This window comes from Brachycentrus maculatus, unplaced genomic scaffold (genome assembly GCF_059751285.1).
Source record: "Brachycentrus maculatus isolate JH-2025_06_01 unplaced genomic scaffold, ASM5975128v1 h1tg000124l, whole genome shotgun sequence".
NCBI lineage: Eukaryota > Metazoa > Arthropoda > Insecta > Trichoptera > Brachycentridae > Brachycentrus > Brachycentrus maculatus.
In genome coordinates this window covers 745,688-889,866 of record NW_028280877.1, presented here as the reverse complement: position 1 = coordinate 889,866, position 144,179 = coordinate 745,688, and the positions used below count along the sequence as shown (strand labels likewise).

The 144,179-nt window shown below is 33.2% G+C and overlaps 5 protein-coding genes across 6 annotated transcripts in view; 3 read left to right on the top strand and 2 right to left on the bottom strand.

Annotated features, from left to right (window-relative positions):
• The window catches only part of Snx3 (sorting nexin 3), a 6,729-nt gene extending 6,506 nt beyond the window's left edge, over positions 1-223 (top strand). Inside the window, exon 4 of the mRNA XM_088260086.1 lies at positions 1-223. This exon is cut by the window's left edge and continues 3,524 nt beyond it. The gene's annotated coding sequence lies outside the window, so the exon portion shown is untranslated.
• On the bottom strand, positions 40-15,039 carry LOC148309423 (cAMP and cAMP-inhibited cGMP 3',5'-cyclic phosphodiesterase 10A-like). The gene is made up of 14 exons (XM_088260085.1): positions 14,879-15,039; positions 13,618-13,902; positions 11,988-12,086; positions 10,757-10,959; positions 9,756-9,929; positions 9,466-9,605; positions 8,465-8,634; positions 7,955-8,088; positions 7,403-7,518; positions 6,004-6,241; positions 4,841-4,996; positions 3,755-4,033; positions 2,473-2,642; positions 40-2,399 (listed from the first exon to the last, which is right to left on the bottom strand). Exons 1-14 carry the CDS (start codon positions 14,973-14,975, stop codon positions 2,249-2,251), a joined length of 2,412 nt encoding a protein of 803 aa, XP_088116211.1. The 5' UTR covers positions 14,976-15,039; the 3' UTR covers positions 40-2,248.
• A 685-nt stretch (positions 15,040-15,724) lies between these two features.
• On the top strand, positions 15,725-21,871 carry LOC148309422 (tRNA-splicing ligase complex subunit ASW-like). Its single transcript, XM_088260126.1, has 3 exons — positions 15,725-16,072; positions 16,181-16,498; positions 17,224-21,871. Exons 1-3 carry the CDS (start codon positions 15,995-15,997, stop codon positions 17,287-17,289), a joined length of 462 nt encoding a protein of 153 aa, XP_088116252.1. The 5' UTR covers positions 15,725-15,994; the 3' UTR covers positions 17,290-21,871.
• Positions 21,872-31,854: 9,983 nt separating this feature from the next.
• Positions 31,855-122,109, bottom strand: bves (popeye domain cAMP effector bves). Of its 2 annotated transcripts, none has more exons than XM_088260089.1 (6): positions 121,159-122,109; positions 80,698-80,855; positions 57,620-57,722; positions 56,415-56,555; positions 54,787-54,922; positions 31,855-32,047 (listed from the first exon to the last, which is right to left on the bottom strand). In XM_088260089.1, exons 1-6 carry the CDS (start codon positions 121,675-121,677, stop codon positions 31,983-31,985), a joined length of 1,122 nt encoding a protein of 373 aa, XP_088116215.1. In that variant the 5' UTR covers positions 121,678-122,109; the 3' UTR covers positions 31,855-31,982. The 2 variants fall into 2 exon arrangements, with proteins under 2 accessions (XP_088116215.1, XP_088116213.1); XM_088260087.1 differs by lacking the exon at positions 31,855-32,047 and adding an exon at positions 43,656-45,162.
• A 786-nt stretch (positions 122,110-122,895) lies between these two features.
• On the top strand, positions 122,896-136,918 carry LOC148309420 (epoxide hydrolase 4-like). The gene is made up of 7 exons (XM_088260124.1): positions 122,896-123,498; positions 125,060-125,361; positions 131,246-131,375; positions 133,035-133,207; positions 133,827-133,911; positions 134,587-134,722; positions 135,401-136,918. Exons 1-7 carry the CDS (start codon positions 123,157-123,159, stop codon positions 135,508-135,510), a joined length of 1,278 nt encoding a protein of 425 aa, XP_088116250.1. The 5' UTR covers positions 122,896-123,156; the 3' UTR covers positions 135,511-136,918.
• Positions 136,919-144,179: the final 7,261 nt, after the last annotated feature.

Here is a 144,179-nt window from a genome sequence, read left to right as displayed (position 1 = left end):
ATACATGAAAATTAAATTATGCCGAATGTTTTTGTATTGTTTTAAAAATAAGTTTAAAGAAAAGAGATGTGAACGAATTGCGGGGTTCCACTGTTAATGAATTATTGGAATGAAAATATAATTTATACGTTTTCTATGATTAATATTCTGAAGCACTAACATTGTGTTTTTTTTTCCATTTTATATGAAACAAAATTACTTTATTATAAAATCACTATATATCTTTTTATAAGTTTATTATAATGTCAACCGGTTTTGAAGCTCACAGATTCTTCCTTAAGACTAAGTAATACTAAACAGTATCTACTCGACAATGAAAATGTCTGTACTGCCAATTAATATAATCCTACTCAAGCACTGCTAACTTCTTTTTCTTGTTCAGTAGATAATGTTTGGAATTCACAAGTCTTTAAAAAAAGCTGCTTGTGACACTAGTTGTCCTTATAATTATGTTATAATGATTAAAGAAAACACTTTTACCACTTGAGTTTTATTATAGACTACATGTTTCAGAAGTTAAACTTCCATCATTCAGGTCTGTATAATAACTAAAATATAAAATATAAAATTGTTCTATAAATAAGGAGAGGGGAAAGTAAGGGGAAGGGGTTAGTCAAGGGACGGAGTTTGAAAACAAAGGAACAATTTTATTATTCTCCTTATTTATAGAACAATTTTATATTTTAGTTATTATACAGACCTGAATGATGGAAGTTTAACTTCTGAAACATGTAGTCTATAATAAAACTCAAGTGGTAAAAAACCAAGTGTTTTCTTTAATCATTGTAACATGTCTTACCACAAAGTTAATGCCGAAACAATAAATAAAATAATTATGTTATGTTTAGATAAATAGTAATTTTAAAACAACATAATTTTTAAAGTTATAAGTTTTTGTTTAGTTTGTTACTGAATAAGCATAATAATGATAACCCAGTTTCTTTTCGGCAGATTGTATAATATTTATGTTTGTAAATAGACTGATTAAATGTTATATTTCTCATTATACTTTGATCCCACTAATATTTTATTTTAAGAATCGTGCATTAAAGATCGCAGCCGCAGCGTTGCGCGAGTGTGTCCCTTCATTCCAGTCTTATGGCGCACTTTGGAAAATGTAACGACGTCTATAAACTTTATTATAAATACATTAAATATTCTTAAGAAACAATGAGCAATGAATACGATAGAACAAAAAATGTGGCAAAGTTATATGGACGCTTTATTTTTGCGCATTTAATGCGTTTTACGGACGTTCTTGTTTTTTGTTTTTTATTTTTTATTTTTTTATATCTATGCAATGAATACATAACTAGCAAAATGATACAAATCTACGTACTGTATAAAATATGTTAAATTTACGTTAATAAATAAATTTGTGGAAAACAATTTTTTTCATTTATTTCATTTATTCTTTAATTTCTCCTTCATTTTATAATTCTTCAATAAAGATAATTTTATGGTCCCTTTTATGCATTTTGGTTCTAATGTAAATATGTACTTACAACATTTTGAGTGTGTCCAAATACTTGTTCACAAATCTGGATTATCTCCAATTATAGGAGTATTTTTCATATTATTTTTTGACATCTCATCAAAGATGAAGAAGAATATGGAAGTCTGGGCATTTACAGGGCTGATGACCATTATAGGCTGGTTTAAATGATCACTTTACACATGTGTAACATTCACCAATATTATAATCCAGGATTCCGACCTCACACACTAATAAAAGAGTTTCTGCTCAATAAAAAGCTTTTCATCTCATTAATAGATGTTTCTAGTGATTCAATAACAATATTGCAAAATTGGTTCATATATCTTCCAAGAATTGTAGTGTGGTTGTCAATAATGGGTAGAATTGGTGAATGTTACACGTGTGTAAAGTGATAACTTAAACCAGCCTATGACGGTTAGCCCCGTAAATGCCCAGACTTCCATATTCTTTTTCATCTTTGATGAGATGTCAAAAAGTAGTATAAATATGTACTGTTTTAAAGGGAAATATTACAAATGGAAGACACTGTAAAGACAATATAATGCTTAGCAAAATTGAAACCATAAAAATATGGGTACATGTGGAAATATATATATTTAACTATCGAAAAATATTTATGTACATAATTTGAATTCATTGGATGAAGGATGAGAAGAAATAGGATATCGTATCAGAGAGGTCAGCTAGGCGAGACATCGTCAATCGCGTTGGCAATGTCCTATTTTAGTGAACCGTACCACAGACGATGCATTAAGTTCCCTTCTCGAGGGTGTCTCCGTGAGGACAGGAGGTAGACTTGCTCTTGGTGATGTCGGTGACCATCTTGGGATAGGAGTCCACTTGCTGCCACAACTTCTTCCCCCGCACCTCGTTCAATTCCTGCCAGCTTTCTTGCGCTTTTCTACAAGTAATTTAAATCAGTATTCGTGTATACTTTGTCTACCCGAGATATCTATTACAAATATTAGACTCACACGCAGTATTCTGTCATGGCAGTTGTTCCTTCCAGGATGACCTGCAGCAGTAATAGACAAGGAAGTACGACTATCTTCAAGAAATGAATCTGTTCTGTAGCTTGGTTAATGCTTTTGGTTCTGTCCATCATGCTCAGGGGAGCATAGCCCATTTCTCTTTCTAGATCTCCCTGAAAAAGAACAAGACGCATACAAATAATTTCACAGGCAATGTGACAACTCTGCCATCCACTTTGGATTAGTTTGCAGTCTTCAATCCATCCGCCTTCAGTGGTTATTAACCAGTTTGGGCCAACATGTCTCCGTGTGTCTTTCAATCAGGAAGTATAAGGTCAGGCTGAGTTCCTGATTCTCCGAGTTCTTCCTCATTAGCAGCATCCAAGTGACTCAAGCTAGTACAAGTTACTAGTTGCTAGTACTAGAACTGCTATTCTCCTTTTCCCATCTACAATACTATTCCTCCTACGTTTCCTTCCTATGTAGCAGTAATGACTTTGAGCTCTTTCACTTTTCATTACTTGTATTCCTTCAAATATATTCCGCTTCTCTCTTGAGCGCAGAACTAATTACCTCCATTTCATATAATTGATGATAGATTAATATATATTAATACTGCGTCAAACCTACACGGTGCCCTATGCACCATCGGGTCGGAGAGGGGTCAAAGAAAAATTAAAGAGTTCCTACGACCCGTTCTTAGTCTCCCTTTGAGTACTTTACTAGTTCATAACGGGATACAGTAAATCAACCCAAAAAATCTTTACTTGTGTTATTAGGTCACATTAGTTGTTTTTTAGCACAAATTTCCTTTTAATGAAGTTGAAAATAATGCAATTCTGAGATAATACTTTAAATCAGGCGCAGAGAGCGATGGAGCATTCCCTGTTAGGCATCTCTATCTGAGACCCAATCAGGAATGTGGAGATCCAGAGAAGGACAAGAGTTACTGATGTAGCGTGTGTAGTTACAAGGAGGAATTGGGAGTAGGCGGGCCATGTGTCTAGACGAGAAGATGGCAGGTGGGGAAGAAAAGTTATGGAGTGGTACCGAGAACTGGACGTAAAAATTTAGGCCGTCAACCAGCGAGATGGGCAGACGACATCGCCAAAATTGCTGGAAAGGAGTGGTCGAGGGAGGCCCAAAACTGCAAGGAGTGGCAGGCATTGAAGGAGACCTTCACCCAGTAGTGAGTGGATGCGGGTTAAGGTCATCACTTTAAATAAGTCGTATCTATAAGGGTTGGCAACCATTCATCCCAGCAAGGGACACGGGTATTTATTACCTGCGAATAAAACTCCTCGTACAGATTCTCCGTAATCTGCTTCACAATGTTGAAGGGCTTTCCCTGGACGGCGAGGTCGCAGCACGTCATCATCATGCTCTTGGTGAGGTTGCGGTGCCGGGGGAGTGACCAGTCGAACGCCTTGTTGGCCACCACCGGAGCCAACTCCGCCCTAATGCGGAAATGGATGGCCAGATCCGTACAGAGGATGTTGAATTTTATTTCTTCCAGGACCTCTTGCTGTTCTTCTGGTGTGAGGTTTGATAAAACTCCTTTATCCTACGTTTATGAATTAATCAATAAAATATTAGCAATGTATTCAGTAAAATACCAAATGAAGTTTTTCTTCTGAAATAATTAGCATTTACTGGGCTAATCACAACATGTCATTAGCACGACATTCACCATTCTATCCTCGATTGACAACTACATTGCTCTGGAAAGTTGTAAATATGTCGCAAATAACAACACACATTTATTTCAGACTGGACTTCAGCAGAGACATCTATGATTTAAAGTTTTCAGTAAGTTAGCAGAGACATTCATAATAGATACATGTAATATTCTTTTGAGGTAGGTAACAAATTATTTTACTTATCATTTAGACCGGATATTTTCATTCGCAATATTTTAACTGTGTTTTTCAATGTTTTTTTTCACAAATAATGGATTTACACCACTTATATCTTAACAAAGATGAATTTTTGCAGAATGTGAAATGATTAGAAAAGAATCTCACATCCTTCTGTGTTACTAAAAACGTTGCTAAAATCATTACTAAAAATCTATTTAATTTGTTACTTAAAATCGTTACTAAAAACATTTTAAATCATATATGTCGCCTGTGAAGTTTGGCTTGGAAAAAATAAATGTAGTCAACCAAACATCTTACCTTTGTGTAATCAATGATTAAGTTACACTGCATCGGTCCGATGCAGTGCCCTATTCACCGTTTAGATGTGGATAGGTGTTTAAGAAAAGACGCACGGATCTGCTTCTTGTGGGAATATTTGTTTGTTTTTTAAAGGCCTTCCAAAATAAATGAGAAAAATGAGGATTGACTGACAATATGTACATGAGCATTACCATGAGTAATTTTTGAGTAAGGAAGTAGTGGTGATTCTCTAGGATGGAGTCCGTGTAGACAGCAGCCAGTGGGTGTTTACTCTCCACCAAGTAACTATTATTGACACCCGGATGGTCTATGTCGTGGCAGAAGCCGCCTATCATCAGCGCAATTATCTAGAAAATAGTCACTCAATGAGCAAAGTTTATAAATGAATCGAGACAATGAAGGGATACGTTTAAAGTTCAGGCATATTCGGCAAGTGTAAATGAGTGAGTTGGGATGAGAATAATTTAGAAACTATTTGATGTGACCAAATTATGTTTAAATTTGGGCATGGATTACATACAGAAATTTACATTTCGACAACGTAGTGTAGATAACTTGAAAATTCCTTCAATTTGGCAACAAAACAAAATTTTCATAAAAGAAAATTCACGGGCTTTAACATGTTGACAATACGTATCAAAAATCGGTCTAAAATGACAAAAACATTTGAAATAGAGGTTCAGAAGTAAAGTCAAAGTAATGTACACTACAGTTAAATGTTAACTTCTTTGTGTTATCAAAACCCAGATCGTATTAACACATTTCGGACGGGTGTTTGTACGCCTGCGGACTACTGACGACTGGATTTGATAGTTATGTACATATAAGAGATTGGTACATAATATTCATATAAAAACATTAAATATGTAATTCCATCTTTTCTGACTTTGAAATGAGGCTGGCGCAGAAGGTAAAAATACCATTCCCGTCCTTAAGCATCAATCGACCGAATGAGTAGAAATACCTTTCCCGTACTTAGGATGTTTGTGCACTACACGGAATTTTACCGTCAGGCACGTCAGTTAGCATTTTAAAACGATGATTGGCTTGGATTGGCTTGTGCTTTTGTCCATCTTTCTTCGGATCAGTGCGTGAACACGTTGCGCGTAAATTCGATCACTCTAAACTGCCGTAGTCGCTTTCATTTTTCAAACCGGACTGCCGGACGGTAAAATTACAGGTAGTGCACAAACGCCCATAGTGTGTTAAGATTCGTGGATTAATATAATGTTAATATACCATTTCATCCTTTCTGCCCTCACAAGCATAGAATGACAAAAAGCCGAGTGTGTTAATGGTTTATTTTGAGGTTAGGTTATGTTAGTTAGATTAGGTTAGGTTAGGTGAGACTTACCTCGATTTTATTAAACTCATTAATATTCCTCATGATAATATTGTACATAGTGTGTGCAAAAGTAAAGGCATGTTCCGCATTGTGGTAGGGATTGTCTCTGTACCCTTCCAATACGGACAGGATAAACTCCGACAGGACAGTGCGGTCAAACTGTATCCCATAAGATAACTTGTTTATCATGTAGAATACAAATTCAGGAATTCGGTCCTTGCAATCTGCTTGTATATACCATTCAAACCTTAACAGACAATATTTCATGGTGTAGGAAGAATAATAATAATAATGGCTGATTCTTATTTTCATTGAAATCCCCCATCTTTGTAAATTATTTCCTCAAGACTGATGCATAAAGAACTTAAATGTAATTCCAATTCTAGTTCTATTAATTAAATAGATTGCCATTACACTAACTAAGTAACCATTCCTCACAGGGAAGTGGCGCAATGTCGCTGTGGCGCTAAGCAGAGAAAATTGAATGCCACGCCAATCCGTCTTTGCCTCTTCCACATTCAACAGACTAGCAATAGTAATAATTTCTTAGAAGTCGGATTGTTACGAGTTGTGAATGTGTCACTTTAACTCTCCTCTCTAAATAAAACTCTTTAATTTAACATTAACAGTGAAGTGTGAATATTTATAAAGTTTTTGATATCAAATTGTCAAATATATTAGGAACTAGAGATATGCAATCAAATTTATGCATTGACTGAATACCAAGACATAAGATTTAAGTTTTGTACTGACATTTCTTGGTGGAACTGGATTTTATTTAATAAAATAACAACTATGTAATATAAGGATGAGGTTTAATATCTTGTACACCGTATTTTGTCTGTGGTGTTCTTTCTTAAAAAAAAACAACATAATTGTTGCTGACAGACATGTCTGCGATACTACACTAAATATCTCCAACATGACTATCACAGAGAGAGGTATAATTTGGTAGTGCTCAGGATTCAAAACTTTATTTATTGGAATGGAATACTGGATTGAAATCAATTTATACTTAAAACATGGCTCTCTAATCATACTGTGTATCTAAATAACTGTGTATCTAAATAACTGTGTATCTATTTAGATACTGTCTGTCTGAATAATGAAAACGCAAAAGTCTCTCTTTCTGATCAGCAGTGATCAGGTTGAATTGGCTGAACGCAGTTGGACCGAGAACTAGGTTTAGCAAATCACTTCAGCCTGAAACCACTCTGCTGAAAAAGAAGTTTGAATTGGGGAGGATAGACTTTACAGTGAGAACTCCACAAATTGATGGTATTTGTGTTATACGTCTCTAACAGGAGGAGGCCATAGTAAATTTATTATTATAACAAAAAACGGCTGCAACAAATTACATGCAGATAATATTGAAAATAACTATGTTTGTAATATGTAGATACTTTACTCATTGAATTTGTCAGGTAGCATGGTCACATGATATTGAAGCATTGAATCTAAATCGTGAGTGCAAGTTTTCATGTGCTTTTGAAGCAGTTCTTCATAAACCAAATTAAGATTTTTCTGGAAACAACAATAAAAATATCATTATTAGATTTGTTTTCCCTTCATATAATATTTGCTTCTTCAAATATATTTATTAAGACCCCCAAGAAATCAATTACATATAGAAGTTAATGCTTAGCTTCATAGTGTAGATAACTTTAACTTTACTTTTATTCAGTCAAAAAAACAAATATGCAAAAATTTTCTTTTCAGTATCATTAAATTTCTGAAAATACTGATATAAAACAAATATAAACTAGCGCCAGAAGTAATGCCAAAGTTATCTCATTTTATAGTTAACTCACTACTTGTTCATCTTGGATTTCCGGAATGACTTCAGCATTCCAACCTCTTCATTACAAGAGCAGACATATCTCCATGTTTGTTTATTAGTGATTTTTATATAAACACGGATGATAATGTAAATATGTATTGAAATTAAAATAAAACATACCGATGCTATGTATTTGTTATGTAAATTAGAATACTGAACGATTTGGCGACAGTAGTGAGATATAATATAAAAAGATTCTTTGTCTTCCGTGGTAAATGCTTCTTCGTTCAATTTATTGATAACAGAAATCACACCTGCGATAAAAATACAAAATATATTAAAATCAATTAGGCAAACAGTGGTTGGTGACATCAATCACTTTCAAAGAATATTTAAATGAATGAAGATTTATTATACACTTTTGTTTAGCAACTTACTAACTAATCTCTTTTTTTAATGAAAAAATTAAGAAAATTAGTATTTTTAATAGTAAATAAAAGATGTAATAATTGTGTTGCATGGTGAAAATGCCACAACTGATTGAGACATAGTGATTAGATTAAAATTACCACAATATTTACCAATTTTCGTCATCATCATTAAGATGATGGCACTACAAAAAGAAGAAAACCCTTGCGATATTTTGCTTATAAGGGATGAAAAGTTTTTATTTCAAATTTGTAATCATACCGATTACTCCATTTTTGGCTTTAAGTGGAAGACACAATACGGATCGCACAATGGTTCCCGTTACATGATCGACTTCCTTGTGAAATCGCTCATCCGTGTATAGGTCGTTTACAATCACCGCCTCTCCGGAGTTGGCTGCTAGCCCGGGAGGTGTATCTGTATTACCCAAACTGTAAGAAAGGTGAGTGAGATTCAAAATTAACACCAATTTTAAATAAATGGTTTAACCATACACTTTTAAATCAAAATGAATTCAGGTTTTGGATGACAAACAAAAAATATTATCCAAAAACTATTATATCATAATTATTGCTCCAAACACAAACAAATTTGCACATCAAAAGACTTATAAACCTGTTGTATAGTAAATTTTTTTGACAGGTAAACTATATCTTTTTATTTCTCTCCTACATCCAAGATATGTAACGAGCATAGAACTGATTATCAAAGCAAGAGCCTTTGTGTAGTTATTGATCGATGCAGTGCTCTATGCACCACCTGGATGCAAATAGTAGTCAAAGAAGAAGTCATCTACCAAGAATAGTTACTAAACTTTCTATTATATTATTAGATTAAAACCAATATTTTTAGCTTTTCCACTTTATTTTAATTTGACCAGCGACCGGGTTTCGTCGTTACCGACATCATCTGACTGGTGGGTCCATCCCCACCAGTCTGATGATGTCGGTAACGACAAAACCCGGTCGCTGGTCAAATTAAAATAAAGTGGAAAAGCTAAAAATATTGGTTTTAATCTAATAATATATTAAAAATGCAATTCCATCACGAAGTGTCAGTGGATAATATGTATAAATCTATTAAACTTTCTATACTTGCAGAAACCCATATTATCAGAAAGCACCATATTAAGCAGTACTACCACACTACAAATCATAGGCAAATGGTATCCCTGGTCATTTAAGGTTACATAAATGATTATTTTTGTGTATGGAAGTATTATCATTTATCGCTAGCAGATTTTGTGATACACAAATTCATACCTGACTTTGATCTTTTTCTTGGGGATGGAATTATCCCAGCCTTCATCGTACATGTCTGCCATCATATTATCACCAACATACTCCATGTCGATTATGTAAATGCTTGCTCGATTTGCTTTCAGACAGTGTTTTGATATACTCTTATCCAATGAAAGAATAAAAAAATATACCATTACAGTTCTACTTTAAAATAAAAATCTTTTTCTTCATTTTATTGGTAATGTTATCAGGCCTTTCATCTGAATTTCTTAAAAATAATTTTGAGGTCTAGATCAGAAGAAAGTACTTACAATCATTTCGTAGATCATTTTATCAAAACTAACTTGATCAGCAAAGTACTGCATGAGAAGATTAAGGAGTTCTTTGTTGAGATGAATTTTTTGCTCCAGTGATATTCTCTTACTGGCTTGATGTACCGCGGCACCTATCCAACCGGTGCAACACTGTGCTGAACGAAGTTGGTCCTGTACAAACCAGTTTTATAATTGTGCAAGCATTTTTACTCTTTATTTGATTTGTTTTATTTTAATAAATTTTAGATTCTTTTTATCAAAGTGTACGCGAAAAGCAGGGTACGATTTAATATTCTAATATTATTTTTTGACATCTCATCAAAGATGAAGAAGAATATGGAAGTCTGGGCATTTACGGGGCTTACGACCGTCATAGGCTGGTTTAAGTGATCACTTTACACACGTGTAACATTCACCAATTCTACCCATTATTGACAACCACACTACTCAAATTCTTGGAAGTTTTATATATATGAACCAATTTAGAAATCTTGTTCATGAATCACTAGAACTTTACTAGAGACATCTATTGGTGAGATGTAAAGAAGCTTTTTTTTTTTTTTTTAGTATTTGGACACACTCAAAATGTTGTAATATTCTAATAATACTGTTGGCATTTTTGTAAATGATTCCATATTCAAAGCATAAATGTATTTGGTAACTACTCATTTGATTAACTAAAAATAGATGTCATTAAGGTATTAACATCACAGCAGAACTTTTATTTACTGTACCAAAAGTTGTCACGGTTAATATAATATTAAGAAAAGTATTATTTATTTCTCCAACAACGAGGTGCTACGATTGATCAAGGAAAGGAAACACCTACTGGCGACTATCTCCAAAAGACCCTTTACTTATCTCTCTGTTCCTTGCAACATGGAACAGCGGCTTGTGTGAGTGTGATTAAGTTTTTTGAAATGGCCCTTGTACTATTTGTAAAAAGTGAATTGCAGCGGATGAACTTAAAGGGCGGTCTAAACAAATTGACACCATACCTCAAAATACGGATCATCGTTGTTACGATACAGCTCCAAGACAGCGTAGCAACTGTTGTCCGGCTGAACAACGGGTAAACACAAAGCTGTCTTGGCATCCAGCCACGTCATTCCTTCGCTGAAACGTTTATCATTCACGACATCCTCAACAATCACAAACTGTTTCGTGGAGGCCGAGTGAGCTGCGAGGGTTTTGCCTTCACCTAAATATTTATAATCAAATAAAGAAACTTAAGATTTGCTTGAATATTGGTTAATACTTCTACTTCTTCTAACCCTTATCCGCTCACAATGGTGCATAGGCCACTGCATCATATCGACAGTGTTATTTTGATCATTACTTATATGAAGGCAAGGTGATCCTACTGGGCTTCAAGGGACCTTTCCAGGGTAAAATAAGATAAATATTAGCATGTAAAAATTACTAATATTTGTTTTCACCGGGGGTGGAATCGAATCCGAGATCTCCAGCACGGTAGGTAATTACGCTGACCATTACATAACAGAGGCAGACATATAGTAGACTGATTAATACAGTAGACTGATCAATAGTTAATTCAGAAAAAAAATTAAAAAACCTGTTTTATGAATACTTATCGCCGATTAGAAAGCTGGTTGGTACAAATAATAAAATACAATTGTTTTGAAGCTATTTTTAAATCTTTATCTGTGGTGGTCACATAATCTGTGACACTTTCGATAATGTTCTGAATTCGAAACTCAAATTCTCAAAAAGGAGAAAAATTTTCATACTACTGACATCTATGGAAATAATCCAAAAAAATATTGTTTTGTACAAATAAAATTCATGTATCCGTAAAACCAGGGCTTTGTTGATCTTCGCAGCTGCCGTAATTATATGAAATAAATGTATTTACATTTGGCTCGCTCCGCACATTGCAAAACTATATTAAGCACTTGTGTTTGAGGAAGAGAAAGAGACGCACACTACAAATGTTAATTGTATCTAAATATTTTGTTATAGAATGGATTATTCTAAAGAAAATAAGTATTAAAAATGATGGGTAAAAGATGATATAGTTTTTTGCACCACGTGGTGGAAATGTTACACAACTGATTTAAAACATTTATGATCCAATAAAAACATGTAATGTTTTTAATAAATAAATTTCCTTAACAAATACACTTGAAAATTTAACTTTTTACCGGTTTATTCTTGTTTTACTGGATAATATATAATAATAAAGAATTAGAATTAAGATCTACTCACTTATCGGCCAATTAACTTTGTGTCTTGCCACATTGTTCATGTAATGGGGTTTGAGATATATTTCATTTTTCATTTTATCAACTAAATATACAAGAACGCCTGAAAAAAAGAAAATATAAATACAAAATCCAGATATAATATTTTATTTAAAGTCTTAGAAATGCTAGAGGCAGTTACGGAGTTTAATTTTTTGTTATAACTTATCGCCAGTGTGGGGATTCAGCCAGTTCGAAAAATTTTGACGGTGCCTAAAATTTTTAGAGTTCGCCAAACCGATCCTTAACCCTTTGTTGTCACACAATATTCCTATTGAAATCGTGCATCGGAGCACGCTTGTAAAAATATTTGAACCTCACAAAGAGAAAATAATATTGGATAAAAAAATAGTGGAAAAATTCGGTTAAGTTATTGCACTTAGTAAAAATAATATAAACTAACTAACTAACTAACCATCTCGCCGCCCCCCCGCAGGGGTAGGCAGAGAGAATAGAACGCCACACCACTCTGTCTTTGCAAACATTCTTCGCCTCTTCCACGTTCATGCATCTTCTCATACATATCCGCCGATTGTTACGACTCCTAACCTGACCACTTTCAAGTATTTGGCATACCTGATCGTGCCATGTTTTTCTCGGTCTTCCTCTGCTCTTTTTTCTACTTACATTCGCCTCATAAATTTGTTTTACCGTTCTTTCCTCACTCATTCGTTCTACATGTCCAAACCATCTCAACACACCTTTCTTAATTTTATAGATAATGTTTATCTGAGCTTTGCATTCCTTCCTTATTTCACTATTCGCACATCTATCATACATCATTTTTAAAAAAAATATCATGAAAGATAACTGCTTCAGCATTTGGAGCAATCTCAGTTGTTATGTAAATGTTCTGTTTATGTGCAGAATAAAAAACAAATAAATGAATAAATGTAAAAATTATTTTTTATAGGGGGGGGAACCAGTTCTTGAAAATTTTGAATTCCATCACTGCTTATCACCCTACAATGCAAACAGTATTCTCTTTTTATGTATTCATAATATTTTCTTATCCCCATCTATCAGAGCGCTGTCTGAAACCCAAATCACAATGGGAGGTGTTCAATATTACATGTTCAGAGTAACACTAACAATGTGCAAATTGTCTTAATTTTCTTCAGGCCTCTATCCTCATCCATGTGGTGCATAGAGCACCACATCGAATTGACATGGGTCGTAATTACATAAATGTATATAGTCTTATGAAGGCAGTCCTATGCTACAGATTCATGGATATAAGAGTACAATATATTTGATGGGAGGCACATGTCTTGAGTAAATAAATTTAGGGGGAAGGACGTTGCTGCTATATGGGAAAGAAAGTATAGGAGAAAAAGTAGAACCTACAGGAAAAAGAAAAGGAGAAAAAAAGAAGAAAAAATACTTAAAAAAGGAGCATAGCGGTAATAACTTGAGTACTTGGGATTGCAAACCTGTACTATACTAGCTCGTGTAATATGGACATTTTAATTAGTTCCAGGTTGTAATGTATATTACACAGCATAATGCAGGAAAATATTATTCAGAGACCTACACCAATTTTAATATCTGCACTTTTTTTTAAAATCATGTAAAAGGATTTTTATTTGGCAAACCTGTACTTTGAGTAGAAATTTTCAGTAAATTGGCTGTATCATACAGTAATTTGGTGAAATCAATATTATCAGAGAGAAATATTTGAAACTCTGCAACATCTCTATGCATGGAACTGTCTTCTACATCATTTACTTTAACACCTCGGCGAACGACTTTACAAAACGGTGCAATAATCTTCTTCAAACATCTATCAGTTTTTCTTCGACTGGATTTTGAAAATTTACGATTAATGTTTGATGATTCTTCCTTGTGTTCTTCGTACTTCATGTGATCTTGAGATATGGCTAGAAAACAAAAAAAAAATATTAAACTTTCTCAAACACGGAGATCATATTTTAACTAACTGACTAACTAACCATCACGCCGCTTCACCGCAGGGGTAGGCAGAGAGAATAGAGCGCCACACCGCTCTGTCCTTGCAAACATTCTTCGCCTCTTCCACGTTCATGCATCTCCTCATACGTACCCGCCGATTACCTAACCTAACCTAACCTAACCTAACCTAACCTAACTTGACCACTTTCAAGTATTTGGCATACCTGATCGTGCCATGTTTTTCTCGGTCTTCCTCTGCTTCTTTTCCCAATAACATTCCCCTCATAAATTTGTTTTACCGTTGTTTCTTTAGTCATTCGTTCTACATGTCCAAACCATCTCAACACACCTTTCTTAATTTTATCGATAATGCTTATCTCAGCTTTGCATTCCTTCCTTATTTCACTATCCGCACATCTATCGTACATCGTTTTGTCGCACATTCTTCTGAGAGATCGCATTTCGACTACATTCAGTCTACTTTCATCCTTCTTTTGCCAACTCCATGTTTCACTTTCATACATTAGAGTTGGAACCAGGACTCCGTTGTGCACTGCCAGTTTAGCTTCCGCTGATAGGTTTTTATTTGCTATAACTGATTTCAGTGCACCATTCACTTTGTTCCCAGCATTCACTCTCCTTTCTATTTTAAGAACTGAAATGTATTGTAAAAAGAGTTCTAGGAATTAAATAATGAATTGCAATTAAATGTGTATTTCTTACTTTTTTTGTGTGTATATTAGGTTAAAATAGATATGTATTTATATGTATGTATATAGTTAACAAATAAATGTTTAAGGTAATAAAAAAAATACTTTGTTGTTTCATACGATTCAATTACATGCTTAACAATACAAGAATGGATGAAAATGGAAATTTGCCATTTGGCTAAACTGCAAATTTTAGAAAACTGATAAAAAATTTTAAGCTGCTCATATTTCTTACGATCTTCATTTTTAATGTGATCTTCATTTTTAATATCATCTTCATTTTTATCTTCATTTTTCGTATTATCTTCATTTTTCATGTGATCTTCAGACATGTCTTTAAAGTAATATCTTCAAATAAGATCTTTCAAACTCAAAATATGAATGAAAAATATAAGGTTTTGGCATTTCTGAAACAAGCCCTATTTTCAAAATTAAAAAAATAAATACTTTTCGTTTTCAACAAAATAAGGTACCTACATACTTAGATTTTTTTTAAATGTTACTGGCTTTTGTCTTTACTGACATTATCTGACTGCTTGTCTGATGATATCAGTAATTATTAGTTTATCATATCTAAAGATATAATTGTGTAATGAACGAACGTAATACACCGCAGCTAGCCAAGATTGGGATTTATATTTTTTGTGCTATTTGTTTTTCTACCCAAATAACAATAATAATTTAAAGTGAAGTAAAAGAAATTTACCCAAAAAATAATGTCATTTGTTTTCTAAGATAAATTTGAATAAAGGAATAAATAAAAAAAAATCGTATTTTTTCCACATCATTTTAATTAAATAACAAAATAAGTAATAAAATTAAAATTAACATTTAATATTACATACCTATACCCTTTTGCTGACATATGAATTATTTTATTTAATTAGAAATTTAGAAAATACAAAGGTGCATTTTGTCGCTATCCACACCCAATAGTGCATAAGGAACTGCAAATACAGCACTGTATATCTTTGATTGCGATTTTGTTTCGTTAATTACTTGAAGGAAAGTTGGTCCATTTTGCGCTTCAGGTATCATTAACACAAAATAAACATTAGAGGGGAAAATATTTACAAATTGTCCGGGGACTTCCAGCATGTTAGTCAAACGCGCTAACCGCTACACCGTAGAAGTGAATAATTTTTTGTTGTTGATAACTGTCATTGGAGTAGAAACTTTTGTTTATTTTTCATTACTGATTTTTTAGGAAGTATGCCACACCGTATCTGACAGCTGAAATGACAATTTTTTTATATTTTCTGGCGCGATGTTTTCTGTGCTGCATTAGCTATTCTAAAATTAAAAATAATGAATAATTCTACATTACAAATAGATAAATATTAACACCACAATGTGCTCCGCAGATAGTGACTTATTATTACACCCAGAATTACTTTCAACTGAAGATTTAGTGTATATTTTACTTACAGTAAGTACAAAATGTGAGGTTATATGTTCTTTATTTACAAAACATTGGAATATGTTCACCACCTATCATACAAATAATTGATTATTTTAATCGACGTTTCGTTTTCAGAGAAAAATCAAAGTGGACGGACTCGAAACTATGCAGAGGGAGAGGTTAATTCAAATATTCAATCAGTTCTGCCTTCCATATTCTCAGAGGAAGTACAAAGATACGGGGCGAGGCAGAATTCTAAACAAACAGCAAGAAGAAAGGACTCTCTACAAAACGGACAAAACCAGTAGTAGAAGTCCTTGCGAAAATGTCGGGAGAATCAAGCCACCCATTGAGAATAACGGAGGGAATAATGTTATCAAGTTGTTCGGTTGTGTTACAAATATATCCCCCCCAAGACTCGACGCGGCACAAAGCAAGAGGAAGCTACCACAAGTACGTACCATTAGTGGCAAATTAATTAAATTAAAATAATTAAATTATTTTGTATATTACTAGCATTGTTAACTTTGTGGTATGGTAATATAACACTCTTATCATTCATCGCTCACTTTATGTAATACCACATTCAAAAACACTACTTCGTGACTACCGGTTTCGGAATAATCATTCCATCATCAGGACAAATGTAGATCAAAGTGAAATTGTTACAGTCTAACATTTATACAAAACTACATTTTAATAAATTTAAACTTTTATTTATAAATTTATAAATTCTAAAGACCATAATTTTAATAAATCAACGGGTATATAAATTTTACATGTGAGTAAAACTGGTCTTTGTTTAGATAATCTAGAAAAATTGGAAATAAGAAAAGCAATTAATAAAGACTTACCCAAAATAAATAACCAATTAAATTAATCTTCAAGTATACTTTAAAAAATATTCCCATTGTGATTCATTTGTCTTCTCTATCTCTTTCAAATTTTAGTTTTGTATAAATGTCAGACAGTAACAATTTCACTTTGGTCTACATTTGACCTGATGATGGAATGATTATTACGATCGATGACAAGAAGAGTGTTTGAAATATTAAATGTTGCTCATTGAATAATCCCCTATTTTTTAGGCTGTTGAAAAGTTTTGGTAATTTTCCAGCTTCCCCTGGGTAGAAAAGTACTTATAATTTAAATCTTTTTTATAACTTTAATATTTTCAGGATTTTACGAGTCCTCCGAGTGATCAACAAGTGAAGAAACAGAGAACCAAGATAACATGGCCGTAAATTCAACGCAACTTGCTGACTTCTTTGTTTAGTATTTAATAACTGAGTTTATTAAGATTTTTATTTCGTTAACATGTGATTTACTTTAAACTAGTTAAGGATATGGAAAAAGCATATGCTTTAACACGAATAAACCCATATTATTTAACCCGTTCCATATTTCCAATGTTTAAACTGTCACAAAATATATTTTTAGCAATTATCAAAATAATTGTAAAGTATTTCAATACTAGGAACCATATATTCCTAACCATGAATATTACTTTTTAATGAAATCAATATATAAATCTTTTTATAACTTAATTATAACGCCGACCAGTTAAATTGAAGGAATTATAATGAAAATGAAAATTCATTTGTAAAGAGCAATTATTAGGCATTTCTATTCCAACTGATCTCTTGATTTACCTAATGAAATTATGTATATAAATTTGGAACTTCTGAATTCATTCACATTACTCTACTACCCCACGATTGTATTGGTTACGTTTTCCCGAAAGGATAGCTTATAAACTATCTGTTAATGTATAAATCAATGCAAAATACGGTTCTAGAGTTTCTAAGAATCTGTGCATTCCGCACGAATTAGCAGATAGATGTCTCCAGCTTCAATAACTGCCATGGTTAAAGTGATCTTACCAGCTCGCAACCAGGGTACTAAATTTGGTGAGTGTTCCTTCGCTGTCGCGGGTTCGACGGCTTAGAATCCCCTTCCACCATGAAATACGAGAGAAGTGAGATGATAAAAAAAAACTAAAAATATGTTTGTTTACAAATGATTCGTAGCATTTTCAATATTTAATAATATTTTCATATTAGCCAATTATACCTCTGAGGTACTATTTTATGAAAATGGAAATATATAAATTATTTAAAATATTATCAAATAAGAAAAATGTAAAGCGCCCATAAGACAGTATTTTTTGTAAATGGTGCAATATAAAGTATCCAAAATTATTATTTTTTTATTATAGTAAATTTACTTTCTAATTAGAAAAATGTTTTTAGTATCATTAAGATGTTTTTTTTTTAAATGGCACTTACCAATTTAGTCAAATATTATTATTATTAGATCACATAAATTTATGAGTTAATTAATTTACTTTGTAGGATTCCGTGTGGTATTTTCCTAATTATTGTGAGAATGATGAACACTGCAGATGTTCAAAAACTGCTATTTTAGAAAAATCCATTCACAACATAGGTACTGTCATAACCTAATTTAGATTTATTATTCATCTTGTACTTAAAAACATTTATTTAGTTTTTTCGACACCGTTTGACAATGCTCTTACCAGGCGAAACTGCAGAAAGCAATAGATTCAGCAGTATCATATATCATGTATTGATTTAAAATAATAATAATGTTATATTTTATGTTTACCAGATTGACAGCAATTAAAAAATTCCATTACATATTTATAAAAATATGAAAGTAAAGAAATTCATCTCAGACGATTGTGTGGAAAAAAGATGTATGATAGATGTTCGAATGGGGAAAGAAAGAATGCAAGTCTGACATATAAGCATTATAGATAAAATTAAGAAAGGTATGTTGAGATGGTTTGGGCTTATGAATCGGATGAGGTGAATGTAGTCGGAAATAGGAGCAGAGGAATACCGAGGAAAACTTAGCACGATCAAGTATATCAAATACTTGGGTGTGGTCAGGTCAAGAGTCGGAATAATCAGCGGGTATATATCGCTCACTCCCTTCAACAACGTCATATATTAAAAAAACTTGATTTTTCAGTAGATCGTTTTTAAAGTTTAAGAATATAATGAAATATATTAAAATAAATATCAAGCCACTTATTGAACTTTTTACTGTGCAACAGATCTTTTTAGGTAAAACCTGAAGGTTTTTTCTCCATTCGAAAAATATTTAGTATAATTAAAAAAATAATTAAACAATACCTTTTCTTCAAAATGCAAAAACAACACTTTCTGCCCTGTAGCGGGTAAATATTAAGTTAAAAATATGCCGCTTTTGCTGAGATATAGTACATTTTCTGGGCATTCAGAAAACGTGCACAACTGAAAAATTGACGATTTTTGATACATGACGTTGTTGAAAGGAGTGAGTGATATGAGGAGATGCATAAATGTGAAAGAGGCAAAAATTGTTTGCAAAGACAAATTGGCGTGGCGTTCTATTCTCGCCTACCCCTGAAGAAAGCAGCGTGATGGTTAGTTAGTTTATATTAATATGGTAGTCTCGATGTTCGGTGTCCACTTTCAAGAATATACATCTAGGTATAAGAATTTTTTAAAATTTAATTTTGTATTCATTTATATAATTTCGCTTTTCTCAATTCTTTCAATTTTATTTTTGATACTGTATTATATAGTTATTAAATGCCTTTGTAATTTGTTTATATGTATAAAGGTACATCAATACATATCTTTTATGTACCTAAATATCTTTAAGTTTATATATATTTCTGATGTCTGTCCATTCCCCGGGAGAGAACACTTTTTATTCCCCTCCATAAAGCATTATTCCCGCATTGTTGGAGCAGAATGAATTACTTCTCTACTTAAAAAATGTATTATCTCTGATGACTTTCAAAAAATGCCTGAACCATTACTATCTAACCTTGGAATGCTAACTGTTTGGCATATAATCCATTTTGTTAATTCAGGTTTTACTTGGTAAATACCACTATCTCTTAAAATCCATTGTGTCACGTCTTTTGGTGCATTCCGCATCATTTTTAAACACTGTCAAAATGCAAACACCGCAGTAGATTTTAAGAAATAGTATGTATATACCAAGTAAAAATTGAGAATGGATAGATATTGCCACAATGTGACTGCCGAATCAATTAATGAAATTAAAATCACTTCCTTGGTTCTCTTTACCTCTCCACCCTCAACTTCTTACTCTATTCTATTCCCTTGTTTTCCTTGTTTTCATTGATTGTACAGTTACATTAAATATATTTCTTCTTTTTGGTGTGTTGGCCTTGTGACCTGTTTTTAAGAGGGAAAGCCTCCTGCGATGTCGATTCCCAGCTATCAATCCATCTTTTTGGTGTCCTGCCCGGGAGTCTACCTTGAGGTTGGCCGTGTAGTGCAATGTGGGGGAGTCTGGATGGTTCCATTCTCTTAACATGCGCATATGTTGCCTTGCCCACCTAATGACATCTTCTATCTCGCATATTTCTCTTATCATGGTGTTGAATATATCGCTCACTCCTTTCAAGAACGACATAAATCAAAAATCGTCAATTTTCAGTTGTGCATGTTTTCGGAATGGGCAGAAAATGAACTATATCCCAGTAAAAGAGGCATATTTTTAACTTAATATTTACCCGCTACAGGGCAGAAAGTGTTGTTTTTGCATTTTAAAGAAAAGGTATTGTTCAATTATTTTTTTAAATCAACTAAATATTTTTCAAATGGAGGAAAAACCTTCAGGTTTTACCTAAAAAGATCTGTTGCACGGTAAAAAGTTCAATAAGTGACTTGGTATTTCTTTTTAATATATTGTTTTATATTTTTAAACTTTAAAAACGTTCTCCTGAAAAATCAAGTTTTTTGATTTATGACGTTCTTGAAAGGAGTGAGCGATATATTAAATATTACAATTTTGTATATATATATACAATATTGTAATTATTTGACCATTCTACTGCAACTCTTTTTTTTCTTCGATTTATATACAAGCACCATCTACCCACTAATTTCAAATGGCTGTATAAGATACAAACCTTGACCTGTATCACTAGTCTGTTTTTGGTTGGTTGGAAGTTATTGCTTCATAGCAATAAGAGCCTCCCAATGTGCATTTATTATGTATAAAAAAAAATAAGCAAGTAATATAAAATATACTCTCATAAGTTATAAATGTTAAATACAGCTGTATAAATAATTTTAAGTTTAAATATAATATAATAATGTGTGGCAAAACGATATATGTTAGATGTTCAAATAATGATATAAAAAAATAATACATACAAGGCAATAAACCTTATCAATAAAATTAAGAAAGGTGTGTTGAGATGGCTCGGGCATGTGAAAAGAATGATCGAAAAAAGAATAGTAAAAATATGAGGCGTATGTGGTTGGTAATAAAAGCTGAGGAAGACCTAAGGAAACTTGGCATGATCAAGTATTTCAAATACTTGAGTGAGGTCAGGTCGGGAGTCGGAATAATCGGTGGGTATGTGTAAGAAGATATATGAATGTGGAACAGGCGAAGATTGCTTGCAGAGACAGATTGGTGTGGCGTTCTATTCTCTCTGCCTACCCCTGCGGAAAACGGCATGATGGGTAGTTAGTTAGTTTTATATGAAATTTAAATAAGATTAAGTGTAAATGTAATATGTGTACATTGAAATTTGATTTGATTTTAAGTGACAATTTATATTTCTAAAAGCTTGATTAGTCGATTTGAAAACTCTGCATTGTATTAAATTCATTTTCGTTATAATTTTCATACATACATATTATTTTAAAATACATATCGCTATAATTTATTATCATTGTGTTTTTTTATATTATTTCTTAATATGGTTGTGAAAAATTATTTTTTTATGTTATTATTGTAGAAATAAAAGTATTAAAAATGAATAAACACTTCAATACAATCCTGTGAATTGAAAACCCATCCTATACGGCAATTTTATTTGGAAAATATATATTTTAAAATTATGCGTATTGCAAATTTATTTATTTCAGTATGTTCACATTGCTTACATTACAAAATTGAAAATATTTGAGGAGCAGGAATGCCCTATGATCATTTAATTTACACATTCTTTCATATGCGAGTTCTCAGCAGCGTCTATGGTTGAGTTAAGTAAGGTTTTATTCAGCAGAGACCATTGCGGCAAATTTATATCAGATTCTTCCTTGTGTGAAGAGAAAAATGTATGCAAATACCAAGACTTCATCCAGGGTGGTTGTGTCGCTACGGCGACTAGCTATGGCGACGACTTACGATGTATTTTTTTTCATTTTTTTAGGTACTATCAGAGCTAACATTACAAAATTGATACACTTGAACTTCAACTAAAAGCTCAATAAAAGCGACATTTAGGAATATTTACATTTTTCCCTTTTTTAAATAACATTTTCATATGGTGTACAAAATACATATCACCGATGCATGCGGAAGTTTTAGTATCGTAAGGGAAGGTTTAAAACACCGTTTTTGTAATGAAAAAATAAGTTTTTCTTCAAAATAAATATATGGTTTTGTAAAGAAGAGTTATTGAAAGGTAAGGAGTAAAAAAGGTTTTTAAGCACACATTCTTATTTCAATATATATTCTAAAAAAATCATACTCTTGCGCAGTCGTCCGCATTTCGAATTTCAATATTTGAGATCTCAAATATTGAATAAGATATTAAGATCGATCAATCAGATATTAAGATCTATCTCAAATATTGAATAAGATATTAAGATCTATCAATCAGATATTAAGATCTATCTCAAATATTGAATAAGATATTAAGATCTATCTAAAACATCAATCAGATATTAAGATCTATCTCAAATATTGAATAAGATATTAAGATCTATCTCAAATATTGAATAAGATATTAAGATCTATCAATCAGATATTAAGATCTATCTCAAATATTGAATAAGATATTAAGATCTATCAATCAGATATTAATATCTATCTCAAATATTGAATAAGATATTAAGATCTATCAATCAGATATTAAGATCTATCTCAAATATTGAATTAGATATTAAGATCTATCAATCAGATATTAAGATCTATCTCAAATATTGAATAAGATATTAGATATTAAGATAAGATCTCAAATATTAAGATAAGAAGTCCACTCACTCTTCCTAAATGCTGAGAACCATGTCTGTACAGCAGTATTATTTCCTTCAAATATATTTGAATCATTCCTTTATTATGAAAAAATTAATTAACATTGTGATTTTGTTTATGGGAGGGGGGGGGTGGTAATAAAACAGAATATTATATAAGAAATTGATTGATTTTTTCCATTATATAATTTACATTCTTAACAATTGACTTAAAATAATCATAATTTTATTCAGGCATAAACCTTACTTCTTCAATATTGTCCTCCGGTAGCTTCTTCCATCTCAAGTTCTTCTCTTCCTTTATCTTTCACGTAAACATCTATGCGTGTCATGTAATACTTGTTAATATGGGTCTTATAAAACGGTTTCATAAAATTTTATATTTATTCTCCGGGTACCCAAGAGAGAATAGCGGAACAAACATTTTTTCTAATTAAAAATTAACATAATGGAAGAACATATTTAGTATCACGTATTATTTGTTGCTTTGGCATATATCTGGTACATAACAAAATAAGAAAACTAAACTTTATATTCTTAATACTATATTAATATCTAAGGGTGTTGACTGACCGGAGTATTTCGTCGTAATATAACGTTGTAACATCGCTCGCGGCGAGCATCACCGAGCATCCGAAACTATGGATGGAGCGCTCGGCTCGCTGTACTGACTGCCTGAATGCTCGCATCGCAACATGTTACGTAACGACGAAATGGCTCCGGTCAGTCACCACCCTAAAGTAATACAGAAATTTAACCCTACAATGTACGGAACTTATCACTCATATTTATTTTTTTCCCGGCAAGAATGTTTCACAAAAGTTTTACTACTGGCAACATTACATCACTGCAAAAGACTTCTTCTGACCTTTATATGCACCCAGTGGTGCACAAGGCACTTCAAGTTTCAGTCCAAGGTATTAAATAAATATTACAATTAAAAATCATTTGTATTTATTTAGATTTCCTGGGAATCAAATCCGGGAGCTTCAAAGTAGCCAAATGCGCTCACCACTATACTATGGAGTCAGGCGAAGCTGCATTAGAACATACAGATGGTACTGTCGAATTTTTCATTAAAAAAAAAAACTGATTTTGAACGTGCAAAAATTATAAAACTGAATAGAAAAACAATGCTGACATAAAATGGAAGTTTGATTGTGGGTCTGTGGTTAGTGTTGTGGACTCTGAATAAGAGTTTCTTGGTTCAAGTTGCATTAGAGCCCACTCTAATGCAACTTGATACTAGTTTTAAATAACGGGCTACTTACTTTCATACCAAAATGGTATGAAACTTAAATATTTGTTTATTCAATAAGAGTACAAACATTTTTTTATAGATATCTGGTACTCAAAATAAATGAAACAGTGACTAGTAATGTATGTATATAAAACGAACAGTTAAAGTTGTTTGAAGAAAAAATAACAAAGCTCATATGACATAAATATTCCAATTAATTATGAAATCACGTTTTTATACAGAATATTTTTTTAAAATTTTTATATATATTATGCATCTGTCACGAGAGGCATCAGTTTGCAAATCATTTTTTATTTGAAAATAATAAATATAGGTCATGCATTTTAGGGTTAATAATCTCTGAAAACTTTTAATACAGTAGACTCTCGGTTAACTGGGTAGGATAATAAATTTCCCAGATATTCCAACAACAAAAAATATTTTTTTTACAATTATTTCACTCGTAAAAATAAAAATATTAAATATATATATTTTTTAATGGATATAACAAAACAGTTGATGCATTTGTCACATGTTTGATCATCTTAAAAGTGGAATTAAAGTTTTGAATGATAAAACATTCCATCTTTCTGGTAAATTTGTCTCTGGTAAATTAGTCCCTGGTTAACTGAGAGCCTGCTGTATTTTACTTTTAAATATAACACATGGATAAATAAACATTAATATCAGCAGAAGACAACCTAATAAATAAATTATTCGACTTTTTGGATACCCTTGAATATATTTACACACAATACATTATAATTTCATATACATTTTACTGGGTAAACCAGTTACCTACTAATTTAATATACAATTCATAACATTCAACAAAGCATTAAATATTACATGAAAGGCAGTGTATACATAACAATTAATATAATATTAAATTACTCTTTCCATTAATTCACACTGAGTACATTTCTTAGACAAGCAAAATTCTGCAAACAGCAAGCGGATTTGTATTTTGGTAACAAGTTCAATAATTAGACTTCACACATAATAATAATACGATTTTGATAAAATGTGTTGAAAGAAAATAATTGGGAAATACTTTCCATACAATTTCACACAACTATGGTCCAAACAGCCATGCACCGAAAACTTAATATGTACCAACATTGTATAGTTGATGTCCGAAACTGCTGACAGTGTATAGCATGTGACCAGAACAATGCTTCTGTCAATGCACCAGCCTGCAAACGTCACACTAAAGTGAAATGCACCAAAGTAATGTCTGCACATAGAGTAATATGCACTGACTTCTAAATTGGAGGAGTGTGGGGAATAAAGGAATCGGCATTAATATTTTGCTACCAATCAGTTCATCCATCTCACTCTTCTTCCAACAAGGTAGACCCGACATTTGTAAGTTTTTTTTTTTAAGGAATAACCCCCAAAGCGTCTATTTTAGATGCTTGTCTGCAGGTAGGATAGTAAGGAAGGTAAATGTGAAAAATGCATCACATACACCCAGATCAATTGAAAAAAAAATCTTTCTTGAATTCATTTTGCAATTGGCGGGAATTGAACCCACGACGCCAGTTTCGCAGTCGAGCGTCTACCCAACTACGTTACGGCGACTGTCAGGCAGACAGGCACCGTGGACATTAGACGTCAGTGTTATCAGACATTAAGAGGCAATGTCGACGTGATATTCTAATGTAGTCTCCTGTTCCTATATGCTATTATTGTGGTATTGGAGTATACTTGGTCCGTTCGCATTAACTTTATGAAAAACAAAACTAAAAATTATCTTATCTATGGTGCTTTACTGATTTACTAAAGAAAATATTCCAAAGACCATAGTTAGGTGTTTAATGACACAACTATGGTCCAAAGTTTATAAGTTCTCATATCAATTTCTCATCTTCTGTAATATAATATAATAAACCACAAATATTTTGAAAAGATTTATTTTAGACACTAATAAAAAAAGAGTAATTTGGGCCATAGTTGTGTGAAATTTTGGTATGTTTGTAGATTTTCATATCCGTTGTACAAATGTATTTATGTATACATGTATAATAAATATTGAAAGATTTATTAGCGGTTATCTTTGTGCTTTAATTTCAACATCAATTACAGGGATCATCTTTAGAGTGATTATTTTCTCATGACCGTCATTCAGACACAACAATGCATAAGGTACCCCAGTAAATCGATGCAGTGTGAAGCTATCATTAAATAAATATAAAAGTAAAAAATCTTATATTTATGTATATTTTGACCCCTTGTGGAAATTTAACCCTGGTCTTCCTGAAATTTCAAACATTCTTCGTCTCTTCCACATTCAAGCATCTTTTCATACATACCCATTGATTATCAGAGAGATCAGTAGTCAGAACTCCTGCCCTCTTTATGCCCAAGTATTTGAAATGCTTCATCATGCCAAGTTTTTGTCAGTTTATCTTTGCTTCTATTTCCAACTACATTCAACTTATATATTTATTTTACCATTCTTTCCGCACTCATTCATTCCACGTGTCAAAACCACCACAAGACTCCTTTCTTAGTTTGATCGGCAATGCTTATCTCACCCATTACATTCTTTACGTATTTCGCCATTCCAACCTCTATCATACATTGTTTTGCCGCAGACTGAGTGAATGCATTATTACTGTATTCTGTACACTTTTATCCTTATTTTACAAACTCCATACTTCACTTCCATATATTAGGGTTGATACTAGAACTCATATGTCTCAGATGTCCTCTGCAATGTATGTCGAAACTTCAAGCCGTAGATGGTGCAAGAAATAGATAAAGAATTATATGTTTATCAATTTTAAGTGCTTAAAAATACAATTTTAAGTGAAAAAAAAAGTGCCCAAAATGAACATCACATCTTGTCCTCACATTTACGTTATTATATAAACTTCATATCATTTTAAAATGCCTCTTACTTCAAGAAACTCCAAATAATAGTATTTGCATGGTGAAATAAATATGTATTTCAAACCTAGGAGCGGTATCAAACATTGAGTACGGGCAGAACTTAGTATACATCGCACATATATTAACTCGGATATAGAATTAGCTTAGTGATTTAGTGATGTATGTGATATGTTAGATGTAGTGTTCTGCGTGATAAAAATTCCAGATTTGTAAGTGTTTGTTAAATAAATAATTATCAATATTTACATCAGTACAATTCATCTCAAAATAACACAAATCTATATAAGGCACAATAATGTCATTACCTGGTTAAAGAAGAGGTTGAAGAAAGCTTATTTTTACAACAGAATTTGTTTCATTTTTACTTTTTTTGTCTAGCTAAAAATATATTACATACTATATATAAACATTGAACAATACATAGAATATTGCTTTACTATATTACTATAGAATGAATATACAGTTTCGAGTTTTCATTATTGTAATACTTAGTTGGCATCGATGAACTCAGTTTTTAAAGAAAGGTGTTAGAACAACATATTTTTTAAAAAAAGTACTTTTTATAACTTACAAAATAACTTCGTTATAACATCACTATTAATTTTTTTTTTTAGGAATATCGCAAGTAAAGGTTGCCTTTATATAATTGTTTTATTATCTCTTCGTAAGATAATTATACATCTTGTTTTTAAAGCAATATTATGAAGCAATGTCTGTTTATACAAATATAAACATGTTTTTTATTTTATTTATTTGTATATATGTATAAACGTAAAATTATTTACTTGTCCCAAAATGAGTTTGTATACAACTCATGCGAATATTAAAGGAGTCTTTATGTATGTAACATTAATATTTTTCAAATAAATATTATACATAAACTTATACAATATTTCAAATAAATATTACACATATATATTTTAGGCGATTCAGTTGGCTAAGCCAAGTACTCCGTATGCCTCCATCAAGCCCACATCTCCCGAGAGCTTGCCTCTTTTACAAGGCATCAGGTGGTCGTCCTGGGCGGTGTGACCCAGGACGACCTCTGCTGACAATTTGTCAGCAGTTCTCGTCTTAACTTCGGAACGCGAACCTGACTTGGGAGGATGCAAGGGAGCTGGCGGCCGACAGAAAAGCCTGGAGACAGTTTATGGACTCCATATGCTCTACATAGAGAGCGGATATGGAAGAATATATCGCTCACTCCTTTCAAAAATCGTCAATTTTGAGTTATGCATATTTTCAGAATGCCTAGAAAATGTACTATATCCCAGCAAAAGAGGCATATTTTTAACTTAATATTTACCCGCTACAGGGCAGAAAATATTGTTTTTTCATTTTGAAGAAAAGGTATTGTTTAATTATTTTTCAAATAAACTAAATATTTTTCAAATGGAGAAAAAACCTTAAGGTTTTACCTAAAAAGATCTGTTGCACAGTAAAAAGTTCAATAAGTGGCTTGATATTTATTTTTCACACATTGTGTTATATTTTTAAACTTTAAAAACGTTCTCCTGAAAAATCAAGTTTTTTGATTTATGACGTTCTTGAAAGGAGTGAGCGATATTTTATCATAACTTAATTATAACGACTATCGATTTTTGTGCAATCAGCTTTTTGTAACAAAGTTGTGAGATTACAACAAAGTAATTTTGTAAGTTATAAAATGGAAATCACAAAGAGCTTCAAATATTAATCATGATATTTTTAAAATTTGAATAGACAGAAATGTATCAAGATATATTATCGATAAAGTAAATTTTACATAAATAGAATACGGAATGGGCATTCAAAGGACTTAACGATTCGTTATTGGGTGGCTTAAGTGATAACACTATACACGGTGTAACATTCGCCATTCTGCCCATTACTGAACATCCATATTGTGAGTCTTATAAGAAATAATGGCAACGTGACCAGAACGACATTAATATTAAACTTTATGGTAACATTTTTTAAAGGTACTTTTTTGATAACACTGAGTATACTTTATGATAATGTATTATGAATACTAGAGCTAGTCTGACTAGTAAAAAGTTCTAAATAAATTTGGTAGAGCAAATGAGTAGTCCACTTGCAAACCACGTTATGTTAAAAAATTAAGTTCTTTAGAAAATGGCTCCAATTGATGGAAAATTAAAAATATTTAATATTTTTTTAACATAATCCGCCATAACTTGCTAAGTTAGGAATAAAATGGAATAGAAAAATCAATACTCTTTCAAAACTCGCTATGCCGATCGACATTTTACTTTATAAAATCCCTCAAAAAAGCTCAAATCAGTAGAAGATTTATTACTCTACCGGCTGCTGCCATTAGCTAAAAAACTTAATTTTATTAACAAAACGTGTTTGCAAGTGGACTACTCAAATGTAGTACTGCCACGGCCGTCTTTATGTATATACAAGAATTAGGATTACCTTTGATAAGTTACAGATTTCTGATAATTTTGTCGGAATGATATCATGAGTTGTTTTTTTTTAATAAAAAATTTTGACACAAGGAAATCGATTAAGTCTGGTCTTATTTAAGGAGTAATGGAAAAATGAACATAATATAATGTCATTTATTTACCCTGTTCCTAGTCACTTCCTGAACAATAAAATAATTCAATTACAAATAATAAAAAATACTTAATTTCAATTAGTAAATGCAGAGAAACCAGACTTAATCTGTATATTATAGATTGATACACATTAATATAATACTTACAATATGTAGATACATTTTTATGTCCATATATTTTAAAATAAATATAAAATATCTGCAGTAAATTTCATTACATTATTTTATAAATTCAGCGGAATGTTTTCAGACTAAAAAATAATGGAATTCTTGAACACTGATTTAAAGTTAACCTCTCAGGGAGCGAGTTCTTGCACAATAAACTATAAAGTTAACTTATAAGTGGTATAACTTCCAGTATCATAGATCAAGGTTTCTCAACCTTTCTAGTGTCGCGCCCCTTAAAAAAAAAGTAAAAAACCTTGCGACCTCCTCAGTATTAAATTTTTATGTTTACCACCCATTAATGTATAAATAAAAGGAATTATCATATTCTAGTCTGATTTTTTTAATGGATTGCGATGCCTCTTAAGCCTTTCATAGCGACCCACAGGTAGAGAAACAATATCATAGATTAACTAAAAATTAACTAATATTGTTAATAAAAATGTAATAGAGGTCAATTCACATAATTGAAAATGAAAAATCTGATAATAAAAATGGCTGATAAAGCGGATTTTAGTAATATTTGACAGTCGATTTTGCTAAAAGAAAGCCAATAATTGTACAAAAGCTGAAAGATACGAAAAAGATAATACAAGTACAGCGCTTGAATGACCTCTTTATTACTCTTTGTTTGGATAATCAGGCTTGTCCCACACTATTTGAGAGATTAATTTCAATTAACAAAATGTACTAACCCAAAATATTAGACTATCGGTTTCAATATACCCAATCTCTTCATCAGGAAATTCAATAATTTTGTTTTTACTACAAATGAGACCCCAATTTACATGAGACCTTCTTGACCTATATAAATATATCCATCTCAAAACCAGTAGATTAAAATCTCTGTGAGTTATTAAGTAATATATTAAATATCCGATGACCACATATACTCAAATAATGATAAAATTAAAGTGTGGTAACTTTTAACATTTCATCTAACTCCATTTCAATATTACGTTTTTCTGTAATATAATTAATACTGTCCCAAATTGGCTCGCAAATATGTAGTTTGAACATAAATGATGTAGAAATATTGTAGGCTTGTTGCGAAAATTCACTAATTACGGTAATGATATACTCAAATTCAGATAGATTTCAGAATGAATATTTACCATTTATGAAAATAAATATTTATATAATTGGTCTAATGTAAATTTTAAATGTGATATAAAAAAATCCAGCTCCCCAATCACAGATGAGAGAGAAAGAAAATTTCTCATTGTTTTTTGACATTAATGTGACAATATCTTTTTAAATAATAATATAATGTAGTATTTGAAATAAATTAACTAATATTTTGCTTTTTTAAATGGAAATATTTGTTTCATTAATTGATTCGGCAGTCACTTTGTGGTAAAATCTATCCATTTTTAATTTGAAATAGTGGTATTTACCAAGTAAAACATTAATTAAAAATGGAAATATTTGTGTTCATATAAACACACAAATAATTCAATACTATTTTCAAGAAAGCCTAAGCAGCTTGTATTTAAAAATAAGAATTAAATTGTAAGAGAGTGGGTGTCGAACTAAAAGCCTCTGACTCACAGTCTGCGGCACTAACCATGGGACCACTTATAAATGTTAAATATAAAAAGTAATTAATGATTTTTTTTTTACACAAGGCAACATTATGTTACACGGTGTAAAAATATAAAATTTACTTTGACAGCTGCAATTGCAAATAAAAGTACCTACCTAATAATTTAAAAAATAATTAAATAATTGAATAATCATCCTTACTGCATCGAGAATCAATCACATAAAAAATATAAATAATATAAATATTTTCTTATAAATGTATTGTACAAAAAATATTGTCAATTGATTATATAAAGCCTTTTTGTTAAACATAATGCAATATAAGAAGAATTTTGAAAGAAATTAGCGTTTAAAATATACCTTAATCGCTATGAGTATTGAAGCCCACAATGAGAACCATTTTTTAAACTCAACTGCTCTTTGAACACTCTTAGGTAAGGTTAGGTTAGATTAGCTAGAGTCTGATAAAGTTAGGTTAGGTTATACTTGAGTCTCGTGATCGGCTTCCTCTATTCTGCCCAGTCTCCATGCATTTGGATCTCCTGCTGCAAATTAAACATGTTTAGAGTATAAAATTAAAAAAGAAGATAGTAATTATACCAAAAATGATGGCCAACGATTGATGATTTACATTTACATCTGCAGATATTGGCGTGTAAGTAAATCACATTCGAAAACGTACTTCAACTTCTTTCTTTCCATTTCCAAGAACTTAAGGTCTAGATACACATGCTTATTATTAGCACAAACCGTGCTTTTATTAAGCAATTGTGTTACGTACTTTGCTAGAAATAAGCGTGCTCATTTTGAGCATGCTCAAAAATCGGCAGTTGGATTTTTCGATGAAGTATTACAGCATTAATGCCAACACCATAAGTCAAGTTTTTACCTTTTTGGAGCAAAAATATATTTCTTATCTCTACAGTAATATCATATTTCTTCTAACCCTTATCTGCACTCAATAGTGCATAAATGTAATATGATAGATTAATATGATAATATGAGATGATGGTAATATGATAAATTTGTGACGATTTTCCCCTTGTGCAATATTGAAATATGTTTTCGAGTTGAATTTCTGGTATGCAGATATTTATTAAAGATTCTCAATAAAAGCAGTTTTTAGTGCCAGTAGAAGTCTCAAGTAATGGTATAAGGCCAATCATACAAAAAGAAAGCACATGTATGCCTACAATCTGTAAATTTTATAATGTAAATTTTGTACATTTTAAGTAGGTAAGTAAAAATTTTCTATAAAGGCATGTTTGTTTTAGGTAAAACTTAAGCTAAGACGGCCTAGTATAAAATTCAGCTCTAAAGCAGATAGAGATCCATACTTGATGTCTTTACATTTTAAAAGCAAAAAAAATGTCTGTAGCTTATGATATATGTATGTATTTGCTTTGTCACTACGCAGTATTTGACTACCAATTTAGAACATTTCTGGAATTGCTTATGGTAAGATAGATGCAGCTTTGGCGGAAAATTAACAATTACACAAGATTTGTTGAAGAATATACTCATATTTTCCAATACCACTTGTTTTGTTGAAATGGTGCCTACCTGAAGCAAGTGCTTTTAACTATTTGAAAAATACAGAAATTTGATCGGTTTGTAAACACTTAATTCAGCTTAAATCAGAATATATAAATTATAAAAGCACTTATGAAAGTTGAGCATGTTTAAGCAACTGAAATATCTTATATGAATACTTAGTCCCTTCTTATAATTTATAGGTAATAGATTTGTTTATAAGTACCTATGATAATCTATGAAAGAGGGAATACTAATTCAAGATGTGTTTAATGGGTCCTTACCCTATATTCGTAATCCTTGGGGGTCGATTTTCTATTACTGTTTGCTATATTCATCTTTAAATACCAATAATATATAATAAATGTGATCTAACTAACTAACTAACTATCATGCTGCTTCTCTGTAGGGGTGGGCAAAGAAAATAGAGCGCCACACTACTTTGTCTTTGCACATTCATCCAATTTAGTTTATTTCATGAACGTCTCTGCTAACTTATGTACGTGCAATAAAAGCGTGATACTATTCATAGGACTAACTAACTAACTAACGATCACGCTGCTTCTCCGCTGGGGTAAGCAGAGAAAATAGAGAGCCACACTACTGTCTCTGCAAACATTCTTCGCCTCTTTATATGTAACTTCTCATACAAACCTGCTTATTTTTTTGTTGACATTTTCAACAACAATTTTAAAGCAATTACAAGTTTTATATATTTTTTTTTGACAATGCACACTATGATTCAATATTTTGTAAACACGTGATTGTCGAAAATCATAGTTTTTATATTTGACAATCTCTGGAAAGCCTATTTGAAACATAGCTATAGCAAACAAAAGGTTTGATCGTAATATTTTTATTTATAATTTTACATGACTTATTTAATTTGTGGTGCATTGGACCCCCAATGGATATTCAAGAATACAGGGGTAAGAAAGAGTGCAAACTGGGTTACCGAAATCGACTGATGGGTCACTAGACAAACATACAATTCAGCATGATTGGATGCACATATCAAGGGGCCATTCTTACCGCAGTAATAATACTTAGCTATCCGTGGTAAAGCTACACAAGGAACAGAAACAGTAACGCACCATGAGCTTTCACTACACGGTACCTTCAAGTTGAAATGTAAGACAGTATACAAACCATGGTCCCTGTCATTTGAGGGTCATTGAGTGATACTATGCACAATACTGGTATGTGCCTTTGATGATCAAATTTGATAAGGGCGAAGTGATAATTAAGTTTAAATTTACAGTAATGCTTCGCATAATGCTGTGCACAATAAACTAACTGTTTTTCCTTTAACGAACCTCATTTCACACAGTGGACTGTATTGTATTACATTAATTGCTTTGAAAGAGAGGGTCTGTCAGGAAGCCTATATGCTTCTGTATCAGATCGGGAAATCCGGTGGGACAACTTGTACTGTAGTACAGAACTGTACAGAACTGACAACTGAAGAGCTCTAAGCACTTCTAGTCCAGCAACATGATGAAACTCATAGGGAAACTTGATCTGACAACAAAGAGGAGCAATCAAGTCAAACAATTTCAACTGCCGCCATTGAGGACACATCCTGGTCAGATGAGGAGAGGTTCAGAAGTTTAACAACACTTACTATCCAAATTAAGCTGAGATTAGAATAGATTTTAAGAAATAGCGGTATTTACCGGGATTAAACTTAAATTAAAAATCCATAGATCTTACCACAGAGTGACTGCTGAACCAATTAATGAAAAGCTTTAAATTTTATTAAATATATAAATAATAATCTGGTAGTCAGCTGTGTATCTGTATACTGTTCAGGTAAGTTACTAATTAAAAAAAACTCAGGTTGACGCAAAACGCCAAAAGAAAAATCACATATTTACAGTGTTTAAATGTCTATGTTTTACACTAGACTTAATGTTTGATGGTGGAATCGGGAAAGAAAGGTCAGTCATTTGTTAGCAGGTGACTTTTTGACAGGAAAGATGAAAAACTATATTTAGATTAGTATTTTTAAGGGAAAAACTTTAAGAAAAAAGTTTTGATTTGTGTCTATTGTTAATTAGTTTGTAGTAAGTATGTAAAGGGTGTTCGTTATCAATGAATAAAGAATGAAATATATAATACTCTGTCTCCTTATTTTATATCTCTGTCTCCTTGTCTCTGAAACCTTCAATATAGCGAGATTGAGAGTAAGTTATATTTTTTCCTCGTAGTGGTATTCTCAATTCAATTTTTTTCTAAAATAAAAGCTTGTGTAGCCATCTTCTAAGGTGGTATTTGTAGCAAAAAGCCGCTCATTTTGCTTTTATGCTACAGATAGAGGAAGAGTCACCATGTACGCTGCACTTTAAAAAACTGATCATCATATTATGATTTTTTTATATTTCTACGGCATTATAACCTTAAATTTAGGAAACATGCTAATAAAGAATGCCACTGTAAAGAATCACTTATGATAAGGCAATATCTCAAAAATTCTTCTTTTTTACAAGGAAAACAAAAATGCATATCCATGCTTTTATGTTATGTTGGATATAATTATAAATGTACAAAAACATAATTATACCAAATATAACGCAATTGTAATTATAAAAAATCATTAGAAAATAAAACCAATGGTTTAAAATCTATTTTAAATAGTTGAAAACCCGACTAATGTGTTTGTTTGGGGTTTATTTCTTCTCCTAGCTGATTTTTCCACCAAATGATGTATGTAGTATAGAACACTGCATTTGATGAATGTAACAAAATCTTATTGGTAATAACTTGTAACCATGATGATAAGTCCTCAAAATATTGGCAGGTGACAGTCAGCAATAGCCGACTATCGCCTGGCTTTTGCCGACTGTTATCTGCTGGGTTGACTCTCCGGGTCAATTTATTGGTCGGCTATTCGGGCCAACATTTTAGGCGTTGTGTGTGTTGGGTTCAACTGTATTAAACCAACAAAAGCAGTTTTCAATATTTTTTGTTTTGCTTTAATTTGACTCGCTGAAAATGTTTTAATCCATTGTTACATCTATGTTATAAAAACATCAATCCAGATATGCAGTTCTTGCCTCTCTGTATTTTTTTATTAAGTAGCTAATGAGACATAGGTGTATCTTGAGCGATATATGGATCTACAACCTTTTTGAAATCCCTATGCATACTAACAATAATTTTTACACAACATTAAATTAGCTAACAACGAAAGCAACATCCAATGAAAAGTCATCAAGCATTAAGGTTTCAACTGAAAAATTAACATCGCCATTCCGCTAATTTAAAACAATTATTTTCATAATTACCATTAAGGTACTTACCTTGCACATCATTTCGGTGTTTGGGGGTTATGGAAAAAGCAGACAAGAACACATAAGACATCCATTCCGATATAAAATGCCATTCTTAGCTAAATGTTTTGCATTACAGGTATCAAAAATGATAAATGTACAACAATGATGTTGGGTTTTCCATTAATGAACCATCCTCTCATGCAAAAAACACCACATAAAAGAAATGGAGAAATCAGTATATGCGGTATTGTTTTATTTCTTACATCCGCAAATAAAATCTCCATCTGTGTAAAGAGCACCTTATAACAAACTTATTTTTAAGTTTAATCTCTAAACAGAGTCAGAATTGAGAAAAGGGTTTAAGTTATGCTTTTCATCCCATAAATTGGCACTTCATCATCGTGGCGCCGACTCAGTTTATTATGAAATGCAATCACATTTATTGTTTGTTATATTGACATCTATTTATCAAGCAATGTTTGATCAATGGCTGCTGAGAAAAAGTCATACTTTGCAGATTTTTCTTTTGAGGATGACATATTCGACATATTTCTTGATCATCACAAAGTATTAAAGTTACTACAAAACAAGGCTTTTTTACATTGAATTTTAATTCAGAAAAAAATGATCTTACATTAAGAAATCATTCAGCCAAAGGTTTTGAGAAGGTCTTGCCAAATTTGGTAAAATGGAGTAACTAATTAGTGCAGTAAGTCCAGTTTATGATTCCAGCCTATAATCAAGCTAGATTACTTAGTTATCTGGAAAAACTGACACAAGACTAAACACTTAACATTATTTTTATTAATTAATACAAACTAAAAATAAACAATTCAAAATAACATTGTTTTTTGTTACAGGAAATAAGATAAATTAAAAACATTTAATATTTTGGAATGAACATTTATTGATATCAACACTAATTTCTATTTTAATTGAAATATAACTATTTATTTAAGACATCGTATCACATAAAACTAGACGACTGATTAGATCATCAACATAGATAAATTCAAAGCGAGACATTTACTTATTTTTAATTTCGTGTGTTTTAGACATTTTTAAATACTTAAATATACTTGATGCAAATTGAAGGTATGAGGGTTGTAAAAAATCCATCACAAAAACTGCAAGACAAATTGTTAACTTGAAATCAAACAAACAAAAAAAATTGTAAACTTGAGATAAGTTCAAATATTTTTGTAATTGTGATGGTTTGAATAAACCTGGCACTGGTTTAAGTTATTACTTTACACACTATGTAACATTCACCATTCTGTCCATTATTCTCGGAAGATGTATATATAGAGTATCTTAACAACCGCCTTCATATCTCAGTTGGAACTGCCATCTGTTGAGTACTTTGTGAAAGAACAGCTTTCCTTTTCTGACCACAGGTGAAAATTCTTTCAAATTTATTTTCACCCTTATTGTATCTTTAGATAAGGTTGAAAATTGATTATATTAGATAGGGGATGGTTAATTTCTCCACTAGCGTGACGAACTACATAGCTCAATTGGTAAAGCAGTGGATGCAAAATCAGAAGGTACCGGGTTCAAGTCCCGGAGTAGATAGTAATTTTTTTCAGAGACATAATTATTTAATATTGTTGTAATCATCTCTTCTATTAGTAATTTTTTGTATGTGATGGGTTTTGGGATTTTTGATCATTGGTTTATTTGCAAAGAAAAATATGTACAAAATATAAATTTTGATATTTACCATCAATCGCGTCAAGTATATTGAGTTTTTGAATGCCTTTTTCGTAAATTAAATTATATCTATAATGATTTTTTTATTGCAGTTTAAAGTTAAAAAGATTACAAATAAAAAAAATTACTGCAAAAAATATGTATAATGTAATAAAAAGATAATTTGTCCAAAGATTTTTTTTGTGGATCGTACTAAATCAAATCTATAATAATAATCACTAACACTTTATTCTATTGACTTAGTAATTTGGTATTATTTTGTAGGATGCTCAAACTAGCAAAGAAAAAATATAAAGGACCAAAATTTTATTAATAATGAACATTACTCAGTAAAATATCTTTATCACGTGATAGCTTGTAGAATTGTGCACTTCTAAGACTTACTTTAATTTGTTGATGAATATTAAAAATGTATCACTAAAAACAATTGTGACATTTAGTATCAAAACACGACCAGTAGTGTGCGTTGCATATAGTTACGTAAGAGGTTCCTACCCTACTTTGTTAGGAAAATGTGTAAAACCGTGATAGCTGAGGAAATGATAATTAAACTATTATAATATAAAGAAAATTTCAAGATAAAGCTGTGAACTCAAAATATTGATTTTTCATGCTTTGGAGGGATAGATAAAAAAATATATATATATATCTTTAAATTTAAGACAAACATAAAAAATTAATACATACTAAAGATAGACAATTTTGTTGAAGTTTTGAGTATTTTTTTTTTGTGAGAACCTATTTTGGATATATCACAATTCGAACAAAGAGGATCTGTTGCCATTTTATACTTATATAATTACTGACCCTTATCTGCACCCAATGGTGCACAGGACACTGCATCAAAATGACATTATTTATTATATGACAGCAAGGAGCATCAGGTACCAGTATAGGGTAATATTAAATAAACATTAGAGTGAAGAAACACATGTTCATTTTGAACCAGCCTGGGAATAAAACCCGGGATCTCCAGTATAGTAGCTAAATGTGCTTATCATTACACTATGGAGGTGGCCAAAGTATATGGTTTAACTTGTACATATATAGAAGTCCTTCAACATTTTATTTAGGATGTTGACATACATAAAAGTTATGCTTTAAAGAAATAAAAATTTAAAAAAGCTAAATAATACATTAAAAAAAAATAATACAAGTAAAAGTGAGCACTGATTCGTTGAAAATGCAAATCACGGTTCGAAATAAAATCCAGGCCGTACTTATTACGTTTGCAAACTATGTTTATAATTCAAAATACTGTAAATCCATAAGGATATATCATGGGGTTATCACAAGTCTTACATTCTGCAAAACTGCATTAAAAACTAATTTAAAAAAAATTGATATGTCGGGTTTTGATACCAAAGGTCACATTTGTAATATCATAAGTACTTATCAAATCAATATTAATAAATAAAATTAAAACCATATCTCGTGGAAGTTTATTGTTCCATTGAACTTGAAAAAAATCACAGATAAAAAAATATTAATTAAATAAAAACACAGTTATTTGTATTTGTAGGAATGATGACAATTTGCATCCATGTTCAATGTTCCATCCTCTCTGCCTACCCCTGCGGGGAAACGGCGTGATGGTAGTAGTAGTAGTAGTAGTATGACAATTTGTCGAAAATATGAGTTCTCGTAGTATTACATTTAGGAAATATCATTTGAAAAAAGATTTCACGTAAACTGAAAGCTCATTTAAATATAAAAATAATATTGCTTGTCTAATAGGCAAACATTTAATTTTTACATATTACGAAAATTGTATTAAAATATTACTTAAATTAATTTTTAAATACTTCTTCTTTTAACCCTTATCCACAACCAATGGTGCATAGGGCACTGCATCGTTTTGACACAGTGTTATCTTGAACGTTACTTAAATGAAGGCAAGGTGATCATTCCTGCGCTTCGGAGACCAGTCAAGGGTAATATAAAATAAATATTAGAGTGTAAAATCACTAATATTTATTTTCACCCCCCCCCCTGAGAATCGAACCCGGGACCTCCAGCACGGTAGCCAAACACGCTAACCATTACACCACGGAGGCAGACTAAATAACTAAATATTTCAACACAATTTTCAAAATATGTAAAAATACAATAGGAGATACTGTTGATTGGGCCTGTACTGCGCATGCCTCCCGAGAGCCTTGCATATGAAATTAATCAAGCTTGCCTCTTTTACAAGGTATCAGGTTCTCGCAGCCCAGGACGTCCACTGCTGACGGTTCTTCAGCAGTTGTCGTCTGAACTATGAGATGCTGATCTGATTCGTGAAGACGCAAAGAGCTGGCATCCGACAGAGGAGCAGTTTATGGACTCCATAGCGAATATGGATTCATAAATTATTAGACCAACAATATTAATTTTAGACATAGGAGGAGCGGACAATAAATTTGCACATTTGATTATTTCACCCCTATCTAGACCCAGATGGTACATAGGGTGCTGCATTGACAGGCGTAGTGGCGTAGTTGGGTAGACGCTCGACTGCGTAATTGGCGTCGCGGGTTCGACTCCCGCCAATTGCAAAATGAATTGAAGAAAAATTTATTTTCAATTGGTCTGGGTAAACACCCAAACACGCAAATGCGATGTATTTTTCACATTTGCCTTCCTTACCCTTACTATCCTACCTGCAGACAAGCATATAAAATAGACGCTTTGCGGGTCATTCCTTTAAAAATAAAAAATAAAATCAACACTGTTTTCTTGACCATTAACCATTGACTGATCTAATTTTTTCCTCAAAGGATTTCTCGGCAGCTTTTATATCCAACGGGCATGGAGTATGGGTATGCATCTCGAGTGCCCAGAGGATAACGATCTGGTAGACCTGTTTTTTGTGTATGGACTTTTCGTTCGACAAGATCAAATTTTTTTGTTATCAGACTCACACACATCCATACATCTATTAGAATTTACACTATACAGACTAAATTTTATGATGTCATTATATATTGACTGAATCTGCATCTAGCCTGTACAGTTTATTTTTAAAAAAAATTCAGCCTGTTTTATTTATAATTCACAATGTTTTAAGCGTGTCCAAAGTTGCACCAAATGAAGACCACAAGATTCATTTGAATCACTGAATGATTTGTACAAATTTCTTGTCCACACCTCGTATTTAAAACATGCTGTGCCGAATATACCAAACATTCATTATACTTTAAACACCCCTTCCTCTATGTAGTCAACTACACTTTAAACTAAATGTAGTCAACTACACTTTAAACTAAGTCTAAAAAAAAGTTTAAAAACTGAATTTAATATATTACAACACCTATTAAGTAATATTTAAAAAAAATTTAATCTCTAGCATTCTATAGAGTATTAAAACGTTTTTTAAGGTTACAAACAAAAAATTGATTTAGTTTTTAAAAACCGTTGCTTGCACAAAAAAATATACGTACATCTCATAAGTTACCATTGCATTAGTTTTATTTTTAAATAAAAACCCTTGCAGTTGAAACAACCAATGATATCATAAATTGGTAGTTTTTCTTGCTTGACTTAAGAATGAGTCACTCGGTAGGAATTTGAATTGAACATCCTCTGCATTTAAATAGTCTATTTATTCCAAAATATCATTAATTTATTTGCAAAATTTTACATTTGAAAAACAGCATCCTACTATGTAGGCAACGTATTGGTAAATTGGTAATGATGCCATTAAAACTAGTGGGTAAAAGATTCAAATCTCGTCAGTTCCAGCTCCCAGTATGAAATACTTAGAACTGCATCCCAAAACCCTGGGGTAACTCACAGGGATCATGTATTAAGGTCGACCACTAGATGGATTTTGACGTACACTGACGTCACGCAAAGCGCTGTTATAATTTTGATATAATGATGAAATTGAATGACTAGAATTTAATAATAATAATAAAACCCTTATCCGCACCCCAATGGTGCATAGGGCACTGCGTCATATAAACGCAGTGTTATCTTGATCGTTTACACATGAAGGAAAGGTAATCAGCCCTCCGCTTCAGGTACCAGTCCAGAGTAATATTGAATAAATATGACAGTGAAAAAATCACTCATATTTATTTTACCCCCCTTGGGAATCGAACCCGGGACCTCCAGAACGGTAGCCGAGCGTGCCGACCATTACACTACGGAGGCGGACTAGAATTTAATAAATTATATTTTCATGATTTCTTTACATATTCTAAAAAGAAAATAACTGATTGTCATGTGATTTTAAAATAAAATAATCTTTGCTAGTAAAAAAAGTGAAATATCGATGCCACTTACTGTTAACAACTTAATTTAATGATGAAATTAACATTTAATAGTTAAGATACTTATATTATAAAAAAGTTATAAGGAATGATAATTTCAAAGTGCCGATTAAAAGCAGTGATCGAATCTCAGTTATTGAGGATACTAGAGAAAGGGCTTGGATCAAAATTGACAGCATCAAATAGCGTGAGTTTGTTGAATATTAAAAAGTTTAGTGCGGTAATTCAACTAGTGACGGAGAGATGATTTTACAGAAATAATACATTAGGCGTTACAACAGAAAGATAATTAAACTCACCCTTGAATAATAATTACTAATAATAATCATAATTTGCGAACAAAAAAAATAGTATTGCACCGTGTTAATTTTTCAATGCGGCATTTTCAAGAAATCACAGCTCTGGTACAGGTAAAACTAGTTCAGAGTGTGAATCTGAAATCTTCTAGAAACACGGGCCAGTTAGCGGTATTACATTCTATTTTTGCGGTACATAAGCGATACAGCATTTGTCATATTTAACCCTTTGTTTACTATTCAATTTGTAAAAGTCCTTATTGAGAAATAATAATAGTAATAAAACCCTTGTCCACACCCCAATGGTGCATAGGGTCCATGAATTTTTTTTTCCATTCAAACCCTTATCCGCACCCTATGGTGCATAGGGCACTGCATTATATAACGCAGTGTTATCTTGATCGTTTACACATGAAGGAAAGGTGATCAGCCCTTTGCTTCAGGAACCAGTTCAGGGTAATATTGAATAAATATTACAGTGAAAAAATCACAAATATTTATTTGAACCCCCCTGGGAATCGAACCCGGGACCTCCAGAATGGTAGCCGAGCGTGCTGACCATTACACTACGGAGGCAGACAAAACAAGAGAATTGAGAAAACAGGCTTTTAACTATCTCTCAACCTTAGTTTAATCACGCGCTATAGTAATGGATATTTAAAATTTAACTGCGCAATTAACCAGTTAATGCCTGACCAGCAGTTAAAATGCGTAATTAATCCAAAAAAATTAATGTTAAAAATTTACTTAATGATGATACTTACATATATAAATTATAGTTACATTTTTAGCTGTCGTGGCGTGAGTTTAAAAAAAACACCTCAATGTATTCCAATATCCATTATTCATTTCCACATGGGCTCGGATGGCATTAGCGTTAATGAGGTTTGAAACATCAGAAAAAAGTGCGAATGACTTAGAAAATAGCTATAAGCGCTGTCATTGGCGTTAAACTGGAAAAAATGTACTACTAGAATCTGAACAACTTCTTTTCCTAGCAAGCAAAGGATTTTTAGACAAGCGCAAACATTTAAAAATGATGGGTAAACATTCCGATGAGAACATAAAACATGATTAAGGTATTTGAAAACACATCTCAGGCAATATTATTGTACATTACATTACACATTATGTATATTTCTAGGTTATATATATATGTACATGAATATCATTAAAGGATTGCTAAACGTAGAAACATAATGAGTGCTTCAAGTATCATTTATAATGAAAACGTAGAGAAACTAGAAAACTAAATTAAAGCTCCGATTTTAATGCAAACAATATGTCTCTGCGATTGAACAACTAAAAAATAAGACACTAAAATGATTTCTACATCTGGAGGTCTTTTACTCCGATACTAAATCATTGTAAAATGTGATATATGTGTAATTTTTCACTGACTTTAATTGGCTGGCGTTATCCAGAATGAAACAAATCTACATAAGATATGGGAATGCATAATGATTGCCTGTCAACAGGAGTAAAAAGACCTTCAGATGCCAAATATGATGATTTGCAAATGGAATTTGTACGGCAATTTTATCGACAAGATGTGGCTAGTTCCCTGATTTATTTTGCGTTATTTTCTCACATAATTATCTGTGAATCGTAAATCGATCTGCCCACTTTGAATAGTTAAGGTTAGGTAATTTTTTTTTGCTGACCTAACCAGTCAGTAGGTTAGGTTAGGCTAGTTTTTACTATGTCTACTGGTAACTGGTAACTACCAAAGGTAACTGAATATCAGATTATGCTATTCGCTTATAGAAATACCCAGAGTAGGTTAGGTTACGAAATAACTATATTGTATTATTTATTATATCGGACATTGGATTATTCACCCTACGGATGAGATGTCGATTTAAAAGGTGTCTCAACTTGATACGAAACATGCATCGTTCTTCCCTTTTTTATGAAAGACTTTATACTTTACACAGTATATAAAGTGATCGCTTAAGCTGGCTAATGCCAGGTGTAAGCCTTGGGATGCTCAGACTTCCATCTACTTTCATAAAAAAGGGAAGAATGATACAATGTGGTGTTGGAGACGCATACTCTGAATTCCATGAACAGCTAGAGGCACCAACGAGTCCATTCGTCAGAAGTTACACTTGGATGGCTCAACTCTGGCCACTGTCCATACACGACGGATTCCTCAGTTTTTTGCACTTTCAAACATTTGTTTGGAAATGCCATAACTAGGAGAAACAATTGTCACAAAATTGATTTTTATGTGTTTTTTAACAATTAAAATACAACTTAGTAGACTCATAAAATCAGTGTTTGATTTAACATTTAATGCATAAATTACACGCCAAATGTATAAATAAACACCTATGAAATAACTGATTATGGACAGGTCAATGTAGAATGTTTCCTTTGTGAGCAGGTTAGGTTAGTTTATTTCTACGAGTTGGGTGGGTCACTAGCGAATAGCCGTATTGCCGTACAGATTCCTCGTGACGAGATGGTGGCGCGGCGGGGGCGGGGGGCGGGGGGCAGGCAAGCTAGCAAGCGGAGCTACGGGCGCGAGTGTCGGGCATACCCAGCGCGCTCCTCGGGCTTAGCAAGGGCGCATGCTCCTCTGGGGGCGCACACCACACCACACGACCGGACCACATCCGCACCACAACGGGAAACAAAACAAACAAACCGGGGTCAACTTACGCAACACCACATTAACAACATACCACACTAACCGGGACACCGTCAATACAAGAACTGTCAATGTTTTCAGATACATAATTCACACATAATTAACAATTTTAATTGAAGCGTGAAGGTGAATAATCAATATATAAGTATTTATCACTAGGCCTGTATTCCTCCAATGTCGCCAATTTTTTTATTTAACATATGTTTTCCGGGAAACGCTTAAAAGCGTCGTTGACATACTGTTGGCAGAAAGCGGGAGACGCTTGTAAGCGTTCTGTTTGATTACTTTTGGTAGAGCGCGAGACGCCGCAGATTGGAATTGAATTTGCGGTTACTTGTGATTAGTATAATAATTAGGGTCGGGGTTGATGAAAAAACCGCCCGACAGCATTGTGTTAAAAGAGTGTTTTTTTTAAATTTTTAAATTCACACATCTGTACATTGGCCAAATAATTTCTGCAAACTCTTCAATATGCTGTAAATATCATACAAATTAATATATTTTAGGGAAAAAAACGGCAATTTGATATTTCGCACCAAAAGCAAAGGAGACATTTCACATTGGAAGTTTGCCATATGACAGTGGCTCATTGATATGACAATTTTTACAGAAACATTGACAATTTTGTTGATCGTGTCCTGAGCACTTAAAATATCTAATTCCATTTTAAATAGATACAAAATAAACTGCTAAAAACAGTCATCTATCGACATTGCTTTAAGTCGGCATTTGGTACATATTTGATATTGTCACCAATACAGCGAGAATACATAACTCATTTTGCAGCTAAGAGTATCGACTCTACCTAAGGCAGCCATTGTATCATTGGATACTTTTTTTAAATTGCAAAATTGTATTCAATAATTATTTTAAATAATTCCATACAGCTGCCTTTATTGAGATGCGCTTTATCAAATGATATCACATGGGATAAACCACAAGGTATGCACAAATTATTAAAAGGTAATGTCTGCTTTTTTACAGGACAATTAGTGTACAGGCCACTTTTAACAGTGCGTGGCTTCGTGTATTGCACTGATGACTTCGGAAGCTCAGACTATCACCCGCAAATTCACATGCATCTGCTATTAGATACCTTAAAAAAACCTTATTTTTACGAAATTTCAAAGTTGATGACAGTTTTTAAAGCATAAAAAATTTAAAATTTTTGTAAGTTTAAAATTGTATGTATCTCTTTACAATGGAATAGAGCACTGATAATCATTGGCTTTGATGCAAACTTATTGACAGTAGAAATTTTAAAAAATGCTCTTCTTAGAAAAAAATAGTTTACCTGATTTTGACAATCTGTTTCAAAGTTTGAATTGACCTCCAATGACTATCAATACGGGGGAAAAATATATCTCTTCCTGATCTTACATAGTTTCGATGTAAATATATATTTTTAATCTAGCCCGAGTGTGACTCAGGCAAGGAGTTTGTATTGGATTGATGAACTAAATCATATTGCGACTTGTCAGTACTGATTTGCCGGAACTAAATATATTGATGTATTTGTTTTTATTGACTGACTCGAATGGTATTCGGGGAATCTTGTTTTTCGTTTATTGGTGATGATTTCCTGCAGTGACAAATTTTCTCACCAAAATTCAACCGTTAAGTCGTTATGAAAAATTTATTAATCATTTAAATTTCATTTTGTCCGCCTCCTTAGTGTAATGGTCAGCACGCTCGGCTACCGTTCTGGAGGTCCCGGGTTCGATTCCCAGGGGGGGGGTCAAATAAATATACGTGATTCTTTCACTCTAATATTTATTTAATATTACCCTGGACTGGTACCCGAAGCGGAGGGCTGATCACCTTTCCTTCATATGTAAACGATCAAGATAACACTGCGTTTATATGAAGCAGTGCCCTATGCACCATTGGGGTGCGGATAAGGGTTTTATATATATATATATATATATATAAATTTCATTAGAATTTTTAATAAATTCCAATATGAGTAACAACATTTTGAGTGTGTCCAAATACTTGCTCATAAATCTGGATTATCTCCAATTAGGAATTATGTTTCTCGAATTAGGAGTTATTTTCAATATGAGTTATGTCAGTTAAAAGGGCGTTTTTTTTCCTCTTATTTCTTTCATCTATTTTGTGCCATTCCAATTTTTTTTTTACATTTTCCGCACCCAATGGTGCATAGGGCACTGCATTGGACCTACACGGTGCCAACTCAATCACCAATTGCATGAAAGTGAGGTGACCAGTCCTGCGCTCCAGATTCTTGTAAAAGAAAGAAGAGCAGCAATGACTAGTTCTTGTACTAACAATTTTTATACACTCTTTAACCAATATCTCTAATAACTTACTAGGCAGAGAGAACATCGCTCCAAACCAACGCTGAGGAAAAATATGTGAGTCAGGAAGAGATTGCAAATATTTATATGTTGGTATCAATTATAAAAAAATGCATTATAAACCATGCATTCGAAATAAAATCAATTTATAAAATCCATGGTATATATTGCTCGGTAAATCAAATGTAATACTCTGATACTAGCTGCTTTCACTAGAAGTTTTAATATTTTACAATGACGTACTAAGGATATTTGACATAAGTCTCTAATACCAGAGTTTTACACTATTGAGGGAAAACAACAAACATCCAATATTTTATAATATTTAAATCAAGCCTTGTTAACTGAAAAATTCAGAGAAAGATTAATAATTTAACATTTAAACAGTTATTGAACACAGCCAAGTCATATCACTGTTGTGAAATCAAACATATAAATGTGCCTCTGTTTTGTTTTTTTGAACTGGAGTGTCGGGTTGTGGTCCTGTGGTTAGTGTCGCGGACTCTTGAGTCAGAACATTTTCGACTCTTGGTTCGAACCCACTCTATCACAGTTTGATACTTATTTCTAATAATGAGCCGCTTAGGCTCACAGAAACAGTATGAAATCAAAGTATTTTTGTAAATAATAGAAACACAAATATTTTTCTTAATTAAAAAAATCTAAGCAACTTTTAAATATTGTAAATTCTTTAAAAAAAAAAAATTCAACTGATATTTTTGGTTTTATTTTTGTGAAAAAATCTGAGCATTAAGTGGTTAATTGTATTAAATTAAAATACTATTTGTTTGAATATAATAAAATGTATTTTAAATGCGTTATTAGAGCTCGCGAACTGCTGTTTGCTACCTTAGAGCTACTTTGTTTAACAATAATTAGATGTAACAAAGTCTTGGCAAGGCATTATTGTCAATGACTTACTAACCAAGTTCTAGCACTTCAAATATGTCTTCTCCTGAATCATTACAAATTTTGATTTGGCGCTCTGGTTGTAAATGATCAAATGAGAACAAAAACAATTTTTATACTAGCAAAAAATAATCTTTTTACAAACAACAAATTTTCATTAATTTCATTAATTGATTCGGCAGTCACTTTGTGGTCAAATCTATCCATTTTTAATTAATGTTTTACTCAGTAAATACCACTATTTCTTAAATGATGCGGAATGCATTGAAACACGTGTCACAGTGGATTTTAAGAAATAGTGGTATTTACTAAGTAAAACATTAATTAAAAATTTTCATTACACTATGAAATTAATGGTTTTCTTCTGACCAGCTATACGAAACAGTCTAAAAGCACATTTGTATATTTGACGTCATTTGGAATAATGTGACGTAAAGCATATTTAAAAAAAAACATTTACCTGTCCAGAAGTTTGACTACACCTTGCGGTGAAATGGTCAATAATTCCCAAAAGAGGGTTTATATTTTTTTCTTCTAAACGTTTTTATTTTTGCTTTTAATTTTTTTATTATTAATCTTATATGTAATAATATGTATTTAACATGATTTTGAATCTTAATAAAAGAAAAAACCAAACTTTAGTATTTTAAAAAAGGAAAATTCTACGAATTGGTACATTAAAAAAAGGTAATTTGGACCATAAAAAGAACTCACTTCTGGACAGGTTAATTTTATATTCGTTCATATTGAAAGCCACATTTCAAACAAAAAAAACTTTTTTAAATTCTTAAACTGGGACTTGAGTCAAAATAATAAAAATATTTATACAGTATCTACTCAATGAATTAGGGCCACGCAGAATTTCGCGCAATTTCTCAATTCAAACAGGAATAACTCAGAGAAAACCTTGAATAAAACAACATTGAATTTTATTTACACAAGAACACTTTATTACGCTTAAATTATGCATATATTTTCATATAAATATAGTTAGTATTTATTATTTCCACCTTTGGCAGAAATAACTGCCTCAATTCTTTTTGGCATACTTAAAATGCACTGTTTTATCGTGTTTTTTATTTCTTCGTCTTCTGACCTAATTTTTTGAATTTTTTTTTTAGACAGTCTACTGTCGGATTTGGGAATGAGTATACCTTATTTTTTAACATGCTCCATACGTTTTCTATAGGATTAAGGTCCGGAGAATTTCCAGGCCAGGGGAGCAAAGGCAGATTTTTGTAAGACAAAATTTTTATTATTGATTTAGCCCGGTGGCAAGGTGCCCCATCCTGCATGAAGGTGTATGGACCTTCTGTTGGGTCGAGTGTATGGTAGAAGGGCAATAAAATTCGTTCGAGGACCTGCTTATAGGAATTTTGGTTCATTGTTCCTTCCACGAAAAACAACGGCCCAGGTAAATTGTTAATAATACATGACCATATCATTGTTGCAGGGGGGTGTTTGATAACTTTAACCACACAGGCCTCATTGTAACGTTCCATTGGTGTTCTCCTGACGAATCGACGGCTCTCTGTCACGGCTTCTAACCGGCACTCATCACTAAAGATGACCTGAAAAATAATGAAAATTTAAGTTTAATTCAAATATATAAGTTTATTGACTAAAATGATATGTTGAAAATTCAATTTAAATAAATACCTTTTTCCAATCATCTACCGAGTAATTTCGATGTAGCCTGGCCCATTTTAATCGATCCGCTTTCATTCGTGGTGTCAATTTTGGTACTTTTACAGGGCGCCTGCATTTCAGATTTACTTCGTAAAGACGTCGCCTCAGTGTTGATACCGATATATTTATACCCTCTTCTTCCAATTTTATTTTTAATGTTTTTGCTGATGCACTTCGGTTTTCTAAGGCACTTTGAACGATTTTTTGATCAGTCCTCGGTGTTGTTTTTCTAATCTTACGACAGTTCTTTCGCTGATTGCTGGTGGCGGGTGACTGATTTTTTATTGATTTTGAAATTTTGTCCACTGTTTGACGAGAAACGTTTTCTTTTTTTGAAATTTCTCTATTAGATAGTATTCCTAATTTCAGTAGCACTATAACACTAGACTTTTTTTCCTCAGAAATGTCTTTACTTTTTCCCATTTTGTCCTTTTCAAAAAAAACACTTGTGTTTACAAAAAAAAATTATACTTTATGAACTAAAATTAAAAATTAAGTTTTTTTCACAAGACACGATAACTATATAACCTCTCTGAACAAAACAACAATCAGAACTCAAGAAACTTCACTAATAAATGAGATAGGGCTTTTTTTTGAACTTTCAACTATCTGTCTACCTGTGCTAATTAGGGACCTTTCTCAGAAAAAGGGTTTAAAATTTTGTAAACGCTTAAATAATCCAGGTATATTTTACATATTATTGAAGGTAATATACATGATATTAGATGTCAATAAAAAACTTAAAGTATTTATGTAAAATAAATGTAATAATCCAAAAGATTTCAGAGTATTCAAAAAAATAATGGGTGGCCCTAATTCATTGAGTAGATACTGTATATATGGGCAATTTTAATATAAGGAAATTATTTGAGGACTTTTGTACTTTATTTATTTTAAGTAGGTACATTTGTACATTCATTTTAGATCTGTACAACTGTTTGATAAGGGTAGTAAAAAGTCTCAAAAAGGCTTATTTAAACATATGAAATATTATTCACTAGTGAAAAAATCTAGCTCTCTTTTAAATCTAGGGTAATTTAAACCGCTAGGGGGAGAATTATCAAAAGGTTCTTATTAGATTAACTAAAACTAACAGGGATTTATGTAAAATACACACCATTATAGCGGGCTATTCAATTTTAAAACTAAGCATAAGAAATCTTTCATAATTTTTATAAATGGCGTAAATAATCAAAGTCATCTTCCTACAATAACTGATTTTAAATTTGAAGGGCCCACTTTACCAACATACACAGACGTTTTACAGCAAATATCGTCACAAGAAAGCCAAAAAAAAAACATTTTTTGTGACTTTTTGCAATGCGAAGAATTCACCGTAAAAAATATATAATGTACACAAAATAACCAATATACAACATCAAATTTAAACATGTTTATTCTGGTATATTACTGTGATTTTTTATTTATTTATGAGAATATTTAATGAAACACTTTTAGAGCAATTTTGGAAATTGCCTGGTTTTTAATAATCAATAAATATAAGTTTATTTGATTTTTCTTAAATTGTGAGTATTAAGGCATTTAAAGTAAAGGAAAGTAAAAAAAAAACAAAAAAAGGATTCATAGTATCGGGACCTTGAGACAATAATTTATAATTGATAATAATTATCAATTCCTTTGTATTTATTATTAAATAAATATATAAATTTTGACTTAATGCTTCCAACCAGAGCACATATGATAATATAGTTGAAGTTCTATAATCGTTTACCAAATTTCTCCCAATAATAAATATGTCCATTGAAAATATAAATTTAATATATTTTTTATTTTTATTAATAAGTAAAAGACAATTTTACTAAATGCATTTATTTTTGCGACAGCTGTTTCACATCGCATTATCAAACTGTGTCGATAAAACAAAATGCACATATTTACGTACAAAATTTGTTATATCATATGATATTATGTTAGCCACATTATCAGCTGATAGGGAAATTTACTAGAAATTATTTTTAATATCGAATCACTGATTAGAAAGCCGTCTGTATATTTATTGCAGTAAGACAAAAACAATAATATATCAAACAATTAAGTCAAAAGATTAATAGATATGAATTATAATTCTAGCTTTTGTTATTTTATCTCCATGTAAGATTGTCTTACAATGATCTCATGATATTGATACAAATGTGTATGAAAAACCAAAATGTACAATGTATAAGATAATGTGTGTATTTTGTATGTTATTTGTGTGATGTAAATGTATGTTTTATGAATATATAAATATAAGGAATATATAAATATGTATGTTAATTTTGTCCACCTCCGTGGTGTAATGGTCAGTACGCTCGGCTACCGTTCTGGAGGACCCGGGTTCGATTCCCAGGGGGGGTAAAATAAATATGAGTGATTTTTTCACTGTAATATTTATTCAATATTACCCTGGACTGGTACCTGAAGCGGAGGGTTGATCACCTTTCCTTCATGTGTAAACGATCAAGATAACACTGCGTTTATATGACGCAGTGCCCTATGCACCATTGGGGTGCGGGTAAGGGTTTTGTTTTTGTGTTGTTATAAATATAAGGAATACATAATTACAAAATAAAGATTTTTTTCTTTATCACTTTTGTTGATCGTAGAAGTTTGATACAGAATGATCCAGAACTACTATATGGTTTAAAAAATTAAAGAAAAATAATTACACACAATTTGTGATAGATAAATAAACATAAATAGTATTGTGCATAAAATAGTTTAAATGATTAAACGATACTTTAGTGTGTTTTTTAATAAATAAAAATATATTTAAATAGTGATATATAATAATCTTAAAATCCTTATACGCACCCCAATGGTGCATAGGGCACTGTGTCATAAACGCATGATCATTTTACTTATGAAGGAAAGGTGATCAACCCTCCGCTTCAGGTACCAGTCCATGGTAATATTGAATAAATATTACAGCGAAAAAATCACTTATATTTATTTTTACCCCCCTTGGGAATTGAACCCGGGACCTCCAGAACGGTAGCCGAGCGTGCTGGTGATATACAAAATAGTGATATACAAAATAAATTATATTGGTGTCATATAAATGCACAACATTTTTGGTGTGGCCTAGTTCTTGTTCAATCATGAGTAAAATGAATGTTTGAATGAAATAAAAAGATCATTTTCAAAAGATCATGTCAACAGGCCGTGACAGGTCATAACCCATGTAAATACACTTCCATGTTCTTTTTCATCTATGTTGAGATGTCAAAGTGTAATAATAACTCCCAAGTGAAGAAACCCAAATTTGTGAACGAGAATTTGCACACAATATGTTGCGAATATATCGCTCACTCCTTTCAAGAACGTCATAAATCAAAAATCGTCAATTTTCAGTTGTGCATGTTTTAGGAATGCCCAGAAAATATACTATATCCCAGCAAAAGCGGCAGATTTTTAACTTAATATTTACCAGCTACAGGGCAGAAAGTGTTGTTTTTGCATTTTGAAGAAAATGTATTTTTTAATTATTTTTTTTAAATATACTAAATAAATTTTAAATGGAGATAAAACCTTCAGATTTTACCTAAAAAGATCTGTTGCACAGTAAAAAGTTCAATAAGTGGCTTGATATTTATTTTTAATACATTGTATAATATTTTTAAACTTGAAAAATGTTCTCCTGAAAAATCAAGATTTTTGATTTATGACGTTCTAGAAAGGTGTGAGGGATATGTTAGTAAAAATAAATAAGAAATGAGAGTGGATTATGAAAAGTCTTGTTAATTTTTTTAATATGGCAGATTCTTAGCTACCTGACAATGGACCAATTTACAAATTAATGTGATGCAAAAAAAACATTTCAAAATTCATTATTATTGAAAAAAGTTTGCCTGTTTTCATAACTTAACATTTTCCAAAATAACTAAAAATATTGTTGATTTTAAACACACCCAATAAAAAGGAAATTTTTTGCAAAAAAAATCTTCAGATGATTAAGCATGCGTATGAGAAAAACTCTCAGCTCTAAAAGGTTTTTTTTTTGAGGTTCAAGGGATCTTGATTCCTTTATGTCACCGCGACCATATTAGGTCTATTGTGACCTCCCTCTGAATTACAGCTCACTCCCAAGACCTACGTTAGTCATGTAACTCACGACCTGTCTCGGTGGTAGGAGCTTCACCTTCTCGGAGTCCAGTAGAGGTCCTCCAAGGATGTGACTTCGTTTGCGAGCGAGTGCGTCACAATTATAGAGAATGTGGATTGGCGTTTCGTTATCCTAAATACAAAATCTGAATACTGGGGAGTCATGAAGTCAAATTTTTGTCATGTGTTTCCTCAGTCTGCAGTGTCTTGTAAACGTTACCAATTTAAAAAGTTCTTTATTTTCAACACCACAAGGATATCATAAAGACACTTTAAATACATTAGTACATGCCGCAAAGACATTATAAATAATATGTTAAGTAAGTTGCGATGAATATCACAAGGATATTTCAAAACAAAACTTAAAATGTTGAAACCAGGGTATGTTTTTAATTAAGGGCAATCCTTTTCCTCTGCAAGATAGTCAAGAATCTACCAAGATTAGTTTTAGTTAGTGGGTTAGGTTAGGTTACATGAGGTTAGGCGAGTTTTGCGCGGGAGAGGGAAGGTTGGGTCAGCGCCAGCCTACCTTGCAGCTGCCGGTTGATGAGCGCCGTGATGCCGGGGCCGTCTCCGGACTTCTTGACTATCAGCATCGGCTTGTCTTCGCCTTCTTCGTAGCTGTTCGGAAGGTGCCCATTGCTAGCAGCCATGGTCTCGCTCACCTGCCGCCATTATGAATCAAGTATTTTTAGCAATATTTCAAGTATTTTTGGAAGTTCAACAGGGAGGCCTTTGTTCAATACTATATACAAGAAGAAGGCTGAAGTAAGTAAGTATTTTTAGCTAACGAAATCAGTCAGTAACTGTCTTCCTGCTGTGGAAGCGTTTATGTCGATGAATAATGGTTGAGTGGAAATGCGATGACTGACCATTTTCTGTAAATGTCTTCGCACTGTTCCGTGTCTGTCTACTGTGCTGGTCGGGGTCGTGGGCGTCTGTGTACCGGCCAACGTCGGGTCGGAATCGGATCTAGCTGACTAATTGAACTAAACACTAATCCCTTTCACTGCCTACACTGGGGTACTTCTAGAAAATTTGGTGATGGACTTACAATCTTGTATTTATTTAGATTGGCAGTGATAGGTATATTGAAAGCTTTTAAACGTAAATTCACAGTAAAATCGGGATACAATTTTATATTGTTTCACATTTTCAATAAATTTCGCAACTTAGTTCAAAAAAAAAAAATTCTTAGCAAGAGCAGATCTGTCAGGAAGCCTAGATGCTTCTGTATCAGATCTGGGCATGCGGCGGGACAGCTTTCAATAATGTGGAAGCGTTTACCCAATTGCACTGATTACGGGCATCCACGTCCACTATCTCCTCAGAGGTTGCATTTTTATATTAGATGAAAAAAATAATAAATAATTAAACTTACTTGAAAGATTCGCGTTTATTTTCACAAAAGATTTTTGTTTACAAATAACTTAAGATTTACAGGTTCTTTATTTACTCTAGATTTATTTTTACAAAAAAATTATTTGAATGTTACAAATTTTTGTCACGACGAGGCACAATAAATGGGCAACTGAAGGTAGGCCAGGTCGCTCCGGTGGCTTGGGACGAAAGAGGATCTAACTTGCGTTGTCACTACTTTTGAAGGCGTGGTGACGTCACACTGCTCTGTTCGCAATTGCGCGAGATACGCACCACACTGCTCTTGCTCTTTGGAGCACATTCATGTTGCTGACCATATCGGTCCATGGAATGTGTAGAATCCTAAGATGTAAGCACATTCGAAATCCCTCTAACTGGTTCATATTTCTGATCTTGAGGGTCCACAAATCAACTCTATGTAGAAGTACTGACCAAACATAACACCCAACCATTCTTCATCAATGTTTCAGATTGACGTTTTCAGTTTTAGATTTGAGATTTTTTCATTGAATTTTTTTTTTAAATGTTTTGGAAAAATAATGATAAAAATAAATTTTATTAATTGATTCGGCAGTCACTTTGTGGTAAAATCTATCCATTTTTAATTAATGTTTTACCTAGTAAATACCACTACTTAGTAAACACCGGTGTTTGAAAATGATGCGGAGTGCATCGAAACACGTGTCACAGTAGATTTTAAGAAATAGTGGTATTTACTAAGTAAAACATTAATTAAAAATGGATAAATATAAAGTTAGTTTGATATTAAGGACCAACCTGCATCAGTTTGTGAACGACATCCCTTCCGAGAATGTGATCGAAGACGGCCTGCAGAAACTGATCAGTCATGATGGACAGTTTTAACTTGTCTCTGTGCCAAATGAGAACCCTGGACTCCTCCATAGACATAATAGACACCTGGAAAATGGACCAATGATAACACAGATAATTTTAAATATCATAAATATTTGACTCCAATCACTATGAATATTGAACTAAAATTACTACAAATGTTCATATTGAATTATCTTAAATATTTGATTTTAATTATTATTAATATTCATACCTAATCAACACAAACTTTCAACTCTGATTATCAGAAATTTTATATCGAAATTATCACATATCCCTCACTCCTTTCAAGAACGTCATAAATCAAAAAAAACTTGATTTTTCAGGAGAACGTTTTTAATTTTATTAATTTAATTTATTAAAAATAAATATCAAGCCACTTATTGAACTTTTTATTGTGCAATAGATCTTTTGAGGTTAAACCTGAAGGTTTTTTTTCCATTTGAAAAATAACTAGTTTATTTTAAAAAAATAATTAAACAATATTTTTCTTCAAAATACAAAAACAACACTTTCTGCCCTGAAGCGGGTAAATATTAAGATAAAAATATGCCTCTTTTGCTGGGATAAAGTATATTTTCTGGGCTTTCCGAAAACATGCACAACTGAAAATGGACGGTTTTTGATTTATGACGTTCTTGAAAGGAGTGAGCGATATATTAAAACCTAATTATCACAATTATTTGACTTAAATTATAACAAATATTCCTATTTCAGTATCCTAAATATTTAACTCATAATATTATTACATACATTCAACTGTAATCATTACAAATATCAAACACTAATTATTACTAATATTCATATCTAATTAATATTTAACTATAATTATAAAAAGTATTAATATCTTAACTATCACAAATATTCAACTCCATTCATCACAAATATTTACATTTAATTATCACAAAGCCAATTCAAATAATATTCAATTCCATTCATCACAAATGTTTGTATTTAATTATCACAAAGCCAATTTAAATAATATTCAACTCCATTCATCACAAATGTTTGTATTTAATTATCACAAAGCCAATTTAAATAATATTCAACTCCATTCATCACAAATGTTTGTATTTAATTATCACAAAGCCAATTTAAACATTTTTCTGCTAAATTAATTACCAACATACCTGAAAATATTCATCAGTAGAGACTCCAAACCATTCTGGAGAATCCAGAAAGTGGTGCGGGAACACTATGTGCAGAGCCCTTTGGTTTTGTGACACCACCAACCTGAAAACAAAGACAAATTATTTACAAAAAAATATTAGAAAAAAACATTTTGAAGGGGCGCTATTACAGGTTTTTTTTTATGAGCAACATTTTGAGTGAGTCCAAATACTTGTTCACATAATCTGTATTATCTCCAATTACAGGAGTTATTTTCGTATTTTTTTTTTGACATCTCATCAAAGATGAAGAAGAATATGGAAGTCTGGGCATTTACGGGGCTGACGACCATCATAGGCTGGTTTAAGTGATCACTTTACACACGTGTAACACTCACCAATTCTACCCATTATTGACAACCACACTACTCAAATTCTTGGAAGTTCTATATATATATGAACCAATTTAGAAACATTGTTCTTGAATCACTAGAACTTCACTAGAGACATCTATTGGTGAGAAGAAAAAAAGGTTTTTATTGAGCAGAAACTCTTTTATTAGTATGTGAGGTCCGAATCCTGGATTCTCAATTATCACAAACATGAGAAACGCCAGAAAATATCATTTTCATTTTTATTATTTTAGCTTATAATTTGACCAGTTAATTTTTACATGTTGTAAATCTAAATACAGTGTTCATACTTCAAAAAAAAGTTTTTATGGATTTATTTTAAACATATTTCTAAATAATGGACTCTCGGCTTTAACAGAGACCCCCTCCCCCCATTAGACTCCGTTATATCGAGGTTTTACTGTACTTCCCTCAACCCACCCGTACGATGTTCCAACCAGCAGACATGCACATTTCGCCCGACAAAAAGCGAATAATTATCGCGAACAAAGGGAGAAGGAGATCGAATAACAAGTCCCTAGTAGCCGACTGTCGGGATCGCAAAACCACCGCAAACTTCCAAGCGACCTATTACAGCATTATTATCAAGAAACATTATGCGACACGGCTCTCCGTACCACTCGATGACACGGGGGACTGGCTTTTTGCGCAATGGCGTCTTTCCCGCCACGGTGTTTGCAGTGTTGCCAACGCACGCGTGTGACGCAATAAATCACCGACGAAACAGAACTTGACAGGTAGGTACGCAATTAGGAGGAAAATTTTCGGAAGATATTTATCAATGGCCGCTCAAATGGGAAGCTAACGATGTTTACTAAGTTTTTTTGCTTTCTTGCAAATCTTTTTAGATACGTTAATTATTATTTAATGACTAAAAAACGAGAAAAGTATTTAATTTATTCAAGTGGCATCTGAACGCGCAGTTTTCATAGATAAACTTGATGATATATCGTAGTCGTACAGGAGAAAGTGACCAACAAAACGTAAAATATTCAGGAGGGCCATTTAAGTCACTTTTGCTTGTCAAGAAAATAAACATCAATGCAGTTAGTCATTTTTAACAAGTCAATATATTATACTTCCAAGTTTAAAATCCTTTGGGATCTTTTTTCAGGGCAATATTAAGCTAGTAATATATCAAATAGTCAATGATCACGTTTTTGTAAAAAATGCATTTGGTCACTTTCTCCTGTATGACTACGATATGTTTAACATTTTGAGGGTGTACAAATATTTATATTATTTTTTGACATCTCAACATAGATGAAGAAGAATATGGAAGTCTGGGCATTTACGAGGCTGACGACCGTCATAGGCTGGTTTAAGTGATCACTTTACACACGTGTAACATTCACCAATTCTACCCATTATTGACAACCAGACTACTCAAATTCTTGGATGTTCTATATATATAATAATAATAATGATAATAATAATAATAATAATAATAACTCTTTATTCCAGCTTATATATAAACCAATTTTGAAAAATTGTTCTTGAATCACTAAAACTTCACTAGAGACATCTATTGGTGAGATGAAAAGAAGCTTTTTATTGAGCAGAAACTCTTTTATTAGTTTTTTTTTATTATTTATTTAGTATGTTATATTTATTTATTTTGTATGTTACATTTTAAATTATTTATTAGATTTGATACATTTTAAAGCCTCGACCCTCCATTATTATATGGGAAATGGGTAGAAAATGTTAACACGATATTTCACAGGGGGTCGGTGTTACACGTGGTGACATTTATATCCTGAATTCAAAGCCTTCGGGCGACTGGTACAGGATGTAGGGGTGCATTCAACGTTCAACCCCTAATGGAACTAAATCCCCTTCTCGCTTGATAAATAAAACCAAGGCCATATTCGCAAAGAAGGCCATATTCGTGTTATGCACGCTGTCCGTGCATAACACGCTGATCAGACATGTCGAGTGGACTTTAGTGGAGTGCTTTAAGGCCATATTCGCAATGATAGAATTCAGCTTTCGGCAACGCAGAGAGTCGGACGTCAGGTCGCGCTCAATTTTTTTAAAGAAAATATCGTGGGTATAATGGCAAAAAACGTTTACTCGAAAATATGCAATTTTGACTAATGTTGCCGTATTATAAAGTTTTCAACGTTCCATGAACTGGCAAAATACACTAAGTAGTTTGGAATATCATATTTAAGTATGTGGTTTTAAGAATAAATTCAATTTTTAGTTTAATAGCGGGTATTTTATTCAGGCTAAAAGTTTTAAATAACAGCGATTATTCAAACAGGGATTTTAGAGTTAACGTTTTATGATAGTAAACCATAATTTTTTTGTTTTTTAGAATGTATTACTAAAAAAACTAACTAACCATCTCGCCGCTTCCCTGCAGGGGAAGGCAGAGAGAATAGAACGCCTCACCACTCTGTCTTTCCAAACATTCTTCGCCTCTTCCACGTTCATGCATCTCCTCATACATACCCGCCGATTGTTACGACTCCTAACCTACTAAATGTATTACATTTCAAAAAATACGTTTTGTTAACTTCTTACCTTTCTATAACTCTTCTTTTCAAAACCATATAATTATTACGAAGAAAAACTTATTACTTATTTATTTTTTTACAAACATGTTAATAATATTAGTATAATTATAACCACTCACCGAGATTTTTATGTCTACCGGTTTCGAGACGTACCCGTCTCTTCGTCAGGACAATCACTACTACAGCATGCAAACAATACCACCCTTCACCACCATAGCACCCACTCAAAACTACACAAAATGTCTAACACATGCGATTTTTGGTCGACCCGAAGACCAACATGCACTGAAACCGGTAGACATAAAAATCTCGGTGAGTGGTTATAATTATACTAATATTATTAACATTTTTGTAAAAAATTAATAAGTAAAAATGCCTTACCACAAAATAATTGCTTTAAATATTAATAATATTGAGAAAAACTTATTTTTTCAATGCGAAAACGGTGTTATAAGAAGGAAAAAAAACAATCACGTAAAATGTTACCTGGATTTAGAGAAAATTAAGTTGCGACTTAACAAATAATACTGGGCCCTAAAGGACTCTGAATACGAGTGCAGAAAGGCAAGAGCGGGTGGAAGAGGTGGATTCCCTATGGGGTAGTTATGGCGATGGTGAAGCAGAGAAGCTACCCAAATATCAACTACTGCTATACGCGAATACGCGTATAGCAGCAGTCACATCCCAGGGGCATACGTTTGGTTTATGAGGTTGTGAAGTTCACAAGGTTGAAGTGAGTATTTTTACTGTATCATCTCGACGTGCCCTGAGTAAAATGCTCTAACTACATTTTTGCCAATTTTGAGCTATTTGGTGTATGTTATCAACTGAACGTTGTCTACAAATATAAATAAACAAACAAAATAATAATAATAAATTACACTAGTTTTTAGGCGTATAAGACGCTATCTACACCGAGCTTTCGAAATGAACTGAACTCGTAAAATTTTGTCAAAGCATAAAGTTTTAAAACGATTTAATACATTATTTTATCGTGTTTTTGAATGTATAATACTAGTTTAGAATTTAGATAAAACCGTAAATTAATAAAAAAAGAATACGTTGAAAAAATCTTCTAAGCTCTCTCCTGTAAAGTAACAGATTTGCAGATAGAGTCATTTACGTAGGGGCCGTCGATCTACCCCGGCATACGTTCTCGGGTAGTCGACCCTTCGCGATATATCGCCGTAGCCTTGGATGGAAAGACGTACAACTGCGAAACTGCGAACTGGCGTCGTGAGTTCGATTCCAGCCAGTTGCAAAATGGATTTAGGAAAAATAATTTTCAACGTAGGGCGAACATTCCAGTATATGATATATTAAATATTAATATCGATTGCGAGACCGAGTAAGAAATATCGACATCCGGAGCGTGTGCAAGACGGAGGATATCGTGAGGTGGGGACGACAACGAAGGCGATACTGGAATGAACATATAAACAGAATGTCAGAAGACAGACTTTCACGTACCGCCCTTCAAGGTAACCCTGAAGGACGCAGACCCCCAGGCAGACCTCCGAAAAGATGGAAAGACAGATGGGAGTCAGCATCCCAAGAGCGACATACGGAGGCACAAACAGATCCCTAGGATCTACAAAAAGACGAAAAATAAGAATATTGATGATAAACAGTACGTATGTAACACTTTCTTGGGTTAACTGATGTTTCGCCCGATATTGCAGGGATGACCATCAGATCGTTGTTCAAAATTATGAAATTTAAAAAAAAAACGCCCTAAATAAATATATATGAAAAAAATATATTAAAAAATTAGCCGCATGAACAAGAGAGAGAGAGAGACAGTACCTACTTGCAATTGTGACGAAAAAAGTGTCCATTTACTGGTAGTGACTAGTTACTGTACCATTTTCTCACCATCCCTTACACAGGCTGAATATTTGGAGAGATATAAACCAAATTATCTGGGTAATAATGCGCAAATAATATTACTCAAGTCAGCCAGATAATCGCACTAATCATAAATCACAATGTCAATATGTTTCCATTTACGGCAGAATTATTCGAAAGCTTTGTTTGGGATCGCAATAAGAATTAGCGGATACTTTCTTACAAAGAAAAGTGAAAATATAACATTTCCGCTCTCTTAATGACGACATAAATACTAAGCGCAATAAATTAGTATTAAAATACCTTTCCGAGACGTAAAATTACGCTAAAAATGTCAGAAAATTAATTAATAATACAAATTATAAAAGGTAAAAGCGTCGCAAAGTGATCGGCAACATTTTAGCGAGACCTATTTAAAAATACAAACAAAAAAACTGCGGATTATCGAAGTTTAATTAAAAACTAACCATTATTTCGCTTCGTCGCAGGGATAGGCAGAGATAATAGAACGCCACACTAATCTGTCTTTACAAACAATCTTTGCAAATAATCTTTGCAATGCCATAAGCATGGGTCCAACTATAATATATTCGCCTCATAAATTTGTTTTACCGTTCTTCACTCACTCACTCGTTCCACATGTCCAAACCACCTCAATACGCCATTCCTATTTTTTTTTTGGTAATGTTTATCTCAGTCTTGCATTCTTTCTTTATTTCATCATTCGAACACCTTTTATACATCCTTTTGCAGCGCATTCGTCTGAGAGATTATATTCTCGTCCTACTCTATGCTTCACTTTCATACATCGCTCACTCCTTTCAAGAACGTCATAAATCAAAATACTTGATTTTTCAGGAGAGCGTTTTTAAAGTTTAAAAATATAATACAATCTATTGAAAATAAATATCAAGCCACTTACTGAACTTTTTACTGTGCAACATATCTTATTAGGCAAAACCTGAAGGCTTTTTCTCCATTTGAAAAATATTTAGTTTATTTAAAAAAATAATTAAACAATACTTCTTTTTCGAAATGCAAAAACAACACTTTCTGCCCTGTAGCGGGTAAATATTAAGTTAAAAATATGCCCCTTTTGCTGGGATATAGTACATTTTCTGGGCATTTTGAAAACATGCATAACTGAAAATTGACGATTTTTGATTTACGACGTTCTTGAAAGGAGTGAGCGACATGAGGGTTGGTACCATGACTTGTATTGTTTCCTGCCAGTTGAGATTACGCTCAAATAATTATATAAAAATAATTGTATTGATTTAAAAACGCTCCCCAACCGCTGGTTGCGAACGTCAGACTTACAAGACATAGATATATAGGTATCCCAAGGTTTTCACCTTAATATCAAAATATATGAAATATCAATTAGAATTGCAGATGGCGCCTGAAGGTGTTGTTTGCTTTAATTTCTAGCGAAAATTAATATTGATGAATTTACTTTTTACGCTCTGATAATTTCACGTCGAAAACAATTATTACGCTGAACAGACGAAGCTCAAATTAATCAGTATTCACTAACTGCGATCTATGTAAATTACATTATCAAGTCAAAAATTAACAGCCTCGAGAAAATGAAGGAACAAAATTAAATATGTATTTTTTTCATCATACACATGTTTACAATCGTGAATTCACAATAATCAGTGGCTTAAAAAAATTTGTTTACTGTTTTTTTTTGCTGTTGCCTTATAGCACTTATTTTTACTTTATTGCTATTCTCAACTTGTATATCTTATAACTGTTTATGTTTTATTATTATTATTTTTACTTTAGTTCTAAATTAAGTCTGCCTATTAATCTTCTTAACTTTTGCTTTATTTTGTTATTGCTGTATAGGTACTTTTAAATTAACTCGTTTAACATTTCGCTCACTCCTTTCAAGAACGTCATAAATCAAAAATCGTCAATTTTCAGTTGTGCATGTTTTCGGAATGCCCAGAAAATGTACTATATCCCAGCAAAAGCGGCATATTTTTAACTTAATATTTACCCGCTACAGGGCAGAAAGTGTTCTTTTTGCATTTTGAAGAAAAGGTATTGTTTAAATATTTTTTTAAACATACTAAATATTTTTCAAATGTAGAAAAAACCTTCAGGTTTTACCCAAAAAGATCTGTTGCACGGTGAAAAGTTCAATAAGTGGCTTGGTATTTATTTTTAATACATTGTATTATATTTTTAAACTTTAAAAACGTTCTCCTGAAAAATCAAGTTTTTTGATTTATGACGTTCTTGAAAGGAGTGAGCGATTTGTGAAAATTTTTAGGTTACAATTACCTGTTTTATTTGCTATTCATTATTGTAAATGTATTTATGTTAATGTTCGGTTAAATTTCTTAATAAATAAATAATTAAATAAATAATGAGTGGTCTAATAAAAAATATTGTTTTTATCAAATGTGAAATTTTATAACTGGAATAGTATAAATACCCGTTTTGTGTTACTCGTTAATGTAAATGAATTTATGTAACCGTTATGCTAAAATTTCAAATAAAAAATGACTATTTTTTGTAGAATTTTCATTTATTTGTTGAACCATATACACGTACATATAAATATATATTCATACATTATTATGCTTATTTATTTTTCTTTTTTTTTAGACCCACCAAGCCACCTTATATGTCTTGTCGGTGGAATTCTTTTACATATTTTTTTTTATTAATTTTATCTATTTCAACATGATACGAGTATACACACAAAAAATGTTTTTTACAGTTTATACAATATTAACTCTCGTAATTTTAATCGTAATCTAATTTTGCCTTTGCTCCATATTTTTGTTGTTCCTCTTACCTCCGCCGGCAACAAATAATAAAAGGAAGGAACTATGTATTGAAGTGCATATTTCTAGCTCTTGATATAAATATTTGACATGATATTATGATACATTGATATTAAAAAAAAAATACAAGATCAAAGATGTCGTTAGGAAATATGCGAGATCGAAGATGTCGTTAGGTGGGGAAGGTAACGAAAGACAACAATGGTATGCGCATGTGATGAGAATGGAACCATCCAGACTCCCCCACATCGCACATTACGGCCGAAACCTCATGGTAGACGACTCCCGGGCAGACCACCAAAGAGATGGATTGACAGCTGGGAATCGACATCGCAGGAGGCTAATCCCTCTTAAAAACAGGCCACAAGGCCTACAACAAGATGAAGAAGAAGAAGAATTGCGTTTTTAGTTTTAAGGTTGTAAGTAGAAATGTTTAGAAAATGAATTAAAATTATTAAAAAAACTTTTGTAACCATATTAAATATTTATTTTATTTTAATATAGCTGTAAAGAAGTACAAACCGAGAAAAGGGAACGAATACCACCCCTATCGAGTTACCGAAAAAGTAAAAGTTGCCACATCTCTAATAAAATACGTTGAATAATTCAGGTAGATGGGTACCTGCTTTGGTTCGTGACAGAAAGAGGCTTGGACAAATACAATATGCAGGATTGCTAATTTACTCACAGGTCTATTTTGTCGTATTTTATATTTCGCCTATTTCGGTCCTATGGTCCTACGCCGGGGAGGGTCGAAATTGGGGCCGATTTTACAATTACGACCTCTAGGGAAAAGTGGCTTCATTCCGTTTAGATTTCGACCCAAAAAGTGTAATTCTAATAAATAAATTCTCCAGCTAAGTACCTAACTGACCAGCAGGCCGAGTCGCAGCAATGTCGATATCAAACAGCAACGTCACTTCACGAGTGTTCGAAGGCAAAAATATAATTTTGTTTGCGTTTTGTATTGTTTATTTATATCTAAATATTTCCAGAATCTCAGAAGAATGTGCGACAAAAAGATGTATGATAGATGTGCGAATAGTGAAATAAGGAAGGAATGCAAAGCTGAGATAAGCATTATCGATAAAATTAAGAAAGGTGATTTGAGATGGTTTGGACATGTAGAACGAATGAGTGAGGAAAGAACGGTAAAACAAATTTATGAGGCGAATGTTAGCGGGAAAAGAAGCAGAGGAAGACCGAGAAAAACATGGCACGATCAGGTATGCCAAATACTTGAAAGTGGTCAGGTTAGGAGTCGTAACAATCGGCGGGTATGTATGAGGAGATGCATGAACGTGGAGGAGGCGAAGAATGTTTGCAATGACAGAGTGGTGTGGCGCTCTATTCTCTCTGCCTACCCCTGCGGGGAAGCGGTGTGATGGTTAGTTAGTTAGTTAATATAATAAATCCCTTACCGCACCCCAATGGTGCATAGGGCACTGCTTCATATAAACGCAGTGTTATCTCGATCGATTACACATGAAGGAAAGGTGATCAGCCCTCCACTTCAGGTACCAGTCCAGTGTAATATTGAATAAATATTAGAGTGAAAAAATCACTTATATTTATTAAACCCCCCTGGGAATCGAACCCGGGACCTCCAGAACGGTAGGCGAGCATGCTGACCATTACACTACGGAGGCGGAGTTAGTTAGTTAGTTAAATATTTCCAAAAAAAAGTTTTTTTTATGTTTTATTTTATACCTATTTTTACATAACGGACTTTCGGCTTTAACAGACACCCCCTGCCCCCAATTAGTCTGTTATATCGAGGTTTTACTGTGCGCGCATATATTTATCAGTATATTCTCGTTTATCAGTATAGTCCGCCTCCGTAGTGTAATGGTCAGCACGCTCGGCTACCGTTCTGGAGGTCCCGGGTTCGATTCCCAAGGGGGGTAAAATAAATATAAGTGATTTTTTCACTGTCATATTAATTCAATATTACCCTGGACTGGTACCTGAAGCGGAGGGCTGATCACCTTTCCTTCATGTCTAAATGATCAAGATAACACTGCGTTTATATGATGCAGTGCCCTATGCACCATTGGGGTGCGGATAAGGGTTTTATTATTTATTATTTATATTCTCGTTACCATTTGAATGGACTGTTTGTATAATTAAAAAAAAAACAAACGCGCCCATGTATATAAAATTCGAGAAGCGCGGGTGAATATTTGGATTTCTCCAGCTATAATGTTTGAAAAATAAATATGAATAGGGTTAAAATTAAAACGACCTTTTTAATGGCGCTGGAAGCCAACAACGAAAAAATACATAAATGAGTTTGTTTAGTAGTATTTTTAAATTAAAATAAATAGCGAGCGAATATCAAACAGGTTAAAATTTGAATTAAAAATCCGATAAAGTTTTAAAACTATTTGCATTAAGAACTTCTGGAAAAAATGTAACATATCGCTAACTCCTTTCAAGAACGTTATAAATCAAAAAACTTGATTTTTCAGGAAAACGTTTTTAATGTTTAAAAATATAATACAATGTATTAAAAATAAATATCAAGCCACTTATTGAACTTTTTACTGTGTAACTGATCTTTTTAGGTAAACCTGAAGGATTTTTTTTTATATGAAAAACATTTAGTATATTTAAAAAAATAATTAAACAATACCTTTTCTTCAAAATGCTAAAACAACACTTTCTGCCCTGTAGCGGGTAAATATTAAGTTAGAAATATGCCTCCTTTTCTGGGATATAGTATATTTTCCGGGCATTCCGAAAACATGCACAACTGAAAATTGACGATTTTTCATTTATGACGTTCTTGAAAGGAGTGAGCGATATACCTAAAAATATATGTAATGATAAAACGTTAATTAATAATATACTGTTTCAAAATACGTCACCATTGTTATCTATGTTTCCTTTTACAAAAAATCCCGTTCCTTAAAATGTGTATGGTTCCATTATCCTCACATGCGCATACCATTGTCTTCTTCGTTGCCTTTTCTCACCTAACGACATCTTCCATCTCGCATATTTCTCTTATCCTGGTGTTCCTTATTCTATCTCGTAGACTCTTGCCAGATATGCTTCTTAGAGTCTTCATTTCTGACACGCTTAGTGCGTTTTTCACAGGTTTTATACATTATAACATTGCTACAATATCAATACTAATAAAACAATATTTTATAAAATAAATAAAACAATAATAATAAAATATACGTATTTTTCTCTTTAAGGACATAGCAGTTTTTCATTCGCGTCAACTCGAATATTTCACGGAAATATTAATACGAAAAAATGATTGGATATGGTGAGGATAGCGTTTCGAAAAATGGCTTAGAAATCCTTGAGAATAAGGCTTTGCTTTTTAGGCGCCAGTAAAAACTTACAGCAATTTTTCAAAACATGTGACTACAACCATTACGCAATCGGATGATCCATTATAAATACCCGAATATTCGTACGAATACCGAATATTCATATAAAAACGAAAGTCGATATGTTTTCGCACAAGTTGTTCATTTTGTTTATTTTAATCATTCTTACATTAAAAATATTTAGAAAAAACAATGTGTCCAGACTAGGTTTGTCAGCCTATGACATGTCAAAAGCCCTGTTAATACCCAGACTACCATATTCTGCGTCATCTTTGTTGAGATTTCAAAATGTAAAAATAACTAGGATTTGGACGCATATCTATATATATATATATATATATATATATATATATATATATATATATATATATATATATATATATATATATATATATATATATATATATCTATATATATATATATATATATATATATATATATATATATATATATATATATATATATATATATATATCTATATATATATATACATATATATATATATATATATATATATATATATATATATATATATATAAATATATATATATATATATATATATATATATATATATATATATATATATATATATATATATATTTATATATATATATATATATATATATATATATAAATATAAATATATATATAAATATATATATATATATATATATATAAATATATATATATATATATATATATATATATATATATATATATATATATATATATATATATATATATATATACATATATATATATATATATACATACATATATATATATATATATATATATATATATACATATATATATATATATATATATATATATATATATATATATATATATATATATTTATATATATATATATATGTATATATATATATATATATATATATATATATATATATATATATATATATATATATATATATATATATATATATATATATATATATATATATATACATATATATATATATATATATATATATATATATATATATATATATATATATATATATATATATATATACATGTATATATATATATATATATATATATATATATATATATATATATATATATATATATATATATATATATATATATATATATTTATATATATATATATATGTATATATATATATATATATATATATATATATATATATATATATATATATAATATATATATATATATATATATATATATATATATATATATATATATATATATATATATAATACAAATAATACATAAATGTGTGCGTGTGTATGTTTATGTTGTGGTAGGATGGGTTTTGAACCCAGAAACTTTGACTCAGAGTCTACGACACAAACCACGGGACATGTTTATGGTTATGTTTATCACGAATTATGTTTATCACGAATTTTAATAAGTTAAATATTTTATTTGCAGAAGTCCGCATCGGATTTTAGAGAAACATTTTCATATAACAAATGACATTTGATTAGAATAAAATCACCTGACGCCAAGTAGAGCTCACTCGGCGCAAGTTACACACACCTCGAACCAATCTCGTGTTTCCCGAAAACACAATATAAACCCCCTTAATGGAAAAGGCACTTGTACAATTTATTAGACAGCCGAGCGGGGGGGCGTTACGTCCTATGTACGTAAGTCTAGTTAGAACGTGTGTTACAAAAGGATATCGATTGCTCTAGCTGGCCGAATGAATCCAGGCAGAAAATGGCCTTAAGTGAGTTCCGCTCGTTACTTGCAAGTTCAGTGTGTGAAATATGTAGTAAATGGTGTTTTTTTTAGAAGTTAGGTTTTTTAAACTGGCAACATTCTAGTACATGATACACGATTTACCCACAACGAAGGTTCGATAGTCCCAATAATAGACAATAAATAGAGTAGAACAAATCAATATATCGTTCCAAACATATCTAATTTTTTCATTAATTGATTCGGCAGTAACTTTGTGGTAAAATCTATCCATTTTTAATTAATTTTTTACCTAGTAAATACCACTATTTCTTAAAATCTACTGTGACGCGTGTTTTGATGCATTCCGCATCATTTTCGTTGCCGACGGAGGTAAGAGGTCAAAATAAAATATGGAACAAAGGCAAAATAAAGGAATGGGTAAATCATCAAGAGTTAATTCTATGAAAATTGTAAAATACTTAAATATTTTTATTATTTTAGAATTCTTTTTTTCTTTTTAGTGGGTATAGATATTAGGTTAAAAGTGGTCCATGAGGTTTTTTTTCGTGAACTCGTGCGGCACCCGTACATCGAGCTTAAAAAATAGTTAAAAAACAGTAAAAATACCTATGTAAAAAAGAACACAAATACACAAGGTGTCTTGGTAGGTCTCTGCAAAAAAATATTTTCAATATGTTTATAATTGTTTTTTTAGATAAATGTATACAGTATATATAAAAAGAATGTTTGTACAGACTGTCATTTTGACAATTTATGTATAATCAGTACGTTTTGCCATTTCACCATGAATAGACTGAATGCCCATTATGCGCGTCGCAGGTTCGGTGAATGGGCCGAAAACAATATTCAGCTTGATTCTCTTTTTTAACGCAAAATTTTGTTCACCGATGAGGCACAGGCTATGGCAATAAGCGAAACTGCCAGATTTGAAGTAGAGAAAATCCAGAAGCCTTTGTCGAGACGCCCTTACATCCATAAAAAGTCAGTGTTTGGTGTGCTTTATGGGCAAGTTGAATCATTAGCACCTATTTTTTAAAACGATGCTGGCCATAATGTTACGGTCAATGGAGAGCGCTACAGTACCATGATTACTGATTTCTTCGTACTTTAGTTGATTGGCATTGATGTGACAGATGATGGCCGTGGATTCAAAAAGATGGCGCAACATACCACACGGCGGGTGCCACCATCAAATTATTGCGGGAAATTTGAACTTGTATACCTCTAAAAAAAAAACACCCTACACATATCGCTTACTCCTTTCAATAACGTCATATATAAAAAAAACTTGATTTTTTAGGAGATCGTTTTCAAAGTTTAAAAAAATAATACAATGGATTCAAAATAAATATCAAACCACTTATTGAACTTTTTACTGTGCAACACATCTTTTTAAGTAAAACCTGAAGGTTTTTTCCCCATTTGAAATAATTAAACAATACCTTTTCTTCAAAATGCAAAAACAACACCTTCTGCCCTGTAGCGGGTAAATATTATGTAAACAATATGCCGCTTTTGCTGGAATATAGTACATTTTATGGGCATTCCGAAAACATGCACAACAGAAAATTTACGATTTTTTAAATATGACGTTGTTGAAAGGAGTGAGCGATATGTCATATACACACACAATCTATCCCTGACCTTTGGAGAAGTCCTACAATACCCGACGCTACAAAACATTATTACATCATCTTGATAGTGCAGATGTAACAGTATGTACCTACAACTAGCTAACCATCACGCCGCTTCCCACAAGGGGTAAGGAGAGAGAATAGATCGCCACACCGATCTGTCTTCGTAAACATTCTTGGCCTCTTTCACATTCATCGTCGGGTATATCTCCTTATATGTATATACCCGACGACTATTCCGACTCATGACATGATCACTTTCAAGTGTTTGAAATACTTGATCATGCCAAGTTTTCCTCGCTTTTCCTCTGCTGCTATTACCAACTACATTCGCCTCGTATATTTATTTTACTGTTCTTTCCTCACTCACTCATTTGTTCCACATATCCAAACCATATTACGAAAATGGCGCTATATAAATTATCCAAATTTATTATTAATATTATTTATCTCAACACACCATTCTTAATTTTATCGATAATGCTTAAGTCAGTTTTGCATTTCTTCATTATTTCACCATTCGAACATGTATCATACATCGTTTTCCCGCACATTCGTCTGAGAGATCGCATTTTTATTGCGAGTATTAAGTCAAGTCGACTTTCACACTTCTTTTGCCAACACTGAGCTTCGCTTCCATACATTAGAGTTGGAACCACCCTTAGAAAACATTTTTCCAAAATATGTATACGAAATATTAAATACATTAAAAATGTATATGTATTTGTATGTATATGTGTATATGTATGTGTATATGTATATATATGTATATATATGTGTATATATATATATATATATATATATATATATATATATATATATATATATACATATATATACATATACACATACATATACACATACATATACACATATACATACAAATACATATACATTTTTAATGTATTTAATATTTCGTATACATATTTTGGAAAAATGTTTTCTAAGGGTGGTTCCAACTCTAATGTATGGAAGTATATATATATATATATATAATTATATATATATATATATATATATATATATATATATATATATATATATATATATATATATATATATATATATATATATATATATTTATATAAATATATATATGTATGTATGTGTGTATGTATGCGTATGTATATTTATAAATATATTCTTATTTTAAAACTTCTTACCTATTATTCCTAATCATTAATTCCTCTCATTTCCTTCTCCTTCCAGCTAAATCTATTATTTTATATCATACCCTTTTTTTCAATCTCTGAATGTTTTTTTAATAGTTTTGTAACATAAATGTGGATTTGTTTAATTGGCTTTTTTTTAACGTAACTATTTTTGTTAATGTAATTTAATGTTTGTAATTGTTAATGTAACTATTGTTTATTATTTGATTTTTTATAGGTAAAGCTGTACAATTCCCGAACAAATAAAATAAATAATAAATAATAATAAAAAAGTTTAAAAATGGCTCAGATATCAAGTTGTGGGCAGTTACACAACGGACATATTATATGTCCCAGTCGGCTTAGTTCCATCTGGACCGAGTTCCACATCCCACTGTTCCACTATCCCACAAACTACGAGATAGCGGGTGAGTACTGGGTAGGTACTATCATTTCACCATTCACAATGGGAAAGCGATGCGCACCATGCAACCGCACATGCACAATATGGAAATCGCATTGAACTAGATCCAAATGCGACAACCTCCAGTCGACAAAAACATTTTTTTAGAAGGAACAAATTTAAGTTTTGTACTGACATTTCTTGGTGCAACTGCATTTTATAGAATAAAATAACAGCTATTTAATTTTTTCCACATGAATTTTATTTCACCAGCAACCGGATTTTGTTGTAACTGACATCATTAGACTGGTGTGAGGCTATTACGGGCTAGCAACAGGGTTTAGTCGTAAACGAAATCATCCAGGCTGGTATGGTGTGTGCCTTGTTGTGTATATAACATTTGTCTTACCAGTCTGATGATGTCGCTTACGACGAAACCCGGTTGCTGGTCGAATAAAATTTATGTGGAAAAAAATACATAGTCGTTATTTGATTCTATTTATAGAAGCATAGCATTTCCTTTCAAGGAATAACCCGCAAAGCCTTTTAGAGGCTTGTCTGCAGGTAGGATATTTAGGAAAGGGAAGGTTTATGTGAAAAATACATTACTATCACCCAGACCAATAAATAAATTAATATTTCTTGAATTCGTTTTTCTATTGGCGGGATAGAACCCGCAACGCCAGATTCGCAGTCGAGCGTCTACCCGACTACGCCACGGCGCCTGTCAACAATATTTTTATTTTACGCCTGCGGACTGCTGGCGACGAGATTTGATAAGTATGTACATATGGTTAAGACCTTAACTAAAATATTAGTACATAATATTCACATGAAAACATTAAATATGTATTTCCTTCTTTTCTGAGGCTGGCGCAGTAGGTAAAAATACCCATCCCATCCTTAAGCATCGAGCGAGTGAACGGATAGAAATACCTTTCCCGTCCGAAGTGTTTTTAAATACAATAATAATAATGAATTTGGATAATTTATATAGCCACGTTTTCGTAAAATACTACCATTATATGGGTTTTTAATATTTTTCTAAAGATCATCTCACTCTCACTATTTCTAACTACCGGTGGAAGTATTATTTAAAAAAAAAACTATTATACCGGAAATTACCTCTATATGAAAAAGGAAATGAAGGAATAATAGAAGGTATGAGAGGAGATAAAAAGGACATAGAAATAATGGCTAGGCTGCTCGAGCCATAAATACTCGTTTATGCATAGTTCGCACTAGTTCGCCGAAGCTAATATGTACGAGTCAACAAAATGAAAAAAAATATGCCTGCGAAAAAAAATGTCGATAGCTCTTACCGATTCTGGACACTTTGACAGTTAAGAGTAATATAGTAGATACATCAGGCGTCGGAGCCGTCATCCTCCGTCCAGTTGGCTGGCGTCCAGGCCTCTGGACCCTAATCCCGCAGGGCCGTGGCCCACTGGGCGAACTCTGAGGGGAGATATTCCATTTCGGACTTTCACCGGCCGGCAAGGCCCGCAAGTGATGCTGCACAAATTGACGCTTTTTTGGCAGACAACAGACAGAATTTCAATACCACACGTCCTATTTTACCAATCTATTGACCTTCGTAAGAAATGTGGGTATGCTGGTGACACCTTGGTGACAACAACATTCCTCGCACCTCATATATATCTGCCGATTATTTCGACTCCTGACTTGACCGCTTTCAAGAATCTCAAATTCTCGATCGTGCCATGTTTTCCTCGGTCTTTCTCTGCTGCTATTACCAACCACATTTACATCGTAAATTTATTTTACTATCCTTTCTTCACACATTCGATTCACGTGCCCAAATCATCTCTTGCGAGTGTTTTTGCCTAGAATTTTCACTCATGAATTACATGAAATTATAGTAACTTTAAACATAAAGAGTAAATCCACTCACGAGTAGGCATAGGCTATGAAACTTATAAAGTTGAAGCCTGAGTAGGGAATGATAAGCGGTGTTGCATAAGCCGTAGCTAGATTTCAGAGTCACTTGAACGTTAGGTAAAAAAAACCCAAACCATCTCAACACACTTTTCTTAATTTTATCGATAATGCTTATCTCAGCCTTGCATTATTTCCTTATATCACCTTTTGAATATCTATCATACGTAGATAATAAAAAATATTAATGATTAATCGCTGTAATAAACATATAATAAACAGTAAAATAGGTGAATGAACCAGAAAAACAGAAAAAAATGAACAGTAAATGAGTAAAGAAAAATAGGAATACAAAAAAATTACTATAATTTATATTTGAAGCACTTCGTGATTTTCCATTTTATAATTCAAATACAGTTTTGTTTTAAAAGTATTAATCAGACTTGAAAACTAAGCGGTTAGCTTTGAAACCGGTAGACATTATAATAGGGTTATGATAAAATATTTATATTGAGTTTAAAACAAATTATATTTTAATAAAAAAAAATATTATGTTAAACCTATTTAGTATAATTTAAAAAAATAATTAAACAATACCTTTTCTTCAAAATGCAAACACAACACTTTCTGCCCTGTAGCGGGTAAATATATTAAGTTAAAAATATGCCGCGTTTGCTGGTGTATAGCACAATTTTTGGGCATTCCGAAAACATGTACCACTGAAAATTTACGATTTTTGATATATGACGTTGTTGAAAGGATATATATATATATATATATATATATATATATATATATATATATATATATATATATATATATATATATATATGTAATAAAATACCTAGGTACCTACCTATACATTTTATTAAGTACTTACAAATAGTACCTACATAAAACAGTTCTACCACCAGATGTCGTATGCGTCGCACTGAATAAAACAAAAGACATCAGATAGAAAAAATATAATATTCTGAACTGTCAGAATCAGATAGAAAGATAGAAAAATATTATAAAGATAAATTAAGAATAAACTTTAATTATAAACTTTAATTACAAAGCAACACATTGTTTATTTTATTATTATACACCCACTTAACATATTATTTACACCCAATTTACAAAAGAAAATTACTACCACGTTATATATATATATATATATATATATATATATATATATATATATATATATATATATATATATATATATATATATATATATATATATATATATATATATATATATATATATATATATATATATATATATATATATATATATATATATATATATATATATATATATATATATATATATATATATATATATATATATATATATATATATATATATATATATATATATATATATATATATATATATATATATATATATATATATATATATATATATATATATATATATATATATGTGTGTGTGAATAAAATGATAAGAAATGTGCATTATCGATAGCGAAATACTGGGAAAAAGTGTGTGTAACTAATTACTCTTCACGGAAGAGTGGAGAGGAAAGTCAATAATCGGAGTGAATTAATCATTAAAATACGGAAAGAGTTGATTGGATTCGCATTTCCTATCTCTTCATGTAATAAAAAGTATGAATTTCGTAACATTCAGTATCAAAACACGACCAATCCAGTTTCATAATACAGATAAAGATAATTTGTAAAAACGATAATATCTTTTGTAGACATTTTAATTTTAATATGGATAAAGTGGAATATGGAAGTTTAAAAAATATATTGGCCAAACTGCGAGAAGTCTAAGAATTAGAATTAGAGAACATCGTCGTGGTCTAACAAGTAACTATTTTTCGGAATTTGCAAATCATATCATGGAAACTAACCACTCGTTTGACTCTCATACACTTAAATTATTACACTCTGTTACAAATAAAGGTCAAGTCATGAATAATTTAGAAAATTTAGAAATACATAAAAATTTAAATTCAGATAAAATATTAATTAAATATCCTACCCCCTATCTATATTTACTAATTTATGTATTAATTTTAAATCAAACACAGATTTTTTGAGTCTACTAAGTTGTATTTTATTAACAAAAACACATAAAAAATTATATTGTGACAATTGTTTCGCCTTGTTAGGGCATTATCAAACGAATGATAATGCCCTAACAAGGCGAAACAATTGTCACAATATAATTTTTTATGTGTTTTTGTTAATAAAATACAACTTAGTAGACTCAAAAAATCTGTGTTTGATTTAAAATTAATACATAAATTAAAATGGAGTTCTACAAATTAAACGCCAAATCAATAAATATATTTATTAACCTATATACTTATACACCTAAATATATTTTTATTCGTTAGTTTTAATTTGTACCAGAAGATGACAAACAATTGTCGTTTTCGAAACTAGTCGTAAATAAAAATAAAACTCAATTCAGTGGATTATTCAAGTGTTTAATTTACTTAAACTGGAAGTTTAAGTATTAGCAGGGCTTATAACCTAGGCTATTATAGGCTGGTTAAGTGATCACAGTGTTTTTGTCCCGAAACTTAAACCTTGAACTTCGGAAACGTATGTTGAAGTGCTGTGTCTTCCCAAACACTCACACAGGCACTAGAAAACCGAATATAGGCGTTTGAAATGGGTCTTTGTGTTTTTATGTATTTGGGTAGTACGTTTTCTAGGGATGGAAAGATTGATAAAGACTTAGAAAGGAGAGTGAATGCTGGGAACAAAGTTAATGGTGCACTGAAATCAGTTATAGCAAATAAAAACCTATCAGCGGAAGCTAAACTGGCAGTGCACAACGGAGTCCTGGTTCCAACTCTAATGAATGGAAGTGAAACATGAAGTTGGCAAAAGAAGGATGAAAGTAGACTGAATGCAGTCGAAATGCGATCTCTCAGAAGAATGTGCGACAAAACGATGTATGATAGATGTACGAATAGTGAAATAAGGAAGGAATGCAAAGCTGAGATAACCACTATCGATAAAATTAAGAAAGGTGTGTTGAGATGGTTTGGACATGTAGAACGAATGAGTGAGGAAAGAACGGTAAAACAAATTTATGAGGCGAATGTTAGCGGGAAAAGAAGCAGAGGAAGACCTAGAAAAACATGGCACGATCAGGTATGCCAAATACTTGTAAGTGGTCAGGTTAGGAGTCCTAACAATCGGCGGGTATGTTTGAGGAGATGCATGAACGTGGAAGAGGCGAAGAATGTTTGCAAGGACAGAGTGGTGTGGCGCTCTATTATTCTAAATGACATCATGGCTGAAAAACCTACGACAATGGTTTGGCAGAAGCACCAAATCTCTGTTCGGAGCTGCAGCATCTAAAGTGAAGATAGCCATGATGATCGCCGATTTTCGTTAGAAGTGGCACAGAAAGAAGAAGAAGAAGTGATCACTTTACACATCGCTCACTCCTTTCAAGAACGTCATATTAAAAAAAAAAGATTTTTCAGGAGAACGATTTTTAAGTTTAAAAATATAAAGCAATGTATTAAAAATAAATATAAGGCCACTTATTGAAGTTATTAACTGTGCCACAGATCTTTTTAGGTAAAACCTGAAGGTTTTTTCTCCATTTGAAAAATATTTAGTATATTTAAAACAAAAAATTAAATAATACCTTTTCTTCAAAACGCAAAAAAAACACTTTCCGCCCTGTAGCGGGTAAATATTAAATTAAAAATATGCCTCTTTTGCTGGGATATACTACATTTTCTGGGCATGCACAAGTGAAAATTGACGATTTTTTATTTATGACGTTCTTGAAAAGAGTGAGCGACATGTGCAACATTCACCATTCTACCCATGAATGACAACAATACTTCTCATTTTTTGTAAATCATGGCGCTGCACATATTATGAGTTATCTTGCTTTTAAATTTTGTGGTCAGTCATTTATATACAAAATGTTATTAAAGTTAGCGCATGATAGTCTTCGGCTTTTGGTGCATAACAATATAATCATGTGTATTTAAAGATTTGGCGTTTAATTTGTAGAGCTCCATTTAAATTTATCCATTAAATGACTCTGAAAATCAAACACCGATTTTCAGAGATGTTTTATATATATGTATTTTAATAATAAAAATGTATTTTATTATTTAAAAACATAAAAATATAATTTGTGACAATTGTTTCGCCTTGTTATTGCATTTTAAAACTATTGAAATTAGTTTTAACCAACACGTGGGTATAGCATATGACAAACGAAATATTTATTCGTCAATTTTGATCGTGTAAATCGTAGGGCCCAATTGGTGTCCATGACATGTCCAATTCATTACTTTGGTGTCACCTAATTTGGACCAGTTCAAACAGTCCATTACGGCGTCCAGTCAAGTCTGTGAGAAGTAATGAAATGTACCGAGACTTGGGTTAATAAACGCAAGTAGGTACTCTTGCGGTAGATATGGCCCGAAATCGTTATTATACCATATTAGTACGAGAAACGATATGTGGGTCAGAGCGGTCGCTATTATTCCACCGGAAATTACCGTAACTGTTCAATAATGCACAAATGATGCAATACGCTGCACTTTTGCCGCACATGTTCGTAAATGGTATATTATGGATTTATCGCACACAGCGACCATTTGGCTGTTTGAGATCTGAAATGTTGCACAAACGCGGATTGCGAAATTAAAGCTGCGAGAGCTTTTCTTAACCTTCTGGACCAGGGGTTCCCAAGCTTTTTGGATTGGGATCTTTTTGTTTTTTGGGCCATCGCCCTCTAGACGTTGATATATACTTCATTATATACATACTGGCGCTGAGAGGCCCTGAGCCCATATGCGGATAGACACTCAGCACTTTCAAGTTGAGCGTAAAAAAACTGGGCCATGAACAAGAGCCAAGAAATCTGGTCCAACAGCTCAGGGACGAAACACGCGAAGGAACTATTCACGGGGTAGTCGCGGAAATTCACCACAGAAACTCTAAAGCTTAACAAGAAACAAATAAGGACCCTAACCAGGACCTAGACAGGATACTACACACTGAGGAAGCACATGTCGAAAATTGAACTACACGACTCCCCAATATGCAGATTTTGTATAGAGGATAACGAAATTGTATGCACATTCTCTATAACTGTGACGCACTCGCTCGCAAACGAAGTCACATCCTTGGAGGACCACTACCAGACTCCGAGAAGGTGAAGCTCCTACCACCAAGACAGGTCGTGAGCTACATGACTCACGTGGGTCTTGAGTGTGAGCTACGATAGAGAAGGAGGTCGCAATAGACCGAGTGACATAAGGGATGAAGATCCTTTGACCTCATAATAAAAATAATACATAAATAAAACTATTCTGTTGAATTCCCAAATGAAGAATAAATAGCAGGTCAAGATGGATACTCACTTCCCGCTGAGCACCAGGCTGAGGCTGTCCACCTTGGTGACCTTCTCCATGGCGTACACCTCCTGGCCCTTGAGGCGCCGGATGGCGCGCATGCACGCCAGCACGCGCCGGAACTGCGCGCGCGACACGCGCAGCGGCCGGAACAGCGCCTGGTACACCTGAGGAGCAAGCCGTATATCAAGCAAGGAGTATATCCACATGGTTAAGTCACGTGCCTCTAGCCAGATAGCTGGGGTTTTTGCCTAGAATTTTCACTCATGAATTACATGAAATTATAGTAACTTTAAACATAAGAGTAAATCCACTCACGAGTAGGCATAGGCTGTGAATTTTTAATTAACGTTTTACTTAGTAAATACCACTATTTCTTAAAATCTACTATTTTACTATTTCTTAAAATGTACAGTAGATTTTAAGAAATAGTGAAACATTAATTAAAAATGGATAGATTTTACCACAAATGACTGCCGAATCAATTAATGAAAATAGGCTATGAAACTTATGAAGTTGAAGCCTGAGTAGGGACATGATAAGCGGTGTTGCACGTTAGGTAATTTAAAAAAACGTTAAGTCGCAAAAAATGCGTTTTTAAAAAATTATATTTTTATCTCCGAAACCGGTAGACATTTTAATTAAGTTATAATAATATATTTATAGTGATTTTAAAACGAAGTTATATTTTGATTATATTGATAAATATTTTAACTAATTAATCAACCATCGCGTCGCGTCCCCGTAGGGGTAGGCAGAGAGAATAGAATGCTACACCAATTCTTCTTAGCAAACAATCTTCGCCTGTTACACATTCGTGCATCTCCTCATACACACCCGCCGATTCTTGACCTGACCACTTTCAAGTATTTGAAATATATAATCGTGCCAATGAACATGTTTTCCTCGGTCTTACTCTGCTTCTATTTACAACTACGAGTACATCAGCCTAATAAATTTGTTTTATTATACTTTCTTTACTCATTCGATTCACATGCCCATAACATCTAAACACACTTCTTAATTTCATCGATAATGCTCATCTCAGCACTGCATCTTTACAATACCTTATTTTACAATTCGAACATGTACAATCCATAATTTTGCCGGACATTCGGCTGAGGGATCGCATTTCGACTGCATTCAGTCTACTATCATACTTGACTTGCAAATATAAATATTTTAATCATGTGCAAATGGCGTATTACGGCAGAACTAGCCAGTTTCGGTTCTACGCCCTGATTGCGTGCAGCGAGCGCATAAAACGATAATGGATGTTCGATAACTGGTGCAGATTTCATTACAGGGGAGAAGAGAATTCACAAACGAAGCGCGCGTTGATTGGTCGACGATTTCAATTCCTCAATTTGACTGATTGAAATCCAAATTTAATAATCGTCGGGTATGTATGAGGAAATGCATGAACGTGGAAGAGGCGAAGAATTTTTGCAAAAACAGAGTGGTGTGGCGTTCTATTCTCTCGTGCGGCGTGATGGTTAGTTAGTTAGTTAGAAATCCAAATTTGATATAGTGGCAGCATTAAACTATCCGTTAGATAAAGGATGATAAAATACAATATGAAATATATGTATACGTGCATTTAATTTGTACCGTACCGCAGTACAAGAAACTTAATAAGCGCCGACTGCGACACGGTATAGATTACAATAAAGTAAGGTATATAAACTGACATGGTGATATATGGAAATAACGTAAGGCTGAGATAAGCATTATCGATAAAATTAACAAAAGTGTGTTGAGATGGTGTGGCCATGTGGAGCGGATGAGTGAGGAAAGAACGGTAAAACAACGGAAAAAGGAACAGAAAACCGAAGACGACATGATCTAGTAAGTCAAATATTGCACTTGAAGGTGGTAATGTAAGGAGTCGGCATAATCGGCGAGTATGTATGAGGATATGAATGAATGTGGAAGAGGCGAGGAATGTTTGAAAAGACAGAGTGGTGTGGCGTTCTTTTCTCTCTGCCTACCCCTGTGGGGAAGCGGCGTTTTTTAAAAGATTTTATTTATTTGTTTTGAAAAAATTAAATAAGTTTATTTGAAAAAATAATTAAACAATAACTTTTCTTCAAAATGCAAAACTAACACTTTCTGCCCTGTAGCGGGTAAATATTGAGTTTAAAATATGCCGCTTTTGCTGGGATATAGTACATTTTCTGGGCATTCCGAAAACATGCATAACTGAAAATTTACGATTTTTGATACATTACGTTGTTGAAAGGAGTGAGCGATATGACATTGTATACTCTGTCCACACTCGTACCTACGGCTGGAGCCATATGCGATTGCTTTTTGACCATATAAAAGCAGCTCGTTGTGTAATCCCTCAAACTGGTACCATTATTCTATGAAGCCGAGTTGGCGCAGATAGCGTATAACTGGCCTAAATTTGCCACTTCAAATGCTAAACCGGTAGCCGTTTGTTATTCCAATTTTTGCACCGCGGCCAGTCGGGACAGTTATTATTTCATATGACGCGCATTGGAAAGTACTTGTAAAAAAATCAATAAGTGTACATCATATCGCTCACTCCTTTTAACAACGTCATATCGCTCACTCCTTTCAAGAACGTCATAAATCAAAAAACATGATTTTTCAGGAGAACGTTTTTAAAGTTTAAATATAAAATACGATGTATTTAAAATAAATGTCAAGCCACTTATTGAACTTTTTACTGTGCATCAGATCTTTTTAGGTAAAACCTGAAGGTTTATTCTCCATTTGAAAAATATTTAAAATATTTTTAAAAAATAATTAAACAATACTTTTCTTCAAAATGCAAAAACAACACTTTCTGCCCTGTAGCGGGTAAATTTTGAGTTAAAAATATGCTTTTTTTGCTGGGATATAGTACATTTTCTGGGTATTCCAAAAACATGCACAACTAAAAATTGTCGATTTTTGATTTATGACGTTCTTGAAAGGAGTGAGCGATTTATCAAAAATCGTAAATTTTCAGTTGTGCATGTTTTCGGAATGCCTAGAAAATATACTATATCCCAGCAAAAGAGGCATATTTTTAACTTAATATTTACCCGCTACAGGGCAGAAAGCAGAAAGTTTTTGCATTTTGAAGAAAAGGTATTGTTTAGTAATTTTTTTCAAATATACAAAATATTTTTCAAATGGAGAAAAAACCTTCAAGTTTTACCTAAAAAGATCTGTTGGACAGTAAAAAGTAAATTTAGTGGCTTGTTATTTATTTTTATTATATTTTTAAACTTTCAAAACGATCTCGTGAAAAATAAAGTTTTTGATATATGACGTTGTTGAACGGAGTGAGCGATATGAGGTGCTCCACAGCCAAGAGCCTAGATATTAAATTTAGTACATCTTTATAAAAGAAAATGTGAATTTCATTAATTGATTCGGCAGTCACTTTGTGGTAATACTCGTGTCTATCCATTTTAAAATTAATTTTTCTTCAATTCTTCAAACCGTTATCCGCACCCAATGGTGCATAGGGCACTGCATCATAGTGGTTTTTTTCACTCTAATATTTATTCAATATCACCCTACACTCGCAGGGGCGTGCGTTCCATATAGGCAGAAAAGCAGTGCCTATCCTAACTTACCCGCGTGACATAAAAACGCAACCAGTATCTACCTTATCTTACTAAGTAGTACCTAGCTTACCTTACTACCTACCTCTACTGCCTACCTTAATTAATTCTCTGTGCATGGCACATCTAGACTGGTACCTGAAGCGGAAGGCCGATCACCTTTCCTTAATCTATTAATGATCAAGATAACACTCCGTTTATATGATGCAGTTCGCTATGCACCATTGGGTGTGGAAAGGGATTTTAAAAAATGAATGAGGTGATGCATGAATGTGGAAGAGGCGAAGATTTTTTAAAAAGAAAAATTGGTATGGCGTTGCACTTTTTCTGCCTACCCAATTCGCAGAAAGCGGCGAATCGGTTAGTTTTTTTGTTTATTTATAATATAGCTAATATATTATATATCACACAGACGACAGACAGGAGTTGATTTATTAAGTTAATTATCATTTTACTTGATTAAACAGTGTTTCCTCAATTGGAGTTACTGGATTCGGAATAATTTCAGGGAGTTTCCAGAATTTAGCCGAGATTGTTCAATTCCGAGAAACGGACAATGTAATGAACGCAGTACGTGTTTGGAAAAACAGAGCGCCTATTTGATATAATATTTGGGAAACACAGCGACAAATTTTCACGAAAAACAAACAAACGTTCGACTGCGGTGAAAAATTCACAAAAACATATTTAAACAAATACGAGCTATTTGAAAAATAAACAAAATATTGATTTAATAAATCAAATTAAGTACCGTAAGGTAGGCATATTTTGCAAGAGAAGAATATTCATATCGTAGTCGTACAGGAGAAAGTGACCAACTACCAAAACGTCAAATGTTCAGGAGGGCCATTTAAGTCACCTTTGCTTGGCAATAAAATAAACATTAATGCAGTTAGTAATTTTAACAAGTCAATACATTATACTTCCGAGTTAAAAATCCTTTGGGATTTTTTTCAGGGTAATATTAAGCTAGTAAGATATCAAATAGTCAATGATCACGTTTTTTTAAAAAATGCACTTGGTCACTTTCTCCTGTATGACAAAGATATGTAAAAATCCTTTGGGATTTTTTTCAGGGCAATACATTATACTTCCGAGTTAAAAATCCTTTGGGATTTTTTTCAGGGTAATATTAAGCTAGTAAGATATCAAATAGTCAATGATCACGTTTTTGTAAAAAAAATGCACTTGGTCACTTTCTCCTGTATGACAAAGATATGTAAAAATCCTTTGGGATTTTTTTCAGGGCAATATTAAGCTAGTAAGATATCAAATAGTCAGTGATCACGTTTTTGTAAAAAATGCACTTGGTCACTTTCTCCTGTAAGACAAAGATATGTGCAAAGATGGCTTACTTTGTTGTAGGTACCTACAATAAATGATGCATTTCCTAGCTACATTTCTCGATAAAAATACGCCTTTTTAAAGAACAGATTTATTAACCGCGATGGGGGCGCTATCTGTTGAATGAAATAGCTACACACAGGCAATACTAAACATTGGTAGGGGCGGACGGCGTGCTTCTTCGTGCTTAAGCGCGCTGTTTCAGCTTAAGCTGTAAGAAACAGCTATTCATCCTTCAACGTCCCAAGGACACAACTCCATCGAAATTCAGCCTAAGCTTCACATATGGTTTGAATATGATACGGAATGCATCGAAACACGTGTCACAATAGATTTTTAGAAATTGCGGTATTTAACTAAGTAAAACTTAAATTTCAAAAAGCTTATATTAAACTTTAATTTTAAAACAATTATACTAAAAATACGAAATCACGTTTTTTAGATAGACAGTTTTCTTTGTGTATACCAGGGGTTCCCAATCTTTTTCAGCCCGCGGCGCACTAACAAGTTTAGTATTTTGTCACGGCGCCCTACTTTAGTAAGCTATTTGGAAAAGTTAATATGGCAATATACATATGTATATATATTATAGTCGAAAGAAATAGGTACCTACAATAATAGTAGTTGGGTAGAAAGATGCTAGCTCTCAAAATATAAATTGTTGCTTTATAGGTACCCGAGAATATTTGTGGTTTCGGATAATGATAGAGGATCGACTCACGGCGCCCTTCTTGTCTTTTTACGACGCACCAGGGCGCCGCGGCGCACACTTTGGGAACCCCTGGCGTATACCATTCTTCACGGCTTATATTTATACTCGCTTTGAGACAAGCGAGTACAAACATGAGTCCTCGAGGTGGCTAAAGCTAAAATTACACATTTTTTCATGATGTGTCGGGACTGTAAGGGTATACATTCAATTGCACAATAGAGGTTTTAAGCCATGGTTATGGTAAGAAAAAAATAATAAAAACATTTATTCGCCAAATTCCAATATGATTTTTTTTAAATGTGCGCAGACAACACGTTCGTCCTCTTGCGCAGCCGGTCGCGTACAGAGTTTTTATATTTAAGAGAACACCCTTAAAACTCATCGTTCAAAGGGTTAATACTCGTACTGTATAGTTTCGGAATAAGCTATATGTTCATTGGCATCGGTTGGGAATTTCGAAAATTAATAGTACGGCTCTCTGACGGGTGAAAGCCCCTTTCGACATCAATCTTCAGCACCTTTTGTGCGCTAAGTAGGAGCCGTGTAGCACTAACCACCAAACACTAAAGTGCTGGAACCCTCCACCCTCTCTCTGCATACAATCGTGGGGCTTATCTCGGTAAGCTCTAATAAGGAGGGCGGGTCATTACAGCCGAGAGTGGATACTGTACTTGTCGCTGTGTGTACGTATGGGAAATAACCTGAGCAAAATGCTAAGTGGACGTTTTAGCCCGTTTGCTTAATATTACACGGGAGTTGTTTGCGTAACGTTTGATGATCCTTTTAAACTATGGGAGAAAAAACAGAAGAGCCTGAGACCATGCTTCGAAAGCTAAATTCATAAAGAAATATTTATATCAATATTTTACTAGTGTAAATTAATTAAGCTTCTTTTCATCTTACCAATAGATGTCTTTAGTGAAGTTCTAGTGATTCAATAACAAGGTTTCACATATAATATTTAGGACTTCCAAGAATTTGAGTGATGTGGTATCAATAATGGGTAGAATTGGTAAATGTTACACGTGTGTAAAGTAATTTTTTTAATAAATTAACTGGTCAAATTATAAGCTAAAATAATATAAAACGAAAATGATATTTTCTGGCGTTTCTCAGGTACATATGTGATTATAATCCAGGATTCGGACCTCACATACTCAATAAAAAGCTTCTTTTCATCTTACCAATAGAGGTCTTTGAGTGAGTGAAGTTCTAGTGATTCAAGAACAAGGTTTCTTAATTGGTTCATGTATATAGAACTTCCAAGAATTTGAGCAGTGTGTTTGTCAATAATGGGTAGAATTGATGAATGTTACACGGGTATAAAGTGATCTAAGTGATCACTTTATACCAGCCTATGACGGTCGTCAGCCCCGTAAATGCCCAGACTTCCATATTCTTCTTCATCTTTGATGAGATGTCAAAAAAAAATTAAACCTGAAATTAAAACCTGATTAATGAATTATATCTTGACTGATTTTAAAATATTTAATTTTTTCTTGGTAAATACCACTTTTTCTTAAAATCTATTATGGTACGTATTTCAATGCATTCCGTATCATTTTCACACACCGTATTTTACGTATGTATTTTATTTAACTTTATCTTCTTCTTCTTTGATGATATGTCAAAAAATAATATAGTAAGAAGTATGTTTTTAGCGAAATTACCATACAAAACTGAAAAAAAACTTATAATTTATTTATAAATTTATTTATAATATCCGACATTTTATCCTCTTGGGTTACCTTGCCGTGGGATGGAAGAAAGCGCATTATAAAGCAATTAAGTTTCCGCGGTGAAGCTCATTAAATATTGTCTACAAAAGGAGGCCAGCCATGTATAGGTCGGTACAGCATACTGATATTGTATCGCGTGGGTGTATTAAACAATTTACGGAAACAGAATGATACACGTGCGGTTCACGAGACGAATGTGACAGCGAAACGAAGCGAAGAGACAAATTAATTAATTATTTACAACATTATAAGTGTGTCTAAATACTTGTTTGTTCCAAATACCAAAAATTATAAGCTAAAATAATAAAATGAAAATAATATTTTATAGCATTTCCCATATCGCTCACTCATTTCAACAACGTCATATATCAAAAAACTTGATTTTTCAGGAGATCGTTTCTAATGTTTAAGAATATAATAAAATGTATTAAAAATAAATATCAAGCCACTTATTGAAACATTTACCGTGCAACAGATCTTTTTAGGTATAACCTAAAAGTATTTTTTTCTCCATTTGAAAAATATTAAGTTTATTAAAAAAAATAATTTAAACGATACATTTTCTTCAAAATCCAAAAACAACTTTTTCTGCCCTGTAGCGGGTAAATATTACGTTTAAAATATGCCGCTTGTGCTGGGATACGATACATTTTCTGGGCATTCCGAAAATATGCACAACTGAAAATTGTGAAAACTGATTTTTGATATATGACGTTGTTGAAAGGATTGAGCGATATGTGTGATTATAATTCAGGATACGGACCTTACATACAAATGAAAGAGTTTCTGTTTTAAAAAAAGCTACTTCCATCTCACCATAGATGTCTCTAGTGAAATTCTAGTGATTCAAGTACAATGTTTAGAAATTGGATCATTCATATAGAACTTCCAAGAATTTGAGTAGTTTGGTTGTCAATCATGGGTAGAATTGGTGAATTTTACACGTGTGTAAAGTGATAATTGAATCCAGCCTATGAAGGATGTATGTCCTGTAAATACCTAGACATCCATATTTTTTTCTCCTCTTTGTTGAAATGCCCCTTAGAACTTGTTCGTTAAGTTTATTTTTTAGATTTTTAATGTCTTTTATATTTTTTATTCCTAAAGGGAGGCTGTTGATTTTTATTCCTAAGTATATGTAATTTTATTGATACTGTTTCGTGCTGCATTTGGGTATTTTAAAATTATTTATATATCTTTGGTATATGTTTGTTTCTAGTTTTCAGCGATTATTTTCTTTAACCCTTTGAACGCGTAAAGCAAAAAAGTTGTTTTGAAAAATGCAAATTTTCCATAAAAAATAAAGTATTCTTTTATTTCCATTATTATTCTATTCTGAGCACTTGTCGTTTGAGTGAGCGCAGCAACAAGCGCCCATGCGATGGGCGCCTGCTCTATTGCGGAATGGTGCGTGTGCGTTTGATCATTTCGTTATTTCATTGCCATTTGCATACAAAAGTACTGCGGACCGCCCACGACCCTCCATCCGTAACACATTATTACTTCCATTCGAGTAACGTTCCCATTCGTTAAACGCGTCGTAAAGATCCATTATTGACGACATAAATTAAATGTAACCATAGCGGTGGGCTACTCAGAACTAGTATTCTAACATATTAACCAAAAACAGTTATGTATCTGAAATATCTAAATGCGGAAGTTAACGTCAGTGGTTATGCATTGAAAATGTTGCATACCGCCAGGGTTTTCCAAAATACCCGCGTGCTGAGAACTCTTTATAACTCTTCGGTGCGAAGTAGACTCGATAGTGGCTCCATGATTTGGGGGCCACACGAGCTCAAGTACTCTCTTATGGTAGAGAAAGTCCGAAGAAGTTTCTGAGGTATCTCTACATGAGAAAGTACGGCTATTATCCTTGGCTCTACCCGACCGAGTTTCTCCAGGGTATGCTTGGCTACAATAGTTTAGAGAGTAGAAGGAATGTGTATTTGATTACGCATTTTTATCGATTGTTGCGCGGTATGATCGATAATCCTGAAATTATCCGGAGCATTGGTCTGTATGTTCCCGATAGTTACCTAAGACAGCGTCGGCATAGATTGTTTCACATTCCTAACATATATACAGGACCAACCTGCCGATGGTTATGCCTGTAGGAAGAGCTACCGCTATGCTAAACAATATCACGCTGGATATTGATCTCTTCCATGTGTCTGAAGGGGTATTTCGAAGCGGGATTCTTCTACATCTTTAATAAAAGTATTCTTGCTTATTTTCGATTTTTGTTAATGTATACGCTTTAAATTTTAGTTTATAAGTAATTTGTATGTTAATTTTGAATAAATAAATGGAAATTGAATTGAATATATGAATACGGAAGTTAATGTAGTAATGTAATGTATGTTAACTTCGAGTGTCGATAGCTTGATCTGAGGATTTGGATACATCCTTCTTCACAAATCTGTGTTTCTCCACTCAGGAGTTAATTTTTACATTTTCGACAACTCAACAAAGATTAAGAAAAATATGGAAGTCTGGTAAAAGTAACTAAGTCTAAGCAAAACGTTTCCCAAATCAACCATACATAGCTCCAGTGAACTTACGCATGAAGCGTCATGAGATTTATGATATACATACTACATATATGTATGAGTTCTAAAAAAAATGAGTAGTCTGATTGTCAATCATAGGTAGAATGGTAAATGTTACACGTGTGTAAAGTGATCACTTCCATATTCTTCTTCATCTATGTTGAGATATCAAAATACCACTGAGTTTTATTTCATTACACACGACTAGTTTCGAAAACTACAGTTCTTTTCGGAACAAGTCGTGTGTAATGAAATTGTGGCAACCCACAACATCTGTGGCAACTCGACAATCGAATGAACGAGCATAACCGACGCGAGTGTTTTTGCCTAGAATTTTCACTCATGAATTACATGAAATTATAGTAACTTTAAACATAAAGAGTAAATCCACTCACAAGTAGGCATAGGCTATGAAACTTTTAAAGTTGAAGCCTGAGTAGGGACATGATAAACGGTGTTGCATAAGCCGTAGCTAGATTTCAGAGTCACTTGGACGTTAGGTAATTCAAAAAAGAGCATAACCGAACACCCTAACCGAGCCCGCAGCGAGCGGAAACCGGCCCGTCACATTTCGTCACCGCCCGTCCTCCGATCGACACGTCTTTCAACTGTTCTCACATTAGAATCACGCGATTATTCTTAAATATTTCTTGATTGTAATTTTATAGAACGGAATAAATTTGTGTTAAAAGTAATCCGCTTTCATCTTGCTTCCCTTCTGTTAAATTAAATTGGTGTTCAACTAGAAACCATAAAATAAAACATAATAAATGGAATCATACAAGTGTTTTTTTTTAATAATCAACATGTCATTTCACAAAGTTAATGCCGAATAAATAAATAATATAAGTAAAATCGAGGAGATATTTGATTTGGATAAATTAATTGTGAGATATGGCTTTAAAGTAACAAGCCTGCTAAAATAAATACGTAAAAGGCATTTAAAATGTATAGGAATACGATTTTTAGCGTAGGCGAATACATGTAGACATATAATATGAGTAAAGTAGGTAAATTAAACGGCAAGTTATCACGTCCATGACATTCACTGGATTCGGTATATATTTTATAGTATCGTAAGGACAGATCGTAAACCAAAATGTCAATTTAAAAATCTATTTTAGACAAGCGACATAACCTGTGACCTTAAAAAAAAAAGAGTTTCGGCACTTTTCCGTCCGTCGTGATGTACTATTATCGAAACGTCCGACGAATATAATAAAATTGAGTTTTCGCGTTTTTTGCAGGTTAGTCATTATTCGCTGGACGTAACTAATAAATTAGAAATTATAATAGAGATTATTTTTATAAAAATAAATATAATGTTTTTAGAGTTGTTTTCTTGGCCACCGTATGTTCCGAAATCATTATTTTGCGTTTAGTTTTTTTTAAATTACCTAACGTCCAAGTGACTCTAAAATCTAGCTACGGCTTATGCAACACCGCTTTTCATGACCCAACTCAGGCTTCAACTTTTTAAGTGTTATAGCCTATGCCTACTCGTGAGTGGATTTACTCTTTATGTATAAAGTTACTATAATTTCATGTAATTCATGAGTGAAAATTCTAGGCAAAAACACTCGTTTTTGCGTTTAGACATTTGGCTGACCGATTTACAGTGATGCTTCGCATAACGTTTTCAATTCGTTCCAGGAGCAAGTTCATCATACGAAAAGTTCGTTATGTGAAACAAGTTTTCCTATAATATCAATACATGTATAATTAAAAAAAAATCCTTCTGTAGCAAAAAATATGGTAAGTACACATAGTAATTAAATTAATTTTTTTTTATTTAGACTTTATTATTTTTTTTCAGACTCAGATTCAGGAAAGTCTACCGAGGCTTGCAGGGTCAAATCCTCTTATTCCGTCCTTTGCTTCTTGGCTGCTGGCATCTTTGAACCTTTTCAAGGTTTACTGTTTCTTCCTCTTCTTCAACACCAGCCGCAAATAGTTACCCTCAGTAAAGTTTGGATAGTGAGTATTGGTTAACTATTGAACCTCTCCCCATTTGACCAGAATGTCCTCGATGGCAGCAGTTGAAATTGGTTGATTTGATTGCTCCTACTCAGTCAGATGAAGCTTCCCTTTGAGCTTCATCATGTTGCTGGACTAGAAGTGCTTGGAGCTCTTCAGTTGTCAGCTCTTCTTGGTGTTGGCTGTGTGCGACTTTGCAGCGTTCGAGCGGAAGATGAAATACGACACAGTCCTTTGTGAAACGAGGTTCATTGTGTGAGTCGCGGTAATGAACGAACAGAAAGTTCGTTGTGCGCAGCGTTCGTTATGCGAGGCATCACTCTACTTTCTTCTGTGAACTGACTACTCAAACCTAGAGACACCAAACCTTCTGAATTTGACTAAAACGAATAGGTAATAATATTTCTGACACGGCCTATACTCGCGGGTTAATAAAAAGGGCGAAATCGGCTCTTTTCCCAATAAAATGACTCGGCAAAAAATTAACATTCAGCCGAACGTGTGTTGTAAAAACGACATAAACGTGACTTTGCGCAAAGTGTCTTTTAGGGACCTTTCAGGACTATTATCTATTTTATTACTTCAAGACACAGAAAATAAAAAGATAATAAACCCTTTTCCATATAAAATCAATAATTGGCCATAAACAGCAAAATATGCGTGTGTATACAATATGCACTATGATATAAATTCAATGTAATCTATTTAAAATAGAAAAATAAGTGAACAGTAATAAAAAACTAAATAACCATCACGCCGCTTCGAAGTGGTAGGCAGAGAGAATAGAACGCCACACCACTATGTCTTTGCAAACAATTTTCGCCTCTTCCAGGTTTATGCATCACCTTATACACACCCGTCGATTATTCCTACTCCTGACCAGACCACTTTCAAGTATTTGAAATGATTGACCATGGCAAGCTTTGCTCGGTCTTCCTCTACTCCTAATACCTACTACGTTCGCATCATAAATTTGTTGTTCTTTCCTTACTCATTTGTTCCACATGTCTGAACTATCTCAAAACACCTTTCCTAATTTTATCAATAATCTATAATTTCAAGTGGTTGAATTATTTGATCATACCAAGGTTTCCTAAGATATTTGCATCATACATTTGTTTTACTGTTTTTTCTTCACCTTTTTGTCCGGCTTCGTAATGTAATGGTCAGCACGCTCGGCTACCGCACTGGGGGTCCCGGTTCGATTCCCAGAGGTATCAAATAAAAAAAAAGTGATTTTTCACTCTAATATTTATTCAATATTACCCTGGACTGGTACCTGAAGCGGAGGGCTGATCACCTTTCCTTCATGTGTTAATGATCAAGATAACACCGCGTCAATACGATGCAGTGCCCTACGCACCATTGGGTGCGGATCAGGGTTAAAAGAAAGTTCTTTCTTCACACATTCGATTCACATGGCCAAACCATCTCATCACAGCTTCATTAAATTATCTATAATGCTTATCTCAGCCTAGCAATCCTTTCCTAAATCACCATTCGTTATAACCCCAAAAATCATTGTATTTTCAATACATCGGACATTGGCAGTCACTTTGTGGTAAAATCTATCCATTTTTAATTAATGTTTTACTTAGCAAATACCAATATTTCTTAAAATCTACAGTGACACGTGTATCGATGCATTTGGGTGTTTGAAAATGATGCGGAATGCATCGAAACACGTGTCACAGTAGATTTAAAGAAATAGTGGTACTTACTGAGTAAAACATCAATTAAAAGTAGGCTATGAAACTTAAAAAAGTTGAAGCCTGAGTAGGGTCATGATAAGCGGTGTTGCACAAGTCGTAGCTAGATTACAAAGTCACTTGGACGTTAGGTAATTTAAAAATTATATCGAGATGAAAATAATTAAGAAGTTCCAAGATTTGAGTGGATTCTGGAAGAACAATGGGGAACATTGCGTCCAGTACCGTTCCCATTTTTCTTTTCAGAATGGAAAAAAATTAGAGTGGAAAGAAATATAATGGAAATAGAGCTGTGGTTGATCAAAACAAAGGAACATCTGGTATCGGGTCGCGCCTGGATTCGCTACCGATATCTTAAAAGATCAACATTATACGGGGGCAAGTCAGTGTCCGCCTCCGTAGTTTAATGGTTAGTGATTTTTGATCAATAAGTGATTTTTTCACTCTAATATTTATTCAATATTACCCTGGACTGGTACCTGAAGTGGAGGGCTGATCACCTTTCCTTCATGTGTAAACGATCAAGATAATATAAAATAAATAAAAACCTTATCCGCACCCCAATGGTGCATAGGGCACTGTTTCATATAAACGCAGTGTTATCTAGATCGTTTTTTTACACATGAAGGAAAGGTGATCAGCCCTCCACTTCAGGTACCAGTCCATGGTAATATTGAATAAATATTACAGTGAAAAAATCACTTATATTTATTTTACCCCCCGTGGGAATCGAACCCGGGACCTCCAGAACGGTAGCCGAGCGTGCTGACCATTACACTACGGAGGCGGACACACTATGCACCATTGGGGTGCGGATAAGGGTATTATTATTATTAGGAATACCACTTTTTCTTAAAATTCAGTGCGACACGCGTTTCTATGCATTCCGCATCCTTTTCAAACCCCGTATGATTTTAAGAAATAGTGGTATTTACCTAGTAAAACTTAAATAAAAAAATGATAGATATTACCACGAAGTCGAATAAATTAACGAAGTTATTTAATTTAATAATCTCTGTTGGCTGTTGTCGAAATTTTTGATCTAGGCACTTAGCCGATGATAAGAGTTAGAAGAAAAAGAAGAACAGTCGTACGTGTAAAAATGTAAGAAAATCTAAAAAAAGGCGAATTTTTCATTTCAAATAGAGCCGGTATAACCGTGATCCATTATTTAAGCGATTGCATAGTCTGCTTTTCCTTCAATAACCTACCATCCTCTAGTTTTGCCATTCTACTATAATAATAATAGCGGAAGGCAAAATAATAAAATATGGATACAAGAGAAATGTATAGGAGCAGGTGGAAAAAATAAGGGAACTTGCAATCTTTCTCCGATTTCAACGGCAAAAATATTTACAACATTTTGAGTGTCCAAATACTTGTTCACAAAATCTGGATTATCTCCAATTACAGGAGTTATTTTCATAACATTTTTGGACATCTCATCAATGGTGAAGAAGAATATGGAAGTCTGGGCATTTACGGGGCCGACGACCGTCATAGGCTGGTTTAAGTGTCACTTTATCACTTAACACACGTGTAACATTCACCAATTCTACCCATTATTGACAACCACACTACTCAAATTCTTAGAAGTTCTAAATATATATGAACCAATTTTGAAACATTGTTCTTGAATCACTAGAACTTCACTACAGACATCTATTGGTGAGATGAAAAGAAGCTTAATGCCCAGACTTCCATATTCTTCTTCATCTTTGATGAGATGGAAAAAATATTCATTATGGCCCCTACACACGGGTACCCACCAAGAAAATCGGCCGACCGACCCTCGACCCTTGTGCGGGTAATTCAAGTTCCGGTACTGTCCTATTGATTTCCGGTTTGCTGTGCGTTGCCGGCGAATCGGCGGTTTTTGTCAACTTACCAAAGTAAAATCGAAATATAAGTATAATTAGAATTGAAAATCATGTTTTCAAGCGTCTCCTAGTATGTAAAATAATTCGGGATGAATGCAACATGCACTTCGTGAAGGACTCTGCTAAATTAAAAAAAAAACTTCCTATCTTTCTTAAGAGCCTTATCCGCACCCCCAATGGTGCATAGGGCACTGCATCATATAAACGCAATGATATCTTTCATTTTTCTGTCGTTCATTTGTTTTTGTTTTGAGTGTGTGTAAATTTTAAAATAATAATACTTACTCATGTGGTAAAAAAAACAAGTGTTCGTTAATAATTTATTTATGTTTTACTTTTATATGATGTGAACCGCAGCTCAGTGGTTAGAAAGTTCAATATACCTTTTTCATGATCTAAAAAATTTAAGAAGATTTTCCACATCAGACCGTGTAATAATATCAACTTGAATTACTTCGCCAACATTTTTCGCTATCATTCCCGGGGCGGGTGTAAATTAGATTTTTCCTCCGCACTTCGTAATAAAATGATAATATTTCAAAGCAGAACATGTTGGGGTACCTCCGCCGAGATTTTAGATTACATTGTGTTAATATTATCGTAAAGCCGGTATAATGTGCGAAAAATGTTAACGAAGCATTTTCGCAAGCGAGACCGTGATAATTAAGCGGGTTTTTAGGGACTCATGGCTACCTACGGGAAAATTTTAAGTTGTGTTGTATTTTTGTTTTGTAAAATTGCTGCAATAATGTCAGTCTAAAATACGCTCTTTCAAAATATGACTTCCTAATTCTTTTTTAAAATTAAACACTTGAATATACCATTTGATGAGTTTTATTTATAAATACGACTAGTTTCGAAAACTTACAGATGTTTTCATCTTAACCCCCCCCCCCTTCCCTATATTTACTAACCTTTATAATATAATAATAATAAAACCCTTATCCGCACCCCAATGGTGCATAGGGCACTGTGTCATATTAACGCAGTTTTAATATGACACAGTGTATTTCCTTCATGTGTAAACATCTTGATTGTTTACACATGAAGGAAAGGTGATCAGCCCTCCGCTTCAGGTACCAGTCCAAATATTACATTGAAAAAATCACTTATATTTATTTTACCCCCCTTGGGAATCGAACCCGGGACCTCCAGAACGGTAGCCGAGCGTGCTGACCATTACACTACGGAGGCGGACAAAAAGGCTGACATTAACCTATATAAACCCCTAAATATATTTTTGTTAAATTGGTTAGTTTCAATTTTTACCAGAAGATGAAAATATATATCAATAAGTTTTCGAAACTAGTCGTATTTATAAATTAAACTCATCAAGTCGTTTATTAGCGAGTGTTTTTGCCTAGAATTTTCACTCATGAATTACATGAAATTATGGTAACTTTAAACATAAAAAGTAAATCCACTCACGAATAGGCATAGGCTATGAAACTTAAAAAGTTGAGGCTAAGAAGGGTCATGATAAGGGGTGTTGCATAAGCCGTAGCTAGATTTCAGAGTCACTTGGACGTTAGGTAATAAAAAAAAATACGAAAACAATGTAAGGCTAAGATAAGCATTATATATAAAATTAACAAAAGTGTGTTGAGATGGTGTGGCCATGTGGAGCGGATGAGTGAGGAAAGAATGGTAAAACAATGGATTTCAGAGTCACTTGGACGTTAGGTTATTTAAAAAAAATGGTACATTCAAGTGTTTAATTAAAAAAATATAATCAACATGTCATTACACAAAGTTAATGCCGAATCAATAAATAATATGACTTCCTAATGATCAAATTCATTGATTTTAGTTTAAGTTTTACTTAGTAAGTAAATCCTAAGTTTTCTAGGGATGGAAAGATTGATAAAGACATAGAAAGGAGAGTGAATGTTGGGAACAGAGTGAATGGTGCACTAAAATCAGTTTTAGCAAATAAAAATCTATCAGCGGAAGCTAAACTGGCAGTACACAATGGAGTTCTGGTTCCAACCCTTATGTATGGAAGCGAAGCATGGAGTTGGCAGGAAAAAAAAGGATGAAAGCAGACTGAATGCAGTCGAAATGCGATCCCTCAGACGAATGTGTGGCAAAACGATGTTTGATAGATGTTCGAATGATGAAATAAGGAAAGAATGTAAGGCTGAGATAAGCATTATCGATAAAATTAAGAAAGGTGTGTTGAGATGGTTTGGACATGTGGAGCGTATGAGTGAAGAAAGAACGGTTAAACAAATTTATGGAGCGAATGTAGTTGGAAAAAGAAGCAGAGGACGACCGAGGAAAACTTGGCACAATCAGGTATGTCAAATACTTGAAAGTGGCCGGGTCAGGAGTCGTAATAATCGTCGGGTATGTATGAGGAGATGCATGAATGTAGAAGAGGCAAAGAATGTTTGCAAAGACAGAGTGGTGTGGCGTTCGATTCTCTCTGCCTACTCCTGCGGGGAAGCGGCGTGATGGTTAGTTAGTTAGTTAGTAAGTACCACTATTTCTCAAAATCTATTGTGACAAGTGTTTAGATGCACTCCGCATCAAATTCAAACACCGTATTGCGGTGTTTGAAACTTAGGAAATTATTATTTCCTTTTTGCCTACCTACTGTTTCTAATCTTATTTCCCATATAAAACATATAATAACTTTCACCCGTGACTCCAATATACACGTATATTTTTTAAACCTGATCATAGTTTTTTTTTTTAATCTTATTAGCTTTGTATGTGTGAACGCACTGTCAATAATGTCGCGCGCTTGCATCCGGCAACTAAGCAATTTAAAAAAAATACTTTCTATAGATTTAAAAAAAAAAATAATTGACTATAAACTGAGCTTGTCCGCCTCCGTAGTGTAGTGGTCAGCATACTCGGCTACCGTTCTGGAGGTCCCGGGTTCGATTCCCAAGGGGGGTAAAATAAATATAAGTGATTTTTTCACTGTTACATATATTCAATATTACCCTGGACTGGTACCTGAAGCGGAGGGCTGATCACCTTTCCTTCATGTGTAAACGATCAAGATAACACTGCGTTTATATAACGCAGTGCCCTATGCACCATTGGGGTGCGTATAAGGGTTTTATTATTATATTATTATAAACCGAGCTAAAATTTGAAAATCTGAGAGTTTTATGGTACGCCCCTTCGAACGGGATAATCCCGCACAAACTGGAAAGCATGGTAAACCTACCCCTAGAAGCTGGAAACCTATATGCCTAGAGTTGCTGTTCAATAACTAGCGAATATACGAGTAACTGAGGGTTGAAGCCTGTTGAAGTTAGTAAGGTTAAGTACGTTTAATAACGGTAAGCGGTTAGCAGTGGGGTGCAAACTAGCGAGGGATTTTACACTAAGTACGATTTTCACAGGTGAAAATTTGCCGACTGGGGGAAAACGTTCAATGTAATGAGAGTTAATACAATTTCGTTTACTACTATGGCACCTGTTTAGTAAATTAAATATTGAGAGTCGATATCGGTTTACCGAAAACAGAAGTTATTAGTTTTGTAAACAGTTTTTTTTAAATAAGACAATGGTATATCGTGGAGCGTTCATGAACAACCGGATCTTTAAGGTCCGTTCACATAAACCAATGTTTGGCAAATTTATTACCCAAAGATCCAAATATGAACATCAAAACGATAAAAAAATTATTGTGAGCCAGATCTGTATGCAATTCTAATTAAAATTTTAGATATTATTTTTTGACATCTCATCAAAGACGAAGAAGAATATGGAAGTCTGGGCATTTACGAGGCTGACGACCTGACGGTGTTCTTTTCATCTCACCAATAGATGTCTGTAGTGAAGTTCTAGTGATTCAAGAGCAATGTTTCAAAATTGGTTCATATATATAGAACTTCCAAGAATTTGAATAGTGTGGTTGTCAATAATAGGTAGAATTAGTGAATGTCACACGTGTAAAGTGATCACTTAAACCAGCCTATGACGGTCGTCAGCCCTGTAAATGCCCAGACTTCCATATTTTTTCTTTGTTTTTGATGAGATGTCAAAAAATAATATTAAAAATAACTCCTATAATTGGAGATAATCCAGATTTGTGAACAAGTATTTGGACACACTCAAAATGTGTATAATTTTAAACCTTTATTAAATTGCGAGTACACCCGATAAAACTTGCTTTCATACATAATAATGATTTTATTTATTGACAAAAACAATATTTAGAAAGTAAGGTTTCATTACAACGATTTTTTTATAGAGCACCTTTATGCAATTCTAGTGCACTTTTATTATAATTTTAGACTATTATTAAACTACGGGTACATCCAATAAAACTAGCTTTCACACATAATAAGAATTTTATTCATTGATTAAAAATCTTTAGAAAGTAAGGTATCCACAAGAACACTACTTATTACGAATAATTTCCTTGCATCTCCAGTTTGATCAAGTCAGAATTGTATGTCGTGTTTTTAAGCACGTTCCCAGGTTTTCATCAATAAGACAATTTCTCAGCTTTTAATAAGGTTCATGCCTCAAAAGATTGTTCGCATGAATACGTAGAGACGAAGAGCCTTCTCTCGGATATTTGAACCGGATCCGCACTTAAAAGGTCAAAGAGCCGCATGCTGCTCCGGAGCCACACTTTGCCGACCCATGGCATAAACTGATTCAGAAGCCGGATCTCAATTTTGAGTAAATCCTGTTCACGATCGCTGATCTGTTCAGATTACTGACCCGTTGGTCGGATTCGATAAACGAATATTTTCTTGATTCTGTCATTGCCTGATTTTAATTTCCATCATAATATTTTTTTTATATTTTTTTATGTATTTGAAAACATTGAAATTTCCTTCAGTGGCGTAGGGAAAAAAATGATTATATTTCTACAGGAGAAAAACTTCAAAGGAAATTAGTACGCAGGATTATGGTAGTACGCTATGTTTGATCAAAGCCCTTGGATGTTAAAATCAACAAGACGGAAATACTTACGTTGCGGCTTTTTAAATGGTGTATTTCAAAAGTAAACAAAGTCATTAAAACGAATATGTCCTAAAGTAGACTCAAAGGAAAATCAAGAGTGGGAAAAATATATGTCGCTTTTATATCCCAACCTCAGTTTATCTGAAATATGCATTAAAGTATCACAACATTGCGAGTGTGTCCAAATATGGTACTTGTTCGCAAATTTGGGTTTTTCCACAAAGGAATTATTTTTACATTTTTTTTAATGCTGATGAAGAAGAACATGTAAGTCAGAATATTTAAAACGCTTTTGACCTGTCGTAGGCTGGTTAAGTGATCACTTTACACAAGTGCAACATTCACCAATTCTACCTATGATTGACAACCACACTACTCAAATTCTTGAAACTTCTAGATATGATTAATATATTGAACAAATTCGAAACACAGTATGCGAAAGTTCACTAGAGACATCTATGATGGGATGAGGAAAGCTTTTATTGAGCTGAGATATAAGCTTGTATAATGTTCACCATTCTACCCATGATTGACAACCTCACCAGCATTTGGGTGGGTTAAGCGACCACTGTATACATTTGTGCAACGTTCACCATTTTGCCCATTGCTGAACATCCATATTGCATTAATTCCCGAAACTCGTATATATGCAATGGTCTCGGAACCTCCCACACGTGGGTACGATTTTTGATACATTAAGTACGGCTGATGATAGCAATAAGTATTTATTTAGCTTGTTCTGTTTGACATGGGTGAGATTCATTCTGCTTTAGTTCACATATATTTTTTAGGAGGAAACATTGTTCCGAGAGGGTGATTAATTTTGTGCCACGATGCATATATGTATAATATCAAGTTCAAGCACCTCGCCAAAAAACTTTGAGAACCACTGATATAGATCATTAGTGAAGAAAATCTGACAAGATTTTTTTTATTATCGTTCAATCAAATTTATTATTGCGTGGATTGTTTTATTTTGTTTCATCAATCTTCTTACTCGTCATATTATAGTTGTAACCCAGGAGGTTAGACACATTTCCTAAACCTTAACCTTTTGTACACGGCGACATAAAATCATACTAAAAACTCAGATGGCGCCGCAACGGCGACATAAACAATAGGTATACATTCATCAAGAAAATCGAAGAAATGGTGGCGTAAATTCTTTATTTGGGGGATGGAGATATGTTCCATCAACTCGTACATTGTTAATAATTTTATTTTTAATATAATTTTATTTCTGATAACATCTATTGTATTCTTGCAAGTGTCCTTTACTATAACCTAACATATAATGTATACTCACACACGTCTTTGTGGGCCATGTCTTTGTGGCATCTTTTTTTAATTATATTATTATATTATATTATATATTTTTTTGTACTTGTAATTTTATTATATTGTGAATTGCAAAAGAATTTAAAATAAAGAAAAAAATATTATTTGACAAAAAAAAGCCAGCATTTAATTTTCTCGATGAATGTATTCGTATTGTTTATGTCGCCGCTGCGGCGCTATTGGAGTTGAATATTTTCTATGTCGCCGTGACGGCGACAACGGAGTGCAAAGGGTTAAATGTTATACCAACACGGATTCACATCCTGCATAGTATATGAGTTTCGGACGAGTTTTCCTTTATAAAAACGGAGTTTCATATTTCATGCTCCATACATTTTATATAAGTAATACTTAATTCTGGGAAGAGCCTGAAGCGCTCTCGTCTAGTTGGAAAATTATTTATTGACTTAAAGCCTAATAGAAGCTTTCACTCGATCCATAGACAATTTTGTATGTCCTGTTATTATATACGATAAATCGCAACTTAATTTTCTTTGAACCCAGGTAACATTTAACTTAATTGAATTTTTGCTTAAAACACCGTTTTTGTATTGAAAAACTAAGTTTTTCTTAAAAAAACTGACTAACCATCACGCCGCTTCCCCGCAGGGGTAGGCAGAGAGAATATAAAGCAAGTGTGGTGTACACTGTCTTTGCAAACATTCTTCGTCTCTTCCACGTTCATGCATCTCCTCATACGTACCCGCCGATTATTACGACTCCTACCTAACCTGACAACTTTCAAGTATTTGGCATACCTGATTGTGCCATGTTTTTCTCGATCTTTCTCTGCTCTTTTTTCCAATAACATTCGCCTCATAAATTGGTTTTACCGTTCTTTCTTCACTCATTCGTTCTACATGTCCAAACCATCTCAACACACCTTTCTAAATTTTTCTTTTAAATAAATATATGGTTTTGAAAATAACGAGTTATTGAAAGGTAAGGAGTTAATAAATTTTAGCGTAGTGTGTAATCGTAGAGTGGTGTGGTGTCAATCGTGGGCAGAATTGGTGAACGTTGCACGTGTGCAAAGTGATCACTTAAACACCCTATGACAGATCATAAGACCTGTAAATACTCAGACATCCGTGATCTTTTTCATCTTCATCTTCATGAAGGCGCCGTGACGTAGTTTGGTACATTTATTTTCAATTGATCTGGGTGTTTGTGATTTATATTTCAAATTTGCCTTCCCTATCCTTACCATCCTACTTGTAGACAAGACTCTAAAAGTAGAGACTTTGCGGTTTATTCCTTTTTAAAATAGAATCTTTATTTATTTTTACTTTATTTTATTTCATTTGTTCGGGAATTGTACAGCTTTACATTAAAAAAAGTATATAATAAACAAAAGTTACATTAACAATAATAAAAATTAACATTAGATAACATTAACAAAAATAGTTACATTAATAAAAATAAAGCCAATTAAACAATTCCACATGCATGTTATAATAACTATAAAAAACATTAAGAGATATAAAAAAGGGTATGGTATAAAAAACAGATTTTGCAGGAAGGAGAAGGAAAGGAGAGGAATTAATGAGAGTGGTGAAAGTTTTTTTTTTTAGGTAAGAAGATTAAAAATAAGAATATATTTATAAATATACATGTATACATACATATATACATACATACACACATATTCAAATATATATATATATATATATATATATATATATATATATATATATATATATATATATATATATATATATATATATATATATATATATATATACGTACATTAAGATGTCATAAATGTGAGAAATGTGTGCGTAATATATTTTTTCTTTTCCATTTGACCAGAACTGAGCCGCAGCACCGACCGGCTACAGCTAGTAATATATGAAAAAATATATTAATGGTTTTTCGAGTGGTGTCAAACGCAAACTCCACTAGAGCTCCATTTGCATAAATTTCAAAAGGCTCCACGCGGCGCTTTATCATTCCCATCCTGGAAAGGTGCCAAGTGTTACACATTGTGTTCCGCGCTTAGTATTCGCGCTCCGCGCGGGGCCGGGATGCGAGGCGTTATTCCACATGCAGCCTCCGCGAGAGAAAATAATAACACAGCTGGAAGGGAGCGCTCCAGAGGGCCTGGCGTCTGGAAAGGGAGCTCAGACCTTGAGGGACCTCGCTTTACGCCACCGTTGGAAGACGGCGTTACTCCTGTATTTGCATTGCACGTATTACGCATTATTTGCGTTATTTTTAACTGAGAATATTATTTATTGTACTAACGGGATTTCTGAATCTACTGAGAATATTACATATTGCAGTGCCGTGGCACACTGTGTGCCGTGAGCCGGACACAGGTGTGCCGCGATCAAATTCAATGTATATGACATTTTACAATTTTTCATTATGTATTTAATACACGATGACAAATTATAAATTATGATATTGTTATATTATTTTTTGATATCTCATCAAAGATGAAGAAGAATATGGAAGTCTGGGCATTTACGGGGCTTACGACCGTCATAGGCTGGTTTAAGTGATCACTTTACACATGTGAAACATTCACCAATTCTACCCATTATTGACAACCACACTACTCAAATTCTTGGAAGTTCTATATATATGAACCAATTTAGAAACCTTGTTCATGAATCACTAGAACTTCACTAGAGACATCTATTGGTGAGATGTAAAGAAGCTTTTTATTAAGCAGAAACTCTTATATTAGTATGTGAGATCCGAATCCTGGATTATAATCACACACATGAGAAACGCCAGAAAATACCATTTTCATTTTTATTATTAAGCTTATAATTTGACCAGATAATTTATTTACAACATTTTGAGTGTGTCCAAATACTTGTTCACAAAATCTGGATTATCTCCAATTACAGGAGTTATTTTCATATTATTTTTTGATATCTCATCAAAGATGAAGAAGAATATGGAATTCTTCCATGGAATTCTCCATATTCTTATTCTTAAGTATTTGGACACACTCAAAATGTTGTATGATATTGTTGTTTTTCAAAATTCTTGTTTAGAATTTTCTGGAAGTCATACCAATATACGAATTTTTACAGTCGCAGTTTAATTTATATACTTATGCCACTATTGTCTAATATATTTCCAGGATTACTTTGTGTTTTATTTTTTTTGTTAAATTACAACGTCCCAAGCACCCAACTCTAAAATTTCGAATTAGCCTCACATACGGTGTTTGGAAATGATGCCGAATGCATCAAAACACGTGTCACAGTAGATTTTAAGAAATAGTGGTATTTACTAAGTAAAACATCAATTAAAAATGGATGGACCACAAAGTGACTGCCGAATTAATTAATGAAATTAATGAAAATTTGTTGTTTGTAAAAAGATAATTTTTTGCTAGTATAAATATATGTCAACCTCCGTAGTGTAATGGTCAGCACGCTCGGCTACCGTTCTGGAGGTCCCGGGTTCGATTCCCAAGGGGGTAAAAATAAATATAAAAAGATTTTTTCACTATAATATTCATTCAATATTACCATGGACTGGTACCTGAAGCGGAGGGCTGATCACCTTTCCTTAATGTGTAAAACGATCATGATAACACTGCGTTTATAAGACACAGTGCCCTATGCACCATTGGGGTGCGGACAAGGGTTTAAGTATAAAAGTTGGTTTCATTCTCATTTGATCATTTACAACCAGAGCGCCAAATCAAAATTTGTAATGATTCAGGAGAAGACACAATTGAAGTGCCAGAACTTGGTTAGTAAGTCATTGACAATAATGCCCTGCCAAGACTTTGTTACATCTAATTATTGTAAAACATTTTAGCTCAAAGGTAATAAACTGCGATTCATGAGCCACACGCAGTTCTTCTATGAATAATAATAATAATAAAACCCTTATCCGCACCCCAATGGTGCATAGGGCACTGCTTCATATAAACGCAGTGTTATCTCGATCGTTTACACATGAAGGAAAGGTGATCAGCCCTCCACTTCAGGTACCAGTCCAGGGTAATATTGAATAAATATTACAGTGAAAAAATCACTTATATTTATTTGACCCCCCCTGGGAATCGAACCCGGGACCTCCAGAACGGTAGCCGAGCATGCTGACCATTACACTACTGAGGCGGATATGAATAACGCATTTAAATTACAATTTATTGTAATTAAATAAATAACATTTTAATACAACTAAGTAATGCTCAAGCTTTTTTGCAAAAATAGAACTAAAAATATTTGTTTATTTAACATTTTTATTTAAAGAATTTAAAAGTTTTCTAGTTCAAAAAGACTAAACGGAAGCACATTTGTATGTTTGATTTCACAACAATGATATGATTTGGCTGAGATTTTACCACAAAGTGACTGCCGAATCAATTAATGAAATAAGTTTAACATTCTACAAATACTACTGCATTCATAACTTCTTTTGTTGTATTATTTTTTGGTCCGGCATTAACTTTGGGGAATGGCATGTTGGTTATTTTTATAATAAATAAAACCCTTATCCGCACCCCAATGGTGCATAGGGCACTGCGACATATAAACGCAGTGTTATCTCGATCGTTTACACATGAAGGAAAGGTGATCAGCCCTCTGCTTCAGGTACCAGTCCAGGGTAATATTGATTAAATATGACAGTGAAAAAATCAATTATATTTATTTTACCCCCCTTGGGAATCGAACCCGGGACCTCCAGAACGGTAGCCGAGCGTGCTGACCATTACATTACGGAGGCGAACAAAAATATTAATATTTTTAAATAATAAAAAAATATCAATTGAAATAAAACTCAATAAGTGGTATTATACTATTCTTCTTTTCAAAAACTTTTTTTTGTTAAATAAAAATGGATATTTCGAGTTTTGATACTACATGCCACATTTACAAATCAGTCAAAATGAAGAAAATAAATAATGCCCGTTACTGGATCAGGTGACCGTGTTGACAAACACACGACGTCATGTAATATTGATTTATTTTGATCGCAGAGCTGTTTGTCAACGGAGCGTAAGCACACAGGGATGGTTGGCGATATATGATACGGGGCGAGCGGATCGTATACAAAATTACATATTCAATCATATGGCGCGGAAGAGTCAGGGATATTAAACAATTTGTTTGCGACGACTTGTTTACTCGCATGTTCGCAAAAGTCTCTAGAAATTAATGCCACACGTACACACACAGACGCAAAAGCATTATTTTGCTTAAAATAATGTCGATATGTCTTCTTTTTCATCTTGTGGCTTGTTTTTAAGAGGGATTAGACTCCAGCGATGTCGATTCTTAACTGTAAATCCATCTCTTTGGTGGTCTGCCCGGGACTCTTCTACCTATGGATTGGCCGTGCAATGCAATGTTGGAGAGTCTGGATGGCTTTTATAACGATACGCAGTAACCCGGTAGAAATAGCGCTATGTTCGTAATCTAGCCACTCTTTAAAGGTGTACTCGCTAATATACAATTCAGTACGCGACCGGCTGCGCGAAGAGCCACACGAGAGTTCGCGCAAAATTTGTATTTTAGAATATACATTTAAAAAATATTTTATCATTTTTTTTAAATTTTCTTTTCAAAACCATATATTTATTTCGAAGAATAACTTATATTTGTAATATATTTCATAAGAGCTTGAATGCTCGAACTTCCATCTTCTTTCAAATAAAAAATAAAATAAGATGAAAAAATAAATAATGGATTCATTATTTTCAAAACCAAATATTTCTTTCGAATAAAAACTAATTTTTTCGATCCAAAAAGGGTGTTATAAGCATCATTTTTTTACGTTAAATGTTACCCGGGTTTAAAAACAATTAAGTTGCGGGTTATCGATTATCTCGCCTTAACTTTTTGCTAATGCAAAAATGGCCAAAAATGGCGAATCCATGTCTTCGTCTCACGATCTACAATTTTTCTTTCATTCGCTTTGTATGATAGACGTGAATCCATCCAAAGGACTTTTTACATTAAATGTTGCCTGGATTTAAAGACAATAAAGTTGCGGGTTATCGATTATCTCACCTTAACATGCTAATGCAAAAATGGCGAATCCATGTCTTCGTCTCACGATCTACCATTTTTCTTTCATTCGCTTTGTATGATAGACGTGAATCCATCCAAAGGACGTTTTACATTAAATGTTGCCTGGATTTAAAGACAATAAAGTTGCGGGTTATCGATTATCTCACCTTAACATGCTAATGCAAAAATGGCGAATCAATGTCTTCGTTTCACGATCTACAATTTTTCTTTCATTCGCTTTGTATGATAGACGTGAATCCATCCAAAGGACGTTTTACATTAAATGTTGCCTGGATTTAAAGACAATAAAGTTGCGGGTTATCGATTATCTCACCTCAACATGCTAATGCAAAAATGGCGAATCAATGTCTTCGTTTCACGATCTACAATTTTTCTTTCATTAGCTTTGTATGATAGACGTGAATCCATCCAAAGGACGTTTTACATTAAATGTTGCCTGGATTTAAAGACAATAAAGTTGCGGGTTATCGATTATCTCACCTCAACATGCTAATGCAAAAATGGCGAATCAATGTCTTCGTTTCACGATCTACAATTTTTCTTTCATTAGCTTTGTATGATAGACGTGAATCCATCCAAAGGACGTTTTACATTAAATGTTGCCTGGATTTAAAGACAATTAAGTTGCGGGTTATCGATTATCTCACCTTAACCTGCTAATGCAAAAATGACCAAAAATGGCGAGAATCCATGTCTTCGTCTCACGATCTACCATTTTTCTTTCATTCGCTTTTTATGGTAGACGTGAATCCATCAAACGAACGCCGGAAACACATACTCCTCCGCAGATCGTTCCTAACCTCACCTAGCCACCTTCTCGGCTAGCTATTTATTAATTTGACCTTTGATGACGTGAGTGGTAAATTGATTTATGTTATATTATGCTAAAAAGGCCACAATTTATTTACGCCAGGCTAATGCTCGGAATGGCGAGTGACCGCAGAGTGCTATTTTGGTAAAAGGAAATACCTTATTAACTCCTTCGACTCGACACTTGTATGTTCCTTACATTGGTTAGTCTATTACTGCATAATAATGGTTGAGTGGAAATACGATGACTGACCATTCTCTGTAAATGTCTTTGCACTGTTCCGTGTCTGTCTGCTGTGCTGGTCGTGGGTTGTGGGTGTCTGTGTACCGGGCAACGGATCGGATCTAGCTGACTAACTGAACTAAATACTAATCCCTTTCACTGCCTGCACCGGGGTAGGTACTTCTAGAAAATTTGGTGACGGATTTACAAACTTGTATTTATTTAGATTGGCAGTGACAGGTATATTGAAAGCTTTTAAATGTAAATTCACAGTAAAATCGGGATACAATTTTATATTGTTTCACATTTTTAATAAATTTCGAAACTTAGTTAAAAAAAATTGCTTTGCAAGAGCAGATCTGTCAGGAAGCCTAGATGCTTCTGTATCAGATCTGGGCATGCGGTGGGACAGCTTTCAACGTCCATTACTGCACACTTTATTACAATATACCGAGCTAGATATCGTGAGTGTCATGGCAAAAACGTTAACTTGAAAATATGCAATTTGGAGCTAATAATGCAAATTATATAGTTTTCAACGTTCTATAAACTGACAAAATACACTAAATAGTTTGAAATGTCATATTTATGTAGTTTTAAAAGTAAATTATCGATAAAGTATCGATAAAATTAATAAAGGTGTGTTGAGATGGTTCGGACATGTGGAGCGTATGAGTGAAGAAAGAACGGTTAAACAAATTTATGAGGCGAATGTAGTTGGAAAAAGAAGCAGAGGACGACCGAGGAAAACTCGGCACAATCAGGTATGTCAAATACTTGAAAGCGGCCGGGTCAGGAGTCGTAATAATCGTCGGGTATGTATGAGGAGATGCATGAATGTAGAAGAGGCAAAGAATGTTTGCAAAGACAGAGTGGTGTGGCGTTCGATTCTCTCTGCCTACCCCTGCGGGGAAGCGGCGTGATGGTTAGTTAGTTAAAAGTAAATTTAACATTAAGTTTAATAGCGCGTATTTTATTTAGGCTAAAAGCTTTAGGGATTTTAGAGTTGACGTTTTTTGCCAGTATACTCACGATATTAAGTCAAAATTTGCTAAGATATTTTTCAGGTAACAATAATATATTTTTAATTTAAGTTTTACCTGTTAAATACTGTATGTAAAAATGATGCGTAATGCACCAACACACGTGTAATAATAAATTTTAAGAAAGAGTGGTATTTACCAAGTAAAACTTAAATTAAAAACAGATTTATATTACCACAAAGTGACTGCTGAATCAATTAATAAAACCAATCATTTTCTCATTTTTAAAAATTCAAGAACATTGACAGAAAATAAATACGCGAGTTCATCATCTTCAAACCCTCATCCGCACCTGATGGTGCATAGGGCACTATCTTGATCGTTGAAAGAAAGAAAGAAAGGTGATTACATCACACACAGAATATTTCGCAACTCAACATGAAGAAAAAGGTATGAAGATATCTATCCTCCCTTTAATTTATCACACGAGACTCGTATATGTATACAAAGTTCGCCATCTTTTCTTCGTAATATGATTGCGCGGTCGTGGTGCATTGGCGGAAGGAAGTCCTCACAGCGACGGCGGTAGGCAGGAAGTCGAGAATGGAAAAGTCGCGACGGGCCTATATTCTATTTCTGTTATTCATTTCATATACTCGCATGAGCGCAGGGGAAGTGAAAAGTAATATAGCGCAGGTCTTATATCGCTCACTCCTTTCAAGAACGTCATAAATAAAAAATCGACAATTTTCAGTTGTGCATGTTTTCGGAATGCCCAGAAAATGTACTATATCCCAGCAAAAGCGGCATATTTTTAACTTAATATTTACACGATACAGGGCAGAAAGTGTTGTTTTTGCATTTTTAAGAAAAGGTAGTGTTCAATATATTTTTTGAAATATACAAAAAATTTTAAATGGAGAAAAAACCTTCAGGTTTTACCTAAAAAGATCTGTTGCACAGTAAAAAGTTCAGTAAGTGGTTTGATATTTATTTTTAAAACATTGTATTATATTTTTAAACTTTAAAAACGTTCTCCTGAAAAATCTAGTTTATTGATTTATGACGTTCTTGAAAGGAGTGAGCGATATATTAGGTCGTAATATCCTTCTCGTAAATACATAGTAATGTACGGCTGGTCAAATTATAAGCTGCATAAAAATAAAAATAAATCACGTTTTAAGGCATATGTAAAAATAATCCGGGGTTCGAATCTTGCATACATCCGAATACAAGGATCTCTCAATAAAAGCTCTCTAAATACAAAATACAGGTAGGTCTCTTGTGATCTTATATATAGTATATGAGGCATTGTCATGAGATTAATGATACACGAGTGTGTAGGAGTAACAAAAATTGAGTAGTGTGGTTGTCAATCAAGAGTAGAATGGTGAATGTTGCACGTGTGCAATGTGATCACTTAACCAGCCTATGCTAGTTCGTAAGCCGTGTAAATACACAGACTTTACATCTATACATATCGCTCACTCCTTTCAAGAACGTCATAAATCAAAAAACTTGATTTTTCAGGAGAATGTTTTTAAAGTTTAAAAATATAATACAATGTATTAAAAATAAATATCAAGCCACTTATTGAACTTTTTACTGTGTAACTGATCTTTTTAGGTAAAACCTGAAGGTTTTTTCTCCATTTGAAAAATATTTAGTATATTTAAAAAAAATAATTAAACAATACCTTTTCTTCAAAATGCTAAAACAACACTTTCTGCCCTGTAGCGGGTAAATATTAAGTTAGAAATATGCCTCCTTTTGCTGGGATATAGAATACAATGTATTAAAAATAAATATCAAGCCACTTATTGAACTTTTTACTGTGTAACTGATCTTTTTAGGTAAAACCTGAAGGTTTTTTCTCCATTTGAAAAATATTTAGTATATTTAAAAAAATAATTAAACAATACCTTTTCTTCAAAATGCTAAAACAACACTTTCTGCCCTGTAGCGGGTAAATATTAAGTTAGAAATATGCCTCCTTTTGCTGGGATATAGTACATTTTCTGGGCATTCCGAAAACATGCACAACTGAAAATTGACTATTTTTTATTTATGACGTTCTTGAAAGGAGTGAGCGATATCAGATATACATCTTTTTTATGTTACAGTACCATATTTTGTGCTACAGAACGATTTTTAGAACATGCATTGTTATGGAAAATGGCGTTTCGCATAACGAACTCGCTCATGAAACGAATGAAGTGCGCTATGCGAGGTATCACTATATATTAAATTTATAGACGCGTGAGACCGAACGAGAAGACAGGACAATAGATCGGTAACTAACACCTCAAATAATCTAAATTTCCGTAACGAGTGTCCACTATCGCACAAAGAGCGCACAAATAGCGCACATTGTGTAATTCACGGCCGCATCAGGGCAGTTCGCCATTATTCGCAGATGTTTTGTACGGTCCGTGGAGATTGGAGACTATTATACGAGCAGGTGTTATCAAAATATTTATAATGGCATTTTCAAATCGGCTACCATTGGAACTAATTGTGAATCGTTTAACGAGACACAGGAAACTATATAGGTTTTTCACTTCAAATCGGACGGTGTACAAACCAAATTGGACATATACAAATCAAATTGGACATTTAAAAAATCAAATTGGACATTTAATAAATCAAATTGGACATTTAATAAATCAAATTGGACGTTTTACAAAAGAAATTGGACGTTATGTCTTTTTTTTTAGCCTCCACACCTTTACGAGTAAATATTCTTCCCCTCTCCCACGTTCATGCATCTCCCCATACATACCCACCGATTATTCCGACTCCTGACCTGACCACTTTCAAGTATTTGAAATACTCGATTATGCCAAGATTTCCTCGGTCTTCCTCTGCTTCTATTACCGACCACATTAACCTCATAAATTTGCATTACTATTCTTTCTTCACTCATTCGTTCCACACGCCTTAACCATCTCAACACACCTTTCTTAATTTGATGGATAATGGTTATCTCAGCCTTCTTTCCTTCTATCACCATTCGATCATCTATCATATAACGTCGTACTTCTTGTCTCCATGAACTTGTTAGTACCTTCGCTACGGCTTATTGGAGTCCTTGGCTTTGTGACTGCTCGCGATCAATGAATAGTGTACAATAATCGGTTGCGGAACGGCAGCCACGTCATCCGTGTGCATCGCAAACAGCATATTAGATTTGTGTCTTATACTGACATTTCCTGGTGGAATGGATCTTTGTCAGACGGGAGGAATATCTAATTTAACATACTCAACCTATAAAGGATTGTATTAGACTCGTGAAGTGTTTATAACAGCCGATATAATTAATATTTTCATTCATCATTTTCTTTTGGAAAATTCGCCTTAGAAGAAACGTCATTTTCGTAAGTTAGCAATGAATGACGTCACAGAAACGATGGACTTATTTTAATATTGGTAACATTGCTTAATTATTGGCGGCTCTTTTTGTTGATGTCTATGGTCCACCCTCCCACCCCTTACCCTCCCCTCATATTTGTATAACACAAATGGTAGTGTAGTGGTAATCAAACAATCCACAGTACATGTTCACTATTACAGCTCTATAAACCATAGATAATAAACCATATGACGTCATGAAACGTTCGATGATGAAATTTGATGTTTTATTCAAATATCTAAAGTTTAAACCTTCATATATCTCTTATTTCTCTACATATTTCAATAAGAATGCTACCGATAGTCTTGTGATTTTTCATATAAACTTATTAACAATAATCACACATCGTTATATTTATCCATTGCATTTTATATAACTAAAGGTGTTTTGTTTTAGAGTTTTGGTTTTTAAACTGTTAACAAAATTTATTTTCATGTGTTTTTTCAACAATAAAATACAATTTAGTAGACTCAAAAAACCAGTATTTGATTTTAACATTTAACGTATAAATTCCATGAATGTATTTTCAACTTTTTCCTCCATTGTTTCCTCCATTCACAATTTAACATGCTTTATTCTCTAATCTTTAAATCGCAGATTTTTTGTAGATTTCGAGGCTGGACTCATCCAAGATGGCGCCTTTTATTTATTTTTATCAAATGAAAGCTTTGAATAAAAACAATAATTTCTTGAATGTTTTCCGCAGATACTTTGTGGATAATTTTATAATATCTTTATAAAATTAATTAACTTTGTTTTTACCACTTTTTTTATAAATACAATTCAACCTACCGGTTTCAAGAATACATTGTCATCATCAGGGTTTATTTTAAATCAAAAACATTAAAATACTTTCACCAAAAACTGCCACACACTAAATAAAAATCCTAAATGTTTAGGATTTAGGATTTTTATGGAGTGTGTGGAAGCTTTTGGTCAAAGTGTTTTAATGTTTTTGATGTTTTTTATTTAAAATAAACCCTGATGATGACAATGTATTGTTGAAACCAGTACGTTGAATTGTATTAACAATAAAAGTGGTGAAAACAAAGTTAATTAATTTTTATTTATTGATTTGGCGTTTAACTTGTAGAACTCCATTTTAATTTATGTATTAATTTTAAATAAAACACAGATTTTTTGAGTCTACTAAGTTGTATTTTATTAACAAAAACACATAAAAAATTGTACTGTGACAATTGTTTCGCCTTGTTGTTTGATAATGCCCTAACAAGGGGTTAAAATATAAAAATATAAAAACAATAATATCTAAAACTTCAAGCGGGTTAGATAATTTCTCCCGCGGGTCCCTCGTTCCCCATCCCTGCTCTAGAGCGAAGGTAATTCAGCAGAGAATATGATGATTTCAACTGGATAAGGGTGGGTTTTAGGGGGTTGAGTACCGACTAATAGTTTTTATGGAGTTCACGCTACAAGGCGCGCGCCAAAAGCGACTTAAATTTAGTGACTTTAAAATTTGAACTCCGAGGGGGTATTTTGCTTATTCAAATTGTCGGCTATTCATTTATTTAGCGTACGAAGGAGGCATATTTCACTGCAGCAAGTTTTCTGGAGTTTATTTCCAGCCCCCCCGAGTCACGCCAGCCTCGCAAAGCTATATTCATAAATAATACAAACTTATTGAAATGCATCCTAAGAGTTGGGAATTTTCCAAGGAATATCGGATTTAACATACCCTTCGTGTAAAGGGATTTTTTAAAATAGGGAGAGAGAGAAACAAAACCCTTATCCGCACCCCAATGGTGTATAAGGCATTGCGTCATATAAACGCAGTGTTATCTTGATTATTTACATGTGAAGGAAAGGTGATCAGCCCTCCGCTTCAGGTACCAGTCCAGGGTAATATTGAATAAATATTACAGTGAAAAAATCACGTATATTTATTTGACCCCCCCTGGGAATCGAACCTGGGACCTCCAGAACGGTAGCCGAACGTGCTGACCATTACACTGCGGAGGCGGTTTTTAAGATAACTCTTTGTATCATTAAAAATCACAATTAAACTACATATTTCCTTTATCGTTTTCATTTAATTATGATTTTTGAAAGAAATGAATTTGGGTGTGCAATTTCGGTAAATGGGGAAATTATGGAAGAGGCGAAGAATGTTTGCAAGGACAGAGTGGTGTGGCGCTCTATTCTCTCTGCCTACCCCTGCGGGGAAGCGGCGTGATTGTTAGTTAGTTAGTTATGGAACAGGTTGATGATTTCGTATACTTGGGAAGTACTTACTAACTAATTAACCATCACGTCGCTTCCCCGCAGAGGTATGCAGAAAGAATACAGCGCCACACCAATTAGTCCTTGCAAACAATCTTCGCCCCTTCCACATTCATGCCTCTCCTCATACATACCCGTCGATTATTCCGACTCCTGACCTTACCACTTTCAAGTATTTGAAATGCTTGATCAAGCCGAGTATTCTTCGTTTACGTGCAGTGGCGTGCCTTCCGTATAGGCAGAAAAGCAGTGCCTATCCTAACTTACCCGCGCGACATATAAAAACGCAACCAGTACCTACCCTACCTTACTAAGTAGTGTACCTAGCTTACCTGACTATCCACCTCAATTAATTCTCTATACACGCTACTGGGTATATCCATATATCCATGTTTTTCAAACCCCGATGGTGCATAGGGCACTGCATCATGTAAACGCATTGTTATCTTGATCGTTAACACGTGAAGGAAAGGTGATCAGCCCTCCGCTTCAGGTACCAGTCCAGGGTAATATTGAATAAATAGTAGAGTGAAAAAATCACTTATATTTATTTAACCCCCCCTGGGAATCGAAGCCGGGACCTCCAGTACGGTAGCTAGCGTGCTGACCATTACACTATGGAGGCGGACTTACATACTTACATATTATTATTATATTTTAAAATTATTTTTGTATCATTTATAATAACAGGTTACGGCCATGAAAAAAAATTAAATAAATTTAAGGGGCGAGGATGGATGAGGCAATTAATCAAAACTTAACACAATCTAGTGGATAGTTTGTCAAGTGCCTGGTACGCTAATAAAGTTGTTTTGTATTTACGGCAGATTAGTCTCACTAACTTACAAAGTTTTGTATCCAAAGTACCGGACAGATACCGAACTTCACGCCGTTAGTGAAGTACTCCCGACAATCACTAGACTAGAGGTTGGGCAAACCAAAATATTTTGCACCAAAAACGTTTCGCTGCAAAATGATTCGGTGAAAATTTAAAAAAATTACAATTGTGTCGGGTTGTGGTCCCGTGGTTAATGTCGCAGACTCTCAAGTCAGAGTTTCTCGGTTCGAACCCACTCTATCACAATTTGATACCTATTTCTAATAATGAGCCGCACAGGCTTACGGAAATAGTGTGAAATTGAAGTATTTTTGTAAATAATAAAAAACACAAATCGCTCACTCCTTTCAAGAACGTCATAAATCAAAAAACTAGATTTTTCAGGAGAACGTTTTTAAAGTTTGAAAATATAATACAATGTATTTAAAATAAATATCAAGCCACTTATTGAACTTTTCACCGTGCAACAGGTCTTTTTGGTTAAAACCTGAAGGTTTTTTCTACATTTGAAAAATATTTAGTAAGTTTAAAAAAATAATTAAACAATACCTTTTCTTCAAAATGCAAAAAGATCACATTCTGCCCTGTAGCGGGTAAATATTAAGTTAAAAATATGCCTCTTTTGCTGGGATATAGTACATTTTCTGGGCATTCCGAAAACATGCACAACTCAAAACTGACGATTTTTGATTTATGACGTTCTTGAAAGGAGTGAGCGAAATATTTCTCATCAAGTAAAAGACAAAACAAAACAGATAATCTTCGGGTATGTATGAGGAGATGCATGAACATGGAAGAGGAGAAGAATGTTTGCATAGACAGAGTGGTGTGGCGTTCTATTCTCTCTGCCTACCCCTGCGGGGAAGCGGCGTAATGGTTAGTTAATTAGTTAAATTAGTACAAAAACGAAATTATCGAAGATTTTCATGATTTCAATGATTCAATCATTTTTTTGACATCTCAACATAGATGTACAAGAATATAGAATTCTGGGCATTAACAGGGCTTACGACCGTCATAGACTGGTTTAAGTGATCACTTTACACACACATGTAACATTTACCAATTTTACCTATGACTGACAACCACACTACTCACGTTCTTGAAATTTCTAGATATATTAATCAAACTCGTAACACAGTTTCAAGAATTTGAGTAGCGCGGTTGTCAATCATGGGTAGAATTGGTAAATGTTACACGTGTGTACAGTGATCAATTAAAACAGCCTATGGCGGTCTTAAGTCATATAAATGCCCAGACTTCCATATTCTTCTTCATCTATGTTGAGATGTCAAAAATAATGTAAAAATACGTCCTAATTGGAGATAATCCAGACTTGTGAACAAGTATTTGGACATACTCAAAATGTTAAAAAAAAATTTGTTTGTTTATTAAGTAAATGAATGTTATTTTTCGTATCATTTAAAATATTTACAATTTACCATGAATATTTATAACAAATAAACGTATGATGTTATTCTATTGTCTTCGACAGAATGTTATTTTAAAACATTTCAAATAAATAAAAAAAAAACAAAGGAAGAACGTTTGTAATAACAATTTTTAAGGCATTTATTTATTTCATTAAAGCTTAAATAAAAACATTTAATCTAAATTTCACTCGGTAAATACCACTACATATTTCTTAAAATCTATTGTGACACGTGTTTCAACCCGCATCATTTTGAAACACCATATGCGGAACGCATAGAAACACGTCATAATACATTTTAAGAAATAGTGGTATTAATCATGTGAAATTTAAATTAAAAATTAATAGATATTACCACAAAGTGATAAAGTGCCAAATTAATTAATGAGATGAAAATAATTAATAAAATCCTTTCCACATATCGCTCACTCCTTTCAAGAACATCATAAATCAAAAAACTTGATTTTTCAGGAGAACGTTTTTAAAGTTTAAAAATATAACACAATACTTAGATTAAAAATAAATATCAAGCCACTTATTGAACTTTTTACTGTGCAACAGATTTTTTTAGGTATAATCTGAAGGTTTTTTCTCCATTTGAAAAATATTTAGTATATTTAAAAAAATAATTAAACAATACCCTTTCTTCAAAAATGCAAAAACATTTTCTGCCCTGTAGTGGGTAAATATTAAGTTGAAATATGCCTGTTTTGCTGGGATATAGTACATTTTTTGGGCATTCCGAAAACATGTACAACTGAAAATTGACGATTTTTGATTTATGACGTTCTTGAAAGGAGTGAGCGATATGAAGAGCAAGATCATTTTTGTATAATATATCAGTATAAATATTTCATTCATTACTCCACTTTTTCTTCTTATGTATACAGAATTATACATTTATTGGTGGTATGTACATTCCGTAAAATTCCACATTTTTTAAAGATAAATAATGTATAGTATTTATCATGATATAAAGATAGTAATTTTACCACCCAGATTAAAATTTCAATTGCAGGTATTATGTTGTAATTCAGAATAAAGTGAATTACTATCAGCTTTTTATAAAGCTTTATAGCAGAGGTGTAAAACTCTAAAGGCACTAAGGGCCGCATAAGGTATTTTGGTCACGCCGGTGGGCCACATCGAAAAACTTAAAAATCTCATTTTCATTTTTGTAAGGCAACGAAGAAGACAATGGTATGTGGACACCGCGATAACAAAAACGAGGTAAGAGTGTCAGAAATGAAGACCCTAAGGAGCATATCTGGCAAGAGTCTACGAGATAGAATAAGGAACACCAGGATAAGAGAAATACACGAGATAGAAGATGTCGTTAGGTGGGGAAGGCAATGAAGGAGACAATAATATGCACATGTGAGGAGAATGGAACCATCCAGACACCCCCACATTGCACTGCACGGCCAACCCTAAAGGTAAATGATTTCCGGGCAGACCACCAAAGAGATGGATGGACAGCTGGGAATCGACATCGCAGGAGGCTAATTTCTCTTAAAAACAGGGAACAATGCCTGCACCAAGAGGAAGAAGAAGAAAATATGTTATTGATTATACAGAGGTTTATATGAAAGCTTCGCTTGACAGTAAATGTGTGTTTCTAATACAGCGTGGACAGTTTTCTCACATTATGTCTTACATATGTCTCCGTTGAAATATGAAGAAATATATACTAGTTACTGTCCATTCATTATAAGTTATTATCATAGCTAGCACTAAAATGATTACAGTGTCTGAATTCTATAACTAGTTGTCTTAAAAAAAGGAATTAATTATAATGTTTAGATTTATTAAGATTTTATAGTTAATATTTTTCATATTAATGTCAACACGGTTTAATGATCACAGTTTGTAATAATTTTGGCAAAGATTCAATCCCAGTCAAGATACATTTAGATAATTTATATCTTAGTTTATCAACTTGATTTTTTATGATAAACATATTAAAATATTAAAAATTTATTAATATCTTAATATATCGCTCACTCCTTTCAACAATGACATATTTAAAAAAACGTCAATTTTCAGAATGCCCAGAAAATGTACTATATCCTAGCAAAAGTGGCATAATTTAAACTTTATATTTATCCGCTACAGGGCAGAAAGTGTTGTTTTTGCATTTTGAAGAAAAGGTATTGTTTAATCATTTTTATATATACTAAATATACTAAATATTTTTCAAATGGAGAAAAAACCTTCAGGTTTTACCTAAAAAGATCTGTTGTACAGTAAAAAGTTCAATAAGTGGCTTGATATTTATTTTTAATACATTTTATTATATTCTTAAACTTATAAAATAATCTCATGAAAAATCAAGTTTTTTTATAATGACGTTGTAGAAAGGAGTGAGCGATATGTGGATATACTTATAACTCAACTTTATTATGATAAATATTCATATTTAAAAAAAATTCATTATGATAAATATATTTAAATATCAGTAAATAGTACAGAAGTATTATTATTATTTGTTTTTAATCAGTTATGTCTTGAAAGTGGTCAGGGTAGGAGTCGGAATAATCGGCGTGTGTGTATGAGAAGATGTATGAATGTGGAAGAGAGATTGGTGAGGCATTCTCTGCCTACCCCTGTGGAGAAACGGTGTGATAGTTAGTTAATAAGTTAGTTATAATGTGTTATAATTTAGTTACAAAAGATCTATGTAATTTGTATACATGAATTAGCAAAACGTGAAGTAGGTATAGATGTTTTGTATTTGTGCTTACCTCTTCCACTTCTTTGGAGAACTTGATGGGCCTCAAGTAGAACAGGAGCACAGAAATATGGACCAAGTTAATGGCCACAAACACGGCGTTCCAGACGACAGCGTCGAAAAAGCACTCGATCGTCCATGCCCACAGGGCCGTGAACCCGCAGCCAATCAGCAGCGTGCACCGCAAGAACAGCATCCCGTACATCCCGTTGGGAGCGAGGTAAGACAAGAAGTAGAAGGCGTTCGCCAGCTGGAAATATATGTGATTCGGCTGCTTCCATCTCAGGCAGTAATTGATCCCGAACACGGCAGAAATAAAGTTCTTATCGAAGGTAGTGTAGTTCGCCCAGTCTTCTATCGGCGGAATGGCATTCGTCTGAGCGTCTATCAGCCCCATGTCTGCAGTGGAGGACGAGTAGTCCGGAGTCGAGTAGTCGGTGACGGTGGGAATCAAGGAGGACGACAAGCCATCGTAAGAACTGGTCGCATTATGATCTGCGATGGCCACTGATAAGGCACTTAAAAATAACATCACTGCACTAAACGATGCGATTTCGAGCCAAAAAAAAATAAACACATCACTAATGTTACATTCTTTCGACACTGTCAAACGATATCCCCGACACCGTCTTATTTAATTCACATGACTCAATTCCAAAACCGTACAGTCCGAAGAGTTTATAATACATTAGAACATCAGTATTCGAACAGCAATCGAGGTGCACATTAAAATAAACAAAATCAATATATTTCGGAAAATGCACAATAAATTATACCATCGACGCACGCGTTATTTGAACGAATAACAGTAAAAATAATAACGTAAACGAAATAAAAATTGTTATAAAGGGTGGCGAATATTATTTCATGTTAGTGATAATTTGTATTTCGAGCACAATTAGTTCGATTTGACAACCAGCAGCGGACCGCCAGTTGTTTCTGTTCGAATCAGACGCAATGTCACATTACAGGTTCGGTAACATGAAAACATTTGACAGAAAAAATTGGATGAGGTAAGAACTTTTACGGGCGAATCCAAAAAAATAAAAATATTTGAAAAAATATTTTATTTCTCAAATATTGTTTTTTTTATCGAGAATTCAAAAAATGCGCTTAATCCAATTGGAACACGAAAAACAGCATTTTGCACTGTATAAATAAAAAAAGCAAAAAAATATAAAATAAATTTGTTTCAAAAGAAAAAAAGCTTTTAGCCGCAAGAAAATCACGTCAGTAGGTTTTTATTATTATTATTATTTTCAAGGTAAACATAAATAATTACAGTTTAAAAAATACTGTTAAATAATTTAGATGTTAGGGAATTACTTATGTTTCTGTGAGTTAGAAAAATTTAAGTTGTAGGGAATCGTAAAGTGTTGTTTCATTAAGTTTTTGCAATTGCTTTATGATTGTGAAGAAATTACTGAAATAATTTTTAAATAAAGTTTTCAAGATATTCATACAAAAACTTATGTATAATATTACCCTAAGTACCAATATGTTTCATTTAAATAAACGTTTAATTGATGAATCTCAATACTAAAAGCGTAACTTTTAATTTATTTTTTGTAATCATTTTAGCATTTTTATAAAGTTCCATCCAGTTAACCGAAATATTTTCATTTATTGCTATTTAGGTAACACGAATTTGTATGGAATAGCCCACAATGAGAATAAAGGTTGGTAGCGCCGATGTATATTTTTTTTAAATGGCAATAGACGGGACAGCAGCGTTTTTAAAAATACTCAAATAAATAAATGTGGCAAAATCAAAAATTAATCTTCAATCCAAGTGTTGTTTGGAAACTAAATGTTATTTATTATTGTCATGAGCCTTGTGGTTCGATTAATTTGTGTCGTTTAGTTGTAATTTAATTCTAAATTTAATGTCGCTTTTGTGAATGTCACATTGATTCCGTCTTGTTATTTTTATTTACCGGTGGCGCTTTGCGATTACCCACGATAAGGATTGACTGCATTTGACCTTTGATATCAATCAGAAAAGATATCAATGAGTAAAACTAATTACAGCCATGTTAGTGGCAATGATCTTCAGTGTGAAATCAAGCGTAGAGGATTCGCCGGGCTTTTATCCGACAGTTTACTAAGTGTAAAAAGCTGCCTCTCGGCGGCTTTTGCGATGAAGAATGAAAAAGTTATAATTCCGGTTTCTTTCTGGAATACGGTTCTTATTTATTTATACGCTATTTTATTTAGTTGTTGGGTTTGTGGTAAGATTTGTGTCCGATGGATTTGGAACTATAATGTGCCGACAGTTATCAAAACACGCGACAGTCCTCCGTCGATTTTGGTTGACACCTCCGTCGGGCGACATTCTTATGTCAAAATTGAGGTATGTATTTTTTTTTAATGTTTATTTTATCACTTAAATGTTGTGACTATTATTATTCCGTTATTTGTCATGTCAATGAATCATAATATCGTATGATTCTGGTTAGAGACAGATCAGTGTCAATAATGAATATTGACACCTTTTCATTTTTATGTAATAATAAAATTAATTGCCACTTTATTGGTGTAATGGTTTGCGTGTATGGTGTGTATGAGACTCTGAATTCAACAACTAACTGATACAGTTTAAATGAATAAAAAGTTTTGGATGGGACAAATTGGCATCTGCCAAAAAAATGCAATGTTCGCAAAGTCAAAAAAATTCTCATTTTGCCACAACTTTAAAAAAAATGTCAGATTCCATTTGTGTCATACGATGGCGGTAAAGCCAGAGTTTTATGGAACAACGTATTATCCGTCTCCGTAATGCAGTAGTACGCGCATCTGGCTATCATGCTGGAGGTCCCTGGTTCGATTCTTGTTTATTCAGTATCATTCTGAACTGTTACCTGAAGCACAAGACTTGTCTTCGCGTAGTTAACGATTAAGATAACATTTGAACATTTCAATGTCCAATACGATATTGTACGGTATACTCTAGCTAACTATCAGGAACATATAAACCAATGCACTGTATAATTTCAGAATCAATGATTATAATAAAATGCGTCATACTTTGTATTTTGAATTACCTATCGTTCAAGTAACTCTGAAATCTAGCTACGGCAACACCGTTTTTTCGTGTTCCTACTTAAGGTCCAACTTTATAGCTTATTCTTACTTGCTGGTGGGTTTACTATTCATTTTTAAAGTCACTATAATTTCATGTAATCCTTGAGTGTCATCATGTATATTGGACAGTTTCATACCGCCAATAGACACTCCTCCATTCCATTCGTAGAGAGCCCTGTGCATTATGTATTCCCCATAGATGTTTAACAGGTCAGGGGAGAGTATGCATTTCTGTCTTTCACCTTTCACAGTGGGGAAACTTGCAGTGTTTATGCCATTGATTCTTACGCCATTGATTCTTATAAGTGTTAATGTACAAAATATGTGTCGGGTTGTGGTCCCGTGGTTCAATGATCCAATTTCAAAACATCATGCTTGAATCCCTAGAATTATACTAGAGACTTCTATTGGACGCACTGTAAATATGTTTTTTAAAATTATATTTAACGCAATTTTTTTTGACATATCAACATAGATGAAGAAGAATTTACATGGCATTTACATGGCTAATGACCGTCATGGGCTTGGTTAAGTTATCACTTTACACTCGTGTAACGTTCACCATTCTACCCATGATTGACAATCACACCGCAAAATTTTTTTGAACTACAGGTTTTGGTCCCGCCATTAGTGTCGCGGTCACTCGAGTCAGATTTTTTAGGATTGAACCCACTCAACCACAATTTGATACCAATTTCTTATAATGAGCCGCTTAGGCTCACAGAAATAATATGAAATTGAGGTATTTTTGTGAATAATAAAAAAAACACAAATATTTCTCTTTTATTAAATCAAAATAAAAAAATTAATTGATCGGTCTCAATTTGCAGGGTGTGAAGTTCCACTATGTGGAGTCGGGCGACCGCGGCGCACCCCCGGTGCTGCTGCTGCACGGCTTCCCGGACTGCTGGGTGGGCTGGAGCCAGACGCTGCCTGCGCTGGCGGGCTCGCGGCGCGCGCTCGCGCTGGACCTGCAGGGCTGCGGAGACTCGGACCGCCCGACCCCGCGCCGCCGCTACGCGCCCGCGGCCGCACTGCCCCCGCTGCGCGCGCTGTTGCGCACCATCGCCGCGCGGCCCCCGCACCGCGCGCCCGTCGTCGTCGGGCACGACCTGGGCGGCATGCTGGCATGGTGAGATGGCCGCTTTTTAATTCAAAAGATCATTTATTTGTGAAAAATACACACCAAGGGAATAAGGCAACAATGCAAGGCTGAGATAAGCATTATCAATATAATAAACACATTTCGGCCAGTAAAAGAATTGGCACGATCAGATCAATCAGAACCTAAAATCTGGCAGTGTCAAAAGTCTGCGTAATCGGAGGGCATGTATGACTAGATGTATGGATGTGTATGTCAGGACAGAAGAGTGTGGCGTTCCATCCTCTCTGGCTACCCCTGCAGGGAAATGGCGTGATGGTAGTAGTAGTAGTAGTAGTTTTTTACGCCTGCGGACCGCTGGCAATGGGATTTGATAATTGTGTACGTATAGTTTAGACCAAGGGCAGCCAACCCCCAGCCCGCGCCATTACGTACGGCTTGCGGTCATGTATGTATGATAAACATATTTTTAAAAAAATATTTGGTCCTTCAGAATGTATTTTAAATCATATTTATGTTATGAAAACTAATAATATTTATATTTACAACATTTTCAGTGTGTCCAAATACTTGTTCACAAAATCTGGATTATCTCCAATTACAGGAGTTATTTTCATATTATTTTTTGACATTTCATCAAAGATGAAGAAGAATATGGAAGTCTGGGCATTTACGGGGCTTACGACCTACATACTAATATAAGAGTTTCTGCTTAATAAAAAAGCTTCTTTACATCTCACCAATAGATGTCTCTAGTGAAGTTCTAGTGATTCAAGAACAAAGTTTCTAAATTGGTTCATATATATAGAACTTCCAAGAATTTGAGTAGTGTGGTTGTCAATAATGGGTAGAATTGGTGAATGTTACACGTGTGTAAAGTGATCACTTAAACCAGCCTATGACGGTCGTAAGCCCCGTAAATGCCCAGACTTCCATATTCTTCTTCATCTTTGATGAAATGTCAAAAAATAATATTTGTATTATTACACGAAATGCATATATTCTGGTGATTTATATTTCCCGTGCATAACTTGTGGCTCTTTGCGTTGGAGAACTGGCAGTCTGCTTACAGCGTGGCCACGGGCTTTTTTTTGTCACTACTCAGTTTTCACACGGAGATGTGTTCGTTCCGTTGATATTCCGGACTCGCCTCCGATTAAATTACATCAAATTTGTACCGATTAAATCTGTTAAATAAAATGGCTTCTTGAAACTCAAACATGTCTTATAACTCATCGCATTAATGATATTTCAGAAGAAATAGTTATGAATTTGCGTAGCGATATAATTTTTTTAAATGATGTTCTTTAGCTTTCGACAAAAGCACAGATATTTCCGGTACGTCAAAGCTTGCAATATTTCTTCGTGGTGTTAATAGATCGTTTCAGGTTACACGAGCATAATCAATTCTTCTAAGCTTGAAAGATACTACAAAACGTGAAGATATTTTCCAAGCCATAAGAAATGTTTTTTAATCAATGGATTAACAACTGATGGAGCGTCGGCCATGATTGGTAAAATTTTGAAAGTCACTTTAAAAATTTTTAATTAAAAAAAAAACTTTAATTATTATAATAATTTAATAAATAATATTTTATTTCAATGTTCCTCACCTTTGCTTTCCATTTTTCGTTTATTCTCAAAGTCCACCCTTTGAATCATCCCCCTCCCCCTAACTTACCACCCCTCCTCACTAACAGTACAGATAATTATTTATGCTTTAGTTTATATTCAGACCAGAAGATGGAAGCATCTGTAGCTTCCGAAACTAGTTATAATAAATATAACTCATGTGGAAAAAAAGTGTTTTCACTTACAATTTTATTAAAGTATCTATTAAAAGAATTGTCAAATGTGGTGTACTTAATTTTTTTATCTATTTTTAAATTGAATTTATTTAAATTCCACGGAAACAACTGTCTGGTTCACGCAGTTCAAGGATCATAATTTGACCCAGTTTTCTCTAACAACATGCGTTAAATAAATGTTATCATTAAATTACTCATTACTTCAACGTAACGAGCGTGCAATACCTCCGGAAAAAAAATAATTTCCCCTAATCGTGATTCGGCTTTGCAATAATTACTTCACAAAACAGCGTTACTTTGAAATATATTCAATTTCTTAGATTTTCCCGATTGCTTATGACACAATATGTTATTCCAGTAAAACACTATCAGTTTTCAATTTAGATGGGCGATTATCTGAAGTATTCTTGTATAGAATCTTCTTCCTGGCTCCATCCCAACTTATCATCTTTGCAGACTGTTGGGTCAGCTCTTCTCGTCCTCAGGTTGTAGGTCCTTCTGTCATAGGCAACATCACCTAGGCCATGCCTTCGAATCATGTTATCTTTCTGTAACATCCATGGATTCTTTAGTATTCCTCTAGATGTCTTTACGAAAATCCATGGCGATCTGAGGATTCAAAGTTAAACCAGCATATGACGGTTCGTAGGACCTGTATGTATCCAGACTTCCATATTCTTCTTCATCTATGTTGCGATGTGAAAATGTATAGCGCTTACTGTTTATTTTTGTAATATTAATCTTGTTTCCCTGATTATTTTTATGTAATCTTAAATAATTGTATTTTATCATTATGCTTAAATTTTATACATTATCAAGATTGCTCGGTAGTGGTTATCGATATTATATATTATTTTTATAAGTAATAAGAAAGTCGGTTGGGTTAAACTAGTAGTATTACAACTCCACAAAAATATTAAAATCCAATAAAATCATCCTTATGTCACAAGATTTTACTAGTATATAAGTATTATATAAGTATATAAGTATTATATATATATAAGTATTTGTCCTCCTCCGTTGTGTAATGATCAGCGTGTTTAGCTACCGTGCTGGATGTCCCGGGTTCGATTCCCAGGGGGGGTTGAAAATAAACATTAGTGATTTTACGCTGTAATATTTATTTAATATTACCCTGGACTGGTTCCTGAAGCGCAAGAGTGATCACCTTGCCTTCATGTAAGTAATGATAAAAAAAACACTGCGTCAATTTGATGCAGTGCCCTATGCACCATTGGGTGCGGATAAGGGTTATAAGTAAGTAAGTAATAAGTAAAAGGATCTCTTTCTGTATTTTTATTAAATTTAATTAAATAAAAAAACGAAAATCATACAACATTTCCGCCTTGCAAATTTTGAGAGAGACAGTGAGAAATGCCATGAAAGAATGAATGAACTGAAAGGTTTAAATATTGGAGCTAGAATGAACAATTTGACATTTGCCTTTTGTACGCTGACGATGTTGTTCTTGCCAATAGCAGAAGACCTGCAGGCGTTGGTGGCAAAAGTATAATCCACATTATGCACACGCAAGGAAAGCTATTTGCTAATAAATGTTGGCAAATCCAAAGTGTGGTTTTTGAAATAGATGAATGTAGATCTGGGTGTGATATGTTGGTAAATGGAGAAATTATGGAACATGTAGATGATTTCCTATATGTTCTAGGGATAGAAAGATTAATAAAGGAGAGTGAATGCTGGAAACAGAGTGAATGGTGCACTGAAATCAGTTATAGCAAATTTAACAGCGACAGCTAAATTGGCAGTACACAATGTAGTCCTGGTACCAACCCTAATGTATTGTAGTGAAGCATGGAGTTGGCAAAAGAAAAATGAAAGTAAACCGAATTCATTTATGCAGACTGCTATCCCCCTTCTCTTGCATCAAATTATAATTTTATTTTTTTAAAAAGAGAAATATTTGTGTATTTTTTAAAATAATTTACACAAATATTTCAATTTCATACTATTTCTGTGAACCTAAGCGGCTCATAATTGGAAATGGATATCAAATTGTGGTAGAGCGGGTTCGAACCGAGAAACTCTGACTTAAGAGTCCGCGACACTAACCACGGGACCACAACCTGACACATATAAAATAAATAAAATTATTATAAATATGATTTAAAAAGTTCTTATCTTCTCTTATAATTCTAAAACATGTTACTATTAATAAATTGGATATGGCGATGCCCAGCGAAAATGATACTTTGGACGTAGAAATGAAATAAACATACAAAATAACGTGTAATATTGTCTGACGCAAGTGTGATGTTTTATTTACTAAAGTGATATGTGTGTTTTGTCTGGGAAAAGTTATCAATTTGGCACACATAAAGCAGACGTTGACATAGGAAAAAGGTTTCAACTTAACCTAATCTAAATACACTACGTCTCTGAAGCAATTCTCTTTTATTCTTCTTCTTCTCTTCTTCTTTTCTTCTTTTTCCATATTCGCTTCCTAGGTGGATCATATGGCCTACGCGAGACGTCTCCAAGTCACTCTGTCACCATTTATTTTATTTAAAAAAAAATATATATATTACATACATAAATCATCATATTTACCAGGGGTTCCCAAAGTGTGCGCCGCAGCGCCCTGGTGCGCCGTAGAAAGTAAAGAGGAGCGCCGTAAGTCGATCCTCTATCATTATCCGAAACTACAAATATTCTCGGGTACATATAAAGCAACAATTTATTTTTTGAGAGCTAGCATCTTTCTACCCAACTACTTTTATTGTGTACCTACCTATTTCTTTCGACTATAATATATGTGAATACTTATATATAGTCACATTGTCTTTTCCAAATAGCTTACCAAAGTAGGGCGCCGTGACAAAATACTAAACTTGTAAGGGCGCCGCGGGCTGAAAAAGATTGGGAACCCCTGATATATACATATAATATTCCCGATGAGTAATTTCTATTTCTCATTTTGGGACATGGGATTAAGGTTAACAAGACTGGAACACAAATAATAAAGTAACAAAAAACCATCTCCTTGGCTTCCTCCCAGGTCAGTTCGGTATCTCGAAGTTCCGCTGAGTATAGTCGGTGAATGGTCTTCAGCGGCCTTCCGGGGCGCCGGAATCCTCGGGGTTGGAAGTAGAGACATGGGGGGTTAATGTTCTCGGGTTGCATTCTAGGGACGTGTCCAACCAAGTCCACCTTCTTATTTTGAGGAGTTCCAGCATGAGGGACTGTTGGGTTCTTCTCCTCACATCTTCATTCTCTTTTAGACTTTTAAAATCACTAATAAGTCAGTCTCCTGATAATTCTTTTGGGTAATATTTTATCTCTTATCAGAAGAAAAAAGATTATACTCAAGAGATTGTCTCTACGATTACTGATAAATATATAAACAATACAATCAGCGATGAGAAATCATATTTACGTGTAGTCAAAATATGTTAAGGAATATGAAATGATACATATTATATTACAAGGCAAAGTAGAAAGTAAAGGCAGCCTGGGAAGAAGACAAATATCCTGGCTGAAAACTTGAAAGTAAAAATATGCCATGATGATTCCCAACCACTAGTACACATTGTATTGGAATATTGAATTTGACCAACATCTTTTCCCCGCTCCAGACTCGACGGCCCGAGACCGATTGATGACGTTTTAATCCATTTATTTTTTGTATATCATTGTCATCATCATCCTATTATTATTATTATTATTATGTCTTTATAAGCGCCCTTGAGGTAGTATTTTACGAAAATGGCGCTATACAAATTATCCAAATTATTATTATGTTGGAATATTAAATTTGGCCAAATACTGTATTGGAATATTAAATTTAGTGATATATTTTATATATTAAATTTAATTGAACATTGTTTTCGAATGTTGTCCAACAAAATTAAAATTTTCAAATTTAGTCTCTTTTTGAGAGGCACAGCGTAACTAGTATGAGGTATATTAAAAGTAGAAATATCTAGCAAATTAATTCATTTGTAGTATTTTTTGTAACTATATTAAATTAATAAAATAAATATTAAATTTGATTGAACACTGTATCAGAATTTGAAATTTAGGAAGATATTTGATATTGTGTACAGTTATCGATCTGTTATTAGGTTATTTTGCTTTGCATCTTGCAGGTATCTGGCCCACGAGTGTCCGGAGCTGATAGAGAGGCTGGTGATCGTGTCGTCTCCCCACCCCAACCTGTTTTGGGATTCCCTCCCTCCCACGAGTCCGTTCAACTCCACATGGATGCACACAGCACAGGTCGGTCTAATATATGCATTTTGAACATACCTTCAAAGTAAAATATTCATTCATATGTAACTTTATACTATATCACATCGCTCACTCCTTTCAACAACGTCATATATCAAAAAACTTGATTTTTCAGGAGATCATTTTTAAAGTTTAATAATATAATACAATGTATTAAAAATAAATATCGAGCCACTTGTTGAACTTTTTACTGTGCAACAGATCTATTTAGGTAAAACATGCATGTTTTTTCTCCATTTGAAAAATATTTAGTATATTTAAAAAAATTATTAAACAATACCTTTTCTTCAAAATGAAAAAAAAAACAACACTTTCTGCCCTGTAGCGGGTAAATAAAGTTAAAAATATGCCGCTTTTGCTGGGATATAGTACATTTTCTGGGCATTCCGAAAACATGCACAACTGAAAATTGTCGATTTTTGATATATGACGTTTTTGAAAGGAGTGAGCGATATGGCATCTGTATTGTACTATTTAAAGGAATTGTAAATATTTTTCATTTATTTTATTTATTGTTTCGGCATTCACCTTGTAGTGACATGATGAAATTAAAACGAAAACACTTGTTTTTTACCACTTAAGTTATTTTATTTTATTTTAATGACTAATTTCGGAAGCTATGCTTCCATCTCAGGTCTAAATATAAAGTATAATTTTTTATTTAAACGTAAAATGTTCCGTATAATACCTCAAAATTGTATAAATATGACAACCATATATTTAGAGTGTTTTTCACGTTTCAAAAATCTCTTTTTGTACGTTTAGAATGAATTATATCGCTTCATACAAGATATCAAATCATTCAGGCGCCGCCATGTTGCATTATTGAATTGTCAGTTACGCATTGATAGAAAAAAAATGCAAATTGACTTCAAATCTGAAATGTGATCACAATTCTGCTTATTATAATACAATATTTAAGGTCCATAGTGACATCTGTTGGATTTTTGTTAAAGCTTTATTATAAGAGTATAACTCACTGTTACCACTCTTAAAATAGTAAAATATTGATTTTTATTATGTATTATTAGTGTATAATTACTTTAGTTTATTTTTTAAAAATATTAAACCTTTGCACTCGAGACTTTTTTTTGTATGACATACCAGTAATTCGAGTGTATTTTTTTGCAAAATTGCACAAAAATAGTTGATTTTAGAAAAAAATGCAAAAAAAAACAGCAAATTGACAATAAAACCAATAGATAACTGTTTAAAACGGTTTATTTAAGAAAAAAAAAGACAATTGGTTACTATTTTATAATTTTATAGTGTTTCAATGTATGGTATCTAACAAAACAATCGCCCAAAGGTATCCTAGGCTGCCCAGGACAAGTGTCACAAAATTCATAAGTCTCATGCCTTTACCAATTTTTGTCCCTCCGTGAGTCGCCAACCCATTTACCGGGGAATCTACCATGTCGACATATTGTTGCCATTCAAGTGCAAAGGGTTAAGTGTGAAGAATCTCTATTAGATGTACGATATATTTCCTAGGCCCAACCAACGCAATATACCATATTCTAATAAACTCTGGCACCATGAAAAACACATTTTCGACATCTCAACATAGATGAAGAAGAACATGGAAGTTTATTTACCTGGTTAAGTGATTCTTTCGAGTAATGTGAAGTTACTTGGGATTTGCAGGCGCCCTTCTTGGTGGAGTGCGAGGCCTTGCGCGACGACATGGCCCTCATAGACAAGTGCTATGCGCATCTGCAGAAGAAGCCCGCCAACAGCAGCTCCTCCACCCTGCTGGAGGCCTACAAGTACGTCTTCTCCCGGCGACAGGACTGGACGGGACCCATTAACTACTTCAGGTATTATAATACATCTACAACAAACGCATCCCTTCAATTTTAAAATTAAAAAGTGTTCCGCCGATAAAACAGCGTGCGACAGTGAAAAAACAAGATGGCGACAGAGAAAAGCTTTTGTTAAACTTTTGTTAAGCTTTTGTTTTGGTTTCCGAACTCTTGTTTACAAATCTGGGTTTCTTCACTTAGGAGTTATTTTTATCTTCACATAGACGAAGAAGAATATGGAAGTCTGGGTATTTACAGGTTATCAGTCATAGGGCGATTGTGCACTACCCGTAATTATACCGTCCGGCAGTCCGGTTTCGAAAAATGAAAGCGACTACGACAGTTTAGCGTGATCGAATTTATGCGCAGTGTGTTCACGCACGATCCGATAAAATTTAAAAAATAATTGATTGTTAAAAGCATTATATTTTGTATTTTAAAAGCATTGATAACATTTTGGTAATGTAACACTCTCCTTATCATTCATCGCTCACTTTGTGTAATACCATTTTTTAAAGTGAACAATGAATGATGAGGAGAGTGTTATACATATTATAGCTACATTACACTAAGATACATGCGTGGGCGTATGTATGTTTTTCCTGTGAACTAAAAGTAGGTGTTAAAATTCCAGGAACTTCATATTTTGGAAAGCTACGGAGGATCGAGGGAAAATAAAGATACCCGTTCTCCTAATTACCGGGACTAAAGATCCCCAGGTAAGGATTCTTCCTTCTAATCCTTCTTTCCTCCAATCTCGGTCCACATGCTCAGTAGCAATCAAGATAACTACATCATATTGATGCAGTTATCTTGATTGCTACTTGCATGGAGACGAGGCGATCACTCATGCGCTCCAGGGACCAGTCCAAGGTAATATGAAATAAACATTAGAGTGTAAAGTCACTAATATTTATATTCAACCCCTCCCCCTGGGATTTTATATCAAAGGACAGCAGTGGAGGACATTGAAAGCTGTCCCACCGCATGCCCAGATCTGATGCAGAAGCATCTAGGCTTCCTGAGAGATCTGCTCTTGCTTAGCAATTTTTTTTTTTGAACTAAGTTGCGAAATTGATTGAAAATGTGAAACAATATAAAATTGTGTCCTGATTTTACTGTGAATTTACATTTAAAAGCTTTCAATATACCTGTCACTGCCAATCTAAATAAATACAAGGTTGTAAGTTCATCACCAAATTTTCTAGATGTACCCCGGTGTAGGCAGTGAAAGGGATTAGTGTTTAGTTCAATTAGTCAGCTTGATCCGATTCCGACTCGACGTTGGCCGGTACACCGACGCCCACAACCTTGACCAGCACAGCAGTGGAGGACAGTGGGTTTATGAAGAAGAAGAAGAATATAATGCAATATAAAATTGTATTTGTGTTCAGGTGTCGTTGGAGGTCATGGTGCGTAGTGCAGAGTGGTGCTCGCAGGCTACGGTGAAGATCGTGGAAGGCGCGGGGCACTTTCCCCACCAAGAACGACCCTCTCACTTCAATCAGCTGCTTGCTGATTTCATACTCAGTAAGTTTTCCAACTGCGTCATCATCTGCAAGTCCTGCGCTCCCGGTTCTTGGATCTCCTTTCATCCATCTTAGATCTTTCATTCACCCAGTTGGTGCGTAGGGCATCGCATCAAATCGAGGCTGTGTTTACTCAATCGTATGAAAGCAGTGTGAACAGTACTGCTTTCCAGATTCCTATAGAGTTGTACAACCTGCTTCCAGTATCCATAAAGTCGTTAAAAATAGAAACTAAATATAAAAGAGTTATTGGTAAATAGATAATAGAAGTGGGTAGATCTGAAATAGATTGTATCATTCGACCGTGTCATATTTGATTGCATTAAAAATCTTTTTTCATTATAATTTTATAAATAAATAAAGTAAAATGTGCCCTCTGCACAGGAAAACTCAATGAGGGCACATTTTTGTAATTTGATATTTGTAATACTTATGTATATGATGAAATATATATAAATTAGTGATAACAAAATAAGAAAAATATATAAAAACAAAAATGGGCAGGTGCCGTGACCATAAAATAAACCATGAAATCACATGGTCAAGAAACCCTGCCCATTTTATGACTGAACCATGTGGATATAGTATTCTATCCAGTAGTGAATCACACTGCTGACAGCTTCATTAATTTTCTCATATTTTGCCTGTTTTTATTTTAAATGTGACTGAATTATTTCAGCCGATGACAAGATAACACACGTCCCCAAGTCCAGCTTGTCCCTCATGAGCGTAGACGCCGCACGCGGGCTGGTGGGGCGCATGCTCGGGGCCGTCCATCTCTTCACATGAGCGGCGCAGTCACCTCTCACCATTCACCTCCCACATGCCTCTGCGTTCCATGACATCGTAATTGTTAGCTAAAACCCGGCACGCAATCACAAATTTAGCTTATTTATTGCTGATGTTAACTCCCTGGAATGTATTGATTTCTGGTTTTAAAAGGCTCAAGTCATTGTGCACTCTAGGAACGGTCAATGTGGTTTGTTACTACTTGCAATATTACTCATTAGTGCGGCAAATTGATAATCACAGACTCAACAGCGAGATTGATTCTTGCCATTTTCACCAAAGGTAACGTGAACTTGAATAATATAAAACACAAATCAAACACAATTTGCGATTCTACTGAATTTTTCAATTATTTTTGTGACACCTTACGAGGGCGTTGTCAAACTATACAAAATTTGCAAAACATGCAGTAAAGATAGATTCTGTCATTATTTTTTTTGTATTTTTCAGAACATGTGCAATATCGTAAGTTCTTACGCTACAGTTAAAAGGTTTATTAACCCTCCACTTACGGTGCTAAAAAACTTCCGCGTGCACCAGTGATATGTGTTTTGTACACCATATGAAAATGTGGTTTAAAAACTGGAAAAATATAAATATTCCCAAATGTTTTATGCTTTTATTGACCATAGTTGAAGTTAAAATGTAACAATTTTGTAATGTTAGCTCTAAAAGACATCGCATGTGGCTGTTATAGCTGGCGTAGTGACACGACCGTCGCGCAAGACGATCTGCACACTATTGGACTGGCGGAGTAAACACGTTACGACATGTGACATGCACATATGACGCATGTTTGAAACGTTTGTGTATTGGTGATTTTATTCCCAATTTTTTCACAAATTATTTATTTCTGTCGCTGCAGATGAATAACTTAATATTTTTTTTACTTTCATTATTATAAGTATTTTACGGAGGAATAAAAAAATTCTGAGCCCGTATCTATACGGCTCGGTATCTATATCGGTATTTATTTTATATTGATATTCTCATTTGAGAAGTTGAGTTGTAGTAAATACATATCACTGGGAGGGAAAGGTTAAAATCTGTAGTGTATAATAAACGACAACAATTTAGCTTTTTCTACTTTTATTGTATTTGACTGATGAAATTTAAGTGGAAAAAGCTAAATATCTATCGTTTTATTATAGAATATGCAGTTCCACCAAGAAAAGTCAGTACAAAACTTGATTATACTCATAGGGGTTGTGGTTGTGTGTGTTTAAGATACAATTGATTTTGAAAATATATGTGGTGATCTCGCTAGGAGTGTGTAATAGTAAGAGTCAATATCATAACAGTTTAATATCATCACATAATCTCGATGAAAAATATATATGTTCATCTTAGTCAATAGGAAATATTCTTGCATAATTTTATTGCAAATATTTTTGGCACTTTTTTCACAGTTCAATGTATGTTGCCAAAACATTTGATATGAATTAAACATAGACATAATGCAAAACAATTATAGTTATTGTTATATTTTAAATTGTTATATTTTAGAAAAAAAAACATTTGCAATACAATAAATAATACAGTAGCAACATCTCCATTATTCTCCAAATATTTTTGGCACTTTTTTCACAGTTCAATGTATGTTGCCAAAACATTTGATATGAATTAAACATAGACATCATACAAAACAATTATAGTTATTGTTATATTTTAAATTGTTATATTTTAGAAAAAAAAACATTTGCAATACAATAAATAATACAGTAGCAACATCTCCATTAATTTGTTGTTTAAGCACGGTTGTTCATCAATAAATCATTCATGGTTTGTTATCAAGAAATTAATGCATAATTGAATCAATAAATCAATGGTTTATTTTCAATAATCCATAGTTTAATTTATGTATTAATTTTAAATCAAACACAAATTTTTTGTATTGTCAATATTATTAATATTTAAAGCATTTACTTTGTGGTTAGTCATTTTTACTTATTTTTTTTTTTTTACAAAAATGTTAATAAAATTAGTATATAACCACTCACCGAGATTTTTACGTCTACCGGTTTCGAGACGTACCCGTCTCTTCGTCAGGACAATCACTAACACAGCATGCAAACAATACTACCCTTCACCACCATAGCACCATTTAAACACTCAAAACTACACAAAATGTCTTACACATGCGATTTTTGGTCGAGCCGAAGACCAACATGCATTATAGTTTTCAATACAGACATGCGTTACGAGCCGAGGTTAAAAGTACAGATTTTTTGAGTCTACTAAGTTGTATTTTATTAACAAAAACACATAAAAAATTATATTGTGACAATTGTTTCGCCTTGTTAGGGCATTATCCAACGAATGTTTGATAACATTCGTTTGATAATGCCCTAACAAGGCGAAACGATTGTCACAATATAATTTTTTATGTGTTTTTGTTAATAAATTACAACTTAGTAGACTCAAAAAATCTGTGTTTGATTTAAAATTAATACATAAATTAAAATGGAGTTCTACAAATTAAACGCCAAATCAATAAATAAATCCATAGTTTATTTTACAATAAATTAATACTTCAATCAATGTGTTCATAATTAATTATCAATAGTTTAAATATTATTATTCTCAATTGTTAGTTAATTATCATTGAATTCATGGTTAATTTTCAATTAATTAATGGTTAAATATCAATGATTTAATGGATAATTATCAATAAATGAATACTTAATTGTCAATAAGTAAATGGATAATTTTGATTCATCCCGCAGAGAAGCTTTAAATTTTGTTATTTGTAGTTGAAAATGTTGATTCTTTTTGTTATTGTTAGAATAATACATAGTTTTATTTGCATGTTACTTTTTTTTGTAAATACATTTTTTATATTTAAATATTTTGTTTTGTGAATTCTTTGAGGCAATTTTAATAATACTCCTAACAAGTTTATTAGTGTTGTTACCTTAATATTTACATGATAATGCTATCAACGGTCATATACTTATTTTTTTATATTGCATTAACACGTTGACTGCCAACTACGAGATAAATCGTAGATTGCGTTCTTTGCTAGGACACCGACTAGGAGTTATCTCCTATTGCGTTTACTTGCCATATTTATGCAGCTACGATCAAATTCCTATTATATACGAAGGCCGACCCAAAAGTAACAATAAAAAGTCAATTTTACACACTTAATTAAATGATTTTTTTTTGAAAATTTACACACTTATGTACCATGTTATGAGCCGAAAAAAAAAATTGGTTAAAAACAGTAATGTTTGGAAGTTTTTTTTGACGTTTTTAGTCTCCCGATTTTTACGTTTCAGCGATTTTTTAAAAACAACTTTTTTTTAAACAAAAAAAAAAAAATATTATTAAAAACCTTTACTGACCCTCAAAATACTGTCCATTACACGCAATGCACTTGTTCCAGCGTTTTTCCCACTGCCCAAAACAAGTAAAAAACTCTGAAATACAATCAATTTCAAAGCTTTGAGTGACTCTTCTTGAACTTCTTGAATTGTTTGAAATCTCCTTCCTTTCAATTGCCTTTTCATCCTAGGAAAAAGAAAAAAATCATAAGGAGCAAGATCTGGAGAGTAAGGAGGATGCTCTAAAAGCTTGAATTTGCAGTTTGCATTTGAAGCAGTTTCAGTGTTTCTTGAGGTGATTTGCCTAGCAGGAAGCACAATTTAATGTTTGCGCGCTGTTCCATTTGTTTACGTCAAAATTTCGCCGAAACGTAAAAATCGGGAGACTAAAAACGTCAAAAAAACTTCCAAACATTACCGTTTTTAACCAATTTTTTTTTATTTTTCGGCTCATAACATGGTACATAAGTGTGTAAATTTTCAAAAAAAAATCATTTAATTAAGTGTGTAAAATTTACTTTTTATTGTTACTTTTGGGTTGGCCCTCGTATCAGTACTAATATGGATTGATGGCGCATTAGAAAAGAATTAAAAATCAATGCTGGCTTACATGAACAGAAAATTAATTAATAAATGAACAGAAAATATAATTATGTACTATAATTAGTTTTTAATACTATAATATGATTAAATGAAATTTGCTTTTTAGACCGAAATTTTGAAAATTGCCGTGGCAGTCAGTGTGTTAATAAATATGAATTTTAACCCTTTTTAGCAAATAAATCTTCATTCAGAAATCGATTAATGTCAATTAAAAAAAATATACATGATTTGTATGATTATACTTATTTTTATTACTTTATAATAAATGAAAAAAACCAACAGTTATTTCGTCATCATACTCAGATTTATAATTCATCACTTTAGATGTTAAAATCTTTTATTTTACTATATTATTTATTTTAGAATATATTCATATATTTAAATAATTATATCAGCCGCAATATTTTTGTATTTTTGTACTACTTGTTATATTATGTATTACGTTTTATTTGTTGTAAAAGTTAATAAATATTTTTATAAAGTTTTTGTTATAATTATTTATTTTTACCACCGATCTCGCTCTCTTTTACTATGTTTTTTATTAAAGTTATATTTTACTGCCAATAAGAAAAAATAATAGTCTATCCACACAAAAATACTTTAACAAGAAGTCATCATTTTGATGACTTAATGTTAAATATTTTAAAAATTGAAACACTGTTTTAAAACAAAGAAAAGTCATTTTATTTTTATAGCTCTCTCCAATGGTACCCTTTACAACTCGAGTTTTCCCTTGAAATTTGTTAGCAGACCTCGGATGGAATCATTTAATTTTAGTTTATCAAAAAATGGTATTATTAAAAAAAAATGTTGATCATTGACTAACTGTATATTTGTGTAGCTGTTAGTTATTAACATTTTATACAGCTTATTTTCCATTGGATTTTTGTGATAGGTCTTCTTCTGACCTTTATTTACCTTATGGTGCATAAGGCACCGCATCACTAGAGAAAAAATCACTTATATTGATCCCTACACCTTATACATGGTAGTCAAATGCGCTAACCACTACATAACAGGCGGACATATAAAATAATACATGAATGAAGGTAGTCACACCTGAGGTTTGAAACTGATCACTGCGTGTGCATGTAATTTACGATCAAGATTACACTGCTAGATTCCAAACCTGCATTCTATGCACCATTTTCGAAAGATAAATTCAGACAAAATGGTATACTAAAAACAAGAAGTTACATATCCGAGTAGGTACCTACCTAAGAATAATAATGAAAAATGGCGACATATTCAAGGGTAGAGGGTTCTTTAATACCCAGTGGGCGTTCTGCAAATCCTGCACCCCGTCAGTATCCATCTACACCTCAAAGTAGGTACTTTGCCTCTTTTTAACATCACTCCCCCAGCAATGCCCGCCCCTTCATTGTCCCATCTGCTCTCGCTGACGAGCCCTCGGCCCCTCAGGGCACGTCACTGACTGAAATACAAAGTATATGTTAGCACAATGGCGCCTCCGCGGGGCTACATGTCCATTGGCGCGCCCCCCTGATCGTGAAAATGATTGAATATGATCACGTAACGCGAACACCGCCGAAATTTAATTAGAGGCTCAAGGGTAGATACCTGGGTAGCTACTTTTGCTCTGCAGTAAGTGCACTTAACAGCCATAACTGTATTTTTTACATGGCAACTCAGAGATTCTAAAACATAAATATTTGAATTTTCACGGCTAGGTACTTATTGGGAAAGGTCAAGATTACAATTTTTCGAAAATCATCTCACATACTAGTTTTTAGAAATATTTTTTTACAAAAGAGTATCAGTATTAATCATTTTAAATATTGCTTTAAATTTGTAAACACATACATACACAGTTATGATATAAGTACATAAAAATAAATTATGGCTGCAGTAGATTGCGATGTAAATGTAAAAATAGGAATAAAATTAGCAACAATACAATATGTAAAAAATAACACTTAAAACTGCATAAATGAACAATACGTAGAGTTTAATAGTTTTGTGTCAAATGTGCATTGGTAATAAAAATATTACGTGATTAATTACTTTTCCTATAGCGCTGCATATTTTTTTATCTTGACATTTGATGTAACAGAGATAACGTATCAGAAGGAGCTCAAGGTGAAGTACATTACTGCTGTATGGGAAAGGACATTATAGTAGCTAGAAAGGAAAATAGCACTAATGGCTAAGTCACTCGGGGTCGCATACCCATACCACTATAATCTTGTAAAAGCTACCGCAACGGTACACAACTCACTTGAGATATTAATTATCTTTTAAATTAACACGTTCTTGACAAAGTTTTGTAATATGTAATTGGAATCTGGGAATATGAAATTATCGTTTTTTTAATCAACACATTTTCTTTAGTTTCCCTTCTTTAAATCCCTCTTTAATGCCTCTATCCCCTAAAAGTAATTCAGGGTGGACTTATCATACAAAAACTGTTACTGATGATTTATACATTCATACATTCATCAACGTCTATAAGTTTACACAGAGGGTGTACTGAGTAGTGAAAGAACAGTGTTTCAAATCAAAATCTGCGTTGAAATTATTCAAAGAAGAACAAGTGGGTACTGGTAGGTTCTATCATGAAATATTGACAAAAAAACACACGTAAAGTCTGCAAAAATGACATAATGGCCACACCAGATTTATTATAGTTTGGTTATCCTCGTTAAAATGATCGTTCTCATGATATGTTATTATTGGCTGATAAATTAATATGAAAAAACTGCGCAACTGGCGTCGCGGGTTCGGTTCCCGCGAATTGCAAAATAAATTCCAGAAAGATTTATTTTAATTGGTATGGGTGTTTATGATGTATTTATCACATTTAACTTCCCTATCCTTACCATCCTACCTCTACTTTTAGAGGCTTGTCTACACAAGCCTCTAAAAGTAGAGGCTTTGCAGGTTATTCCTTAAAAAAAAACGCAAATGCATTAACAAACCAATTAACTTACCATCACCTTTTTTCTCGAGCTATAAAAAGAAAACTACATTACAAAAATAATTAAATAATTTTTTTCTTGAATGTTTTTCGCAGATACTTTGTGGCACATTTTAAAAACTTTATAAAATAAAACAACTTTGTTTTAACCACTTTTTATTGATACCTACACTTTTTCCAAAATTATTTAACTCAATGTTTTAGAATTAGTACATAAATTCATTAATTGATTCCGCAGTCACTTTGTGGTAAAATCTATCCATTTTTAATTAATTTAACCATACGGTGTTTGATAATGATGCGGAATGCATCGAAACACTTGTCACAGTAGATTTTAAGAAAAAGTGGTATATACTAAGTAATACATTAATTAAAAATTAGTATCTACATAAACCCTGAGGATGACAAGGTTCTTATCGAAACCGGTTCTAAAAAGTGTACCAATAAAAAGTGGTTGAAACAAAGTTGTTTTATTTTATAAAATAAAATCAAAGTTTATTACAAACCTGGTCTTGTTTAAATAATGTAAATTAATATTAGTTTTGCGTGTATAATAAGTACATAGTGCCCATCGCTATACTGACTCTATATCCATACAACAGTATTAAGCGTACGTAGTTGGGGAGCCCTACCCTATGTGGATGAGCGCCATTGACTTTTCAATACGTTTCCACTGCACTAAATGTAATTCAATAATGTAAAGTAACAGTTAATGGCGAGGGATGATGGAGTATAACGCAAAGCTGCTTATATTATATAAAAATAACTGCGCATGTTTCTAGCACATATGTGTTGCAGTGATAGTAAAATAATTATCTGTACATACTTTGATAAATTGGTAGGTAATTATAACCTAATATTTTTTATAATTAAACACTTATATAACCAATTAATGAGTTTTATTTCATTACTTTTTTTTTAAATTACCTAACGTCCAAGTGACTCTGAAATCTAGCTACAGCTTATGAAACACCGCTTATCATGACCCTACTCAGGCTTCAACTTTTTAAGTTTCATAGCCTATGCCTACTCGTGAGTGGATTTACTCTTTATGTTTAAAGTAACTATAATTTCATGTAATTCATGAGTGAAAATTCAAGGCAAAAACACTTGCATATTTCATTACTCACGACTAGTTTCGAAAACTAACAGATGTTTTCATCTACAGTTGAAAAGTAAAACTGTAAATGAAAACGTCTGTTAGTTTTATATTATTTTTTGATATCTCATCAAAGATGAAGAAGAATATGGAAGTCTGGGCATTTACGGGGCTTACGACCGTCATAGGCTGGTTTAAGTGATCACTTTACACACGTGTAACATTCACCAATTCTACCCATTATTAGTTTTCGAAACTAGTCGTGTGTAATGAAATAAAACTCATTAAGTGATACAAAAAAATAATCAACACGTCATTCAAAAAAGTGAATGCCGAATCAATAAATATTATAACCTAAGAAATTAGAATCAAAGGGCGTTTGTGCACTACACGGAATCACACGGAATTTTACCGTCCGGCACGTCAGTTAGCGTTTTAAAACGATGATTGGCTTGGATTGGCTTGTGCCTTTGTCCATCTTTCTTCGGATCGATGCTCTTGATCGGTGCGTGAACACGTTGCGCGGACTAAAGTAACTGTCGTAGTGACAGTACGACAGTTACTTTAGTCCGACAGTTTACTGTCATAGTCGCTTTCATTTTTCAAAACCGGACTGCCGGACGGTAAAATTACGGGTAGTGCACAAACGCCCTAAGGTTGAGATTGAGATACCTATAGTAAATAATAAAAATAAAGAAATCAG

Bases quoted from the DNA above. Each gene is read 5' to 3' on its own strand.
- bves (XM_088260087.1), bottom strand. From the start codon at position 121,677: ATGTTATTTTTAAGTGCCTTATCAGTGGCCATCGCAGATCATAATGCG. The intron at 54,923-56,414 runs GTTGGTCCTTAA...TAATGGCGGCAG, and splicing joins TCGTTCACAAACTGATGCAG to GTGAGCGAGACCATGGCTGC. The intron at 45,163-54,786 runs GTAGGCTGGCGC...GTGCGCCCCCAG, and splicing joins CATCAACCGGCAGCTGCAAG to AGGAGCATGCGCCCTTGCTA.
- LOC148309420 (XM_088260124.1), top strand. From the start codon at position 123,157: ATGAGTAAAACTAATTACAGCCATGTTAGTGGCAATGATCTTCAGTGT. The intron at 125,362-131,245 runs GTGAGATGGCCG...TGCATCTTGCAG, and splicing joins CTGGGCGGCATGCTGGCATG to GTATCTGGCCCACGAGTGTC. The intron at 131,376-133,034 runs GTCGGTCTAATA...TGGGATTTGCAG, and splicing joins CATGGATGCACACAGCACAG to GCGCCCTTCTTGGTGGAGTG.
- LOC148309422 (XM_088260126.1), top strand. From the start codon at position 15,995: ATGTGCTCCGCAGATAGTGACTTATTATTACACCCAGAATTACTTTCA. The intron at 16,073-16,180 runs GTAAGTACAAAA...TTTCGTTTTCAG, and splicing joins TAGTGTATATTTTACTTACA to AGAAAAATCAAAGTGGACGG. The intron at 16,499-17,223 runs GTACGTACCATT...TAATATTTTCAG, and splicing joins GCAAGAGGAAGCTACCACAA to GATTTTACGAGTCCTCCGAG.
- LOC148309423 (XM_088260085.1), bottom strand. From the start codon at position 14,975: ATGTCTGAAGATCACATGAAAAATGAAGATAATACGAAAAATGAAGAT. The intron at 9,606-9,755 runs GTAAGTACTTTC...TCATTGGATAAG, and splicing joins AAATGATCTACGAAATGATT to AGTATATCAAAACACTGTCT. The intron at 8,635-9,465 runs GTATGAATTTGT...CCTTTCTTACAG, and splicing joins AAGAAAAAGATCAAAGTCAG to TTTGGGTAATACAGATACAC.